The sequence below is a fragment of the Vanellus vanellus genome (assembly GCF_965231255.1).
Source record: "Vanellus vanellus genome assembly, chromosome: 5".
Taxonomy (NCBI): Eukaryota; Metazoa; Chordata; class Aves; order Charadriiformes; family Charadriidae; genus Vanellus; species Vanellus vanellus.
The window spans coordinates 28,887,658-29,031,836 of record NC_138910.1 but is presented as its reverse complement, the minus strand read 5'-3'; the positions used below and the strand labels follow the sequence as shown (position 1 = coordinate 29,031,836).

Below are 144,179 nucleotides of genomic sequence, written 5' to 3'. Positions count from 1 at the left end.
GTCTGGATTCTATTTCTGTGCTCTGCCACAGACTTCCTGTACGCCCCTGAACCGCTCATGTGACCTCTTTGCATTTTTATACCCCATCTACTAAATGGGGAATAATCGTTGCTTCATACCCGCTGCTGCTGTGAGGCTTAATTCATGCTTCTCTGAAAGTGTTTCAGGTTCCTCAGAAGAAAAGCACTTCAGAAATAAAACCTCATCTCAGTTTTAATATTGTCTGAGCTGTCTAGCTTAAATGTAACCTCACCCAAAGGGAATGGTATTTGTAAATGTCATCCTTATAATGAAAAATCTGTTCTCCTTTTTCTGCCCTCCATGCCTTCTCCACTTCCTCCCCTTCTTTCTCTTCCAACATGCTGCAGCATTGTTAAAATATCTCCTCATCCCCTGGGACACCCAGCTGATCGCAGACCTGGGTGTGGGTTTGTTTTATGTGGAGATGTGCATGCACTTATGTTGCAATAATCTTTTCTCTGTCTCTGAGCAGGCAAATGGCTCTGCAGAAAGAATAGAGCATATCTGTATTTGATTTAAACAGGCATTCAGAACAAGCTGAGCATGTCAGGGAAATGATTGGTCTTCATTTAAAACAAAGGGATTCCCAGACTGACATTTCTGAGGACTTGGGGCTTTTAATCATCTCTTGAGCATTTCTAAAGGTGCAGAGATGAGATACTATGCTGCTGCTGTTAATGAATGATTACCGAATGATCCATTACTGAATGAGCATAATACAAAATTACAGTGTTAGTATGTGTGGAGTGGGAGCTGGGATAACCAACCACAAATTTTTATTATTGGTATAACTGTTTAATTAGTGCCATCTTTGTGCTAAGGCCAGCTCAGTCAAAGTTTGACTCTGCCTAAAAGCACCACCAGCTTTAAGGCTGGGGAATGACTGCAGAGACTCACATGAGTTGTGAAATCCAGACCCTGATTATGAGTGCAGTGGCTTGTACATGCTGCATGTCCCAAAGACAGAGGTATGTCACCCTCACAGCGACTACTCAGTCTAACCTCATGGAGTAAAGGCTGGTGGTGAACAGGGTGATCCTGCCAGTCTGTTGCGTAGCCCCCCAGGGTGCAAGAATAGTATCAGGAGTGCATGGGAGAAGAAGGTCTTTGCACCCAGAACACAATGCACCCTGATTACTCTGGACTACTTGAGTAGCCCAGAGGACCTATAACAGTGATACGCTGGTGAAGTCACTATATAATTGCTCACTTGTTCCCCTGAAGACCTGTTGTGCATGGCTTAGAAATTGGATCCTTGTATTTGATCTGCATATATACAGAGGTTAATGCTTTTAAAAGCCGATCAGTTCCCTGAGCTGCGTGCAATAACCACTGATTTTCAAATTTGTAAGAGCCTTCCACAAAATAACAGAATGGGTGCTGAGACACTCAGTGTATTCTGGGTGAGTAGCATTGCTGTAAATGCTTTGTCAAAGAGACATAAGAAAGGAAAAACAGAAGAGCAAGGTTTCCAACATTCAGAGCCATGAAAACAAGGAGAAAAAGTTGGAGATGGCTGCAAAAGGGAGAGGAAGCAGGAAGCCAGGTTTAAGAGAGGACACAGACTTACTGTGGGGGTGCCAAGGTGTGACAAGTTCAGTCCCATATTCCCCTGCACTCGATGACAAGTATCAGCTATCAATGGTTTATGTGGGGGTAGGCCAGTTATCAGATGAGGAACCTTTACTTACTGCCCATCTCCTCCTTTTCTCTGTCAATTAGCAATAGGAGATGTTGAGATATTTACTTTATGCATGCTGTGGATATTAGCTGTCAGAGCTGCAGCCCTCTAACCTTTCAGTGTTTTCAGGGAAGGCAAGGCTCCTTTATCAGTAACTTTAGGAAGCTACATTAATCAGTGGGAGATTCTTGTTATAAGGCCAAATGGAAGCATTTGTGGTATTTGGCCTGCCATAAATTGTCTCACACCAAACCTTTTCATTTTCCAGTCAGTGTTCTCCTGAGGGTTAAAACATATAGCTTTCAAAGTGACAGACTCAGGAGAGCCTGGGAAAGCAGCAATATTGCAAAAACTATGTGTTCCTCCTACACCTTCAGTAAGTTCTTCTCATTACCACAAACTCTCCCCGTAACGCTTGTTCTGAATTAACTACAAGCCCTGCAATGTTTTAAAGTTCTCTCTAGGCCTTTTTCTGCCCTCCCCATGCTCCCTTACTTGGGCAGATATCCCAGTGAAGGTCCATGGGAGTTTTGCTTGAGACATCTATTCAGATTTCCATTTCTGCTTTCTTCTTTTTAGCCAGTGTTTTGCTCCTTTCCTCTGACTCCTTGTTATTCTCCCCTTACTGCTTAGTGCAAAGTGGGGAGAGGAAATAACTAGATGATACAAAGAGAGGAGAAATAGAAACCTGTCAGAAAGGAGCAATAAGGGCTAGAAGTAATAGGAAAGACTGGAAGCCTGGTCAAAATTTATTTCCTAATACCTCCCAGCAGTGCTGGACACAGACGGTTTGGTGGGTACACTCAGAGTTCAGCTGTCCAATTTTTGTCCCACAAAACACATCCTTTTTCCTTGTAGATGTAATTACCAGGTCAAAGCTATGTTAATTAAGTGTTGTGGAAAATGCAATTGCCTTTGGCAGCTGCCCCTTGTATTATTTCAGGTCTGAGAAGTTTTGCTATTAAAACAACACCAGGCAGGAGTTAGATTTCTGTAGGTCTGAACTACCACTTTAATGTCCTCTCACAAGCCGCCTATGCCTTTGCATATCACTGACTCACTGTGTCAACTCTGTAGGTTAAGCAGTTACTCAGAAAGAAATGGCAGACAAAATGAAAACACAGTTCATCCTTCTCGATGGTTTGAACCACTCAGAGAAACCCGCTTTCCTCATCAAAAAAGATACATTGCACCACTTCAGCCAGGAAGCAGGTGAAAGTCACAGATGTAGCTATGCTTGTTTCTTTTTCTGCGTTGAGTTGACATGTCCTTGAGTAGACATGAAAGTAGCTGTGCACATTTTTTTCTCATTTAAACGCATCCAGCAGCCAAGTTTTTCTCATTTAAACACATCTTTTATTTCCCAAGATGGCGTTTGGTTTATTTTCTTTTTCAGTTTCAACATAAGAAATTCCAACCTAGTTTCTTGTCGCAAATATTCTACTTCATGTTTGTCCTGCTGAGTAAGTGTTGCTTAAATATTTTAGGGATTCAGTTGCTTCACTTAGGAATTTCTGTCTCCATGACAACCTTTCTGTGCTTTGTAGTACCTTTGGCGAACACAGTAGAACTATTATTTATTTCAAACTATACAATGCAAAGTGAAATAGAATCAAAAGAAAAATACCAAAAGCTAATTTGCACCATTTTCTTTAAAAATAATTTGCAAAATGACCACATCATTTACCATATGGGAAGCCTGGTAATGTCAAAAATGCATCATTTTTTCTCAAAATCCACTTCTGGGCTCGTTCTTTATCTTACCACTGTGTCCTGATAAAGACAGGCTGCCAAGTTTGGCCTTCAGTGTCATCTCCATGACCATTAGCGTTCTGTGAAAGAAAGGTAACTGAATGTTGAAAGTGCTTCCCAAGCGTTATATCTTTTTTTTTTTTCCCAGGCATCCAAACCAACTGCTCCCACACTGCAAAAAAACAGAACTCTGTTCTTGCCTGGAATGACGGATAATCATCTGCCACATGATGGAAGGTGTGGCAGGGTCACACAGTTCTTGTGAATCTTAAAAAAGATCCCATATTTCCATCATTTGGAAACTTCAGTTATGCAAATAATACCCTGTGTATGGAATTTCAGTTCTCTGAGCTATAGCTGTGTTGGCTTTCTAATAAAAAATATCACTTAAAGTAACTTGGCTAGACATTTCCATCCTCAGACACATTCCTACATTTGTGCCTTTCTCTTTCTTCCTGATGCTGTCCTGTATCTACCTTAATTTTCTAGTTTATACCTGCTTCATATATGGTGGGGGTAACCTGTGCATCTGTCAGATATCAGACTTCGGACAGCTGTGCTTTTCATAAGCTCTTTGTGAATAAAGCTCCTGGCAAGGATGTTTTTGAATAGTGGCTTGATTTCTGGGTGCATCTCTAGATGCATCAAAGCAAGGCCTTATTTTCATATGATGTTAAATGCCAGGGTCTTTTTAAATCAGACCATGCTAAAGTGGTTAAATTTGGCCGCTCCATATCACCAGTCCCTGCTGAGGGTTTTGCTGTGTAACATAGTGCTTCCATACCTCTGAAGAGCAGCAATAACAGGCAAAGACTGTCTCTGTCTTCTCTGCTCCAGTGTCATACTGGAACTTTCTCAGAGAAACGAGGAGCCAGGAATTACATGTGGCCCAAGCATTTTGCTAACATATCCATATAGCAGTGTTGTTTTGTATTAAAAATATATATCTGAGAAACCTTTCCCTTTTGCCCCCCTCTGTTTTGAAGATGAAGGCACGTTTAAGGTCTAAAACTTCATGCTGAGTCCATAAAGCATAAACACTGTCCATGCTGATATTTTCTGTTGTCTAAGTCAACCTCTTATTCTTAATACATAATGTTGTTTCCTAAAACCCACTGAGATGTGGCCCCAGAAGTCTCCATGCTCTTCTGATTCCTTCGGTCTTGATTTCTAAAGCCACTCGGCTCTGCCTCTTCCTATTCATCAAGCACTGTAGTGCTGTCATGAAAGAACTCCTATAATTTGTAGCGTTAATGACTCCAGGTGGTGCTACCTTGAATATAAAAGCAATCTAATTAGGCCACCTTCTGGCTGAATTTGATTTAGTCTGACTCAGGAGAGACAGGGAAGAGTGAGTGAGTGTGTGTACGTAAAAGCGACTGTTGTAAAGAGCAGACGTTGCTGAGCACAGTTTTTTAAGTTCTGCTGCCTCCTTTCTCCATTGTTTTTGTTGTTTCTTTGTGCTTGGAGCATCTACAGAAAATCTTGGTGTAATATGACATAGCACTTAGAAGCAGGATGATTATAAATGGCTCTTGCCTCACTTCTGGATCTTACAGATGTTACTACATGAGGTTTGGTCCGTCCTGATTCTATAATTTGATTTTAATAGCTAGATACCATTGAAGCATGAAAGACCTACAGACTATAGTGTCCTTTTGCATTCAGAAACATCTGTTAGCTAAGCACTGTTGTATAACTTGAACTTTAAATGAGCAGATCTGTGTTTGAACACCAGCATTTTATACCAACCTGGCAGACAGCATTCTCAGGAGAAACAAAGTCTAATACATGTTTTCTGATTTGGTAGAGCTCCTTTCTTTGCCCTGTCCTTCATGGTTCTCTTTATTTTATCTACTACATTTAAGGATATGAAGTTTGAGAGCCTTTTCTAAGGGCTTAATGTAGCCTGGGGACCAAATGTGTAATCCAAATAATGGTGCTTGTCTGTTCCCTTGAAGCGCAGGATAGAACTGGCACCACTCAGAGTAATATTTTGGGCTGTCACTACTTGATCAAAGAACTTGGACTGGATCTGCCAGTGTTAATGCTTTCAGGATGGATGACTCTGTTGCTTTAGAAGGGGTTTCCAGTAACCGAGGGCAACACATAACATCTTTGAAATTTCTGCATTAACAGAGTAGTGAACTCTCCATGGTAGTGCATTTGAGCCACCCTCCAGGGAAGAAACAGGTTACAGACCTCATTGGCACATCCCTCCTTTTCCTCTTCTAATTTGTGCTCCTTCCAGTTCAGTCTTGTTTCTGTAGATTTCTATAGCTTTCCATAGCACTCAGCTTGGAGAACAAGCCTGAACTCAAACCCAGCTAACAAAGGCAGTTTACTCATAGCCATAGGCTGTAAGGAATAAGTTTTAAAGATGCCTGAGTTCTTTGGGGTTGGAACCACAGTATTCTTGTGTCAGGTGAGTACATTTTATACCTTAAGTGCCATACAATAAGTGGTCTTTATAAAACAGGTTATCACGTGTACTATTAATGCCTGCAGATTAAAACAGCTGCCAGGCAGCAAAACTGTTGCATGCAGGAAAATCAGGTGGACACTCAAACTTGGAGCTTAAATTAATTCTGTATTAGGGAGCTGCAGATCTTACAGCAACTTCAAACAAAGAGTCTTACAGATGTTTGAAAATTAAATTCACAGCAATTGTTCACAACCTGTGTTCAGCTTTAGCAACCACTTTTCTTCTAGACTTGAAGAAAACTTGCCTGGTTTTCCAATTATATTGGTTTAATACAAGTCATTACTGCTCCCAAAACCACTGCCTAATATAGCGTCTAGTTAGGTCATAGCAAAGCCACTACCATGTGTGCTTGGGACACAGCCATTTAACACTTTGTTCTTTGTATTCAGAGTATCTCACTGCAAAACAGCAACAGTCACAGCTTTCAGAGGAAGTTAGCAAGTACTGGGGAAGGATCATTTGTTTCTGATAAGCCAGACAGCTGCCCACTTATTTTTCAAGTAAATCACCACATTCAGTTACCAGATTTCAGGCCTGTTTAGAGTATTTATAAAGAGAATAATTGGACTTATGAACTTTATTACTTATCTTTTTAACCATTAGTTATTGCAAATTGAACTAACTGAAATTTAGGTGTGTTCACTGAAGCTAATTCTGAAAGCCATATGTGAAAGTTGGTACAAAGATTCAACAAAATTAAATTCCCTACCACCATTCTCAGAATCCTTTCTTAATATTACCTGCTCTCTGTATTGAAAAAAAAAAGTATTGCTTCTTACTGAGCAGTAAGGTAGGTACGTTTGGTAAACAAAACACTCTATAAGCTCTAGAAAGTATAAAACACTCACACACAAAAAAAGAGTGGGATTCTCCAGAAGAACAAGCCTCTTTGAAAAACTTTATTTCCATTTATGTCACATAAGATCTTTTAAACAGAGCTTTATGTTTGTTGCCGCTACACATTGTTTAACCTCTGACTCTTGCTGTCATTTAGTCCATAGACAGTTCCCAAAGTATCAATATTCAGTGTTTCTTCCCTGCTTCTCAACAGATTAAATCAATCTGCTCCCACCCACCTTCCTGAGACAAAAGTTATTTCATCCATGGTTGTCATACGTTTCCCAGATAACATTTTAATGCAGTCCCACCAGTCACAACTTTCATAAACTTGATTTACTGTCTGGTTTATTGACCTCACTTTGCAAGGCTTTGCCTCCCTTCATAACAGCTGTGAACACGTTGCTATAACAGGATTTTGCCTTCTGTGCACCAGCAATTTGCCCTTTCGTGTTCTGAAATCTCCAGGGAAACCCTGGTGGTGTTAATCTTTAACTTCTGGGAACCTACCTCATACCCAAGACACTGTGGGCATCCTAATAAAAATGTAACTAAGGAGATAATTTAGGGTAACTCAGCAATGTTCACTAAACCACCAAGACTACAAAGGATATTTTCCAAGCAAATTGTTTATTGAGAGTAATATCCTTAGTCTCCAATGACTGGGAATTTAAAATAGACATCAGAGTACATTTGGGGACATACAGGGCATGCATGGTGTCACCTTTAAGCAGTTTGCTCATGCCAATCTAAACCTTCATATTCTCCCATGTCAATTGGTTTCTATTCCACTGCCCATTGGAATAACGAGAGACTGAGATCTCTGCAGCTGAACAGCCACTCAAGAGCTGATTAGATCAATATATATATTTGTAATCTCCCACTGTATATGTGGAAATGGCAATAGGAGTCTACTGCATATGCAGAGATATAGAGAGCTGGCAGCTAGGGAATGAAGGGAAATGGGATTGCAAGGGGCAGGAGGAAATGACTAAGAACTGTAGCAGAGGTGAGGTCACGCTAGTACACAGGCTGAGCAGCAGAAGCACAAAAAGGCAAATACAAAGGTGTAGAGGATGTGGGAAGAGAAGGAGAAGTCCGTGGATGTACGGAAGCAGAAGGCAGAGAAAATTCTCGTGGCTTAAATAGCTTTTTTTTAATTGAAAAGTACTTCTGCTTGTTGAAAGTTTTAGGCAAAGAAAGCCAAGGTAAAGATGCAAAAACACTTAGACAAAGGAAAAAAAAATGGACTGTGTTGCCAACAGACAGTGCAATTAAGTAGCTTCTGTATAAAAGAAAAAAAAAGGCAAGAACTGGATATCAGTGCCAAATTCCCACCTCCGGTAGTGTCCCTGGCAAGGGTCTCCCTTTCTGAAGGAAGGCCGTGATTTTGTCCTAGATAACCAAAATTAATCAAAGCCAGGAAAAAGACAGACATCAGTATTTTGTCTCTATTAATATTAGTATTAGAAGCTTGCAAACGATGGTTTCGTGCCAGGCACAGTGGAAGAGAGGTTGAATGGCTGGGGGCAGAGCAAGGGGTAGACATGACCTAGGCAGCAGCGTCACTAACTGCAGAGTTTCCTACCTTCTGCTTGCTCCAATCACCCTTCAGCAGAAGTTCCCAAACTTCTTTTCTGTTGCTTCTTTATCAGTATTTTGATAAGCTGGCTTGTTGGCACTCCTGAACTGAGGACTGTTGCCATGAAGAGCCTCTTTCCATGTTACTAAAAGTTACAATCTTCCTCTACTGTGGAATTAGCAGATGAACTTTCAGAGGCCAGTTATAAGAAATATCTTGGAAGCACATGAGAGCCACTTCTTCTTATCCAAGCTCTTAGCCCAGCCCTGCTGTTTACATGTGAGCGTAGCAGGACTACTTGTGCAGAGTGGTATGTCTCCTGGTTTGGTTTGAGGGTAGTAAGTTCTAGGATGATAATATTTTACTGGATCATGACTGGATCACAGGAAGAGGTTTGTTGTTGAAGAAAAAGATCTTAAATTATCCGTATTCTGTCATTAAAAAGGCCATATAATATTGTATTATGCATATTTTTTGTTAAGTTATATGAGAGCTATTAAACTGCATACAGTTCTTGCAAGTCTTTGTTTTATAGATTAGTTTTACAAAGCATTTTGTGTTCCTGCTGAACATAAACAGCCTCTCATATATCCACCTACTACACCAAGTATTCTCCTGATTAATTCATGAAGTCATTCAGAAGGAACCAGGGAGAAGACATATGTTTTTAAGCCCTCTCCTAGCTTTGGCTGAGCAAACCAGCTGTGTTCAAGTCAGGAAAGCGGATTTCTTGATCGTTTTCATTCAACACACCATCATTGGCATCATGTCTGGTCCTCTGTCTTTGCAAGGAACACACAGTAGTTCTGCAACTACACGGTGGACATGGTGGTGGCTCTCGGAAATTATCATCGCAAAGGCTAATGCTGGAAATGGAGGAAGCATCAGGACAAAATCAGCCTTGCTTGAAGCTTCATCCACAGCTAGGCGAAATCCCAAACCTCAGTTCTTCCCGGTTGGGAGGATATTGACACCCCTCGATGCACTGGTTCCCAAGAACCGGCCAGGGCACTGTGTAGAGGCAAGTTCTGTAGGCTCTCCTGGACGCTGTTACAGTCATCCACAGCCACACCATGGCAGAGGGGAAGCACGGGCATTCAACAGGAAGATTTATAGGCTCCCCTGGGCAGGAGGATAGAGCAAGATGGCAGACTGAGATCCGTGGGTGCTCATTGCTCTGGCCTCTGTTGGGCTTTTGCCTCAGAGTCCCTCCACCTCAGAGCATGTTAGGTGGCTGTAGGCTAATAAGCAGGCATACACAGTAGCCCTGAGACTTCAAGGATGGGATAGCAGAAACAGAAAACTTCCCCAGAAGCGAGGACAGCTGCTTTACAGCCACTTTATGACCAAATATAACATTATCTCAAATAGGTGCTCTGTTGTCCATGGATGTCTTCCAGGACCCATAGCAAGGGATGCCCGACGCGTAGTACATTGTTTTCACTTTCACAAAACAGATTATTACAGGCGGAGCCTGGCTGGCCACAGGCATACAATGGAGCCAGAACAGTAATCCCAATATTTCTGACCGACCCGCTGAAGGGAAGTACCAGCAGAAGCAAAGGGGAAAACCCAGTCTCCTGAGGCTTTGCAGGCTCCAAATTGCTGTCTGGATTACAAAAGGATGAGTATTGTGCTCAGTGAAACAAACACTCGTTGGAATTTCATTACTTATTAGTGGACAGCTCTTGGAAAACCTCCATCTGAAGAAGATGGAAAAACAGTCCCCCAAACAGATTTTTGTGTGTATCTCATTCTGTAAGTCTGTTTTTCTGATCAGTTGTATGCATAATGCAGCAGCAGGGCTGCAGGGTGAGCAGTATTGCTTTGGGACGTATCTGGAGAACAAGGTTTTGATGTCTTTCTATCATCTATATTCTGGCAGGAATGAGGGGGAGACAAGGAAAGGTTGGTTCAAGGTGCTAGCTGTTGTGCCCTCGCCTACACATTGATTTCTGTAGTGAACCAAGTATCTATCCTCTTGCACTGATGATGAGCTAGACTTAATGAATGTTTTCAGAGCTCAGTTTAAAGCAGGTGTCATTCTGCTAAATTAAGGAGCCATTTAAAAAGAAATTGCATGACGGTATTATTGGTATTGTTATCCTTTCCCCCCAGAGGCTCCAGGTGTTCTTAATTCTCACTGGAGTGCTAAATACTCAATTCTTTCAGAAAAATCTGACAAATAAAGGTTAAGTATGTTCAACTTATCATTTTTGGCAATGTCCCTTTAACTCAGGCGTCAGCTGGAGGGGTTCTTGCCACTGTTTCTTCTGTTGTTCTCTTAAAATCCCACTAGATACCATAGCAACAGCTGGATCACATGCTCCTCTGGTGTGCTCCCTATAAGCAGATGTGAACAATGCTGGCTAATGAAGTCTCAGCAAGTGTTGGACAGGAAAAGGACTGAATTCAGCCTCTACATTTTTTTTTTGGAATAACTCCTGCAAAGGCTTTTCATCATTTCTTATGACACAGGTAAATCCAGATCTGCAGTCAAAACAGATTCAGGTTACTTCCTCACTTAATAAAAGGACTGTCAAGGTAGCTGACATTTTACAGCCATTTTCTCCCCATCCTATATAAGTGTTTCTTGGAAGCTTGAAGCTGAAATATGTTTCCATATTCAAATGTGTTTGCAGTGTCTCATTGAACATTATCTCTGCTTTATTGATGGGTTAGTCCTGCTGTTAAATTGATTACACTCTTTGGTATTTTTTGAAACTTTACCCCAAAGAACGATTTCAGAACTATTCATATGTCAATTGAATGCTCCATATTCAATTGTGCTCTAATTATTTTTCATACATGTGGCAAACATTTAAAGTAATACAGGTCAGTTTGGCCTAATAACAATGTCATTTTTTTAAATCACAGAATAAACCTTTTCACATATCAAGTGAACATAATGCCATCGCTTAGAGGAAGTGTTCATAATCCTTTTCCTTGGCTAATGCAGAAAATCTATGTGCAGCCTTATTTATGTTCATATTTAGGCAAGCAAAAAATAATAATTCTCTCTTTTAATCTGATTTCTGCTTCCGAACATCTCCCACAAATTCCTCCCATATAACACTAAACCATATGCAGTCTCAGCTGTGTCATACTCCCTAGGTTCAAAACCAACTTGCAATGCATAGAGTCTGCAGCTATGTCAGACATTGTGTAATCAATCTGTACTTTAATTATGGGTTCTTACAAGGACAAATAAATCATACTTCCATGCAGCATGATGGAAGGACTAAAACCCAAAACAGGGAAAGAGCATATTAAACTTATTCCCTTATGCAACTAGATGGAGGTTTAGTAAGAAATCAATGCTAATACTTCTGATGAAAATCCAGAGTAGATTCTGTGATTTGTGAAACTTGAAGTGGCTTTGAAATTGCAGATGCCTGTGGAGTACTTAGACTAATACTTGTTTATATTGTCTGCATCAATTTAGATGCAAAAACTTAAGGGATCTAATTATTTTCCTTCTGTTTTACAAAGTCTCTTTTCATTACATGCCATCAAGTTAGAAATCCAGGGAGGAAATCTTAAGTATCTTAAGGTCTGCTGCTGGTTTTTCTCTTATTTCTGGAGACTAACGAATATGTGTGTGTATTCCTCACAAAGGGTCTGCTTCTGCCACCGGCTTGTTAGTGTTACAAGAAATGTTTGGTGATTACTGGAAAGGCTCACTGGTAAGGTCAGAGTAAGGGAAAGAGCCTCCAGTCAAGTAAAATGACAGCCCCTGCTTGAAAGCATGAGATCATTGCATAGCAAGCTGCCTGACAGGCACCCGCAGGCATGGCTTCCATAGGTCTGGAGCAGGCTCTGAGCCATGTAAAAAGGCACTGGTGCTTAAAAAGGCTGGGCATGAAGGGTGGAAGGAACACGTGATATTAATAGATTCACAATGTTTACTTGCTGGGCGGACGCAAGTTCGGATGGGACAGTACCTGGCATTCACAGGGTCTGTGTCTGAGCCTCTACTGCATGTGTTTCTGGGAGAACAGGGCATAAATGGAAGCGAGCATCCTGGCAGGCAAAGAGGAGACACCGAAGGCATGGAGTATCCCAATGCTCAGAGCAGCTCAAGTGTGCTGCCGGTCTCCTCCTGGACTGCCCGTCACTGCCATAAGCTGTTGCGTAGCGCCTCACAAGCAAACAGTCTGGAGGGTGGCCCACACTGGCTGGACTCAGGACAAACCCTCCAGGCCAGGTGAGCCAAGGGTGATTGTCCTGCTGCTGCTACTCATGGGGAGACATAAGTCTACGGTCCCCAGACCATTGGTTCAGTATTTCTCATGGGAACAGCAGATGAGGTTGAAACAATGACAGCGCTCTATGATAAACTAGACCAGTCCAGGCTAGGAAGATGAGCTGTTCTGTACAAGCTGGAGTGGCTGTTTGCCCCTGCCCTGCCACCAGGAACACATCTGCCCCTTCCAAACCATCCAGCTCCAGAAAGGATGCAGGCTCAGGCCTGTAAATTGATATTGCACTTAAATGATTACAGGCTCTTCACCTTCAGCCTGATTGCAACAGACTTAAGGAAAAGCAAGTCCAGAAATCTAGTTCTGTCTGTCTAAGGGTCGCTGAACAACTGGGCTAGTTAAACCAGGCTAAGTCAGAAATGAACAGGCATTGCCCTGGGGATGGTATTATAAGCCATGAGTGAAGGAAATAGGCAAGTAATCAGCTGCAGTTCCTAGGAGGATGAATTGCATGTAGACAGACAAATTTAAAGTCGGGAATAACAATTGTGCTTAGAAGTGGAAACAATTTACTTTATTGTTTTATTTGCAGTCATTGTGTACAAACATTTTTGCTCAAAATTCCTAGGCAGACCACATATGTTATATTTGTGGAAGGACGAAATCATTTTTAAAGCATAACCATAATCACAAAGAGATTGTTTCATCTCAGATCTGTTTACTGACCTTTCACCACCAGAAAATGTTTTTTTATTGCAGTCTGTGGCAAGAGAAATTCCAGAGAACTGTAATAGGGGCAATTAACAGAGGGTCAGCATTGCAGCTAGTATAAATCAGGGTAGCTACAACTTGGAGATATACTTACTTACATCAACTGAGTGCCTGGCCCCAAGAATGTAAAATAAGATCTGCTCTGCAGAATGAGACTACTGTTACCGAGGATCCCATGACTAGCCTTTGTATGGTGAGAAAATGCAGAGTTAATAGGATTTTGCTCTTAGTGAATTTGATCTGATACTGTGCTTAATTTTATTCCAGAGCAGCCTGGCACATATTTAGCATCAACAAAGCAAAAACTGTAAGAGCATTTCTTACCTATTGAGAACATTTTCCTAAGCATACCGTTGCTCCTCAGGAAGCGGGAGCTCTGGGTGCAGGAACCTGGGAGCAGCCAGGCCACGGCCAGCACCGCAGGGTGGCCCCAGGTGGCCTCACCCCATAGAGGGTGCCCTGGAGTTGAGGCTGCCAGTTCAGCTCTGGCACAGTCACCACGACACTCCTCACAAATATTGAAATGCAAACCAGAAGAACTAAGCTGCACCTCTATTTCTTGATGAGCACTTAAAATAGAAATACTCTGACCTATTTTTTTTTAAGCTACTCTTGTCTTGATATTCCCATGTAGAAAAAAGCTGCGTGTCACTCTTCACAGCAGCCCTGTTCTCAAAGACTTAGGGCTGGATTCAGCCCAGCAGCCCTAGACTAGGGAATATCCACCCAGCCACACTGAAAGCAGGGGTCATTTGACAGTGGCTCAGAGCAACCCTTTTCAAGCCTTGAGCAGCGCAACAACACAAATAATAGTCACTGCTTGTTTTGCTCTTTTCATGCTCTCTCCTAGCTTGGCACTGCAATAATAAAAAGCCTCTTTAGAAGATAATGCACACTCTGTGCCGCTCACTCTTCCTGTAATTTACAGGAGCTAAGGACACTAGTGAGGTCCAAGAATAACAGGCATTTCTGCTGCATTCGAAGATACCTTGGCAAAGACTTCCGACAGATTAGAAGAAAAAGTAAACAGTTTAATGCAAACCCCAGGCAGCATCGCCCACGTCTGGCTTTGAATGTAGATGAGGCCAGTCTTGAAGAGGGCTTTGCCTGTACAGCGGCTCGTGCCTCTGTGCCTCTGGGCAGCAGAGTCAAGAAGGGAAACCCCATGGGGGCAAATGCCTGAGCCCTGCCCAGGCTGCAGGGAGGGTTAGTGCTCATCCAGGCAAAAGCCTGTACCAGGAGCACCCTCAGTGCTGGCTGTGGGTGGGCATGACTCTCTCCTCATGTAAGTGTCTGAGGACTGGGTACAGCATCCAGCAGAGCAGAGCATCTCCCACGTTTTACAGAGCCTCTATTCTTACTCCCACCAGCTGCTGCAACCCCTCACACACAGTGCTTTCCTTGTTCCGTTGAAGCAAGGACAAGCCTTTCCTGCTGCCTTCTCTCATTAATGGTGGAAAATCCACAGGGCAACGCTGTAAGACTCGTCATGACAAGATGGGAGCTTTTCTTCTGACTGAACTTCTTTACCTCTTTCTCTGAGGTGTTTAGAGATTCATGGGAGGAAAGCTGCCTTTCCTGATATCTTGTCTGATGATGTGACAACCTGGACTGTCATCACAGGGCAGATGTTTTTGGCAGCAGCTGGGCAAAAATAATTAGTACAACAGAGGTACAAGCAATCCTGCACTGTCTGTTCCCCAGCAACAGAGGCCTTAGGCCTTAGGCTTTGGCTGCCTGACCAGCAACATGAAAAAGTGGTGTAATCCAAGGGATCTATTACATTAACCTGAATTTAGCTTGCAGCACAGTTTGATCATACATATCATTCAGAACACCCATCTTTGACCTCACTTGCTTCTCAGTTAATGCCTTCTGCTCCTCCTTGGTACCAGCATGGGTAAAACAGAGGCCTTCTGGAGGGGAAAACAGAGGTTATCAGTCTGCTGTGCAGATTGTAGTAGCTGGACTTAGAGGGGCAGCTCCTTGCTGGAGTGGATTTTGCTTTGCTCTTCATGGGTTACAGCTGTTTCTGAGCAAACTTTTCACTCCTTCTCTTCTTATTTGCATAGCAGATTGCAAACTTTTCAGGCTACTACAAATGGCAGGTTGGTTGAACATGAAATCCTTGCCACCAAGAGGTCTGTCATTTGGCAGACAAATAACATCATTGCTAAAGTATTAAAAGAAACAATAAATCTTCCACCCTCTGTGTCTAACAGCTATCCTGGGTCTGTGGGGCTCACAGCTGTTTTTCAGGAAGAAGACAGATTTATGTAGAGAACTAATGTGCATGTAAATTTCTTCCCCATATACACTGCTTCCTCCTGCATTGAAACTTGGCCTTGCTAAGAACTGTCATAACATCCAAAACTTTTTAGCATTGATTGAAGAGACTATCCCCTGTAAAGCCACTCCTCTGTTGGGTCTCTCTGAATTGTGGAAGGAATAAAAACTAATTTAGAGATAGCATTACAATCAGTAACAGATTCATACTGATCTGATTCAAAAACACTCATACTGAAACCCTGCAGTCTGTTCCATTCCCTGTGAAACTCCTGTTAAATATATTGACAGAAGAGAGGCACTTCTGTATCTGTGTGGGATCTTCCAAACAGAGGTCCTTATAATTCTGCCAGACTTTCATCTCACTCATTTGAATATTGCCCTCTGTCTTGAGAAGAAGCATAAATCTGACATTGCTCTAAGGACTTATTCCTACCCCATAGACAATTTTCATTACATGCGATACAGATGCTGCTCCAAGTTTATGCTCAGGGTTTCAGGTTTCAGAACAGACTGCAAGTGCTAAGAGGGGCAAGTTCACAATAGAACACAGCTTTAGCAAAAAATAGGAAGATTACTGAGCCACATAAGGGTATAAATGCAGAGACTACCAGGCAAGCTGTCTTAATCTGGTGGTTACTGTCAGCCTGGATGTGGTCCTGGATGGTATCACCCTGCCCACCAGGTTTGTCTCAGAGGGGCTGCCCCTCCCTGCTTCTGTAAAAGCAGAGAGGGGAAGAACTGGATCTGCCTCCTACTGCCTGTAGAGAGCCCAGCTTCTCAAACCAGGGGCTGCCACCACTGCAGCAGAGCTCATGAGCGGAAGCCCTATATACACGGACCACAAAAGAGGATGCACCTGGAAGCGTGTGCATCTTCCAGGAAGACCATGGAAATCTAGGATTGCTCAGTGACTTTTGTCTTGGGTGTTCAGGAAGGATGACAAAAGGTGAGAGATGTAGTGCAATGTGGCTGCAATTTCTTTAACTCCAGACATGCAGAAGTTGTCTGTTCATAGAAGGGCAACAGCCCTCCCTCATGCACACCAATACAGGGGATGAAATTTCTTTTAGTACAGTAGGACCTGTTGCCCAACCATCTACTTTGCCAGAGTGATTCCTTCTGTGCTGAATGAATCCAAATGCAGAACTCACCCAGACTAAGACCTTGAATGCAAGCTTCATTTTGTTTTCAAGAAAGGATCGAACACTTGATCTGTTCTCTTGTGAGCCATAGGCAGCCTATTTTCCTGTATCAGCACATCCCAAAGAATGGCAACAACATGCAGCTGGCTCACCAGCCTCTAACACTGCAAAATCAGAAACTATGTCCAACTTTAAATCCACCACAAATTAGTCTGCATCTGAGACCAAACGGTATACCCTGTCTCAAACACCACAGCAAGACAATGGCTCCACCCTCCCAAAACAATTCAGACCGGTATGACCTGCATACTGAAAAGCATCCGTTAGCATTAGCATGCCAATTTAAGCATGGCAAAGCAAAGAACCTGGCAACTAAAATTAAGATGCATAGGGCACAGAAGAGTCCTGTTTAGCTTCTCACTCATATTGCACCAAAAAAAGAGAGGGAGGAGAGATGCCTTTTGTCTTCTTTTTTTTTTTTTTTTTTTTGTACAGCATTATACAGAAAGAAACTAATCCCTTTCATTTAGCAAATCCATTTTGTTTCTTGGAGGGTTAAATCCTGCTTGCCTCAAACAAATGAGTAATCCAATTGGCTTCAATGTGACAACTCCCAAAAGGCAAACAGGATTTGACTCCCTCCAGAATGTAGTACACAGATTTTGTGAATGAGCTATTTGAAACGCTGGATACTTTGTGTCCAAGGTAGAGTGCTGCCCTATAAACCCTTGATGACTGTGTCAACCAGTTTTTCTTGTGCTGAAGGTTTAAATGGCTTCCTATGGCTCTAAATTTAAACTAGGGACTCTCACTACAAATCATAAATTTGTCCATGTTGGTTTTGTAATTTGGAGAGAAAAGGCAGGAGAAGGACGCACTGTCTCTGAAAGCAGTAGTTAAGGCCAATTTACTTTTACTGGATGTTTTAATTTCTTGAGAACCACGTAATCTTCTAGGACTCTTGCAAAACTGTAAGCTCTGTATCTCTGAGAGAGCAAGAGTGATTGAGCCACAGTGCATAAACTTTCTCCGTTTGCTGGCACCAGGAGCTTTCTCATCCCCTCACTGACTGAATTTCTATGTTCTTACGAAGCCCTCTCACAAGAAAGCAGACATTTGAGTTTGTGGTTTGTCTCACATTTGCTACTGACAGTGCAGGCTGTTTTCAGAGTAGCCTGAATTTCTGTCACACCTCTGGTTACTTCACAGAAGACACTTAATTAGACACTTCCCAGCACCTACCTACACCACTTGCGCCACTGCAGGAGGGAGCTCCCTTGACAAAAATGTTCACACTGGCAGGAAACCAGATCAAGAAGGTAGTCAACAATCCATATGGATGAAACCCATCCAAGGAAAATAGCTTCAGTGATCTAACTTTGAGAGCTGAAAGAATGTGGAAAATCACTCGCTGGCTGTTTAAAAACAGGTAAATGTGTAGAGGCACTAAGTCCAAACAGCAAGAAAGAGAAAAGAAAGTTGCAACAAATAACATGCCAAATAGTTGCATTTTTAGAAGAATATTTGCATCCTCTTTTTTTTGTGAAAGTAAAGCCTACAGAAGGTGAGGGGGAGTGGAGGAAGTTGTTATATAAGCAGTGAGGATAGGGAGTTCTGATTAGGCTTCTACTCTAGGCTGCAAAATAAATAATCAAAGAAAATGAAGATGCAGGTGCTTACGCCAGGACTGAATATGACTCAAGATTTTGTTTCCTGGACACTTCTTCCCTCATAATACAGATAGTGTCATGGGACTCATCTGTGGTATGGTAATGAAGTGATATGACACCACCACATGCAGTACACCTCACCAGGAGGGACTGTATTGGAAACTGGCCTTGTCATTTTTAACGTGTGCTGCTCCTTACTAAATTCAAGCATCATACAAGCCTCAAACCAAAATGCTGGACGTGAACACCTCCTGTCTGCTGCACCAGGTTTTATTTGGGATCACTTTGGAGCAAGGGACTCTGTATTCCAGTGCTCCACCCAGACCACCAGGGTGACAGCAACTACAGCCCTCTGGCAGGAGAGGGACACTGTGAACAATCTTGTGTCCTGCCCTTGGCAGAATAAAATGCTGGAAATTCAGAGCAAGGTTGCAGGCTGTTCCAGAGAAATTTCATAGGCAGAATCATGTAATCCATGACTATTTGAAGAAAAAAGTTGTTGCACACCTTCTTAAATTACTTACAAGGACTTTGATTTCAGTAATATCATAGCTTTTAGTTTGGTAAACATGAAACAGACTCCCAAGCCTTGAAAGAGCAAATATTATTGGAAAAGAAGACAGAAGTCACCCATGAGCTAATTTGTTCTTTTGCCAACTAAGTTGAGAGAGTTCCCTGGAGTCTATTTTCCTAGGATTTTTTTTTCTCCAGTCTAGTCAAATGTCCTAATTAATAGATCTCAGTAGGAAAAAACACAAAATTAAAATAATCCAAAGCTCATGGTATGATCTGAAGTGCTTTCCAGTTCCACTGTGTGAAAATTGCCTCCCAACAGCGTGTGGGAAGCCCTGAGAGCTTGGCTCCTACAGGGGCTGTGTCGGCATAGGGGTGGGCTGTGGGAAGATGAAGCTGTGAGAAGCTGTACAAACCTCACCCATGTGAGTTTCCCAGATTTGGGGATTTTTCTGCGTCACATGAATGACATTTCCAAGCCGCCTTCTGGGAAATTACGGCCTCAAATCTTGTTCATTGGACCTAGGTATTCCAAATGCTCTAGTTAGCCCTATACATCTTTTTCTTTAATCTTATAAAAACATTTAAAATCCTCATCGTAAAGGTCATAAAAGACAAAACAATGTTCAGCCTCCCTCTCCTGAAATTCTGTTGATGTAAATTGGAGTGAAATACAGGGCTGAAGGTGATTTAAAGGGGCAGGAATGAGGCAGAAGTTCTACAGTGTCAACCAAGACTGCTTTAAGGTTAAAAACTTTCACTTTCAGAACTTGTGGTGCCATGTAGGAAGAGTGAAACAGGGATGTATGAACCCAGCTAGTCAGCCAACAGGCTGCACTTACAGAAATTTCAATCCAGAAGAAAACTATTGTTTCTTTTCTGTGAAAAACAGAGGCAAATGTTCCAGTAAAAACTTCCCTCTTTTCAACAAATACAAGTCAAGAAGTGTGGGGTTTTTCCAATGTCAACTGCCAGTAAATGCCATAAACACTTACAAGAACAAATACATTTAGAGGAACAAAACCCAAGCTTTTTGCTGGAAGATGCTGTGAGTTCAGCTGAGACGTCTGAGCACATTTGATGGCCAGTGCTGCTGCTGGATTCATAATCCTTTCCAGATAACTCTTTGAAGAAAGAAAGCTTAACCCCATTTGACCTGCGCTTACTCAGGGTGTCTCTTCCACTTCAGCAGCTTGAGCCACGTACAAAGAACCTTGGTTTTGCAATGGTTTTGATAAATTTTCAGGGACACAAATGTGCCTGATTCTGAGGGAGGGCTGATGCGTTTTTTGCCTCTGGAAGTTTACTTGCAGTTCGTTAACCCTAGTTGCAGCTGTTGAAGTCTGTTGTGACTAAATAATGAAATGCAGCCCTGAGTTCTTTTCTTCTGGGCCAGGTCTTGAGAGCGAGTGATGCTCTCAGCTCTGAGAGCAGCTGGGGTCACTGGCTCTCAGAGAATTAGGCTCTCTCTGTCTCTCTATCTCCTATGGAAAGTCTTTGGTCTGTTGTGGCTGTTGCTTTGATTTTCTAGTGATGTGTATTTTTATACATGTCTACAAAAACAAACACAGTTTACCCTTACTGCCACATAGATCCCTTGCGATTCCTTGTCAACAATGTAAAGCCAATGTTACACTCAAGCACAGGAGTGACTCATTTTTTACAACTGTGGTCTTCTGAGAACATTACAAAGGCTACAGCGGAAGCGGTTTCATTCAGAACTATTTCCTGCATCACCATCAGTGCCTTATTTTTCCTGGGTCTCCATTTCCTTTGCTTTTCCAATGGTTCGGGTGTTCTATATTTAGCTAGTTCACTCAAGCACGCACACGTGGAGAACTGAACAGGCACTCGTACAAAAGCTTTTCCCTTGAGTTTCTGCCTTCATAGTAGAACCCCCTGTAATTTGGCTGCCTTTTTACTCCCACTCAACCCTGCTGCATACAGCTGTATAAGATTTTAGCAGCACACATTGCATTTTTAATTCACTATGTGCCTCTCCCTCAAATGAGAAGCAGATGAGTTCTGCTGCCAGGGTGACTCAGCATGTGAAGAACTGCAATTGCAAACCAGCAGCCTATGCTAAATAACTTGACCCATTTACTTCGAAAGTCAGTCAAATCTAAATGCCAGGCATTAGGTTAAGGTGTGGGTGGGTGGGGATTGGAATGAGCCTAGGAGAGGTGAGGGAAGGGACAGGTGGTGTCCCTGAACTACATACGCAAGCACCGGAATAGGGGGCAATGCATCAGTGGCGCTTGGACCCCTACCCTGCAATCCTGGGCAGGGTGCGTGCTGATTTGTAGCCCATCCAAAGAAAAATATCAGGTGAAGGTATTACTGCAGCTGAAGGGGGAGAGAGAGATATGCAGGGGCAGAGCAGGGGTGCCTGTATGAACCTGCCTTCTGCTGCAGGAAGTACAAGAGAAGGTAAAATGACTGGTTTCACAGGTGGCTCAGACAGGATGGCCTGCGGGCAGTAGAAGCTCTCAGGAAGCAGTTGCTTGCTTTATCTCCAGCAGTATTTCGGGAGTGGGAAAACAGGGCACTAACCTGCACAGGCTTTGGCGTATGAACAAAAGACATTAGGTAGGCAGCAGTTAATCCACTGAAAAGTTGGATTCCCTGCCTCTCTAACAGCAGATTTTCGTTTCTAAGTGGACAAGACCTTTGAAGGGATAAGAGATTAATAATCTAATGCTTCTCAGCCTGCCTGATCAAGTGTAATTTTCCAGCAGGGCTTATCAGTGTCCAAACTTGTTTTTCATAGGAATGTAATGTTTTTACAAGGTCATCTTTGGTGGCTGAGCCTCAAAAGGGCCTTCCTGTATGTATGAAGATATCATTGATTTTAGTATCTTCGCTGGAAGTTGCTGATTATTTACAAGCCTGCTATAGGGGAGCTGGGCTTAGTGCTGCTTTCTTTGTGTATATGACAAAATCATTGTCATATGCTTGGCGTATTTTCCTTCAGAGTAGAAGGAGCTCTCCATGGATCTCTAAGTTAAGCCCCTCCCTGCAAAAAGTTTCCTTATTCAGAGATGAGGAAACTAAAACAAAAAATGATTCAGTGGTTTTCCCGAGTTCACACAATGATTTGGAACCTATTTCGCGTCTCTGATGGAAGAAGGCAGGTTTTGTGGCTGAATCTAATGGCAGGAGTCCCTAGGTCTGAGTCTTTACCCTTTCTGTGACCTAGAAGTAATGTTACAGCTGTGTGCTTCCATGTGCCCATCTTTTTTGTTTAAAGTGATCAGGATGAGTTCTAAATTTACAGTGACGGAGTTTGGAAGAATTAATGGCTGAGGTGAAATGCCCAGGAGTTCCCAGAGGAGTGTAAGTGTAAAGAATTTGCAGGTTCTGTTCTTCAGTCATAAGGCTCTTTTCTCCAGTAGCAATGTGACTCCAGTTTCAGGGGTCTCTTTTTTTAGGCGCAAAAGGTCCTAGATCACTTTCCCCTGAGATCCCTTGTGGAGCTCTCTGCGAGTCCTGGTGGCTTTGACCATACAGCATTGCAATGTGCAAGTGAGACGACACGGAGGCAGCTGGCATTCATTCCAGAAATACATGGGCACTAGACCTTGCCAGGGCCACGCCTGGGAAAGTCTCAGCTCTTCCGCTGCTGGGATGCAGAAACACAGACTGTTTCTTCCTCAGAGCTGGTTCAATCTGGCAAACTCACCTAATTTTCTTCTTGGAAAACAGTTTTGCACTTTAAAGGTCCTTATCCTTCAAAGGTGTCTGAGCCTTTGTGCAGACTCAGTTGGACAATGCTCTGGAAAAGGTGGACTATTGGCCATGATGTACATGACAAAAAATCAGCCACAAAGAAGGTTTTAATTTCAAAATGCCACATCACACACATTACAAAATGATATAAAAAAAGCTACAGCTGCTCTGCTAATAATTCTCTACATGCCTTAAAATGAAACACTTTATAAACTTGCTATCCTTCTTAGAAAACCTTTATCACAATCTCCTAGCAGCCTCAAGCTAGTTACATTATCATAACAACAAAAAAAGTGTCCATCTTGCTGTCTCATCCACACAGATATCCTTTATGAACACTAGCAGCATCTCTGAAGTCAACTAAGCCACTTGCATGCATAAAAATGTTTGCAGTGATATTTCAAGGGTCAGTCCCAGCTTTCATTTTGTTTGATTATGTTTCATAGACAGATACATTCAGCCATTTCCCAGCCCTTATCTAGAAAGCATCCACCCCTCCAGTTACACAGGGAGGAGTGAAAAAAAGAGCAAACTACAACATGCAAGCACTTCAAAGGCAGGGAACAATGCTATCTGCAGAGAAACACATACACACAGCCTGCTGCCCATAAGGAGCTGGATGAAAAGACTAAAGCAGCACAGAGGGAAAAAATAACACAGAGAAGGCCAGCTGTGTCTTGAGGCACAGTTTCAGTTGTCACGTCTACTGTAGTATAGAAGATACACCTTATTTTCATTAGTGATGCTGGGGATGAAGTGAAGCTGAGCTGCCAGACAGTGCCTTTAGATTCTGAGTGCACTCTCCAAACATAACATGTAACGAATGCATTAAACAGTTCTGCTTGAATGGTGCAGCCCTTCAAAGTGTGAGTATGCTGTCACTTCATTGCCTGCTCTGATGCGGCTCTGATGTCTGAGCCTGTGTCACCAGGGACCAGAAGGGATGATCTCTACCACCCAGCCTTTCCAAGTGGTACATAAGGATGACTGAGGACAAGAAGTGTGTCAGAGCTCTAAGCTGCCCATCAGTTCATTGAAACTTGAGACCTTTACGGAGGAGCAGAGTGAAAATACAAACTCCGTTAATTCAGTACTATACCACAAAAACACTTTGAATGTGAGCTGTGTTCAAAGTAATCAATATTTTGTATTGATAAAAAGTAATCAATGTTACAGTGAGCACTTCTTGGTTTCAGAAATACTATCTTAAAGGTACAAAACACTCAAAGGATTAAAAATAATCTTTGCATGTCCTGCTAAGATAAATGGAGGATATCTGCACTGGGTTGATCCTGTTCTATTACTCTCAGGCTGTAGCACAGAAGACAGTGCTCCATTGCCTTATACTTCAAAAAATGTCTTCTCCCCCACCAGAACAGGAATAATTCTCATTTGAAATGAACAACCCCGTCACCAATTTAAGGTGAAAAAAAAAGTGAGTCAGCCCACAAATTCCTTTTTCTTCAAATAGCAAATTCCTGTATTTATCTCTGAAGTTCTGACACGTAGTCTATCTGCTGGGGAATAAACTGTACAGCAGCACTAGACAGCCAGTTGTTAGGCACATATGAACCAATCACATTAGTGCATAATTAGCACATGATTTTCTGGAGATCCCATATGGCTCCAATCTTATCATTACTAACAGCAGCACATTGTATCATCCAACACGAGCAGGTCAATCCCTGACCTTTTTCTAGGGTACATGTTCTGATAATAATAGATATTATTTTTGGTTAGAAATAGATTTGTGGTGTAATTTATGACCCATCTTATTCTTCTTTTTTCTTAAGAGTGAATGTTCTCTTTGATGATCTTGGTAGTGGTGTCTGCTATCTTGCTGCTGTGGCCGACAATAACATAACAAAGCCAAGTAGATCACCAGTTCAGTCTTACAACTGAGTAAGAGTCTGGCATCTTACCAGCTCAAATAGTGGCGCACTGGCTGCAGGGCGCAGGAAAAAAATGCAAATATTTCAGCTGTGCAGACAGCTATACAAATAGCAGAGCAGACGGGGCAGACGAGGAAGCCTCATCTGGGGAGACAAAAGATATGTGTGATGACCTCCTTCCTTCCTTCAAGTTAAACAAGTAAAATCTTACCCCGGCTCATTGTCACAAGTTCCCCTTCTCTGTGGATGTGCACAAAGGGCAATGCACTCTATCTGCAACTTGGCAGCATAACAAGAGCCCAGAGAGGATGTTCTGCGGTCAGGTCTCGCTGTGCCCTGCATGTGTGCCTGCTGTGTGTGGTCAAGGTGCCTGGGGCTGACCAAGCACACAAGGCAACAAATGCCAATTCAAGCTGCCACATTTTCTGCCGTTCTCTCTCTGCTCCTCCACCGGCATCTTTGGTGGTGCCATTCTATTTGCTCTATCTCCTTGCAGTGCCCTACTTTTCTTGCAGTCTCATTTTTTCTTGAGGGAGCACAAAAGTTTGGCAGGAAAAGTGGAAGCTGCCTCCTCTCTGCTGAACGTCCAGCATCTTGGTCATGCTCCCTTTTCAGCACGGTAGGCTTGGATGTTGGGGCGTGATGGAGGTTTCCTTGTCCATTTTGGTCTATCGAGTCTGGCACAATGAGCAGCCTCAGCTGAGATATTTTGGGCTGACAGTGTCCCAACATGCCATGCATTGTGCAATTTACTTGGCTTTGCTTCTTACCACAGAAATTAACAAAATCCATACCATGCTTCTTGCCTGTCAGGAAGCTACACTCCGCATTAATGTCTCATTCGGAAAACAGGCTATGCGACAGAGATGATTAATCCTCGCCGCAGATAACACTTCCTGTCTTTAAATAGTTTCAGTAGATAAATAACTTCTATAATGAAACACTATCCCACATTGGGGTTTTGGTCTAAGCCAGGAACTTTTGAGTTTTAACTCTGGCTTTCAGACAAAATCACTTTGTGGATAAAAGTAAGTAGAAGCCTGATTTTTTTCATAGAGGAGGTACACCCTCAGCTTTTTTTCACACTCCTCAGGAGTTCCAGCTCTTCAGCACCTGCAAATGCGACTCTGCTTCTCTGGCCACTTCTTTTGCTATAAGCTAGTCATAGAGTTTTCTCTGCATGTGCATTGAAAGGACAAATTACTCAATGTCAGAAAGATTTCTGAAGATGCAGGTCATAGCTCGAGGCAGATTACAGTCACGCACAGTGCTCAGAGCTTGCCCTAGGTCCCCACCTGTACTCAGTCTTTATCTGGAAAATGTACCCAGCAGACCTCATTCTTGAATCTGTGCCACGCATACATTCACTACAGCTCACAGGCAAGATCTGGTGCAAAGTCCATTAAAATCAGCAAGAGTCTTTCCTAATTTAAATGGGTTGGAGTCAGAGCTTTGCAGGATGCATGAACCCCGGTCTTCCCCACTTGTGGAGAGCACAGTGGTGATCTAACACACAGCTGCCCTCTGAGAGCATGTTTACACAACTGGGGAAGTCTTGGCCTCTAGAAGATGAAGAACTTTCTACCATGGGCACTGTCCAAATGGTATTTAAAAAATAACATTCAGACTCATGCAATCTCACTGCAGTACTTGCCATTTAAATCCTTTTTACAAACCACACAGAAATAGAGCATGCATTGTAGTGATTTTCTTCGATTCCTTTCCACCAGACAAACCAGGGAGAGGGGGCTGCGACCACCAGGTCTTGAGGCTGGGGGGAAATAAATGGAAATGGAAATTGTTGTGTGTAGGAATCTCATGCTTGCCAGGACATTTAAAAATAAGGAGTGGTGATGAGATAAATTCTTTGAAAGAGCTTGAATTTCTTCAAGGGACTTTTTCTTTATGTAAAATGCAAAATAAATGGGCTACATGCTGGAAGTTCATGCTAAAGATAGCTGTGCAGATGCAGGAGCATCGGTGAGCCTCCAGAAACACTGTGACTGCAATTTTAGCTTTAAACTAGCTACAGAGGACAATCTCCACATCCCCATGGCTGCACTGCTGCTGCTGCTGGGCCCTGAACTAGCTACACAGCACTGCAGAGACCTGCCCGTGATTTTGCTGGTACTCCCAATACCCTGATGCAGGCCAAAGTATCAAGCAAAGACTGGGATTCTGCATCCATAAAGGCTGGCAGCCATGAGCAGAGCTGTGTATGATGTTTTGGTAAATGTTTGAAGTAATAACCCATTATGGTGAGAGAATGGGTCTAACATAGGTGGTGATTGGCAAAGTAGTGCTGTGGCTACTAGCCCTCTCTTTTAATGTACCATGCAACAAACAGAAAGATGAAGCCAGGTTTCATCCTGTTGCATAATGATCTTTCCTGGTACAAATGCAGGTACAAGGATCTCAAGGACTGGAGGGAAGTGTTCCTTGATCCTTTTTCAGAGCAAAGTGGAAACTAAGACCCAGTACCTCTCCCTCTGTCCCCTCAAGACCAGTCAGTCACTATAGTAATGGTTAACCAGAAAAGCAAATCGGCTCACCTGTTTATCCTCCCAGGCCAAGCAGTGAGAATCATAGAATCATAGAATGGTTTAGGTTGGAAGGGACCTTAAAGATAATCTAGTTCCAAGCCCTCTGCCATTGGCAGGGACACCTCCCACTAGACCAGGTTGCTCAAAGCCCCATCCAACGTGGCCTTGAACACTTCCAGGGATGGGGCCTCCACAACTTCCCTGGGAAACCTGTTCCAATGTCTCACCACCCTCATAGTGAAAATTTTTTTCCTAATATCTAATCTAAATCTACCTTCTTCCAGTTTGAAGTCATTACCCCTCGTCCAATCACTAACATGCCCTTGTAAAAAGTCCCTCTCCAGTGTTCTTGTAGGCCCCCTTCAGATACTGGAAGGCTGTTATTAAGGTCTCCCTGGAGCCTTCTCTTCTCCAGGATGAACAACCCCAACTCTCTCAGCCTTTCTTCATAGGAGACATGCTCCAGCCCTCTGATCATCTTTGTGGCCCTCCTCTGGACCTGTTCCAACAGGGCCATGACTTTCCTGTGCTGAGGACTCCAAAGCTGTATGCAGTACTCCAGGTGGGGTCTCAACAGAATGGAGTACAGGGGCAGAATCACACCCGTTGACCTGCTGGCCTTACTGCTTTTGATGCAGCCCAGGATACGGTTGGCTGTCTGGGCTGCAAGCACACATTGCCGACTCATGTTGAGCTTCTCATCCACCAACACCCCCAAGTCCTTCTCCTCAGGGCTGCTCTCATCCATTCTGCACCCAGCCTGTATTTGTGCTTGGGACTGCCACGACCTAGGTGTAGGACCTTGCACTTAGCCTTGTTGAACTTCATGAGGTTGGCATGGGCCCACGTCTCAAGCCTGTCCAGGTACTTCTGGATGGCATCCAGAAGCAAATAAAGTTTCTATTTAATGAATTAGAAGCGGGGAAACTCTTTTACTTGTGTTTACTTTTGGCTAGGTATTTATTGGGAAAGGACTTGGGCAGTGTGATTGAATGACTATGCCAATTCAGTACTGTCTATAAGGGGTGCTTTCCCCAAAACCCTCAGTCTTCCCCAGCTTGGAAGTCCAAACAATGGGTCAGCAGAGCACTGAGGCTCCAGACACCCACCTCTTCTCAGAAGGCAATGGTACCTCTGCCCAGGATGGAAGCTGCACAGCTACTTTTTCTGCTGTGATTTAAAACCAAATGGATCAAATAGCAAAATCCTTATTTTGATAACAATTGCATTCAAACACCTTTTTGCTTGTGAAAATGCTAACTACTGGGGCTCATATCCATGAAGAACAGTGTGGTCAGAAGGGTTTCCAGGAAGACTTCTCAAAACAAGTTTCTGTGCTAGAAACCTAGGCTACAATTAAGGTATCTCAGTATATGGGTAATATTTTCAGAAGCAGGGGGAGGTCAGCATAAGAATCATTTATCTTAGTTAACTATAACCTCTACTATTAGATCAGACATCCAAATTCAAAATAGGCTTTAGATACTCTGGCTTAATATTTTAATTCTAAGAGATGAAATTTAAGCTCTAAATGTCATATTTAAACTCCTAAATATAAGTGGCCTGATTTTCCAGAGTGTTAAGCATATGCAATGCCTGTTGATTTCAAGGAGAAATGTGGGTGCCTGACAACCATTTTGGAAAACCAGGCCATTTTTTTAGTCATTGACACATAGAATCCTAACTTTAAGCAGCCAGCTTTGAGACCTTTTCTAGCTTCATGCAGTTCTGCTTCAGCTTTACCAGAAAATCACTTTCATTAAGAAGTACCCTTGGCTTACTCCCTTCCAGTCCTAATTTGCATGCTGTTGTAAGTATTCATTTAAGGCCGATTTTGCAGAAGCAATCAACAGGACGACATCAAAATATTATTTTTTAATGCAGAACAAATCATTTCATAAACATTTTAAAAATTGTTCCTTACAACAAGAGTGACCTCATTTTTATACAGCAATTACTACTTAGAAGGGAATTTGTGCTGCAGAACTGTTCTCTTTAGTACAGATGACACATTTCAGTGGGAAAGGCAAAGTTAAATACATAGCAAAGTTAAATACACTCACTAGGTTTCAGCCATATTTGGACTGTATCACAAACTAAATAACAGTAGAAAATTAAAAATGAGCACTGCTTCTGAACCCTAATTCATATTTATTATGCTCATCCCATGTGATGCTTGATCAGAAAGGAACAGGAATGCATATAGCAGGAGACAGCATGCCAGGTCTATGCTAGACTGAATTTGCCAACTGTTCAAAAACATCATCCTACTGGAGGGACAACTAATACAAAGGAAAACAAATATGTTTTAATCCATATAGCTAACACTAGTTCAGTATTAGTTACAGTGACCAAAATACTTCCCTCTTAAAACACTCTCATACATGTTAGGGTTATAAATACTGCCAAAATTTCCTTTCTCTGCCTGATACTTATATAATGGCACAGGCTTTTAGTGGTCTTAGCCTTAATCTTAAATTTTCAGAGAGAATTAGCAGCATGTGTTGCTTGCATACATCTCCTTATCATCTGTGGATTCTTTAGGTTCAAAGAAGGCAGCAAAATACATCAACACATATAAGGACCCATTTGGATCTAGAAATATTAAAGCGGGAAGCATTTATAGAAGGTTGCAAATAATCTGAACCTTCAGACTGGACTGAATGTTGCAGACTAAGCTGTCTCAACATGGGATCAACAGAAACAGAAAATAAATTACAGATACCTTTCAGAGAGCAAGGATAAGATGGTGAGGGGGCAGGTGGGGCTAGGGAAGATTTTGGAGACCTAGGGATGTAGCAGAGGCAGAATTTGTCTCTTTGAAGTCTTTTCAAAGAATGAGGACATTTGTTGCCAAGGGATAGGTCTGAGCTTCAATACATCTTACTTACCCTGTCCTGCACACAACGTTCTGACCAGCAGTAATTCAGGCTCTGGTTACACTCTCTTCTGGAAGAGAAGTTATGCTGCTTCCCTCACTATGCCCCGGGGTTCCTGCAAGTCCACTGTGACATGCCAAAAGGTGGATCTGCACAGCGGATCATGCAGATGAGCATGGAGTAGGTACCAACAGTCCTGCTATAAGCTGCTTAACATGAGGCACTACCAAGTTGCTCACTGAAAGGGAAATCTGGAACTATAGTGATGTGGTCTTGGCATGCTGAGGATCTGGTTGCAATTTGACACTTGTATTTAGTGGCAGGATTTCCATTTAGCTAGCTGAAATTGTTTACAATGGTGTAAGAATAGCTCAGAACAGATCATACTCCCATTTTTCTGACTTTCCAGACACAACCATAATGTTTTAAACACAGGTGTTGGGCTCAGTCTCATGTCTTTGACAGCGTACACAACAAACCCATGACATGGTCATAGTTGGATCCTAAGTAAACCCATATAATAAACATACCCAAGCAAACAAAAGAGGAAGAACATATGGGGTGCTGCTGGGGCTGATTTCTGCTTGGTTGTAAAACAAAAACCAAAGTGAGCACCACTCATAAACTATTTAAAGGAGACACAGCTGTAATCATCACCACTCCCCCAGCTGCACAGACTCTGCCCACCACCATTTTTCAGCTGTGGCAGAGGAGAGCTTCTCAGGAAGCAGCTGCTGCATGAAAAGTCTTGTCACCTTCCACTGCAGCCTCAAGGGGTCTGGCACTCTCCATCAAGCCACTGCTCCCCAGTCCTAGCAGAGGAGGGCAACACAGGATACCTGCCTGCTGTTGCAGACGTGCAGCCCAGCTTAGAGACCCGTGACCCACAACACAACCTGCCCTGGGGGGAGACCCGCACCTGCAGCCCGGGCCCCTTTTCTGGTGAGACTGGAGCATAGGCGGTCACCTTGAATGTTCCCCAACACTTCCGTAAATCAGCAGGAGTAAGTCCCTGGAAAGACCAACTTTCATTTGTATCATTTATTGTTTGCAGTGTAACAGAGCACAGGCTCCTGTGCAAAAATTTTGTCCTGGTGGAAAAAGATGGATGGGGCTATTTGTCTGGAACTGCTGGAGCAGCCCGGTGGGAACTGACACTCTGGCCAGGTAGCTCAATAGCTGGGCATCTCCACTCTGGGCACTTTAACCAGATCAACTGTCCACTGTGTCCAGTGGCATCAGGCATACTGCTTGCACACTGGCTGTTAGGGCAGCAGATCTGTCATACAGCTGGTGCAGCCTGGATACGTGGGATTTGCTGTCTGCTGCATGAGTCAGTATTGCCACCCCAGGCAGCGGTATGGGTGTGGTAACCCAGGTCCCATCTCTGCTCTCAGTGCTCTTCTATGCCAGATATTCATACATATGTAACAGGGGACCTACGTGTTACTAAAGAGCTGACAATCGGTTTTGACACAATACAAAAAGTGGAAGAATATCCAGTGGAGGAAATGGGAACGGAAGGACAAGAATAGCAAAGATAAAAACAGGGAGATGCACACATTGATTTTGTGCACTGTAAGCATTGCCAGATTGCTATTTGGAGATATTTGTACTCTTAACTGGTTGCTGCAGTGGCATTACCAATTTTACAGATGTCAAAATGGAGTGCATATGGAAGAGGTTTGTAAGGGATCGTGCAGTTGTTTTGTGTATTTGTCCAGGGAGTTTAATTTAGGACACAAAGGAGAAGACAGCGTGTACTTATAGGAGAAGAGGAGAACTGGTCAGTAGAAGACTGGTTAGACTTTGAGTTTTACAAGGATTCAAAACTTATGTGAAGAGGATCTACTGGGCAAATTGGTTAACATGAATGGACCTCTGGGAGGATCTGGAGGAAGAGCAAGAATGCAGAGTAATCTAGCATATGTACCGCCCTAGAAAGTGGAGTGCTATTAATGTGATTTCCAAATTATGGCCTGGAAGAACTCACTGAGGTTGCTAAACACGAGCTGTCTACACTAGCTGAGTGCATAGGCATACAGTTGCTGGGGGACAACGGGCTCTGTTCTTTGAAGCTATTTTCACACTGTGATATCCAGTTTGCTACTGGTTGGTATATACAATAGATGTTGCAAGTTTTTGGTATCTATTTTAGGTCTAGTTGTCAGGTAAATAATCAGGAAAATCATGGGTTTTAAATCTAACGTCACAAGTAACTTTTAAAATTAAATTTATAGATTTTTCTGGCTGAAAATCTGCCAATTTAGTATAGGCTTACGATCCTTCCAGTCACATTTATAAAAAGGCGTTTAATAAGAAGGCAGCATCCAGTTAGAACTGTAGTCTGACTTACAGGAAAAACTACCCACAACTATATTATGATGAGCCAAAAGAAACCACTAGGTCCTCTCTTTCTCTACATGTACGTATTGACACAGTACAAGTGAAAAATGAGTTTCAAGATTCCAACAGAAGACAAAGTACCTTTCACCTAGACAGTATAATTTTGCAGATTTCCCTCATTACCAATACCAACCTGTGAAACTTTATGCCTGTCAATTCCTTCCTCAGAAAGCTTGTCCACGCCGACTCAGAAGTAATCCTCTAATAAGCAATATAAGTGTGGCAGAGTAAGATGGAGGGGGATTTTATTTCCAGCTTTCTTAACACCATATGTTCACTTAATCCCACTCTTCATTTAGTTAGACATAATCCCTGAGTACTTCAGTACAAATTACATGCAAACGCACATTGTGTGTATGGGTGTGCCTGCATATAACACTGCACATGTGTCTCAGCTGTCAGCATGATTTCTCTCTTAGACTAAGGAAGTTGAATTTTCCTAAACAGATGATCCCAAATCATCTACCTCAAAAGTACACATTAAGATTCAAGAAGGAAATTCTCTCTGAAAGAAGTACTAATGAGGATTGCTTGGATTTCTGCCCATCAAACCTTGAATAAAAGTCTTCAAAGTTATTCTGAAGTGCCATTTAATTTTTCCTACCTCATCACTAAATTATTCAAAAAATCACAACAGCCCTCTTTGATAAGTCCAGAAACATCACACAGACCACGTTAAACATGCTGAAATGTTTATTTTCCACTTTTCACTTCAGAATGAGTTTTTAAATAAATTGTAAATGTTTCAAAATATAATGAGAATAAAGCTGAAATTTACTATTCAAAAATGTACTGTCCATTCATCTACAGCTGTTCTAAAAAGAATCTGAAACTTCCCACGACTATTTTCAGTCACTCGCTAGTTAAAGAACAACTGCACCAGTTTAAACTACTTCTTTAAAAAAATGTGACAAGTCCAGCCAATGTCACTTAAGTAGTCAAGACAGAAATTCCAGTAAATCCTAATGTATGATTTACAAGGCCTATGTCAAGTATTTCACATATGCGCAAAAATGACAGGAAAAAAATAGTTGTGCTCTGTAAACATGTTGTACAGTTAAATAACACAGAACTTTTGGAGAAAGCTGTATTTTCTACCCAGTCTTGCAACTTGATTGGTGCCAGCTGGCTCCTGAACGAAAAAAAAGTCCACTTGAGCAAGTCACTATCCAGAACGAGATCTGGGAACGAGCCATAGTTGAAGATAGCTGGGAAAGAACAGTTAATAGTAACTAGAAACACAAAGAGTAGTGCCAGCACTGAGTATACCAGAGTTGTGTATATCTATCCCTGCAGCTCCAGAAACTGTACTACGTTGCTGCAGTACATACACACAAAGCTTCCCCCTGCAATTATGGCCAGTGCATAAGTGAGTTTGACTGAATTTGAAATATTTCTCTCTATAAAGAAAGGAAGCTAACTAGTATATTGGATTTTCACAGTGCAGCAGCAGAAGCTCCCAAATTCAATTCTATCTCAGACAGCAACGTGACTGATAACTCTATTTTATTGCACATTCATAAAATCACTTACACTTTAATAATTATTAAATCAGATTTAGCAGGTAATTATTCTATAATAGGGATTAACTACATATAAGGTGTTTGGTCTTGAAGGAAAGACACTTTTAACATTTGCATTAAAACGTTGCTCTTTTTCTAACTCGGTAAGTAAAAAGCACTTCTCAAGTGAGATGAAATAGAACCTTTTCAGCATAAAATGAGAAATGTTGTCACAGAGGAAGTAAAAACAGAAAAGTTAAAAATAATCTGAAAGGTAAAACGACCACTTGTTGCTTCTTTTATGCCTTACTCTGTATGGTAACATGGATAACATGAACTCCCAAGTCCATCTGAGAAACGCTTTCCAGCCTGACCCAAATGCCTAATCCAGACCCCTGGATTATCCTGGGACTCTTCTAGTTTGATATCAAGCAGAGCCATTATGCCTAAAGAGTTAGTAAGGCCATACCAAAAAGGTTATTGCAAGAAGAGAAGAACTTTTCGTCAAAAATACAAGACAAATTTGAGCTGCCAAGTAGAAGTAGCAAACAGAAACAAACCCAATTTCTTTTCCCAGCCCACTCTGCCACTTACCTCCCTTAGTATTTTAAACATATTGTGGACTTGTTCTCATGACTGCATAACTTTCAATATATTTCTGTCATTTCACTGTGATGTTAATGACCAAACCTCTGCCATTATACCATAGCAAATGGTTTTAACGGTTTTGAATCATGTGTGATGTTTGCTCCTATCCTGAAAATTCTCATATTGTTTGAATGACTGTGTGGGAAAGAATCAGTATTTGTATCTTAAGTGAATTTTGTGCCAGAACGTCATAATTCTTATAAATGAGTAACCTCATAATTTCCAGAGGCATCACTCAAAGAAAGCAAAGATACTCCAGGCTGTATTTATTTGCAGAGTTGTTTGCAAAGTTGTTGCCATAGCTTTGGCCTCTTTTTTTAGACTGGCCATCCACACCAGGTAGTGACTTCTTCAAAAACTGACCATAACAGAGTCAGTCCTCTACATTAGCATTTGTTTACATCATCCCCCTTGCTGTTGTTAGCACCTCATTCCAGTTCATGGCATCCTTTTTTTCTTATGCTAATGGACCTTTTCCAATTCATCTTCACCACTGAGAATTTTTTCTCTTGATTTTAAAGGTACTGTCAAATAGAAAAGTACTGGCTCCTCCTGTCTCCAAGAAGATGATGAAAAACCTTGTTTTGTGAATGGCCAGTACAACTACTGTGATTGGGACCCACAGCTACATTACTTTCCCTTGTAATCATTTTAAGTCAGATGAAGGAAAAAGAAAGGCAGCTAGAGAGTATTAAAAGATCTTGGGGGCATAATAGATTCTAAGGCCTGTAATAGTGCAGCAGAAAGCCACTCATTTTTCTGCCTCTCAGTAAAAAACTCTGGAAGTTATTTTACATTATTTTGGTCCTAAAGATATAAAAATACATACATTCTAATTGCACTTCAGAGAAGGAAAATTAATAAAGACAATTGTGCCATTCCTCATTAGCGGCAATGCCCCACAGTTAACCTGCCTCAAGCACTTTCAATATCACTGAATCCCTTGGGTGGGATTTTCCAAAGTGCCAGCATTAGCTCAGTCCTGCTCCCATTAAAATAAATCACTGACTTCAGCCTGGGAGGAGAGTCCGGAGAGTCCCTGTGGTGCCCTGTATATTGGAAGATCCTAATCTTTGTGTGTGCTGTTGCTTCCCTATATTTATGTGCATGGCTGCGCAGGCACTCAGATACATTCATGAGGGCCAGGATTTCCCTCAGAGGACCTAAATAGGAACCACAGAGCCAGCTGTGAGGAATAAAGAGTAATGGAGGGTTATATAAATCATGGAGGAAAGGGGAACTTTGCTTAAGATGAAACTTCATCAAGTGTCTAGTGAAGTCAGTTAATTGCAGCCTTTATGCCCCAATTCCCAGAGCAAAACCTTTCAGAACATGTTTTCAATACTACTTCACACAGTATATTTTCTATCTATGGAATCCAATTGCCATAACAGTCATCAAGGCAAAGAGTCTAGTAGAATTAAAAAAGAGATTCAGGAAGCTTTGCGAGCAAAGACAACATTTGCAGCTGCATGTGTTACATTACAACAATGCAGGGGACAAACAAGCTTCCTGCTTCAGCAACATAAGCTGATTGCTTTGAGGGCCAAGAAGAAATGTTGTCTTTGCCATGTGTTAGCGCTGCTGATTTATTGATCTGTGTGATGGTATGGTTTGAGTTTTCATGAAAAGGAGCGATAATGATAATGAATGCTATAGGTAGATTATTTGCTAGTCTGTATTATGGTAATGCTGGCATTTCCATAAAAAGAGTACCAGCCAATGAGCCTGTGATGAAGAGCAATCTCCCAAGCAAGGGACTGGTTTGGCACTGATGAGAGCAGAATTCAGACCTTGGCCATGAACGAGACTTCCTTTCTGACTGTAGGGAAGTAGCTTACTCTCTCTGCACTTTAAATCATCAACTGAGAAATGGGAAGACGGTACTTCTCAGAGGTGGAATGAGAGGAAAGTGCATAAAGCAGAGATTGGTCATATTTTCATTCACAGCCATTCTGTGCTTTGGATTCAGAGCTGTCATCCCACTGTAAATCAGGAGTACTTCAGCTGGAATTAGTGGAGAATTTTCTGATTTACACTGATGAAATGAGTTCAGAAAATGGTGTTTTCATTCCACTGTTTGCGGTGCTCCTCTGTTTGAACTTGTTCGCACATGCAAAGAGCAGCAGCCTTTCCTAAGAAGAATGGTAGCCCTGAGAAAGCTTAGCAGCCTTAACCTATAACATGAGCAGTTTGTGCAATGGATTATGTATCATGCTGGCTGGTTTGAAACCCCAGAAACCCTTGTCCAAGTCTGCGTTCCTATTATGGGCTACTGTTGTCATTACACCTGTTGCTTCAAGGTCAGATCCTCATCAAGATGCTCTTATTTACTCTGAACAGTAGATAAGATCTCAGAAAAGCCATTTTTAACGTATAGGCTGCATGAGCTGAATTATTTATGATAATGGCTATGGGTGCTATGCCTCTTGCTAAGAAATACTGTAATACTTCGTCATAACTCCCATTTGGAAATGTCATTATAGCTAGCTGAGCACCAATAGATACAGTATCGGCTGAGCAAGCTATTGATGCACAGAAAAGGCTTTTTAATGATATTGTACCTTGAACATTTTAGTTGGCAAAAATTTCATAAAGAAGTGGGTGGAAACAGTCAGACTGCTCTCATTGTTAGAGCTGGCAGGGGTCACAGGCGCTCAAAGTTCCATGATGCATGTATATATAGATGTACCTATATATACACATACATATAGATAGTTTTGATTGATAGAGTCTGGATCAGAGCCAGCTGTCTTCACCAAAATGTGAAGTTTCTACTTCACAAGTCATTGAGCTTTCTTGAGTCCAACAAAGCAATCAAGATGGGAGTTGTTGGTTTTTTTAATTTTGAACTCTCATATTTCCAGCCTTTGCCTGGTGGGTCCCTTCAGGAAATTCCCCAACTATCTAATGATCCAAAAGACTACGTAATATTTGTTTATTTATGTTTTCTTATTCAGAATTATTTAAATACAGAAAATAAAACCTTTGAAGGATTCAAAGTTAAGGTCAGCTGCCATCGCTGTTTAGCCGTACTTGAAATTGGTAGACAACATTTAGGGAGAAGGAAGGGTCAACAGACATGGAATTATTGCCCCGATTAAAAACAATGATCCATTTTATCCTTTCTTATTTGGAAGCAGATATACATATAAACTGACCTTTTAACCAACCCAAAATGCTTAACTATTTTTATTATTTCTTTAGCTGTTAATTCTACTGGCAGATGTATGACTAAATCCCCCGTACTACTTTGAAAACCGTACCCAGCATCTACTGCAGGTATGTACTATTTCCCCAGCCCGGGGGATGATTTTACATTAGTAACTGATGTACATAATTGGATAGTGGTTCTATAGGATGCACACAGATCCAATCTGGTCCTCGAGCTTAAACTGGTCTGGCTCTGATCTCTACCCTGCATTAAATGAACTATGTTGTCTGCTTACGCTCAGGGCAACTTAGCAAGTTTGATATAAAGGAATAACATTTCCACACACCAAAAGTAGAGTTTGCATTAGTCAGCTGCAGCCTCCTTTTCCTTTTGATTCCATTTCAGTTAGGCGTGTGAAGCTTTGCACGCTTTGTGGCCATGCAGTTCCTGAGCTGCTTGTGGTGTGGAATGTGATTTGCCAGCACTTCTGTGCTGGGTTGGATGTCGCTGGAGCTGCCATGGAGCTACAGAATGAACCCGGGCACGGCACACCCAGGTCGCTCCTTGTACCCATGTATGTACTCATGCTTACTCACTGAGTCTGCTTCTGGAGGAGGTGGTGGCATTCTAATCGCTTCGGGGATGGTGGGATTAATACAACCTGGAGACACCGTCTAAACAAACTGATAACCTCAGATTCACAGTCACCACTAGGTCACTCTCTGTGCCAATACTCAGCAAGTGCAGAACTGCACTGAAAATTGAAGTACTTATCACTTTTATTAAATGATGTGAGCCCAGACATTTATTAATCGCGGAACATTTCCACAAACTATGAAGCACTGTAGCAGTAGTGGTCTACTATTTTGAATGGTTGGATTAGAATTATTTTATTTGCGACCCCAGAAGGCTACTGTAGTCTCTTGGTGATGAATGTGAGTATTTTTATTCCACATCGATAATTTATAAAAGAAATTCAGAGTTGCAATTGAAACAGTCTGATATTTCTACATCCATAACTTTGATCTCAGCTTGTTTGCAATATTGTTAACTGTCAACATTTTATTATGTTGTCCAAAATTTGGAAGTGATTACATGCTAAGGCTAATTTACATAGCAAAAATTTTTTGCTATATACATTAGAATTATATGTGTGAACTTTGTCTTTCAAATGATTTAATCATACATACACATGAAAATCATTTTCTCCATGTACAAGCTTGTATTTTAGAGGCTGCCTCTTCATGTTACTTTTGACCTAACTTATAACCTCAATGGTAAATTAGTATTTACAGAAGTAAAACAACTAGCGTGATTTTGCATAATTGCTCTCATTTATGGAAAATACTGTGCTGTAGCTGACTGAAGTTTTCTCCTTGTCAAATACTGTCAGATAAAACCTGATGTAAAGCATGGCCATGTTCTGGCACAGTATGACAGCAGTGCTAGCAAAGGGGAGAAGTACCTTCCCAGCCAAAGGCAGCACCAATGTCAGCTCTTCCACGCCATGGCTTGGAGCCCCAGCGCGCTGCCATCTTCCCCAGCAGCCCACACAACAAACTATATTTAAGCGAACCTCCTCTCCCATAGCATTATTTGTGGTATCACACAGCGTTTTATCCCATTTTGTAAATAACTTAAGAAAGGGTGATCTCGGCCCTGAAACTGTGCTAGAGTCAGAAATAGGGCTAGAGTGTGGCCGAGGCGGCGCAGTCCGAGGCTGGCCCAGGGCAGTGGCTGTAGGCTCTGTGGGACACACGACCGAGGGCTCCATAGCATTTCCAGGATTTGGTAATTTGCTGCCTACAGAAACCCTCGGTGACCGGCGCGGGACGGGTAATGTCCCCCCAGCGCCTGAAGCTGCCTACGGAACCGCACCGTATGTTCCCTGCCGCAAGCTGCCCGGCTCCCAGCCAGCGCCCGGCCACAGCGCTCTTGCCGCCACTAGGTCCGGGCGGACCTGCTCCGCCAGGCTCGGCAGCGCGACCGCCTGGGCGAGAGCCAGCGTCCCCGAGGCGGGGGCGGCAGTTCTCCTCAGGGCACCCCGGCATGGAGCCCAGCCGCCCCCCGCGCGCCAACCGCCCAACCGCCCCCCGCGTGCCAACCGCCCAACCGTCGCTCGCGCGCCCAACCGCCCCCTACCCCGCGCGCGCGCAATCGCCCAAAGGCTCCTGGCTACCCCCCGGCGCTGCGGGGTTCTCGCCGCCCCTCGGGCGCTGTCGGTGGGCCCGGTGGGGCGGGGCGAGGTGCGGCCTGCGCGCCGGAAGTGAGCGGCGGGGGGAGTCCGGAGCGGCCGCGGGCGCTGGGGCGGTAGCGGCGTGGAGGGAGCGGTGACTCCGCTGCTGGGCAGGGACGTGCTCCGGCGGCCGGGCGGAGGCGTGTTCCGCGCTCGGCGGAAACAAGGAACGGGAAAGGAAGGGAGCGGCAGTGGGAACCGGTATCGGCGGCCACCATTAGCGGCGGCGGCGGCGGGAGGAGGAGCAGCAGCAGCAGCAGCAGCCGCCGCGGGGGTCTGCAGGCGGAGCGGAGCCCGGGTGCCGCCGCCGGCAGCGAGCGGGAGTGTGCCCGCCGCCTCGCCCCTCTATTTTGTGGGGGCTCGCCGCTGCCCGCCAGCCCGCCGGGGGCTTCCCCGGGAGCCGGGGCGAGGTGAGTGGTGGAGCCGCCGCCTTTTTGGTTTTTTTTTGGGGTTTTTTTTTTGGGGGGGTTTTTTTTTTTTGTTTGGGAGGTGGCGGTAGGAGAGCCGGCGGGCGTCTGCCGGGGCGGGCAGGCGGGGAGCCGCTTTTCCTGCCACTTCCCCTCAGCCCGGCGGCGGGGCGGGGGCCGCTGAGGGACTGCTGCGGCTGGGGGCTGGGCGGGGGGGACCGGAGCGAAGGAGTATGAGAGGGGCGAGGATTTAACGGCTCTCGGTCTGTGTCCTGCGCTCCTCCACGCCCCAAACGTGATCGGCTGATTTTTTTTAAACAGGCTTTGCAGTGCTGATGACTGATGGAGGGGTCTTTTTGGTTTTGGTTTTTTTTTTTTTTTGTGCGTGTGTGTTTCTACCCTTCCCCCCCCCCCGCCCCCCCGGCTTTTCCCTGTGTAAGGTATGCCTCAGAAGAGGCTGGGAAGTAAGCCGGGGATGCGCGAGGGATGTAGTCGGTGGCATCCAGACAATGTCAGCTTGGTGAGTCTCCACCCTGTGGAGCTGCAGGCAGTCGAGTCCCCTGAACAGGCATCGCCAAGTCTCTCTGTGCGACCCGGGGAACAAAACGCGCTCAAATCCTCTTTCTGGGTGCAGAAAGGAAAGATTGGTTTGAATTGCTCGTTACAATGTGTTGTTAAAAAAAAAAAAAAAAAAGGGAGAGAAACCTGAAATCTTTTAAGCTTTTTAGCTATACGACTTACTGGGGGCAGGCTGGTTTGTGAAGAGCCTCCCAAGCAAGGCTGGTCTCTGCATTGGTTTTCATGGATGGGGAGAGTGGTGTATTTTTTCGCATGGGGAAAATCGTTGATGCTGGGAGGGGAAGGAGGAGTGTCTGTATACATGAGTGTCATGTGACCTGTGTAAAATTCATATAGGTATACTTATTTTTCTCCTTTATTAATGCTAGTTGTTTTAAGAAGCTAATGACCTAGCTGTTCATTTTGGAAGGTTTTATTTGTTTTGAATTTGATATCTTGTGTGGCAGAAAATAGTCATCTGCATGTTTGGGCATTGTCTTTGCATTTTATCATTTTTAATAGTCTTTCAAGGCTTTTTATGTTTTTCCTGGGTTATAAGTATACAGAAGGGGACAAACAGCAGTATTTGTAGTGTAATTCCTCTTTTACTGGAGGAATACAGGTACACTCGGTTTCGCACAAGTGTGCTGTTTCATATGGCTAATATCTTTATACTGCCATTCATGTGATGGAGGAATGAGGCACTACTGTAGAATCACACCCACTGCATTTTAAACAAATTGCCTTTTTGCCTGATCCCCCTCACTCCCCTGTCCTCCAGACAGGGACACATTAGCTTGTAAAACACCTTTGAGCAGAAAAATATGTTTATTGATGAATTAATTTAGATGTTTATTGAAACAGTATGTCTAAACCAGCAAATCTTCCTATTTTGCACTCTGTTTAATCAGGTTTCTCTGCTGAGAAGTTTCCTATTAAAATAGAGGAAAAGAAAAATAATCTTGAAGACCAAAGTATGCATCATAAATTCCAGTTCTAGGGAATTCTTTACCCTGAAGTTACAAAGATGCAGACATGTCCATATTTAATATGTGGATATCCTTCTTGGGTGGGTGTGGTGGATAGTGGAACTGTTCTTCTGCACCTAAGTTGGTATGTGGTTTTTCCTATTAGTGGGTGACACTCAAATTACCTTACAGAAATCCACATTAGGGAGACTTTTGGTTTCATAGAACGAGGAGGTAAGTGGCACTAAGGAATTTATTTACTGCCCTCCTACAAATTTTATTTTCAGATATATGTTTCCTTAAAATGGCTTTGGTTTTTAGACTCGTATGACATGCAATGAAATGTCCTTCTACCACTGTTTCTCTGACTCAGCATGGGATGACAGAGAGAAAAGTATTGCTAAGAGCTAAGCCACAGTTCAAGAAAGCAATGTAGTATACCAGTTGTTAATCTTTTGAAAGAATATAAAAAAATAGTGTGAAAAGGGGCACTGACAACTTTTATATAATCTCCAGGCTGCCTTACTTGTGTAGTGTCTTGAGCCCACTCCCTTCAGGTTTGACTTTTAATTTAAAATAGTTTTTTTCCAGGGAGTAGTGCATTGACAAACTGTTTCGAGCTTCCTGCATATCGCAGCCTGTTCCTTTCTTCATGAGGTAAGCTGTGGTACAGAGAACACCTGTTGGTTTAAAGGAGTGTATGAGACTGCTGTGGTAACTTTTGTTGGAAGTGGTTCAGGTTGATTGATTTTAAGAGGCTTTATTTTTCAAGAGATTGTCTCAGTCTTCTGAGTATCAGCCTATGTGAATATTGCCTCATTTCTCCTGTCCCCCAAACCACTGACATTTTTTTAGCAGTAAAGCTACTTTGTTGCTTCTTTATTTGAATTTTGCAAGAATACGAACATAAGCTCCTTTATCTCTTCCTTCAGCATCAAGATTTTTAACAAAATCAGCTAGCTCTTCTAGCCAGAAATAGTTATTTCTTTGTGTTCTTAATGGAACGTCTTTATGCTATATTAATCTAATCTTTGCTAGTTGTACAACTTGCCTTCCGTCTTCAGATGTCTTTCAGCCACTGAAGGGAAAAAAGATAAAACTATCAAACTGGGACAGAGTTAAATCTGAGTGACTAAACCAGTTAGGCAAATACTAAGAAGAATAGTGCTGGAGATCCCAGACGTTAAGTAATTTAGATCACATTGTTAATAGTAGAAAAATCCAAATCTCTTGGTTACAAATTAAGCCAAAGGTTGCAAAATAATCACACTGCCTTTTCTGTGTGTTAAACAATGGTTTTATTACTGAATTTTCAAGTAGAACTGAAATAATGTGCTTCACAGCTTTCCATTAACATATGCGCATACTGAGGACCCTGCTGATTAAATCTAGAACTTGTTACGGGCACTTATCAAAGCCACGAATGTCCAACTTGCATTTCAGCCCCCAACAATAAACCAAACACTGATGGATGCTTATTTTGTGATGTTTCACGCCCTTTCTATGTGATTGCTAGAAGAACACATATGTTGATTTACAGCCGAATCAGGCAATCTCCGATAAACAGGCTTTATAAAAAGGGGCAATCCAGATCTATTTTATTGCTGAGGTTCAATAATATGTTGAAATGACAGCAGACTGCTAAGTAGTCACATTTAGCATATTTCTATGTGGAATGTTAATTTTGTTTAAGGAAGTGTATCTTACAAAACCAAAGTTGTTGTATTGAGTAAGGATTCAAAAAATATCATCATAATAATTGTCAGTCACAGATTCTGAGTGAGTACACATGTTGAATGCTCTCTACCTTTAGGAATGTCTACAAGGTTAGGGAATGCCAGTGAAAAACTTGGGCTGTGATTGCCTGTTACAATTGTTCTTCAGATTGGCAAGGGATTTACGTTTCTTCTTGTTAATCTGCAAGCATTATCATCTCTTAAAAACTGTGTTCATTGAAAATGGCGTATTATTTTCAAGAGGTTAATACTAGAAATTGGTAATAACTATCCAATTAAGTATATCAGTCCCTATGTGAAAGACAAGTAAAATTCCTTGATGACTCAGGTTGCTAATCAACCTTGTAGTTGAAAGTCTTATAAAGACTAAGAAAAGTATGTGCAGCATACTTCTTATGCAACTTGATCCAGATACACTGGCTGATATTTTTTGACTTTTCAATGAGTTAAAGTCACTCCTCTCTCTTTGTCCTAAGTAGTAATTTTAATTATTTGCTGGGACAGGCTCTAGTTGAATTGTTTAATGTAAGATGTTACATGGAATGATATTTTTGGTGACCTTGTATGAAAAAAGAAAGCATCTATTAATGAAGAGCGCTTGAAATGTCTTATTCTGTGAGCTATCACTCTATTTGTTAGGAATTGTATGGTGGAAGATTATGTGCATGAGAATTTGAAACTGGCCTGAGGTTAAATATTAGGAAAATTATTTTTTGACATCTTATTTCATAATGAGTTAGTTGAATTCTATAGAGAGGACTGGGGAGGGAGAAGGAATTCCAGAGCTACTATAAAAACAGTTTTAAAACTTTTTAGTCATAGAACATGATTTTTACCTCTTATTGAATTTCTAGTCACAGAAATTCTTCAGATTAATTTAAGTTGATGAAATCAGAAAGGTGATTGAATCTTCATTGCCTGTGGTCTGTCTTTTTAGGAGAGTAGTGTGTAAGTTGAAAGTTTTTATATGAAAATATTATAGTGAGTCTGGTGAGGGAGTTACTATACACAGTAGCAAAACTGTTATGATATATTTACTTTTCTTGAGTAAATATTTTAAAGTGTTCAAGAACTGAAGTTGTTGCTGGTAAAAAATGCACTGATGTTGCACAGAGAAAATGGTAAACTGAATGGGGATTGTTCTCATTTGTATGAAAACTATCTTAAATATCATACCTTATTGGAATGTTAATGTTGTATCGTTCTAATTGTTGTATTTGACATCTGCTGAAATGGTCTTGTACTGTGTAAGGTTGTCAGTACTCTGTCAATGTAAGTGTTTAGAATAGCAAGTTGTGTTTGTATACTAAAACGGAGTGCTCTTTCGCTTAAGCTATGTTACACACAGATCCAAACCACCTTACTGTTTCCTACTGTTTATTATAGCACAATAGCTGATTTCTAGCAGATCAGGATTAGAAAGAAACAGGAGCAAGAAGTGACATAATTCATCAGTTTTGTGGCTCTGTTCAGTTTTATTACGTGTGTCAGTATTGCACTTTCCTCTAAAAAAGTCTTGGAGAAGTTAGAGAACCTGATCATTTCTCTCAAATGCAAGTATGAAGTGGAGAAATACGCTAAATAGAACATATTCAGAAAGGTGCTGGAGGGAGACTAATTGGCATCCTTCATCTTCTCTGATAACTTTACCCTTCAGAAAGCTTGGGGAGCAGTTGTGTGGGGACTAGCAGAAACTTCTGTTCATGTGATAATTAGAATTGAAGTCCACTGCCTATCGCTAGCATAGGGTCCTTTGCTGCTGCCAGTGTCTCATCGTGTCCTTCCCTTTCCCCAAAGACTTACCAATTTGCTGCGTTTGTAGGACCTGTAGTATTCCTGGCATATCTTTTTGTCCTTAGTACTGGGTTAAAGAAAAATAAAAAAGAAAGTGTAACTGCTGTGCTTAGAGTTGAGGTGTGCAATACAATTACTTCTCATAGTTGGTTTTTTTAATTGTTGCCTTTGTGGCTCTTCCAGTAGGAAGGTTAGTAGTTTGCTTCCTAAAGTATAGCTCCAAGTAGAGCTTGTTGCTTTCCGATGATACATGAACAGACTTCATCTTGATGCAATTTCTGTAATTTATTACCACTTCTCTGCTTTAAGAACAGCCAACTTTGGCATAGAAAAGGTAGTTCATTCCAGGTGATTGTAGTCTTAATGTCTGAACTTGGTTACAGAGTCCTGGTCAAAGTGCTCACCCGAACTAAAACTGTTGTTGAACATGTAGCTTCTGCTTCTGCTATCCTACCTTCATGTATTAGTGACTTGTGAAAAATTCTCCAGGTGCTTCAGGAAGTACTGCAAACCTTCAAGGATTACTCTGTGCAAAATTTTACTTTATTTTCTGAAATCTAGGAAAAATGTTTTCAGAAGTGTCCAAAAGACTTAATTACTAGCCTTACGGAAAGTGTAATTGGTAAGTTTGCATCATCTATTTGTAAAATTGGATTTTGAAGGCTATGTCATTAGTGTTAGAGGTGGAAATAATGAATGTGTATCAATCATTGATATAAAATAACAGTATCTCAAATGGTTAAATTCTTACCTCAAACCAGGTAAACCTGATATCACCTTTGCAGTTAAATCCCTTCAATATATGTCATAAAATTGCCTGCTGAGTTAAGTGCAACATGAAAAGTTGAGTGAGTTACTGCATACTGTGAAAAACTCTACCTTTACAACATAGAATTCATAAAGGGGGTTTTGGTGTGGAATTTCATTCTTTTTGGTACTTACAGATGGTGCTAAGACAGTTTTGCCCCAACTGTGTTGTTTCAATCAGTGATGAAAAAAGTATTTAGTGTTTTTTTAATGTCTCTGGATTTCTTTTAAATCGTTTCATTGATTATTATGATGAAATATCTCTGTCTAAAATGCCTATTTGATTGGTTTAATCTCTGAGAAAGTATACTGAAACTGTTTGGCAGATTTTCATCTCTGTCAAAGGGATTGTAGATTTGTAGTGGTACTCTCACATTTAACTCTGTGAAGTTGCTGAACCGATCCTTGTGATATACCATTTGTGGAAAGACAAATGTTCAGAAGGAAACAGCTTGCGTACGCGTTTACTGGCTCTCCGTCTCTTCTCTTTCCGTCTCTACATGATGAGATGTCTCTGATAGTCTTCATTATAGATGCTATAGAAGATACCATTAGCAAAACAAATGTTCAGGTTCTTTGGAGGAAGTAAAGTTGCTCTACGCGTCGTTTATAAACTTCTTCCAGTCATTAATCTCTGTACAGATGCATTTGCTGTGCTTAGCCACAGGTTTGCTGTTCTCCCTGCTTGCACCTCTGAGGGTGCTGACCCAGTCTCAAGAGCTGTATGTTCCACTTGGTATGTTTTCTAGTAGGTCTCTTAATGAAATGGTGTTAATAAGAGCAAAAGAAAAGTAATTGAGATTAGAGACAATTACTTTTTTCCTTATGCTTTTCCTGGCAGAAATATTCTTAGGTCTTATTTAGCTTTAGCAGTCACTAAATCGTTGTGTGTTAAAAATACTCTTAAAAAGAAGAGACTGGTGAGATTTGCTACACGTAAGTTCTGTGATCCAGTTCACAGCATGATCCATAGCGTGCCAAATTGGTAAAATTGAAGGGGTGATAAGTTGCGGTGAAAGGTTCTACCTTTGGGGAGCTGTTGAGAGACAAAGAGAAGCTACATCCTTGCATAGATTTTCCTAGGCCATGGTTATGTAGTTTTGCAAAATTAAAGGTTCTTTTATCTCTGGGATGTAAAAGCATTTTAAAAAATAAAGACAAACTCCCTTCCAGGCTGCTATTTGCATCTTATGAGTATTAAAAGGCATCTATCCAGGGTTTCAGAATCTGTTGTAGGAAATATTTTGCACCATGATTTTGTAAATGAATTCATTTTCGTATCTAGATTAAAAATGTTATCTATACTGGTTTACAAAATGGGGATGGGTTCTAGCTCAATATTGAAAACAGTAAGTTTTCAAGATGTTTTCAAGATGTTTTCAAACATCTTATGAATGGGACTGATTTTTGCATCTTGATGATGATCTTCCAAAGGTTAAATTGGCTTGGGAAGCTTGTTAGTTTTGCAGAAATACTGTACTAACTGCCTTAATTTTAATCCTGTGTTCTTTTCTACTTTGTGTCTGAGTTCATTGCTTGTTATTCCTCTTCTTTATGGTTTTGAACAAGAACTATTGAATTAGTTGGGAAGAGATGTACTTTCTAACAAACGTGAAACCATTTCATTATGATTATGACAGTGTTGCCTCAGGTTTTCTCATATTGTTTGCTGGGAATACACAAAGATAAGTAAAGATCTGAAGTTCTTAAATTTGTGTTAACTCTGAAACTCTGTCTACGAGGACAAGACACCCTATGTGAAATAAATGGCATATCTACTCTAGCTTCCTTCAGAAGTCAGGACAATGTTCACCGCCCAGGGAGGATCCTCACAATTGTTCTATGGGAGGTACATTACTGATGGATTGTGTCTGGACTTAAAAGAAAGCCTCAGTCTTTGGTATTGTGCTGTTGGCTATTCCTAGGCAGTTTCCCATTCGTGTATGGTTGTTTTTGATTTCATCCTGACTTGCCTAGTTCATGCCTGTATAGTGATGAGGCATCTTGCATAGGACTTTTGATTCCATGCCAGAAGCCAAGCATTCCAAGCTCTCTTTATTTATCCTTAGTTAGCTCCTTTATTTATCCTTGCTTCCTGCTTTTCTCCTTGCTAGAAGGATCACTGTGATCTTATTGCACCATTCAAAATTGAGTTAATCATTGTTGGAATCTGTTTTAATATACCAACGCAAGTTTGGACTTTCCAGGCATCTGTAATCATTCTTCTTCACAGGTGACTAAAGACCTTTTACACAAATGCATTTTGTAGAGAATTAAAAAAAAATATAAATTCTCATAGTGGAAAAAAACTCTTTCAGTGGTTCTGAACCTTTGAAGATAAAAGTCTTATAGGCCTCTGTTCTCTGAGGAAGTTGTCACTTATCTCCTTAATGCGCAACTTAAGAAAATGACCTTTTACTTGGACATGTTGTTCTGAGTGGCTTTGATAGAAACATGAATGATTGCGTGCTATTCCTGGAAAAGCATTCTGCAAGTTTGTTGTGTGTATCAGTGACCAATGTTTCTAGTAGTTTGGATTTTAGTTAACAGTAGTTGTGTCTGAGGGCTTAAGAAAAGCACTTGTATCTATTAAAAAGTGGCATTTTATTTAGGGGGAGACAAGGGAAAGCGTGTAGTTTTTACTCACTAATAACTTTGCAAGGTAGTAATACCAACTAAAACTTTTGAATTCTTTTGGCCATCTCTGAGCACGTCACAGGTCAGAAGAACAACTCTGCCTGAAGCTGGGTAACAGAAGATCACTTTTTCTTTCACCTCTACTCAGGTATGTCTATCAATAAGTAACTTAGTGTTATCTTATGATCAGTTCTGTGAAACTGAAAGTTTATTTGTCAGATTGATGTGAGTACCAACAATAAATTCCTGCCCACGGAGGAAGAAAAGTAATTATATTCCTAAATAAATGTGCAGTTGTTCTGGATTAGAGACCTTGGAGATTCTTCCCAAGAAGCACAGCAGAAGTGAGAAGTCTCATTTTCAGCAATTACATTGAAGGAGAAGGAGGGTCCAATAGAAAAGGGGGAAACGCCGTCTTTCCTTCTGGCAGAGGGCAAAATTGAAGCAATAGAGAAATGAGTGAAGTTTCTGGGAGCAACCACATATCCACATCACAGTTCTTAAAGTGAAACTTGCAGTGTCTTTATGAAAACTGCTCTGTGTTAACTAAACTCCAGTTGATAGTGCAGCATACAGCTTAACCTTTTGTGTTTGCTATCCTAGTTAGTGAAAATCAGAGGCTTTCTTGTTAAAAATAAAATAGAAAACAAATCCCCGCTCAAGTGCTTGTGATTAGCTTGAACGAAACTTTCTATTTTGATATTGCTTGTTCCTGTTTGCCTTGAATCTGTGCAGAAACTTCAGAAGGTCCTCAAAAACAACAACAATTTAAAAAAAATCCCTTGGAATTAGTTATTACTAATGATATATTTTGCAATGAAAAATCTTAAATTATCTTTTATCAACGGGAATAGACTATTCCTGGAATGACTAGTGTACATTGTAGGGTTGAAAGTTCAGTGTAGAGCAAACAAAGTATTTTCAGACCGCGCACTTGCAACTTCAGTGGTGTTTCATTTCTGAAATGCGATGACTTGTGTGTCTCTCTTTGAAAAGGGGTGTCACTTAATCTTCGTCCTCCTGTAGTAGCAGGTAGTTATGTACAAGTGTCATGTAGGAAGTTAGCTTGGATAGACTGTTATGCTCAAAAGTTTGGGGAATTAATTTATGTGTCTCTCTTTTCTGGGCCTAGATCCTTCAAAAGTATCTTAGGTTTGTGTGTCCTTTAAATTTAAAATGCACATAGTATAGGAAAAAAACATTGTCATGTGACATGAATTCCTTTGATTTAATGTACAGGCTGTCTGCTGTCATTGTCATGAGAAGAGTTTAAATTGAACTGCTGTTGCTTGCTTTCTGGCCTAAAGACTGATCTGAGTGCAGTACGAGGCATGTTATTTTATTATCTGTGACTTTTAAAATTATTCCTCATATCTAGTACCTTCTGATGATTACTTTTCCCCACTAATTCTTGTGTAGCATATACTTTCTTATTTTGAAGACGACAACATAAATTGTTATGTCCTTGTATAATGTGACATTGGGCCAACCTCATGTCTTTGTATGCTGTGAAGTAAAAGGTGTATTAACGTTTGAGAAATGAGAACTGAGCCTGAAACCAGTAATAAAATAGGTCTCAAGTGTTTGTAAAACAGGACAATGTGCATTAAAGCAGTGTCTTCCAAAGACTTTATTTAGTTTCCCGATTTTTGTAGAGCATAATAGAAACGCCTATCTTCTGAGCCTGGATTCCACCTCTCCATTATTTTTTTTTTTCCAATCTTGAAGGTACACAGTCATCTTTTTGTTTAAAATGTACCTCACCTAAAGCTAGAAGGCCAGAACTTTTTAGTTTTCTGTATTTATGCTCATTATTAACTTTCTGAGATAAGGTTAACCTGGCATACTCTTTGATACAACTCTTGACAGGCTGTGAGCGTTTGAGAACAACATTTCCATATACGTGATCTGATGAAACATGATGAAATCTTACAAGATATTGATATGTCTTGTGTAGTAGTACATTTTTCCAGTTAAAGCTGCCTAAAATATTTTTCTACTTTAGAGTGTGTTGAAAAGCAAGATAAAGGACCAGTTGTTCTCTTATGAAAATGTTAAAAATTGCAGCTGACCTTATGTTGTCTGCATTCTTTTTGCCTTTCAGTATGGATTTAAATATTTGGGTTTACAACTGCGCGTGCTTTCACTATGTTACAATGTGCCATAAGAGCTGAGAAGGCATAGCCTACTGATAAATTCAGCAGCTGCTTCTTCATTCCAAAAATTACTTTTGCTGGATTGCTTTCCTTAAAATGTTGGTATTTTAGCAAGATGCAGGCAGTATTATTGGCAGAAATATGGAACTAACATATATTCAAAATTAGGGCTTTTCTTGTTTCTGCAGTATGATTAAATATATTGTTTTGTATCTGGATACTGTATATAAAGTATGCATCTTAAATCATCACCTTTTATCATGTCTATTTATTCCAAGACACTCAGGCTGAAGTATTGGTCTTTTTGAAGTATAGTGACAGCCAGTGTGACATCTAGCCAGTGGTATCTAGCATATGAAGTTGGTTTCTTTTAATAGAATTTTGAATACGTAGGTGGTTAACCAGTTGAAAAGTTATATCATTCATTCACTTGTGAAAAGAAAATTTAAAGTTTTGCCTAACATGACTTGTTGTGGGTAACTGTAGTGCTGTGATGGAGTCATCTGTTAAACTAAAGAACACTACTTTGTGGGGGAATTGAAGGTCCAGTAAAAGAAGCCCTTTACTTAATATTTCTTTTATAACTTCTGAAGTTCAGCTTGCATCTATAATGTGATTAGTAACATTTCACTGGGGTGCAGGGGAGTAGCAGCAGTCTGGTTCTGTGTGCATCAAGAATCGTCCATGTAGTTCCATGGAACTGGTTTGAACACATGGTTTGAGGCTTGTATTTCAACACTAGTAAAAGCAATGATCTTCCTGTCATTAGGTGTGCATGCGGCACCCTGGTATTTAATGGAATACATATTGATAACTATGTAGTTTTCATGTTTTTATTGCCACTATGCTTAATGTATTTTATATATCATGTTTAGACAATCTGTTTGTAACTGATCTTTTTCTTTCCAAAGATGAGCAAGATAAGCACTGAAATGATATTAATGACTTTGCATTCTGTAAAAAAATTGATTTGTGCCCTCTGTGTATTGCTGATCTTTTATAGTATCTTGAGGAGTAGGACATTATTTAAAAAGAGGAAGTTAAGTCTACCACAGAGGAAGCATATTATGGATTAAATGCTGTTCTTGTCATCTTTGAACCAAACTTTTTCTGCTGTACTCTTACATGCATGTTTTTTTTTCTTTATGCAGTTCTCTACCTGAGTTGCAGACAATGAATGGTTTTGAAAGTTGTATGTTTAGCGCTCTCATCCTCTTTTTTGGGTATTGGTCTTGGAATGTTTGCTTCTGAAATGCTGCTTGGTTACAAACTGGATAGGTAGAAAAATCCTTTTTTCTGTGCTCAATTCCTTCCTGTACTTGGGCTTGTGTTTGCGTGCATGCTCTTAAGTTTGGTGGCTAGAATTGTCCCACAGGAGATATTCTGTCCAGTTCTCAGTGGATGTAATATTGTTCTTGGTGTTCCCCATGTCAAGATGCACACGGGGGGAGGTTGAATAGTATAACTAGTTATTCTAGTCCTGTGCTTTGTGCCTATTCTTCTCAGCTGGGAGAAATTCTTTACGTGATGAACAAGAGTTGGAAAAGGAGCTGAGAACTTGCTTTCTGTGACTTGATTTCATTTAAAAAACCATAACATGTCAGGAATAATAGAGCTGGAAAGAAGTACTGTTAGAGTTGACCTTAATACTTAGCACAGAAGGCTGTGAATGATTGCTGTTTTAATTGTTTTCTTCTGAGGGAAGGTTGTGACATCAGATAAAAAGTTAAGACCAAGAATAAACAAGGTTTTGTGCATCCCATTTTTTTTTACAGGTATTTCTTAACAAATGATGAGGTGAGGTACGCTCTGGCTTGTAATTGAGCTGTTTCATCTCCAGATCTCATAAGTGGTTGCGCTGAATTGTATAGAGGCATGGATTCCTGGTAGTCGTTCTCAGTGGTAGTGCCATGGGATCATAACCAGTCACTTCCCCTAATAAGTGTGAAGGTCCACTGGCAGCTCTGACAGAACAGCTGTGACTGATGTTACAGCATGCTGTAACTAGTTGTTGAGTCATTCACTACTGATCTACTACAGCTACTGTCCAGTAAATCATGAATTTTGGCTAGCTTCTTGACTAAAATTTCCATGTGCACCTTGATGACCAGTCTTTCAAAGAGTGGTTATTACACTAACTTTGCACTGATGACAGTTTTGTCAGGCTTTTGCTATACTGCTGATATTCAGGCAATATCAGAATATGAGGTTAATATTTTAGAATACTGTTGAACAATAAAAGGAGAGCAAAACAATATGACCCCTATCTTCAGCTTTCTCTAAGTTCAGTAAAACATTAATTGTTTATACGACTTCCTTCAATATGATGGGCCCAGGTAATTGCTTCCTTGTGTATTCTATTTATATGTATCATCCTTCAAAGAGTGTTGAAGTGTGTTTCTGTCAAATGCAAAAGAGCATCTTCAACAGACTGCCAAATCCAGCTGTATGAGAACAGAAGTTGCTTCAGCTTCACCAGCGCAATTTAAAACCTACCTTGTGTATAGCTTAATAAAAAAAACCAACCCAACCCAAAAGTACTCAGCCCCAAAACCTGTGTTCTGTGTGGAAATGTTCTACTGATTTATTTATTGAGACTGAAGTATTTGAGGACTTTTAGTAATGCATTGTGTTGGTAATACTACCAGCCTCTTGTCTAGTGCTTTTTATGAGGAGTATACAAAAAGTATACTGGTATAAATAAAAGTAAAGCTTTTTCCTTTCTAACTTCCTAACCTGTCTAATAGAGTTGTAGCTAGAAAGCGATAGTAGTGAGTACTAGGAATCCATCCTTGGTCCGTGTGACCAGCCATGTTTAGCACAGCAACAGCAGCAATGTGTGGAAATCTTTCCCAACTTTTTTTCACTGACTTTTGGACTTTTTTTTTTTTTTTTCCTGCAAAAGGTGGGCTTTTCTCATTTATTTTTCTTTACTAGAAAAAGGGTGGGGAGTCTCATGGTTGGGGTTTTTGTTGTTGTTAGTGGGTTTTTGTTTGATTTTAGGTTTGGTGTGTGTATTTTGGGTGTTTGTTGGGGTTTTTTTTGTTTGTTTTAAGAAAAAGCTTTTTGAGGTTTTCCTTCCAGTTTGTGAGTTGTATGAATACATTTTAAATGGCATACTGTCTTTTGCATGTTTGTAATGTTGTTCAGTCCCAAATATGTTATTGTAAGTCTAATATTTCTTGACTTTTTAACACTGTTTCTTCTTTCTGCTATCATTTCCTCTTGGAAAAAGATGACCTGATTTCTTTTAGATGAATTGGAAGATTTATATAGAGAAACTTGGATTTTCTGTCTTGGCATATACAAATTGCTTAGATTGTCTGCTTCACCCTGCAGATAGTTTAGTCTTAAGCTTTTTCTTATGATGGGAAGGAGAGGTCTTCTGGTTCCTTTCAGTACTTGATTATGAGAGGGGGGTGATGATGTGTTTGTATTTCTGTGGGAGCTTTGCATCAAGGAATATCCAGTACCATAATGAAGTGATTGGAATTAGTCACTTCAACAGTTTTAAAGGCTTTTGCAGGACATGACAGTGGGAAAAGGCTAATTTATGAACATTAATTTTATTAATAACAAAAATTAATAGAATTTTAAAACTGTTTTGTTAATATGTTTAATCTAATTCTTATATGGCATGACCTATGAACTGAACTTGTGGATGATTTCTGAGTTTAGACATTGTTAACTGGATTTATTCATTTTTCTTATTTATATCCTGATGTTGTTTTGGTTGCAGCATTTGAAATATTTTACATAGTGGTGTCAACAAGCATAGGGGAGTTTTCTAAACTTTTCTTTTGTACTTTATTAAATGCTTGGGTTGTCCTTGACCTGATTTAAAGTCTGATTTTTGTCCCACTCCAACCTGCTAAATCAATTTGGCAATCAACTTCTTGATGTTCCAATTTATACAAAAGCATATAGAGATTTTGTTATCATTTGACCTGTTTAAAAGCTGTTGCTTTGAGTTATGTCGGATCCTTTCAGCCATTGAGTCACAAATAACTTATTCAATCTCTTATTCTTCTCCTAATAAGTCTATGTGCTATGAAAATTCAGATGCCTTGTCTGTTATATCCTCTATTACTTTATCTTAAAGGCCCAGAGTTAACTTTCCTTGTTTATCCATAGAACCAATCAGCTTGTCTTTTATCAGGCTGCAGTGTGAAAACCTGTTTACTTCGTGAAACATTTTCATCTGAAGTCTAGCATGGCACAAGCCCTGTTAAATCACTAGAAGCCTTCCTGAAAGGCAAAGCATTGATGAAAGTGTTCTTGGATGCTAGGCTTAAAATCAAAAGGCACTGAACATGTTCTGAAAATGTTTTACTGAAGTTAGACTATCCATTTTAAAATTAGATTTCATTATGCTTGTTGGTTTTACTGATGTGCCATACTAGTCGAAAAGCTGGAGTTCTACGTTGCCTTAATTTTCCAGCTTTTAAGAAGTTCCTTGTTCATTTTCATGGTCAGGAACCAAACAGTTTCTTTACGGTTTTATGTCTCCTTTTACTACTGAGTAGAAGGGCGATTAATGTCAGGGGATACCTTGACAAAAGAGCTATATTTCTCATTACAGGATCACGTTCTCTACCCATCCCTCTGCATGCTTTAGAGTTAATCAAGTGAACTAGTAGTTGTGATGTAAGTGAACAAGATGTGATGTCCTGACCTGTATGAATGTACTTTAATGTTGCTTCTTGTGAATGAAAAGGAGAAGGGGGTGGGGAAGAAAAAGCAGAGGTGGTGATTTAATAATAAGACCTGTAATACCTCATCTTTGAGATGGAATGACATCTCTAATTCTGAACAGTAAAGACAGATGAATTTCAAGATGATAGATTTCAAGGCCTCCAAAGAAGCAGCTTCATTTCATTCCAGTGTTTCCCATCTGCTGATGGAAACAGACGTGTGACACTATCAAATGCAACATGCCTTTACAGTCTGGATGTTGTCCCTGGCAGAAGTTATTAATAAATAAGTATACATATTATATATTTTAGTAATTATAAGCTACCTTTACTGCAGAGATGTGTTGGGATGCAGGGAGAATGTACAGAAAGCTCCTAGTGGAATGAAATTTATAACTCTGCAAAACTGATTTCCTTTTTTGGCTTGTGAACCTGTTCTTATTTGTCACAAGTTGGCCCCTTAACGTATGCTGGGCTGTAGCTCCTATCAGCAGAACTTCATAAATTCTTTGGAAAGATAATAGGAAGAAGTTGCCAGCAAGACTTAAACATGAATGGGCATTTAGAGGTCTGAAGGAAGATAGAAAACCAATAAAAGCCATGAAATAATTTTTTTTTAAGCTTCTTTGTAAATCCTTTCATGGTGCTGCTCTTTTTGATTTAATTCGGCTTGAGATAGAGAGCTAAGATTCAAGCGTAATAATCTTTCCTACAAAAAATGAAACTAAAAAAATATTGCATCCAATTCACACCTCACTGTTAGCAACCAGAGGAAATGAGACCATAGACTAATGGAATGTTCCACAAAATTTTGCTTCTGCATCAACTTTTTCATAGTAGACATATACAACTTGGAAATTATTTTGCTTTTAAATGTTGAGGTGCTAATGAATTAAGAGACTTACTGTAGTGTGGCTTTTAAACTGGTTGCTGCCACCTACATTTTAAATAACTACTTTTGCCGCTTTGTTGTTCATTTTAGCTACAGCAAATTAATGCAGATCAGTTGCCAACCCTTGTCCTTAACAAGATGTGAATGTGGTCCAAGTAATTACCATTTCTGCTGTCACAAATGACATTGCTTATACAGTGTGGTCAACTCGGTACAGCTGCTTTAGCAGTAAAAATAGTCATTGTGGTACACATTCCACTTTTTGTGCAGTATTATGTAGCTTATTCATCTGGCTCAATCCTTAGAGAGGTCTTTATACCAAAGAAGATATTTTTGAGGAAACAAAAATAATTGTTCTTTTGGGATGTTCAGAAAAAACTTTACTCTGAGGCTTGCCAAATTGTTACACAGCTGTTAAGATGATATAATGGGTTTTTGTTTGACTAAGGTTGTAAATGCGAACTTCCTTCCTCCTGCGTTTATAATTAATCTAGCTGTATGCAGAATTTGTGATAAAACTCTTCCAAATTTCTGTTGAGGGAGAGTACCTGTGAAATGCTTAGAAACTTCAATATGCTGTTTATATTTGCTTATGAAATGGGTGACCTAATTTTCTGTGAACTAGATGTAACCTCCTCCCCTAGTCCTGCCAAAAGAATGTATGTCTAGAATAAGAGTTTGTCCTGGTTTTATATAGCAGAAAAATATTAATTTGTGAGAATTCTTGACCAGAATACCCTTAATACTGGGAGGAGTTTGCTATGGTTAAGTTGCAATAGAGCATACTTAGTCAAACTTCAAAAATGGGCTCAGAGTGGACAGTAGGTTGTGTTTTGTTTGTGTATGTCAGGTATTCCTGCATTTGTTGTGAGCCATGTTTCCTGCTGCTTTCCAAATTATACTGAAGGAAATTACAGCACTGGCTATCAGCCTTGTGGACACAGGCTTAAGTATTCTGGAAAGGAACTGAGACTGGCTGCAGTGATACTGTAAACTGAGGTAGTATTTTGCCTGAGGAAGGGCATGGCTCTTTGAGCATGATGCAGATTCAGTATACATTGCAGTATAGGCGTGTTTTTAGCTGTTTTTCTAACTAATTTTTAATGCTTAGAAATTGCATGTAAATGTTTTCATGAGGACATGAATTTTTGTGTTCTGTAGGAAAAAAAACTGAGGTTGTGTGTGTTAATAATAAATCTACAAAAGGTTTGGGGTTTTAACAATATTGTAGTATCAATATGTCTGTAAAAGGTGCTTTTAAAATATTTGACTAACTGAGAAAAGTCATCTGTAAGTTAGTCTTCTTGCAAAGTTTTCATTTTTCCATTGAATTCGGGAAAGAATGAGCCTTGATGGCTTCTGATCTTAAGGTGTGATGGCAAAAAGAGGCAGAAATTTTTGTTTCTTGACAGTGTTGCTTATATGAAGTTTTCTAAAGTTTGTGGCTTTGATTTTCAGTTATATAACAAAATAATAATAAATGCAGTGTGTATGTTTTGTGATCACCTTTAGAGCCAGGTATGGGGACGACAAAGACCCTGCTTTCAATGGCAACAACCTGTTTGCACAGAGAATCATGAGAAACCATAGCCACAGCTGGGAGTGTAGTTGGCTGGTACCCTTGTTTGAGTACTGAACTCTACACCTGTTAACACCAAAAGTTTCCAAGATGTCATTTGAGTTAGGGAAGCCTTGAGAGTGTGCTAATGAGATGTGTCTATGCTAGAGAAGGACAATGGGAAGTGGTCGTTCTTCCTTCTCCAGGAAATGGAGTACAGGGTCCTTCATCTTGCAGTAAGAGAAAGTTCATTTCAAACACTGAAAAGCAAAAATTGTTTGTAGTTGCAATTAGCATTCTTTTTAAAAACTTAAGAGTTTCAGGGATCTACAGCAGAGTATTTTTGTAAGTATTCTTTACACTAAATAAAGGTCTAGCAGAAGAGATTTCAAAAGTGTCATTCCAAAGGAATTCTGCAGTCTTGACTCTGGCAATGTGGGGAAAAGATTAGAAAATTCTTACCTTGCTTGAGTTACTGCAGACTTCGCTTGGCACTGTTAATGTCTGGTCATTACACAGAATTTTATGAGCCCTTAGTATTCCTTGTTTGGAATATGAGTGATTTTTTTTTTTAATTTTTTATTTTTTTACGTATTAAAGTATCTCCGTGTATTCTTATGAGAGAATTTGAATTTATGTATTTCTGAAAATATTAAGGTATGACATTAACCATTCATGCTCATATCTTTTTGGTTTTTGAAAAACACCAACAAAACCCCAAAGCGCAGATGTAGTTATTAGCGTGTAATGGTTTATAAAGCACCTCATAAAGCCTGGAAGGCTGTGAAGGAATGTTGGAGCAAGGGTGCTCTGTTGTGTGCCTGAAGCTGGTCATCCCATTTCTCCTTCTCATTGGTCATGACAGAGTCAGAGGCAGTCAGCTGCGTGCTGGTAGTGCCAGTAGACTGTGCATACTTGTCTGAATGAAGCCATATACAAACTTGGAAACAAATGTGCACATGTGTATCATGGCTTAATTTTTGTATGAAGACTTCAGAATGTATCTTACACTAGCAGCAGAGGCAACCTATACCAACTAGTTAATGTATGCTTCAAACAATGAAAAATTGAAGTGACTTTAACTTCATGGAATTGATAGTAAACTGCACAATTATTGCTGTATCCAAATGAGATATTCTTAGAGTATCTCAAGTTGGATCATAGAGTCCAACTCCCTGTTCCTTGCAGGACTACCTAAAACAAAGTCATATGACTTAAGAGCATCATCTGGACAGTCCTTGAAGTCTGATACGCGTGGTGCTGTAACCACTTCCCTGGGGGTCCTGTTCCAGTGATTGACCACCTTGTCAATGAAGAACCTTTTCCTAACGTCCAATCTGAACTTGTCTTGACGCATCTTCATGCCATTTCTTCATACTGTTTCATGTAGCAAAGGAGTGTTCGCATCTACGGAAAGAATGTCTTGTTTGTTCCTGAAAACTGTGCTACACAGGCCTGTTAAAGTGTAAGCCCTTCCTTTTAAATTTTACTTTTTAGTGGAATTTGTGTTGCAACAAGTATTCATTTGTACCTCATGTCATCAGTTCTGTGATGCATTTTAACAGAGCTGTGCCTTTGCTCATGCACAAACATTTAAATGTTATAAATACCTACGGACTACTGTAGTGAATAATAACACTGGCAAGAGAATTTTTTAAATTTTTTTTATAAATAATATATTTTAAAATTTTATATATATATTTACAAGCAAAGGCATGCTTACATGCGTTGCCTTTGGGCTGGTTCTGAGACCACCAATTCCACAGATATATGCAAGGTCCTATGCTTATGAAATAAGCTTTTAGTTTCAGAAATGTCTGACCAATGCTTGTAAGCATTAAATGAAAAAACGCAACAGGGAAAACACCATTTCTGTATTTAGCCTCTAATTTGAAAGCTCTCTGTAACAGCATGGGCATGCTGCATTTTCATATCTTGTGCTTCAGTGCTCCAGAGTCAATACTGGAAGTTTTCTGAATTCAGAATTATTAATATATTTATGGATGGTAATGTTCTACATTTTTTTTTCCAAATTGTTCCAACTTCTGTTTAAGTGTAGGTTAACTTGATATCTGAAAAGTACTAAACCATTAAATGCTTGTAATGAAAAGTAGGAGCTTTGAATAGGTTTGTAGCTAAAGTAATTTTTTTAAGACTTGTCATTTTACCGATTTAGTAAAACTGATCCAATTTTAATATAAATAAATGCAAGTGCAGTAAAATTATAATTTTTTTTTCAGTGTCATGCATGTTTGCATATGCCCTACAGTGGGTAGAATTAGAAATTTTCTGTACTAATTGGAAAGGTAGCCTGTTCTATTTATTATGAACTTAAGAATGTAAGCAAAGTGTTTGAATTTTTTATAGTACACACTGTGAGCTAGAAGTGGAGTTGCAAGTGACAGGTGAGTCTGTTACAGGTGACCTTGCTGCTTCCAAAGATGAGAAGTCCCACTTGTTTCTTTCTCTGTCCCTTCTTCCAGCTGTCTGGTATGAACCCAAAGAATATGTTGGCTCTAGTATTTATCGCGTCAAAGAGTAATCTATTTCTGCTTGCTAAATCAGCAGAAAGATGATTTTGGTGTTTGGAGTGTTGAGTGAGTTTTCTGGTGGCTTAGAAGGTTGAACAGGCTCAGTGATGTTCTGGAGCAAAGTGCTAGTGGATGGAGGGGAAGGAGAGTCCTTCCTTTTCTTGACAGCAATGAGGTATTAGGCTGGCTCAAGTTTAATGTGCAAGTTGTTGTTTTAAACTGTAGGACAGGAGCTTTAAAAAAAATAAAGCCATCAGGAAAGCTTGTAAAAACACTTTTCCAGAGACTCCTTTGGAAAGGACTGTAGAAAGTTGGCTTTGGAATAGAGAGAAAGATAACTTTACAGTTCTGTTGCTTCTGAGCCAGTTGTCAATGTTTTCTAAGTGCAAAGAAAACTTCCATCCAAAATGCGTTGGTTTTCTTTATTTTTTCTTTCTTTCATTCTTTCTTTCTTTTTTTTTAATGTCCTGCAGCTCTTAAATGCCAATAACAATAATAAATTGCCTGAATTTCTCAAATGCTGTGTTAAAACTAAGTGTTTGTAGATTTACCCAGCTGATATAGTTGTAGGTGTATTTGATGAATGAGTTGATCATGCAGTGTAATGCAGCTAGGAGGTAGGCAGCCCCTTTCACACTAGCATGTTCCTGAGAAGAGGTCAAATTGAAGGATTTGGTGTTGGAAGTATCTTAACATTTTGTTGCTCAGCCTCTTCATCTGAATAGGCTGAGGCTCCTATTTATCCCAGGAGAGAATAGGAAGGAAGAAGGAGGAAGCATGTGCTGCAGCCCCTCCTTTCCTATGTGACTGGAACTGTTGAGTATGCACAGCCCAGCATGTATTTGTGGGTGAATTTCTTTCTGAAGGGGCAAGCACAAATTATCTGTTACCTTCAGCATATCGCACAACCTGCTCCCAGCTTTGCTTTTCCTAGGCAACTTGAATGTGGTCTGTGTGAATTACTTTGAAAGTGATTCCCCTGTCTACCTTGAGAAACAGACAAGCTGAATTCACTTAGGGCTTTTTACGAAGTAGTATGTTCCAAATAAATCCAGCATAATGGAGGAGAGGCTCTGACTGCCAGGAAGGATGGCAGTCAAGAGGTAGTTGCTATCACAAGAAATAATCCTGCATTTTGCTGCTGAGTATTCTGTGGGAAGAGTGCTGCGTGGTGAAGCCCATGAGCCATCCTGTAAAGTACTATTCTTCTTAACTTCTTGAAAGCTTCAGGGACTCTTGATGTTCACAATTCAGTAGTGATAGGAGGGTATCTGCCCCCCAGATTGATGAATGCCATGGAGTGTCTCATTCCTCTCCCTATGAACTTGTGTTTCTTAGCAGGGAAATGAGACTGCTATACAGTATTTTTCAGTCAGTGTGACCCTTGCTAAGAAGCCCTGGTGTTCAAAAAGGCTCATTTGCTTTTTGTATTTAAAAAAAATATTGTATAAAAAGCAAGTACCTATGTTACTTTCAGATGGCTTTAAAGCTAATCATAAATTATATCAGTCTGATCTAAAAATTGTGGTTTTTTTAAAAAAAAAAAAACTTCTTTGTGAACTTTATTTTAGTCAACCTGTGGTGTCCTTTTTTCTCATCATCTAAATCTGTCTTACCTTGGCTTATTGATATACCACAGCATCAAACTTAATAAGAATAATTGAGTAATGAGTGATACAACTGCCAAGTGTGTTTATAAACAAAATGTAATGTGAAACATAATACACAATGTATATACGTCTGTGTGTATAATAGCTGCACTCAGCCACCTGTTTAGGATTATCCTTCACTGAATAAAAAATCTCATTGGTTTAAAAGTTTGGGAGGGATTAGTTTTAATCAAGAAACTTTGTGGAAATAACCTTGAAACATGTTCATGAGTATTGGAGTCTGTTGACTCACTTGGTTTATTTTCTTTTTTCCCCACAGTTGCAGTAGCAAAGCACTTTACTGTCTTTAGTTTTCATATGCAAGAAAAGTTCCATTCAGAAAGCTACCAAGTGTAGTGGCAGCAGACTTTACAGTAGTTGTTTATGAGACTCAGGTGCTGAGCTGTTTAGACAAGGCCTCTGCAGCTTAGGATCTGAACAGTGTTTCTTAGGAATGCTGGCCTAATCCCATGAATGTAAATCCTTCTGTTTAAAGTCCTTCTTTAACAAGACCCATCTGTCGGCCCCGTCTTCCATGATTATTCTACTGTATAGAAATTTCATGTTCACTTCCTCAGTGGCATGACTTACACTTTCTTTTTTCCTTTTTGCTATGGAAGCTGATTTTCTTACTTTTTCAGGAATGTGTGCTTTAAAACATTGTTTCTGTGTTAAATATTTACCTTCGGTCTTAATCTCTGCAATTAAATTCTAGATAAAGTAATTTGGTATTCATTAGTTGGTGCTTAGCTGGCTTTTAGACTGCTCTAACCTGTGACATAACAATTTTTTTTTATGTTGAGGCTGCTTTCTTGCTTTAAGTGCTTTTTTTCTAGGGAGTTTAGTCCAGAACTGGTGTTTTTGCCCCCTTCCCTCCCTCACTCTCTGCTGCCAAGATTTATTTAGAAACCGAAGCAATGCAGCTTTTCAGTATGAACATATATTTTTAGAGCACATCTTAAATATACAAAATTAATTTAAAAATTTTTTTAATTAGTTTCATGAGGTTTATAAACTAGAGATTTAGGTCAGTGTTCAATAGGCAATGCTTAGATTCCTATTAGCAGTGTGTGACAAATTTTGTAGCTTTATACCTCAAATTGCTGGTACTGGTTTGAGTTATTATGTGGACTTCTTGGTTTAAGATAATTAAACCATCCTTCCAGACAAAGGATGTTGAATTGACAGTTGAAGCTAAGTCCCAAGTGAAGGCAGTATTAAAAAGAAAAAATGCAGGGAAAAATATTGGCAGTGTTCTCTTGTTTTCTTAAAAACTTTGGAGAGAGTTTTTCAGTGATAGTCTGCTAAAACAAATAAGAATTAAGTTGTATTTTCAGCCTTTATCAGTGATGAACATGCCTTTCTATATCTGCTCACAGACTTTCTCCTCTCCAGCAATTTTTGCAGGCTTTACTAGAGAATAGTGGTGGTGGATTTGTTACAGGCTTTGGCACCCTGCTCAGCCAGATGTCTTGGAGAAGTTGTTTTGTGGACTGAGGTTGCTTCTGGAGTGGTTTCTCTCTTACTTTTAGAGGAGAAAAAGGGCAAGTGCTGAGAAGAGTGGCAAGTGTAGGACTTTGTTCAAGGGATTTTTTTTTTTTTTTTTTCTTCCCCCTTGCCTGGTGGGGTTGTCAAAATACAACTTGGATTCTTCCATACCACCAAGGAAAACAGTGAGCTGCAGTTTATACAGCAGGAAGTTGGCTTTCTTTCTTGTTATTCCATGTGAGGTTTATGGGGATCTGAAATTGTGCCTAATCACCTGCAAGACCCAAGGGAAGATGCTGATAAAGTACTCTCTTGAAGCAGTGGTTCTCCTGCAGTTGTGACATAAAAAAAGAGTGATGGGGATTGAGAGGGGTTTTATATCCTTGCTTGCAGTTAGCAGTGAAGTTGGAGGACAAAAGTATTTAAATTGTCAGCCAACTTAAATCTGGTCTTATTAGTGGCTTAAAATAGAAAATTGAGTAAGCTGGGGTAGCCTGTTTACATATGTTTATTTTTGGTTTAAGTCAGTGTTGTTGTTGTTTTTTCGCTCAGCTTGTTTGGAGTGGGTTTAAAGTAAATCAGGTGTCTTCTAAATTGAATATACTTTTTCCTTCTTGATGTTTCAGCCAAAAGATTATTTCCCTACTCATCCTCTAGACACTGGTGTTTCTTAAGGTTGTGTTGTTTTGTCATGGCTAACTATAAAGACCAAAATATACCTATGTACTCTAGGTGTATCAAACATTCATTTGTGGGTTTTCTGAAAAATGTACAGTTGTGTTTTTTGATAATCTTTTTCTTTTTTTTTTTTTTCCTGGAGATGGTAGTTCCAGCTATAGCAAAATGCAGCTTTTCACAATGTAATCTTAAATCTTAACAGAAATCCTAAATCAACTTCCAGCCTGTTGCAGATGCAGTTAGTGTGTTTAAAAAAAAAAAAAAAAAAAAAAAAAAACAACAAAAAAAAAAAAAACAACAAAACAAAACCAAAACAAAAACCCAAACCACTTTCATATCAAGGTATATGTGTGTGTGTGTATATATATATATATATATATATATAAAGCAACCTATGAAGAGTGTTGTTTATTTATCATTGCTAAAGCGCTACTCTTCCTGGGGTTTTTTTTGTTTTTGTTTTTTATTTTGAACCATTTTTTTAGTTCAAAATTTTTTGAGCCATTTCATGGGGTGTCATTTGGTCCTTGTTGAAAGGGATTTTGCAACTTCCTCTGAGTCTGGATAGTACCCACATCATACCAATTGCCAGTATCTGGTGTGGTATCTTAAGTGAGCATTGGCATAATGATTATTTTTAACCTTTGAGAGGGTCTCTTGAGCAAAAAATAGTTTTTAACTGTACTAAAGCATAGAGCAGTTCAGAGTCTTAGGAGGAAATACTCTCACCTGCATTGTAATTTGACCTATGACCTAAATGATTTTCTTAAACCTCCCTCCTCATGGTTGGTTGGGTCCTTCACAGATACCATCGTCTATAAACACTGTTAAGATGTCCAGCTTTTACAGGTAGTTGACAGTTACTTGCATTATTTTGTTTTCTTACACTTGAAAGACAGTCTACTATAAGTGTAAAAATGAAATTCTTTGAGTATTTATCCTTGGTGAAAAAAGACCCTGTACAGGCACCATAGACTGGTCTGTAAAGGGATGTGACTTTTATAGTGATTGGTTGGCAAGTGCTTCTTCCCAAGTGCAAAGTGAGCCTAAAAGTGGTAGTCTGCTGATGGAGAGTAGAGACTGCATAATCTTTTCTGGAATGGATGAAGTTGCAAGAGTGAAGTAAGGTCATAAAAATTAACTTAAGGTGTGCCTTCTAGTGCTTTTCTAGATTGAAGAGAAGATCCACAGGGCAGCGTAGTAGGTTGGGTACCTGTGGAACTATCATTCAGGGAGGGGCCAGAATAATATGAATGCACCAGTGCGCAGGCTAGTCTTACCTGCTTCTGCTGCATTGTTAAATTAGTGCTTAGTTTAGTGTTGGTAGTAAAGTGGTTTCTTTTAAATGCAGCTGACAAGTGTTTTTTCAGAGCCCATCAAGTTTAACTACGCATGTATACAAAGCCATTCTTTCATGCTGTCTCTTCTCATCTATTGTTTGAGACATCCCCTCCTACAGAGTGCACATCCCTTCATGAAGTTTCATGCATCTTGGTTCAGTCTCTGGCTGATCCTCGATTAAGAAGTTTCCTGTTTGCTAGGTTTCCATACCAAATGCACTGACATAGAAGTATCTCTTTTTGCATTGCCTGGAAATAGAATAGTCAACGCAACCTGTGCTTTGAACAGCAAATGCAGGGATGGAACTATATACTGCCTGAGAGGGAATGGGAAGAAAGTAGATCTGCATCACAAAAAGATGTTTTGCTCATGTCTCAGTTGAATCCTTCTTTGAAGGCTGTTGTGTGGCCCTCCTATGTATTATTAGGACAGCCTTGATTTTTTTTTGAGTGTGTTTGCTTGGTATTGATTTTTTTTTTTTTTTCCTTCTATTCAGTCAGTATTAATATAATTTAATTCAGTCAACATTAGCAGATAGAGAGGAAAGAGAGGCCAAATAAGACATAGCAGAACTAGGTGCCATTTTATTTGAAAAATGTGTTAGACTTTTTGGGTCATCATTTGGATTGTTGCTAGTAGTATGTCTGAAAATGTTGTCCTCATTGCAAAATAGAATCCTTTAACTGGTTTTGTAAAATACCATGCATGTTTCTGTGCTTTTTTAGTCAGATTTTATGTTCTGTAGTTACATGTAGAATGCTGCTGAAGGTACAGTTATGGATGTAGGCAGTTTTCCTTGTTCTGTCTTCCCAAACCATGAGCAGTTTGCTTTGTATTCCTTCTCTTGGCCCTTATCTGCAAAATAGAAAATGGAAAACTTCGTACCTTCATTCTTCCAACGTCTGGTGTAGTTTTGATGATAAATGCATACAAAGATGTTAAAGGCTTGCATTTTTACTTGAATCATTAAGCCCTTGGGAAGTTTCAGTAAAATTTCAGATATCAAAGTTCTTCATTTCCTTTTCTAAAGGTTTTATATAAGCTTTAGTGGAGCTTCAGGCTAGCTGATCCGTGTGTGATAGCCTACCACGTCATTAGGAGATGTGGACGAGAGATCCAGAAGTGCACTTCCTTTGCGTACTCTGGGGACAAAAAGATTGCCTTAGTGTTCTCATCATTTGCAGCTGTGTATTAGGATAATAACTGTAATTTAATTTAATATTATGCTTCAGGACTTAAGTGAGTTGCCTGCTGTGATCAGGAATGTTTGTCTTCTCCTTGTGCTGCTGCATATCCCGCCCCCTGCCCAATGAAGTATTTAAGGGTGTTATGTATACCTGAAATGTGTGGCCGTAGCTAGAATTGGGAAAGCTGAGCAAGGAGCCCAGTGGTCTGAGGTAGGGAATCCTCATTCTGAGATGCTTGCATAGTCTGTCTTGCTGTGTACTCAAGCTAGGGGCTAGAGTTGACTGAAATGTGTTCCACCTCTATCCCCCAGATCAAATTGGCAGGAAATGTCTGAGGACTTTTTCCTAATCTGTATGGACCAAGAACCGCCTCTTAGAGGTATCTGAAATTTATTTTGCTTAGTAATTTTTCACTTATTGTAGAGGCTCCATCAGCCTTTAACCTGGGGGAAGTTTAATGACCTGCAATATGTAGCAAGTGTAACCTTGAGGATTTGTAGGAAGGATTGTTCTGAAAGTAAAACTCAGAACTGAAATAGCAGAACTTGTTGCGAGTCACTTGTGGTTCTTCAGTGAGTAAGAGAGATGCTTTTTAATGATCGCTTACTGAAGCAAAATTTACCATTTATCTAAAAACTTCAAAGACAGATTAACCTGATTGTATATTTGTGCCCTCTTCAAATACTTTCATGAGCATGTTCAAAGTATATGTTGTCTGGAGTCAAGCATAAATAACCCCCTTAAAGCTTTGAATTTGTACATTCTCAAATTGTATGATAAAGCTTAACTTGACTATGAAACCTTTTTTGGACACCGAGCTGTCTTTTGTCAAGGCTGCAGCTGCTCTAAGATATTTTTGTTTCATTTATAATGCACAATGCATCCTCTGTCTACTCCCTACTGATATTTTAAAAAGATTAGTTATGTAATGAAAAAAATTTATTTACAGACATACACTTCTTGAAATTACTGCATTAAACTTAGTTCTGCCTCTCCTTCTGCATCAACTTGTTAATGTTTGTTCTTTTTTTGGACATCATTCCAAAGCTAAAACTGAATGGGAAGAGATGCTACAGTAGTGTTTGTGTTTGGTAAGTGCATAATGAAGATTCTGGAAAAATGGAGGTAATGTATGTTTTTAAGTACATCTCTGCCTACTGAAGACAGACTACACTTTAATATAGATGTAAAGCTATATATTTTCCTAGCTTTCATTATCTCACTCTGTTTTCACACTGAAAATTCTCTAGTCTAGCTGGTAGGACTAAGATGTTGGCTCCTGTAGCTAATGAGTGTCATTGTTTTAGAGAACACCTACATTTTATCCTCTGCTTGAAAAATATTTTAGCCAAGGCAACTTATTTTTATGATCTCTGGTTAAGCAGTTTTTAGAGCTGTCTTCAGGTTGTCTTCATAAAAAATTTGCTGTGAGACATGATGTAGTAATCTAGGATGTTCTTTTTATGGGAATTAGTTTAATGTCCACTTGGGTACTCTGGCTGGAATCTTGGTTCAGGAAATGGGACACAATGTTTGATAAAACCTCTTCTTTTCAAGGCAACATCTGTTTGGCTAGATGCGAGACAGACACTGAAATATATTGGAGGGAATAAAGGTTTTACTGTGTGCCTTCTCAGCAGCGCAAATTTCAGATGCAGTTAGATAGATTCTTCAGTAGACATTTCAGTTGTTTTGGTGTGTCTCCTGTCTTACAAGAAGAAAGACCTCTTGAATGTGTTTCAGTACACAAGGGGTCACCCTATGAAGACTAATCTAAAATTTTAGGCTGCAATTATGGAAAATTAGAGTCAATATAAATAGTAATAATAACACAAAGACATCTTAAGTGTTAATGAGAAACCAACTCCATGGAATATAAGGTAGACTTATGCTTGATCCACTTTGCATTTTACCTCTCTCTTCAAGGTTTCAAACAAAGAAAGCATGGGTGAGTAGGTATTTTGTAGGTGGTTTTGCTGTGGCACCTCAGAAGTATTTCCCATTGTTTGTTAGAAATCGAGATGATGAAGTAAACATTCTAGTATCTTCAGTTTGTTTATTTCAGGAAACTGTGGGTGCTTGTGTCAGCTAAAGTTAGAGAGCGAGTGTACAAGGAATACAAAGGCAGTTGGTAGCTGTGGCGGATGTGAATATGGAGAATTACATTTTTCTATTTCTTCATGCTGCTAGCCAAAAAGAGCTTTATTATTTCATATTTATATTGTCTGTGAAGAGTACTGTGTTGTCATAATCCAGCTTAACACACTCTCAGCTTTGTTCTAAAGATTTGGTGCTGAATCTGTGGAAGACCAGGGAGCAACTATGGCATGTCTGACTTTTCCTGGTTAGAATCTCTGGGTGTAGTTGTTTAAGAGCCTGTTATAATTTGAAAGACATAACAATGCTCTCATGAACAGCACTGAGTTTTAGAAAACCTGTGTACAGCACTGATGTATTGTGGGGGATTCCAGTAACAGTGAGACAGCTTTGATGTTACCACCTGATATCTAAGTCGTTTCTCCTCTTCCAGTTGCTTTTTCAAACAATTGTTTCATTGGCAGTTGCTACAATTTATGTAAGTTATGTGTTCCCTTGTTTTGCTATAAATATTTATATTACAAACTTATAGATAATGTAAAGAAAAATATTTTTAAGAGCTTAGAAAAGGTTGTTGTTTGACTGGGCTAAAAGTACAAACAGCTAGAGGCAAAGGCAAGTTCTTGTACAGGCATGTGCCTAATTTTAGGAGTAGTGTTAGAAATCATGCTGTCTATGTTTGACTGAGTAACTGTTACTTTCAGCAGCTTTTAATTGATCTTCTATTGCAACTCTAGCCTGTCCGCAATTCAAAACATGCATTTTCAGACACGGAGATTCCTTTTGTGTGGTTTCAAAGATACATTCTTGCATGTTGCACAGATCAGTAGGTAAGGGAGGGGGCTCTCTAGTTTTGCACTTCCCAGCTAAGCCTGAGAATAAGGCCTTACAGTGAGGATGCTTGTTTTTCATACTTGCTGGATTTCTGCAGTCCAAACCAGCTGCCCAATATAAAGTAAAATACTTGAAAATGAAATATGCACAAACTGCAAATTACTTGAAAACTTTTTTTATGTATTCTGTAATTATTTGTCTTCCTTCTACTGGTTGCTTTGAATAAGTCTTGTACATTTCATGTTCTGCTCTTAACTTCCTATGTTTGAAGAGTAGGATTTATTGCTAAAGCCCAATGCTGTATTTTAATTTTAAAGAACAGCTTAAAGAACCTTGTGTGTAAACATTTGTTCATTACTTTTTGCCCACCCTATTTCCAAATTGGTATTAATTTTTTAATTCCTTACTCTTTTCTTAAAATAAACTAAAGTTAATTTTCCAAATTAATACTGAGTCCCTTTCTTCCTTGGTAGTTGGAATGCAGTTGAGTTTGACAAGACAGATCAATTGAATAGTGGCAGATGTAAAGAAACAGATGTAAAGATTGATGTTGATGTAAAGAAAACATCCTTAATGAGTTGCGGGTGGAGGGAGGAAAAAAGGGCAGGAAACGTAGTAGATTTGAATCAAAGGTCGTCACATTCCTTAATAATCCAGTGACCTGGTATTGAAATACATAAGTAACTCTGAATGTTTTATACACCTTAATTATATCTTAAAGTCTATTGATGTGTGATTAGGAGTAACTATTTCTTTCTTGGATCTTACATTGAGGCAGGTAGATATTGCTGTCCAGGACCTTAAGAGTTCACCCACAGTACTTCTGAGTATGTGAACCTTTTCATGTATGCAAGGCATAGATTCAATATTTTTCCATTTTAAAGCTGTATTGCATAAATAGGTTTACTTGTTTTAACTGGCACAAAACAGTGCACAGACATTATTTGATTTTTAAAATGCAGAAACAGATGCTATCTTTGTATAATACATAAATGCAGAATTCTAGCTATTAAAACTATTGCCTGAGTAATTTCAGAAATGTATGAGATTGTTGTTATAAAAGGTCTCTTTGCTTTTACCGAAGTGGCTGAAGTTTTATCTTTTATCAGACGTTCATTGTGTTTTCACCGTATTGTGTGACTAGGAGCCTGGAAACTGTTGCCTGAAGCATGGTTTAAAAGAAAAACAGAACTGAAAGTTGGCTCAAAGTAGTATATTGAAGGAGGCTTTCACTTGACATAAGATATTTATTTGGGATGTTTTGAATTTGAATTTCTTGGCTGACAGATTTGTACCTCAGTTCTTGAATTTGAGAGGCGTTGGAATGTCTGCGTGCTGTGGGAGCCTTGGGTTTCATTCAGCTAGTACCTATGCTGTTTGAAGCTCAAAGAAAACAAATGCTCTTTTGTTCAGGTTTTCATCTAGATTACTCTTAATGTAAACTGGGTTATAGGACATTGGATCATGCACAAAGAATTTTTCCATAACTTTCTAATCCCCCTCCAAATCTCTTTTTCAGGAGTAGTTAATTTCAGAATATTTTATGCTTATTAAGAAGAAACATGGAAGTACTAAAGCAAATGGTCTGCATTGTATCATTGGCTTAGTGTGCTGCAGTATTAAATTCAAAGGAGAAATGTTAGTGTCAGTTATAGCATAAGACTTCCATATTGTTTTATTGAAAAACATGCTGGGTTTGATTGGTCCCTGTAATGTTGACAGAGTATTAATGTGAAACAAATAATTAGTGTGCTCAAACTACCTTTCATTATTTGCCAAAATGTCAAGAAAAAGTGTAGAAACAGATGTCAGCTTTGGCTGTCGGTTTTGTGAAAGCACTTAAATTTTCTTTTTTTCTGTATAAGTAACCTTATTTTTTTAAACAGTCAGGTGAATGAGTATTAGAGGTGAAAACTTGCTAGAATCTTACTCTTGTATTTATGTGTGCACGCTATGCTTTTGTGCTCATATAGTATATTACTGTAGTGTCCTGTCATATACAACTTCTTAAACAGAAATGGATACTGGCATGATTACAGGATCACAGAATGGTCAGGGTTGGAATATGTCATGTGATGACATATGGATGATCACAAATGGAAGAACTCCGATTTCTAAACTAGCTCCTGAGTATGTTTTCCAAACCAGAGTATGCTACAGAGTTCCTGAGGCTAGATTTTTAAAACGCGGAAATCCAGTTACTTGTTCAGATGGTGTTTTGAATGTTTGCGTATTGTCTACTGTATCCCTAGAATAGATTTGTAACAAATTCCATAATTGTTTTTGGGAAGAAAATCCTTAGTTCAGTAACAAGCATGAGCATGTACAAGCTTGTGTTTAAATAAGAAAGGTTGGAGGTGAAAACATCAGTTGCCTGAAGGAAAGATGGTTTGTTTCCATTTGGGAGTTTTATGCTGTCAGTTGCCTTTGAACATACTTAAGCATCTTTAGTTCAAAATGCTTAATACAGTGCTTCTGAAAATATAGTGAAGAAACGTATTCTTGTTACAGGCTCCTTAAGCACATTAGCGTTTCCACTTGGACTCAGAATTCTACTTTTTTCTCTGATAATCTTTCCATCATTAATTAAGTGTGGTGTAGACAAATCCTGTAGTCTGATACTTTTACAACTATTTTTTTACAGTGCAGAGTGTTTTAATTATAAGGAAATATTGTTAATATAATAAAATTTCCTATTTTCTTGAACTGGGTTTATTTTAAACTAGGAACTATAGTCTCTAAGTGCAAGTCTGCAGAGTGGGGTCTCAGTGAAAGACACTTCAGGTACATTTTTTATTATATTTTACTGCTGTCCCAAAGCTGTTGCTTTCTGATAACAGCAATTTGTTAGTTTCAGAATTCTGCGATGGTATCTTTTCTTGAAAAAATCGAAATGGGACATTTGAGGCATTGTTCTTGGGCTTTTCATCATTCCTTATGTGTTTTGATATCACGTCATCTCATGTTTGTCCCGGCATACTAAAAGCCACAATGGTTTGCATTAGAATCAGCTTGAAAGAGTAAATGTTTCTTTTTTTTCTAAATTATCGGTAAGATTTTTTTCCTTACAGTAGAAATAAAATATTAAAATAGTAGGTTATGTTTACATGTTGCAACTGGTGACCTCTAATGAAAGCCTCAGTCATTTTTCATAAAATAATATTAGAATACTGTGCTTCATGCATTTAAAGGTGAACAAACCTGGTGAACCTTTCCAAAACTGGAAACTAGACCGTTGTCTTACAATGATTATGGTTCTCCCTGTTTAAATAGCATTTCAAACAGATAAAGCTGACTGATGCAGTCTGTAGTGGATAATGAAATAGTACAAAGACCACACTTCAGTGCAGGAAGCCTTACTTGAATATGGGAGGCTATACCATGTTGGTACCTTATTTTATCTAGATATCCCAGAATGATGCTGCTCGTTTTCATTAAGTTCTATTCTGACATGCACTTGAACAGAAGGTGAAGTGTTGAAACATAACTTGAATCCTAAAATTACTTTTGCATTTCAGCTAGTATGAGCTAAGCAGAAGCAATGGCTACTTAAACTCTGCTACACTGCAAATGCTTTAGGAATGTAAGTGGCTTACTTTATGGTGTCACACTAGAATAGTTATTCCCTTTCTATTTCTTATTTAGCTCTAAATGACTCCTTCGAAGAAAACAACAACAAAACAAAATAAATACAAAAAAACCAAACTCAACTCCTCCAACCCTTAAACTTATGCTATTTTATTTTCTTGTTATAAATAAAAATGTCATCTGCTTAAAGGCATGATAACTCCCTGTTAGGTCATGATTTGCTAAAGTGTGCCGCATATTTGCTGTGATCAACAACACCGAGAAAGAAAATAGTAGTAAAAGGGAAAATTTCAGGCTTTTTAATTGGATTTTGCTCTCTTTTTGTGTTGTTACTGTTTTGAGTTCTTATGTCAAAAATTTCAGATACAGTGAACTGAGCATTTTGTCTCTGCCTTAATTTATTGAATTAATGCTTTAATGCCCTTTGGGATATCCACTTCTAGTAGTGGAGCTTGTGCTAAGAGAGATCCCTTTTACAGAACTAGAAAGTTTGTTAGCTGTTTCTTAAGTGAGGTGCTATCCTCTGTGTGCCTTTTGCAAGCAAATGTTGACAGGCTCATAGGAAATGCAGCTGACGATAGGAAGCTTGGGTGGGGACTACAAGGAGCTGGCAAATACTGCAGAGTTTAGTGCCAGACTTGCTGACACAACAGTACTTTACTTGTAAAAGTTTTCTTTAGGCTGCTAATTCTGTCTTCAGAGTAACTGTAACTAAAGCAGTGTCTCTGACGCCAAGTTAAAATAGCTAAAGCAACAGTTTATGGGAAATTGAGAATGCTGGTTTCTTTCCACAGCTTAGATCCTCAAAAATATGAGTAAAAAGAATAAGCTCCTCTGTTAATGAAAGGATGAGTTATGAACAGTGGCATAGAGTGAACGCGCTGCAAAACAAGTCCCATCTAACTGTAGAGTAAGTGGCAAAAACAGCTCAAAGAGGGAAAGGCTAGCAGTGTAAAGTATCTATAAATACTGAGCGCTCTCTGTTTTATATCACAGTTTCCATTTGTTTGATTTGCCAGGTCATAGTCGTATTTCCTAAGGCACACTTTTAATAGCTTCCCTTAGCCTTCAAATAAAAATTCTTCACTTCAAGTGTAACTAGACATTGAGAAACACTGTTGTTGAATGCGAACACTTATAGCAGTTTGACCATGTTACCTTAAGTATAATGTGTTTTGTCTTGAATTTACAGTATTTCTGGTCTATGTAAAAGCCTAAGGAGTAGTAAAGCAAAGCTTCGAATGTGTGTGAAAGTGGAATCCAGCTTCTGTTTATTGTGCAGAAGTTCAGGCAGAGTACGAGTTGCTGCTACCCTGCTGTCTCCATTTCTGTATGTGGGAGGGCTTTCGGGTGACATGGAGAAGAATCTTGCAGGGAGAGGCATGCATGACTTATAGAATGTAAAAACTGGTGTGGTCTTGGTGTATGGATGCAGCTCTATTACATAAGCATATTGGCTTTTTTTGGATTTCAGCATCACTCTTAGATTTTAGGAAGAGCTTCCTTCCCTTCCCTGGAGTGCTAGAAGTACTTAACAGGACTTAAAACAAGTGTTGGAAGAAATGAGATTCAGATGGTGGATGTAATATTTTCAGTGTTTGCTCAGTGCAGAATGCCATGCCAGTTTAGCTTTAATATTATTGCCCCTTTAAGGTAAGCAGCTGCATTGTGCTCTCCCACAAAATTAACATCTCAGTAGGAGACTGAAGTGGCTTTGCCTGGAGCAACTGGATGGCTGTAGCTTGCATCTGTGGGAGGCATTGGCTTCTGCTGACCTCGGAATTGTAGATCAGCTCTGAAGTCTCCTGTTCCCTGATTATTTTATCAATGTAAAGTTAAATATAAGCAATATATAAATAGAAGGAAAGGCTGTTTCTAAATCATGGAGGGGTTTTGCATGAACTATTGTCATACAAAGTAAAAAATGGATTGAAGAGTTTTTCTCAGAGATGATCTTTATCATCTTTTGTAACATCTCTCATCAGTTCAAGTCTGCAACACTGTGATGTCTTTCAGACCAGGATTTGTCTTTTCCTGAAGACTAGTGTTTAGAAAGTTTGCTTTTAAATTTACAAAATGTGAACTGGTGCCTTCTGGAAGCTATGTAGCAAATTACTGTGTAGCCCGTGACTTGACCAAATCAAGCTGTACGGTACACCATGAATTTTTTGTGTAGCTTTTGGTGGCCATCTGTTCTCATGTGTCTCTCTCGACATTCTATAGCACATCTCTAGGATTTACTCTTCTGTAGTGCCTGATCACACCTACATTGTTGCCCATGTCATTTTTCCCTCCAAGTATGTAAATTTTCATTCTGAACCAGATCCTGGGCTTAACAGTGTGGAGGTACCCAGGAAGGTGCTGTGTCTTAGCTCCATATAAAGGGCTTGGAGGACATGTTTGGGGAAGAGAATAGAGGCTTGTGTAACAAAAGATTAATTTCCTTTGAGGTGATAACAGATAACTTTTGGACAACATTAAGTCTTTATCTTGGTCACTCAAATTTGTTGAATGAGGGAGGGTTTGATAGCTGTAATGGTGACTCCTTGCTTCCAGGGAGGAGTTTCTTTGTTGGGTAAAAATTGTGCAGTATCACTGAAGTTATCTGGACAGTGTCCAAGATTTAAACTGTCTCATGGGATGTATTGCTGGCATTCTCTGTGGCCTGTTTAAGCGTTTTTGTTTACAGATGTGTAGAGTCAGCTATTTGCAGTGCAGTGAGACTGCACTTCCTGAATCGTGTTGCTTAACTGTGGTCAGCTGAATTCCTTGGAAAAGAGTTGAATTTTTGTAAAAGAGTTGAATTTTTGTAATGTTAGCAAAGTCTATTGACTTTACAATAGCTGGCAATGAATGCATGTGCAAGGCTACCATGAAATAATTTCTGATTATGTATTAAATATTGTGGACTCTGTTCTTCAGCTTTTTCTGCGTGGTTCTGACAAAAGTGAGAATGACAAAAGTACAAGAATGGCTTTGTAATTATCCATTGCAGCTTTTGCACTAACTCTTTGCTTGTGAGCAGGATAATAAACTGTGAATGTGTGCGATTTTTATAAAGCTTACGGACAGACGTACTTAGACTTCAGAACACTTTTTCATAAACTTGGTAGTTAACACCAGTTTTCTTAGATGCTGATACATTTTGAGTACTACTTCTTTTTTACAGATGGAGCAATTATCAGATGAAGAACTTGACCATGGTGCAGAAGAAGATAGTGATAAGGAAGATCAGGACCTGGACAAGATGTTTGGAGCCTGGCTGGGGGAACTGGACAAACTCACACAGGTTAGGGAGGTTTCAATCATCTCAAAGAACAATTCTTTATAAGCATTAACATGTTTCTTTTCCGCTGGTTACTAACTACTTAACACTGCCACTTGCAGCAAGTTAGACTGTAGCATGGGACCATCTCTGGGCTCTTTAAAGTTTTCTAAATTGTCTTGTATTTCCCATCTTGAAGTTGTTGAATTAATTTTTCACAATCTGCTAGTTTCACCTTTCTGAAAGAGTAATGTTCCTTCTAACAACTATGGAATTGATATTTTGTCCTCATGTATGTAGAGAAACACTGACTTTAGCTCGCTAGAGGTAGGCTATTTCTCCAAACATATGGTTGGACGTTGTTCAGCTATGACAGCATTTATTTGTTGCACCTGAACAGCAATAAGGAACAAGACATTGTGAATGTTGCCTTTGACATCATAAGGTGCCCTGATACACCCTAGAGGACTCACCATTATTGCAGAGTACACTTCCTGCATCAGAGGGGCAGCTGATAGGACGTCTTCTTTTGACACTTTCTTCTTTTTAGTGCTTTACCTTTCCTTCACAAGCAGATCTTGCATTTTGTGTGGTATGCCAGACTGCTGGGGTGACAGTCCATTTCTCTGTGACCACCTGTTGTGGTTTTTTTCAGCTGTGTGAGCTGGCCCTCCTGAATAACATATTTCATCTTATCCATCTTTGTCACATAGAGTTAAGCAAAAGTATGATACCTTAAGTTTCAGTAAGCAAGAGAAGAGGCAGCTTTTCTCATCTTCATCTTACCCAAAGACTGAAAGAATATTGAGCTAATCATGTGGCAGCATTTCAAATTCAGGCTCATCTCTGTTATCTTCTGGTTAAATCTCTGCCTGCAAGATCTAAATGTAGACAGCACTATAGGGGAAAAATGTTGTTGGTTTTTTTTTTTTTCTGAACTTGTACAAGCAGGGCAATAAAGAATCCTGCCTTTTGAGATGAATGGAAGACAGTGTGAAATAAATACATCTATGATAATTCTTGTTATTTTTTAACTTCCTGTGAAGGATTTTTAATGGTAAGTGGGAGCCATTTTGAAGGTATAGACTCTGTAAACTACCTCGAGTGAGGATCTTCACAGAGGAACGCAATGGGTAACTGGTCTCAGACCTTTTGTTCTCTGCCCCATTTTTTTAAGGTATGAGCAGCCTAGAAATAGAAGCATACTTTACTTGGGGCTTACAGCTGCACTATTGGTATACAGACTTTATGGTGATGTCTCAGTTTGTGTGCTGATCCATGCAAAATTCTTAAAACGTACTAACAGTTAAGGGGAGGACCCACATTATTTGTTTCTCACTTTCATGTTGCTGTACAATACAGTCTGCAACATAGCCTGGCAGTTGCCCTTCTGTCTTTCGTGACTACTGAGAAATGACATTTCCCCCAAAACTTTGGATGACCTCATGGTTTTGTATAAACAAGTAAATGCAGTTAGTTGTGTCTCAGTTTGTCTGTTTGGAAAGTGATTGTGTCTTAATGCAGCTGTGCCAATACTGGGGTAGGGGGTGTGGGGGTGGTAATTAGAGCCAATGAGCTCCAAAGTGCATTCTCCTGTAGTCTCAGCATTCGTTGCTATTTATCAGCTGGACTCTAAGATCAGTAGGAAGAAAGGTGTTTTTTTTTGTGTCCCTGAGTTCCTTGAACTTCTATTTTAGATTTCCTAAAAGTTTATTTTGGGGGGATTTGAAAGTAAGACCCAGATTCCTTTCCAGATGGAAGTGTTTTTTAAAGACTTGTAACTGTTAAGATGCCCATGAGATCATTTGAATTCACTTTACCCTCTTTAACTGTTAGTCTAATAAAAGCATTATAAAATGTAGTCACAAAATTTGCAGCATGTGTGAGCTGCTCTAGTTATCCTTCTCTATAGTGCAGCTTAAATGAAGGAAATCTTACCTTGCTTCTCATGGTCATTCAGAACTAAGCTTTTGGTGCTGTTGCAGTTTTCAACAGTTCATCAAACTGCTAGTTTAGCATCATAATGTGTTATGGAGCATGTGCTCTGATAATAGTGAGAGCATATTGCATGTGTTTCCAAGAATATGGAATAACTTTATTATTAAATTCAGTAAAACGTATTTTAGATGCTTTTAACCAGAACATATTTACTTTACAGAAAACCTTTTGTGGTAGTCTATGGTTTCAGTTTGAAGGAATGAGCCCTAATGTGCCTCTGCTGTCTCCAGCTTCACTGCTGTCTCTAGGGTTATAGATAGATATTTGTTTTATTATTGTTATTTTAAATTTGTTTCAGCTGTTTTGTGTGGGACAATATGTAAGCTCCATCAGAGGTACTAGAGGAGAGGTTTTTTCCACCTAATGGAAGACAAGGCTGCATCACTGGCTTCTCATCAAGTGATGATTGACTTCCTAATAAAGTGATTTTTTTTTTTTTTAAGTTCAGCCTAAACTGAGAAGTGAGTTCAGCAAAAGTAAATATTAGAAGAAAAAAATAGTGCATTTGATTTTTAACAAATGCTTGAGTAAAGATGTAGAAAATGGAAACAAAAAGTTTAGGTGAGAAATTGTCATAGAATTGTTGGTTGATGAGAAACTCGACATGAGCTGGCAATGTGCGCTCACAGCCCAGAAGGCCAACTGTATCCTGGGCTGCATCAAAAGAAGTGTGGCCAGCAGGTCGAGGGAGGTGATTCTGCCCCTCTACTCCACTCTTGTGAGACCTCACCTGGAGTACTGCATCCAGCTCTGGGGCCTCCAGAATAAGAAGGACATGGACCTGTTGAAGTGAGGCCAGAGGAGGGTCACGAAGGTGATCAGAGAGCTGAAGCACCTCTCCTGTGAAGACAGGCTGAGAGAGCTGGGGTTCTTCATCCTGGAGAAGAGAAGGCTCCAGGGAGACCTTAATAGCAGCCTTCCAGTATCTGAAGGGGGCCTACAAGAACGCTGGAGAGGGACTTTTTAAAAGGGTATGTAGTGATCACACAGCATTACAGAATAGTCAGGGTTGGAAGGGACCTCTGGAGATCATCTAGTCCAACCCCCCTGCCAGAGCAGGGTCACCTACAACAGGTTGCACAGGACAGCGTCCAGGTGGGTTTTGAATGTCTCCAGAGTGGGAGACTCCACAACCTCTCTGGGCAGCCTGTTCCAGTGCTCCACTACCCTCAAAGTGAAGAAGTTCCTCCTCATGTTAAGATGAAACTTCCTGTGTTCAAGCTTGTGCCCATTACCCCTCGTCCTATCAATAGTCACCACTGAAAAAAGACTCCTCCCATCCCTCTGGCATCCTCCCTTTAAGTATTTGAAAGCATTAATAAGATCCCCCCTCATTCTTCTTGAGACTAAAGAGACCCAAGTTCCTCAGCCTTTCCTCATATAAAAGATGTTCTAATCCCCTAGTCATCTTCGTAGATGAGAGGAAATGGCTTCAAACGGGAAGAACGTAGATTTAGATCAGATATCAGGAAAAAATTTTTCATTGTGAGGGTGGTGAGACACTGGAACAGGTTTCCCAGGGAAGTTGTGGATTCCCCATCCCTGGAAGTGTTCAAGGACAGGTCAGATGAGGCTTTGAGCAACCTGGTCTAGTAGGAGATGTTCCTGCCCACGGCAGGAGGGTTGGAACTAGATGATCCCAACCCATGTGCAGGACCTTGCACTTGGCCTTGATGAACTTCAAGAGTTTCACACAGGCCCACCTCTCAAGCCTGTCCCAGTCCCTCTGGATGGCATCCCTTCCCTCCAGCGTGTTGACCGCCCCACAGAGCTTTGTGTCGTCAGCAGACTTGCTGAGGGTGCATTCAATCCCACTGTTGATGTTGCATACAAAGATGTTAAAAGACTATCGAGGAATGCCCCTCATTGCTGATCTCCACTTGAACAATCAAGCCTTTGAGCTTGTCCTGGTTTGAGCAGAGCTCAACTCTTGAGTGACCATCTGGCCAATTCCTTATCCACAGAGTGGTCCATCCATCAAATCCATGTTTCTCCAATTTAGAGGCAAGGATGTCGTGCAGGACAGTGTCAAATGCATTGTGCAAGTCCAGGTAGATGATGTCAGTTTCTCTTTCGTTGCCCTTTGTTGGACATGCTCCAGCACCTCAGTGTCTTTCATTTAGTGAGGGGGCCAAAACGGAACGCAGTACTCAAGGTGCAGCCTCACCAGTGCTGAATACAGGGTAGACGTGGGGATGATTGCTTCCCTAATCCTGATGGCCACACTATTTCTGATCAAGCCAGGATGCTATTGGCCTTCCTGACCACCTGGGCACACTGCTGGCTCATATTCAGCCGACTGTCAACCAACACACCCAGGTCCTTTTCCTCTGGGCAGCTTTCCAGCCACTCTTCCCCAGCCTGTAGTGCTGCATGTGTTTTCTGTTGGAGCTAAAAGATTCCTTTCTTTCAGACAAGTGCATCTTCAGGAAAGCTTTATCAGCACAATCATTGCTTAAATTCAAACCCTCTGCAGGGCTGTTAAGCCTCAGTGACAGCAAGAGCTAGATTGCCCATGTAACATTTGTCACTCTAGGGGCAGCAGCTCTGGACCCTGTCATGCATCTCATGGGTCACCAGCTGGATCGTAGTGCCCTACTGCTTCCTACTTACAAAAATGCTGATATTTATTATAATATTATGTCCACATTAGCCTTCATAACATAACAATTCAACGTATTGGGTAGAAAGATGTCTTGTTTTGTCTCTTGTTTGTTTGTTTGTTTGTTTGACCATACTAGCTTTTGTAAAACAAACAAACAAACAAAAAACACACAAAAAAAAAAAAACAACAGCAAAACCTTATCCTACATAAACTGGCTGGTGTTTGTTTTCACAATTTAACATTTCTCACAGGAAAGCCTTATTGAGAAAAATGTCTGAATTTAGCTAATTTTAAATCCCTTTTAATAAAATAGAATTCTTCATTGACTGCTTTTGTGTGCTTATGCCATGATTATACTCATAAGCTAATGATGCATTTCTTAGAGAGTCTGCCACAGTTTGAATGTGTTTAGATACTTGAGCAATTCACTGCAAAGAAGTTGTTACAGGTAAGCCAGTCTGTTTCAAAATGAGCTAGTCTGTAACACCATTTAAAATGCATTTGGAATAGACTTCAGTCCTTTTGATTCTAAAAAAACTCAGAATGTGTTTAATATCTTTTCTCCATTGAATATCTGAAGCTAAATCTCTGTGGTATGGTGGTTTGGTTTTGTTTTTTGTTTTTTGTTTTTTTTGATGTGCCATGAGTTTTTGAAAATATTCTCTTAAGAAAATTAATTTTCATTCATCTTGAAGATTTTTCTGTCCAGTTCCTTGACAAACTTTATTCTTTTTTTTTTTTGTCTCTTTCAGAGTTTGGATACAGACAAGCCTGTGGCACCACTGAAGAGATCACCTCTCCATCAGGAAACCAATCTTGCCAACTTCTCATATCGCTTCTCCATGTACAATTTGAATGGTTTGTTTGAATTATTTACCTCCTAAAATATTAACTATATTGCAGCTATAAATGGGAACACTACAATATAGGAACATTTAAATACACTTGTGACTCAAGTGGGAACATTTTTGCTGAAGGCATTGCTTTCTTATGGCACGGAATTTTGAGTATCCTAAAGCAGTGTCTTTCACAGCACCTAGTATCTGAGAATTGTAGTCTAGTGTTTGTATAGAAATACACATTCTGGGATCTGGTCTCATGAAAGAATGATTTGATGTGCATTTGTTAAACGGGAAGAAAGAGCATCTTGCTTTGTGGGACAGGATGCGGGAATACAGCTACAGAATGCTTCCACATTAAACAAAAATCATGTTTTTCCTTGTCTTAAAATAGCTTCCTGTGGTTGCAATACAGGAAGCCTTAATTTAAAGTCGTGAGTATGCGTATAGTATTTTGTGGGTTTTTTAAAAAGCAGTGTCACATACCGTGAATTGCTTTAGCAGAAAATGCTTAGCAAAACATCTACACTTTATTATATTATTAGATATGTATTATTAGATTCTGTTCACAGGACAGCAGTTTAAACTTTTCAAATGTAATATGAACATTCATAATTTCTTCTGTTGGCAAATGTATTTAACTTAATTTTTTGGGTTGTTTTAATTGCTCTTAGACCGGTCAAGAGTAGTAGTGCAAATAAATTTCTGCTTAGCTGTGAGCAGGGGTTTTGCAATACAGATGGGAAAAAAAAATACAGCTTCCTTTGCTCCCTTACCTGAACTGTTAAATTGTATAACACAAAGTGAAGAGTTGCACAGACAAATGAAGTAACTCTGCACATACTGAAAATTCTTGTTTATTGCAGAAGCCCTGAATCAGGGGGAGACTGTGGATCTAGATGCCCTCATGGCTGATCTCTGTTCCATAGAGCAGGAGCTCAGCAGCATTGGGTCTCATTCAGCGAACAATGCTGCAATGAAACGCCTTGCCACAGAATCCAAAGCTCAGAAACCACCTGCTAGCCGACCTTCTACTAAGCACAGCAGCATGAAAGGATTATCTTCCTCATCTGGTAAGGCGACTAAACCATCGCATGCCAACGTGTCTTTGGATGACATCACTGCACAGTTAGAGAAGGCATCTTTGAGCATGGATGAGGCAGCCCAACAGTCTGTTGCAGAAGACACCAAACCAGTAGTTACTGCTCAGCACAGGAGGACAGCATCTGCTGGCACGGTGAGCGATGCTGAGGTGCGCTCAATCAGTAACTCCTCCCGTTCCAGCATAACTTCTGCAGCTTCCAGCATGGACTCCTTGGATATTGATAAGGTGACGAGACCTCAGGAACTGGACTTGACATCACAAGGGCAACCAATCACTGAGGTAGAGTGTCATTAATTCAATCCTTTGATTTGATTTGGGTTTTTTTTTCTTCCCTGCCCACATGCTTACAGTCCTAGCTAAATGTCATCAGTGCAGTGGGGTTGATAAAAGATTGATTGCTTTTTCATGGACTGCACATGCTGTGGCTCCTTCTTTCTCTATTTAGGTCTGCAAGGAATCTTTTTAAAGAATGTGTACTTACTTTTTTTTTTAAGGGCTTTTCCCATCTCTTCCTCCTCCTAAGCCAGTCATGGATTTTAATGTTTTATAGTTTGTTTTTATTCTAAGTAAATCTCATGTATTGCTTTTAATTTAAATCTGAGGAGTGCACAGCTGTGGAAAAAAAGAAAGTACAACTGACAAGATTACATTCCTGTTACAGTACACTTAATACCTGAAACACATGGAGCAATTTGATTGCCTGTCTGGAGCTATACTATACCAGTAATTTGCTGCTACTTAATATTCTTGTTTAATGTATGACAGGGAGAACTCTTTAAAGCAATGTACAACACAAAAAAGCAACTGGGCTGGGATACAGCAATAGCAGATGTTTGTTTGGGATTTTGGTGCCTTGACGTTGCTTAATCAGGGAGTAAACTTTTAAGTAAAAGCATAGCCAGTTTGGGGAACACTGAAAGTCCTGGTCACTTGTGGAAGGAAACAGGGAAAATGTTCCAGTGAATCTAGAGAACTTAAACTAGAAGCTGTCTTGTAGAAATATTCTCTGAAACAGAAATCTGGCGTGTTCAAAAGTCAGTTGTACTAATATGCATGTTCTCTTTTACGGGAGAAAACTGGAACAAGCTGAGTTTATTCTAATCAATAATTAACACTAATTTGAATGAGCTGTGCTGAAAGCATGCCTCTACCCATCTGCAGCAAAAAAGTTCATCTGATGTAAAGAGGGAATGATGCAGGCTTGTCAGTCTAATGATCAGCTCAGCAAGGTCACACTTAGATTTAAATATTGTTTTGAAATGGTGAGAAATGAATGAGTGACAGTTTAGGTAAGCTTTCTTTTTGTATAAAAAGTTGGTGTTCAGTATATTTTTATTGGAAATTGGTATCGAGTTAAGCAAAACAGAAAAGATAAAAATGCGTCCGTTTCTCCTTGGAAAGTTAAAATGCAAGCATTTGCATTGTTGCTGTAGGCTTAAGTGTTGGAGACAGCCTATGACAATCATCGATTATATTGTTGTTTGTCAGTCATTTTCTTTTTGTGGTATGACAAGGCTTGTTTTTGTGTTTTTCTTTTGGTCTCTGACTGTTATTCGTGCTGATATCTCTTTTTTTATGTAGAAAATTAAGCAATATTGCATTTTTGTCTCTCCTGAGGCTAAAAAGATGAATTATTTGAATTAATTGCTTCTGTAACGTGCATAGCATAAGAAAAACTTGAATTTCTTAATTTTTAAAAAATGCAATATGTTTTCTGCAGTTGATTTTGCAGGTCTCCCTCTAGATCTCAGCCTCTCTTACTTCAGGAGTGATATGCTTGAGGTGTCATTAAGATTGCCCTTCTTGTCTCTCAGATTTTTCAGCTCTTCCCATGTCATGAGTCATCAGCAAGCCACCTGCTGCACCTAAGTAACTTGATGTTGGTGAATCGAGAGACAGATGTCAAGAAGTTGCTTTGTCTTCAGGGGAAGCTAATCTATATTGCTGCATGTGATGCAGTTGCTTTCTCAGTTGCGTTCTGGGTTCTTGGCCAGTGACTGCAAGGCTCAAAATCACCCCCAAAAGCTTTTCTCACAAAGACATGTGAGAGCTGCCTTTGTAAACCCGGTGATTGCTTCTCATAAGAATGTGGCTATTGTTTCTCTGCCCAGATAGGTTGATAAGAATGATTCCTTTGAAGGAGGTAACCAGAAAGTGTTGGTAATTTGAGAGCCATATTCTGCTCTCGAGAGCAGAAACCTCTGTACTTACTAACAGTGCTGATTTGGTTTTGCTCTATCTGTTTTTTCTAATTTCAGTAGCCTGAGGAAGGTGTTGAACTCTGAGAAATTTCCACCAAGTTTACAGAATTGGTATTCAACTATTCAGTATTGAAACTATTATGTGATGGGACTTTTTACTGTGAAGCAGCTTTTTTTTTCTCATCGCTGGTGAAAGGAAAGGGGGAAAATCACATTTGTGCGGAGTTTGTTTCATGGTGGTTGTTAAATGAAATTCACTTTATAAATGGGCAGAAACCCAAGGATTCTTTGGTAGAATCATTGGGTACCAACAAAGGAGTTTATTTCCTTTTTTTATTCATTTAGTGCCTGAAAACTATTGCTTAGGGTTTATTAATCTCCATGGCTAGGTTGTGAACCAAAACACCTTTTCCTAGTATGGCTGAATCTTACCCTCCCACCCACTCAGTTGACTCACTGATGCCATTTCTAATGCAGGCCATCCCTCTGAGGAAGTAGCCTTTGAAGACAACCTAGTGCCCATGTAGGAAAAAAATGTGATTTTTATGCAGAAACTGGGAGAGGCTATTACTTCATGGCCACAGGAGATCTGTTTTGAGATTTGTTGTTCTTACTCAGTGGTTTAAGTTAGCTCTTTTCTTTTTGCCTTTCTTCCTTGAGACTGACTGCAGTTGAGCTGACCTTTAAAATTTTTCTTTGCTGCTATGGCTCTTACAAAAGAGGTCAATGACTTGGCAGCTCTGCCCTTTTGACTGATCCTTTCTGTTCTCTCCAGGCAGCATAGGGACTATAAAAGTCATGCTTTCTTCTGCAACTTAGTTTTATTGGAATCGCAGGAGGAAGAACATAACGTTAAGTAAAACGGAAGACTGTTCTGATAGGAGGAAATGCTTGTCTGAAAAAGGAAATTAGGCTTTGCCATTATTAACTTCAGTATTCTGTCTTAAAAAAATAATTCTGCTGTGTATTGAAGAGCTCACTGACCTGGAAATGTAGGGAAATCCTGTAAAAGAACTGTCATGCACTGTCCTACTAAAGGTATGTATAGTCTAGTATACTTTCTGACTGATAATAGCGACAAATGTTATGGAAAGAGGCTGCAATTCCATGGCCATCAAAAATGGAAGGATATGACTTCCTTTCCTCTCTTCCTTGCTTCCACAAAGCTCTTATTTACACTGTCTCATCTCGCTTGTCCCAGCTTTGGTGCTTACTGGTACTTAACACACCAAAACTTACCACTTTTATTCTGAGGCTCGTTCTGTGTAATTTGGGTGAGTTGTATAGGCTCAGAGGGGCCTGATGTTTGCTCATGCGCAGTAAGGGGATTGTAGCTAAGAACATGGAGGCTGGAAGGGAGAACAAGAATACACCCATTGGTGGTAACGGATTATTCACATCTTTTTGCCTGAGCAATTAGATAGGCACCTTGGTGTCGTTGTGTTACTCTTCCTCTTAGCAGTCTGTGCTGTAGGGACTTCCTGAGGTTCAAGATATATCAGCATCGTGTCAAATGATAACTCTTGGTGGTCATATTGGCCAGGACCATCCTTGTTCTCATTCTGAATTTGTCTCTGTGCCACTTAAAGGAGAGTTGGCTGTAATTCCCTGGGTTATCTAAAATCTGTTTTATTAGTTGTCATCATGATTTGTTTCATTTTCTCCCTTTCATCACAATTCTTAACACTATCTCTTTGGACATTATGAACATTAATGTCTTCAAAGACTATTACTTTGTAGTCTCATGATCTTGTCTTGGTTTCCTCTAAGCATTGCTGACTAAGGAAAGTTGTTTCCACCTCACCCCAATTACTCCTGTAATTTTTGCTAAATTGAAATTTGTCTTTCACAAAATTACTTCCCAAATCCTTGCTTGAACAGTATTATTCTTTAAATTGGTAAGTTACATTTTTGTCCTCTGTGCTTTTAGTTGTGTAATGAGTGGCATACACTTTAAATCTTGGTTTCTGCACGTGGGATACTTTATTTGAACATAGACTGAATGAGTGATGTGATAGCATGAGTAAATGTGGGGGAAGTGATGACTAACTTGTCCCTTCTGCCCACGCATATTACCTTTTCCTGTCTTCCTTTGGTCCTTCTGCCACCAAGAAATTGTCTCTATTTTCAATGAGTTGTGCTGGAGCAATAGTGGTAGTGGGAAGAGAACAGAGAACTGTGTTGATCATGCTGGTGTAGCTAATTATGTCAGATCAGTGAAAGGGTCCATTCATGGACAGTCATTGTTACTGCCCTGCATGTACTCAGTGAAGAGGTTCCAAATAAGTTTGAAGTCTGCCATCTGGTCTGGCACAGTATGATCATCACCCTCCCCCCCGAGCTCCCCTGGTTCCCGGCACGATGATGACTGTAACCCAGTTTGCATAGCAGAGAGATTCTGACTTACATATGAAGATAATGCGTAATGTAGCAGTTGGTAATGTTACATCATTTCTAATTTTTTTTTTTTTTTTTTTTAGCTTTTACTTAAATTCATTGTAGTTCTAACCTTGATGTATAGGAGGTGAAAATCATGACAGGGACTGCCAGTGCAGTAAAACTGCAGGTTATTTGCTTCACTTGGCAGAGAAGGTGGCAGTACAGAGTAAACTTTAATGTTTCTTTAGGGGAAAACAAAGGAGATTTGAGGGCGTGACAGTTAGTAATGGTTGCAATGTAAGCTTAGCACACATAGGCAAATCTATGTATTGACTAATAACTCCTGTGGGATAAAGTGGAAATGGGCGTAAGGAAAGACAAAGTTTGTGTTCCATAGCAATTTTGCCTTGGCTCGTGCATGGACACATTGTCACTAAAAATAATATTTGCTACACAGTAGTGTAATGCAGAAGCTTTTTCTACCCATTAAAGATTATTGTAGGTCATGTTTTATGTGCTATTACTAAATGTTACAGTGTATGGAAATGCAGTTAACTGTTTCTGTATGCTGAGAAATCAACCCATAATATATATGGTCTTTATAGGCAACGGTATCTTAAAATAGAGTTGGATTGCTGAACCTCGCATACTATCTGTAGGTGATTTAAAGAACAGTTGTGATCTATTTTAGCTCTTGGAGGCATAGACCATTATTGGCTCTTGTATTTTGGGAGCTTAAGGTTTGAGTAGTTTTCCTTATGTTCCATGTTTTGTGTGGTTGGCAGATGCTAAGGATGTTAGTCTCTGATTTGTGAGAGTAGTCACAGATATGCAACAAACAGGGCATGACAGGCATTTGTTTTGGTTTTCTTCTAATGACTTTTAAAAATTAAATTATTTTCATTTTCTGCCAGTTCCATTATGTCTTCAGTTTTGTACACAAAGTGTGTTCTGGAATGTTTCCAGTTATCCTTTTCCTAAGCTGAAAATAGGCAATGGAAAGACTTAATTTGAAACACAATTAGACCATCTCATCCTCTTTCTTTTTCTCCAATTATTAGTCACAAATTGTTTTTTAATAAGTCAACAATAAAGGTAAACTGTGTATATCTATCATCTTGAAGCATTACTTTGGCTTCAAATTTTGTTGGCATAAGAAGTGTGAGCCATCCAGTTTTCAAATATTCTTGAAATACATGTAAGATGACTCTTCACTTGCCAGGTTTTTAGAGGCTTTCAAAATATCCTCTGAGATAAACATATCAGTTTATGAAATAAACTTATGAAATAAATGCATATTTTGGTAATCAAACATGTTTGGCTATTCATCATGAAGTTTATGCATGACAGTAAAATGATTTTCATCCTATGATGCACTAGAACCCAAAGATTACTAATACACTCTTCCCAGTGCCTGCAAAACTACCACCTGAATTTTTTTTTTATGTTCTACTTAGAGAATCTGCAAAGCAAATTATGGGAAGGGATGGATTTTTTTGTAAGATTTTTTAATTGGAATCCAATAGAGACGTTCTGAAAGTTTAAATTACTACACATGCATGGAACGGTATGCTTTAAAAATTGGAGTATATAGATTTAAAATAAGTGAAAGGGAAATGAGAACCTAAACATTTTCCTTGTATTGGTAAATCTTGATTCTCTGATTTATTTCATAGCCCTGAATTTAAAATTCATCCTGTAACTTTTTTTCCACGTAGGAGGTCACTAATTAAAGTGGAGCAGGAACCATAAAACATTGTAAGAATATATTTATCTTCTGAGATTGCCTGTCAACTTTTCCTCAACCTGATGAATAAGTTTAAAAGTTCCCTCCCTGGAAGGAAGAGGAAAATGGACAGTATGATGCATGTCTAGTTTGACACAGCTAGCTGGCAAAGCTGGTATCAACTCAAAAATTACAGTTATGGTATGTTTTGTTACCTTAAGTATGAATACTAAAGGCATTGTCTATGCATAAATGCTATTCTTTCTGGTTGTTCTGTGTTGTTGGAGTGTTTTGTGGACAAGTAATTGTACTCTACTATCCCAAATGCATTTATCTGCAGTAAAACTGCTTCTTCAGAAAGTTTCCTAGTAGCCCCTTGCATGTGGCAGTAGTGAGATGACCGTCTCTGGCGAAGTCGTACTATATCAGTTAGAATTTGCCTGCAGTGTACTTGTCCTTTCTTCCATTGTGTTCTCCTGGAGGTACCAAACACTTGATGGTTTACATTCTCCAGCTGTTCTGGTTTTTTAAGATGAAGGCACACAGTTTGAAGTTCATCAGCCTTCTCTTTTCAGTTGCAACAGAGTCTTGTCTCATAGAATCATAGAATGGTTTAGGTTGGAAAGGACCTTGAAGATCGAGTTCCAACCCCTCTGCCATAGGCAGGGACACCTCCCACCAGACCAGGTTGCCCAAGGCCAAAGCCTGGCCTTGAACACCTCCAGGGATGAGGCCTCAACAACCTTTCTGGGCAACCTGTTCCAGTGCCTTACCACCCTCAGAGTGAAAACCTTCTTCCTAATGTTTTATCTAAACCTGCCCTCTTCCAGTTTAAAGCCATTCCCCCTTGTCCTATCGCTACATGCCCTAGTAAAAAGTCCTTCCCCAGCTCTCCTGTAGGCCCCCTTTAGGAACTGGAAGGCCACAATAAGATCTCCCCGGAGCCTTCTCTTCTCCAGGCTGAACAGCCCCAACTCTTTCAGCCTCTCCTCATAGGAGAGGTGCTCTAGCCCTCGAATCATCCTCATGGCTCTCCTCTGGACATGCTCCAGCAGTTCCATGTCCTTATGTTGGGAACTCCAGAGCTGGATGCAGTACTCCAGGTGGGGTCTCATGAGAGTGGAGTAGAGGGGAAGAGTCACCTCCCTTGACCTGCTGGCCACACTTTTTCTGATGCAGCCCAGGATACGGTTGGCCTTCTGGGCTGCAATTGCACACTGCTGGCTCATGTTGAGCTTCTTGTCAATCAGCACACCCAGGTCCTTCTCCTCAGGGCTGCTCTCCAGCTATTCCCCTCTGAGCCTGTGTTTGTGCTTGGGATTGCCCCGACCCAGATGTAGAACCTTGCACTTGGCCTTGTTGAACTGCATGAGTTTGGCTTGCGCCCACCTCTGCAGCCTGTCCAGGTCCCTCTGGCTGGCATCCCTCCCCTCCAGTGTGTCTACCTTGCCAAAGAGCTTGGTATCATCAGCAAACTCACTGAGGGTGCACTGAACCCCACTGTCCATGTCGCCGACAAAGACATTGAACAGTACTGGCTGCAGTACTGAGGAACGCCACTCGTCACTGCTCTCCACTTAGACATTGTACAAGTGCTCTCCACTTGGTCTCGTACAAGAAAAGAACGCGAGCTGGTGGTGGTGGCAGTCAGCTGAGCTAGTACCCCCTTAAAATGGTTAGACTTCTCTGTGTGTGTGTATGTACATGTGCTGTTTTGATTAGTAATGCTAACAGTAGAATAGCTGCTGTTGCTGATGGAAGCTGTCTGCAGTCCAGTGACATTTTTTAATAATTTTAGCTTCCCCTCATGCCTCTTTACATGCATTGGTTAGAGAAGTTGCTGTCAGACTTCATCAGTCGTAGAACACAGTTTGAATTGGATGCTGTGTAAATAACCATATTTTAATATAAATCTCACTGCTTTCATGCTTATTCCTCAGTACTTTAGAAAAATACTTGTGTGTTTGATAGCATTTATTGAGAAAAAATTATATCAGTGATACAGACAAGCTAAGAAAATGGTTCCTCAGAGGTTGGAACTCTTACTAGATTAATCTGCAAGAGACAAAATAGCATAGATCAATGACCAAGTAAATATCGGCAACATACATTTCAGAAGAAGCAGTGTTGGATCAAGCTACTAGACCTGAGTTGAGAAATGAGAATTCTTGCCTTATGATGTTACCAAATCTTGTCAAAAGCACTGAAGGGAGTTGTATATTTTGGTTGCAGTTTCCAGTGAAGATATCACTCCACAAGCTGTGATTAATTAATGGAGCTTTTAAAACAGCCAATTTCTTTGTAGATATACCAGTCCATTTAAAATCAAGACAAATTCCTTTACTTTTTCTGCAACATCTAATTAGATTAGGGAAGAGAAATACTACATCTGTAGGAAATTAGCAACAGATTACTTGTTTGTCCGTACTCTGGGTTGCCAAAAATCAAATTTGGAACAGATGACAAAAATTAAGAACACAACAGCCGATTGTGGAACATTAAACTCTGAAGAGGATAAAAGAATTTACACAGTTTTCTTCAGTTGCATATACTTGTAACTTATAGGCTTAAAACTAGGTTTTGTCAAGTTTGTAAAGGAGTTTGAAACCCAAAAATGAGATTTCATGTTCTGAAGAAAGAACTGAGGATTGACTGTGTCCATTTTGCATATGCTGGTTTGTGTTTAGTCCGTCATAGTATAATAAGTCTACAAATAAACTAAAAATGAAGATTTTTCTTTGAACTAAATTTACAGCCTTGCTTACAGTTTCCTGTGTTGCACATTTACTAGTCGCATGTTTGTAAAAAATATTCAAGATTTTGGACCGGACCAGCCACATCAGTGGTTTGCTTTATGAATGCAGGTGTGGTTTTTTGTTTTGTGTTTTTTTTTTTTTATGGCTTATCTGCTTTTAAACAAAAGGGTAGTTTTGTGACTTTTAACTCCCCAGCTCTGTATACCTGTTCTCCTCTGGTAATTGATCCGATTTACCTGCTGTAGGTGACCCTGCTCTGGCAGGGGGGTTGGACTAGATGATCTCCAGTGGTCCCTTCCAACCCTGACCATTCTGTGATTCTGTGGATGATTTGATGTCTACAGTAATTTTTTTAGGACTGATTCATAGTTTAGTGGTCAACAGACATATAAAAAAATATTGCTTAATACAGTTACTGCTTAGTTTAAAAGGCAGCAGATTCAAACAAAACCAATTAAAGCTATGTGTACTTTTATTCCTTAGGTTTCTTAGCTGCTTTGATGTCTTGTTTTCTGTGCTGCAGGTAGAGCCCTTCACAGGATGAAGTATCTGATATTCTTTCTCTAACTGATGCAATTACACATGAATTAGTCTTACTAAAGTTTGGGGTTTGTTTTTCCGTCCTCCTTTCAGTCTTCCACTTACTCCTTCTTTCAGTCTTCCACTTAATGCATCTCTTTTCGGACAGATCAGACGTGATCTGATTTTCCATGAAATTACACTCCATCTTATTTACTTTTTCCTGCTATGTTTTTTTGGTGTGTTTTTTTTTCTTTTGGGAAAATTCCACTGCAGATAAACTTTATTTGGGATTTTTTGTTTGGTTTATGGTAATTTAGGTCCATGCTACTGCTGAATTGGACAGTCTTGCACCATCTTGTATTGGCACTAGTGTTTGCGCAGCTGCCTAGTGATTTGGATCAGCTTGTGGTCTCCCTGAAAAATAGTCCTTCTGTATTAGTTGTTCATTGATCCACTGGACCGCATGGTCAAAATCACTGCTGTCCCAACAAGAGAGACGTGAGAGCACATGGCTGGGGAAAGGTCAGGACTGCCTGTTTCTTGTGGCAGACAGTCTTAAATTTCATAAAACCAGTAGTGAAACTAAGCTTGAAGAGAAATGTTTACTAACTTTTGCAATCTTTTCTGTCCTGCTGTGTTCAACAGGGAAGCATCACAACCAAGTGTTGGAGGTGCATGGACTAACAAATAGTGCACCTCATGCATGTGGTGCAGCAGTTTCTTAATTTGAAATGTCCACAGACGTGTTTCTTAAATTGCACTGAATTTCAGTAGGTTTAGACTATACCCACCAGAACAGGCATGAAGCTATAAGCATCCCTAGTAGTTAAGAAATACTTGCTGTAAATTAATATATAATACATTTTTTTTGGTCCTGGTTGGTTTTTTGTTTTTTTTGGAGGGGGGTGGTTTTTTGTTTTTGGTGGTGGTGGTTGTTGTTGTTTTTTTAAGTTGCAAAGTTGAACACTTAGAGTTAGGAAATTCCAGTTGCCTGCAGTGAAAAGGAGTTGCATGAGTTCCAGGAGGAGGGGTTGGCCACTTGGGAGTGCAGACTAATAGCTCCAGATTCTCAGTTCTCATGTCTGGTTCCAATATGCTCTGTGGCAGCCAGGCATTGCAATTTCAAGAAGGCTGCTGTACTCTCCCACTATGGACCCAAGCATTCTCAAACTTGGCCAATCTTTTGTTTAGTAGTGTGCAGTCCAGTTGAAGTAGTGCTCTGTGAGAGGATGCAGCCTTGATTTTTTTGAAGTGTGATGCTCCAGACCTCACTGAGACTTTATGAACTACAATTTTAATTCTAAAGGCTTACGCTCAGACAAATTTGGGTAACTTCCTATGGGACAGCACAAAGCAAGTCTTTGAGGATGCCCCTGCCAATGATCTATTTCATGTTCAGACATGCAGAGGTCTTCATCTATATTTTAAATGAGATCCCCTCTTGGAAATACTTCCTCTAATGTAAATGACTAGTAATCATCCTACAACAGTAACCCATCATGGAAAATTTCTGTCTTAGTAGTTATAGCTTGGCAAAATTTTTATAAGCACCTGAAAATGCATCTTGTACGTGGAAGTGTCAGGCAGCTCTGTTATCTAATGCTGTTACTTCAGTTTCTAAGTGTCTACTATCCTTTTCTGAGGTTTTGATAAGAATAAACTGTAACCCCTTTTGCATCTGTCAAACTTTAACTGTGTAACTTGGTTACTAAAATTAACGTTCCTGAAACAAATACTTCTGTACCTTTTGAAGGAAAAGGAGCAAGCATTGGATGACACACTGGAAATCTTGGGCACTCTGCTTTTTAGTAGCATAATATTAAATTTTGGCTCCCTTAACAACTTCACACTAGGAAGCTTGTCACTACCATGAACATTTTGTTCTTAGCCACGAATATCTTTTTTCTTTTTTTTTTTTTCTCCCTTCCCTTATTGGAGATTATGGAAATACAGAAATACTTCCTCTTAATTTCTTTTTAAAGGAATTAAATGAATTTAAATGAGTATGAGGGTGCTTGGAGATCTAAAATAGTATGACCAACTGGAAATAAGATAAATCTGTACTAAATGGACATTCTTCTCATATGTACTTAGTAATTGTCACGAGAATGTATTATGTTATTTACTGTTATGGAGGAACAGACACGGGAAGCAGATAAGCTTGTGTAAAGTGACGGTATGTTTTTTTCTGTTTGTAATGTTTAGAGAATTTAACTCTCAGTGGTTGGTTTAGTGAGAAAGTGGTTGTGCAAAGAGAACGTTACCTGGGTTTATTTTCTGATTTGTTTCAACAAAGGTAGAAAAACTGTGTTGTGTGTGCCTGCAGATGTTTTGCTGCAGTGCTTTTATCTGAGATTATTGACTGTTTCCCCTCTTACTGTGGACAAAAACATACTTGTATCCTATCTCCTTCTTCCTTCCCATAGGAGAGAGCCTGAATCTCCTCTTGTCTTCAAGTCATTGATCATTTGTCTGTAAGAAACTTGGATGAGGGACACTGCAACTTCTTAATCTAGTTTTATTTCCTTTGCTTAAGTTAATCGTCATCACTGCTTCTTTATTCCCTCTTCTGAGCACTAATAAAGCCTGCCTTTCTCTCCCTTCTCTTCCCCTCTTCCTCTTTTGCATCCTTCCCTCCCCATTTTCCTACATTTTTGCTGTTTCTATGGGACAGTCCATCAATCAGTCCAAGCATCCCATTAACTTTCCAGAAGAGGAAGCAAGTTAGTAGACATATTTGCATGCCTTCTGTTTATGTCAATGTGTCAATTTGCCTGCAACATAAAAATCACATTAGTGGCTTGAGTTTAACTCATCAGTGTCCCAACAGTGTGGTAAAGTAACTGTGTATATCATTACAGTCAAGCTTTTTAGTCTTAAGTTGATTGTTGCCTGTTTTCTAGTTATTAATTGGGCAAGGCTACTTGAAATACATGACCTTTTTTCTGAAGCATGATTGCTTTGGGCAGTTGTGGAATCATAGAATAGAATCATAGAATCCAATAGAATCATTTAGGTTGGAAAACACCTTTAGATCGAGTGTAATGATAAACCTAACACTGCCAAGTCCACCGCTAAACATGTCCCTAAGCACAACATCTACACCTCTTTTGAATACCTCCAGGTATGGTGACTCAACCCCTTCCCTGGGCAGCCTGTTCCAATGCTTGATAACTCTTTCAGTTAAGAAATTTTTCCTAATATCCAGTCTAAACCTCCCCTTAAGCAACTTGAGGCCGTTCCCTCTTGTCCTATCGCTTGTTACTTAGAGGCTGACAACCACCTCCTTTCAAACTCCTTTCAGGTAGTTGTAGAGAGTGATAAGGTCTCTTCTCAGCCATTTTTTTCTCCAGTCTAAACAATCCCCGTGTCAAAGGAAAGCAGAAAATCTTTTTTTTCTTTTTAATAAGATGTTCATCATATTATATTGTGTGCACTTATACGTTCCATGTGAATACACAATGTCAAAGAGTTTTCTGAGAAAAATTTCAGGTTTTCTTTCCCATCTTTGTCCTCCTTTAGTACCAAATTACAAAAATTGTTTAAACTGTTTTTATTTCTTGAGTTCTCTTTTGAAAATAGTGGATTCTAATTCTTTAAGCTGGAGTCTAAAGAGTTCAATGTACTGATGTAGTTGAAATGCAAGCTATAGTAGTTATCTTTCCAGCAAAGTTTTGCAAGCATATAGGTCTCTATTGGACACTGCTTACTCAGTTGCCCTCATTTTAGTTTGTTTCTTAGGGACTGAAGGAGGCTTTTAAAAAAGATTTTTGTGGTGTTTCTCAACTGTCATATTAAATCCAAAATAGTGGCACAAGAGTGCCACCAGCTGGTTTAATTAGATGTGTGTGTTAAATTAGAGAGTTTTGCAAGAAATGTGGCAAGATGTTTATATACACAAGTCCTCAGTGTCTTGTCATTGTCTTTTGGGTTTTTTTTTTTAATGTACTGAGGTAAGGTATTTTGTTGTACATACCTTGATTGAATGATGTCTTTGAACCTACAGATGAAATTTAACCAGAAAGGAGTTTTTATATTTAACGTGTTTAAGGCATTAGAACAATAAGATAAAATACCTTAGAAGATTGCCAGGTCACCTTTTTCTTACACTTCCCACCCAGTTTTTGTTCATTATTTGTAAATTGACAATGTAAAGAATGTTTGGCACTTTTCATACTGTATTGTACTGTTTTTAAACCACTTACGTATGTATTCTGAGCCCTTACCTTAAAATTAGAGGAATTAGATGCAACTCTGTCTCTTAGTGATGAGATTAAACCTTTCTAAATTTGTCCTATTTCCTTCTGTACTAAGTGATAATGAAGTGTGTAACAAGAAAATGGATTGGTAACCATCAGTTACTGTCTGCAAAAAATAATTCTAATATGCTCAGTAATTCAGTATAATTTTAGAAATCATTTCAGGTTTTGTATTGGTTTTTTTTGTTTGGTAGGTTTTTTTTTTTGAAACTGGCTTTCATCCTAAGACCTCAGAACCTCAAGAATTAAAACAACCCACTGAACTTTTCATAAAGGACCTGAGAAGGAGGGTAGGGGAAGAAATCTTGAGCTTTGGCCATGTGAAGGATAACTGGTCGTTTAGTGTAGTGCAACCAATTATATTCTGAAAATCTGAAAGGTATTTTCATTTTCCTGGTAGTCCATCTGTTCTATCATGTTTAGCAAATACATTTTGTAGATGTAGGGTTGGTGATGGGTATAAAAATGTTTCAGCATTGGACAAGCTTTCTGGCAGAAGCAGCTACTTTGTGTTTAAGAGTATTGTGTTGTGAAATGCAATATTTAACAGCTGGTTCATGAACTTGTGGTATTTAGGCCTGAAGATAATGGATGTTACATTCCTGTCTTCAAAGAAAGGATATAGGAAATCTTTGAAGTCCAAAATGTAATTTGGAACAAGGCTATATTCAATGTTTTTATAAACATCAAGGTTCGTTGTCTCTGCTGAATGAACTATATGTGAAAACTATTGAATTTTCTTTTGTCCTAACATCATCTAGAATTTTTAAATGTTAATTTTACTAAAATCTAGGGGTTTTTTATGTTGTGATTATCCATACCAGCTAAACTTCATTATGGAGACATTAGTAGGCTTATTCATATGCTTTTCTTTGTTAGGTCTGGTATTTTGATCATCGTACCCCATTTTTAAATATTAAAATGTTTCTGTACGTTATACTTCTGTGCACAGCTGTTTTCTCATCCCTTGAGAAAGGTATACATTTTATTTTATAGAAAGTCAATGTCCTGATCAGCATATCTTTTCTAGTCTTCTGAGGCTTTTAAAATTATTATTTCAAACATCCGTAGTTTTTGGTGTGACTTGGAATAATTGCTGCTGGAATTTATGGTAGAAAACAGTCCAAAATAGTAATATTCACGATGTCTGCATGTACTTCTTGTATAAAATGAGTTTAAAAGATAGTTTTCTGTTTTCTTATAGTTTTATTTTCACTCCTTTTTCTCTTATCTAGGTCTCTTGAAGTAAACTGAATTTCAGAAACTTAGTTCAAAGTCTATTCCATATTATGAGGAAGCACTGAAATATAATTGAGTAGCTTTTTATGTATTGTGTAAAAATTGTCCCCAAAAGAAGCAATTTTGGCATGAAAAGGAGTTGCAAGCGTATTTGCTACCTGACGGTAGGCTTCATATTTGCTTTTTTTAGGGAAGGAAGAGTATCTTCTGAAGATTATAAAGAAAAAAAACTTAGTGAGGTTCAGTCTCCAGCATGGCTAGTGTTATGGCCTGTTGAGAGTTAACGTAGTGAAGACTTGTAACACAGTTTATATCAACAGATTCTTTTCTTAAACAGTTTCTGTGGAAGTGCAAGTTACATGATTTGATGATGGGACAAGGGAAAAAATTCTTATTGCCTCTTAAGAATCCTCTTAAAGCCCTATCGCATTTTCCTTTGTGGGTGCTCACCAGGCTGTGGTATTTTGAGTTCTGCCTAAGCGGTGGTGTTCTTAGATTAACTGGGTATCCTAAGTGGAGTCTGGCTCTGTATTCATCATTTAAAATATCGAACTATAAGTGTTGGTTTTAAAATTCTTTTATTGACAGAGTGGTTTTATAGATGTCCTTTAGTGGAAAATTTTAATATCTGCTAATGCCTATTAAGTGAATTTTTTCTACGTATTGTGGAAATAACTTTGGGAAGCTTTTTCATTTGTACTACATTTGCCTTAATCATTTTATACAAAAACTTATGAAAAGATATAGCTGTAATTAATAGCTGTATTTTATTGAGAAAACCATCCTGTGCATAAAAAATACAGCTTTAAAAAACCTCCTAGCAGAAGTAAAGAATTACAGCTAGCTTTGGACTGTGCACGTTATATAAGTCTTTGATGCTGTTATTCAACATGAATAAGCTTCACTGAGTATTTTAGTGAATGCAGCAATTAAATAGTCTTCCAACACTGTTACAACCTAGCTGTTATATAACTTCATGCTTACTATAAAGAACTGCATATTTTTGCCTTCTCTGAAACTTTTGTCAAATTTTGATGCTTCCATGATGTTTCAAACTACCTTCCAAGGATTTTTTAATATTCTGGTTGCGTTACAATTTGAGAGGGGAAAAAAAAAAAAAAAAAAACGAAGAAAATACCCATTATGAGAAATGTATGGCTTTGTACTGTGGAAGTGGTCAGCTTACTGCAATGGGATAGAAAAATGCATGGCATTGGAGGGATGCATGGGATAGAACATACTACTTGGTGTGATTGGAATTGTTTTTATATCCTAAACAAACCTAAAATGGTGCACTTGGGGGCGAGATTTTGTTGTTGCCAGGGCATGAGTTCTCGTTGTTGTGATGGGAGCAGGTGGAAGGAGAAACAGATGCTTTTCATGGTGGAAGACTAGAAATGTCTGTCTAGGAGTAATTAATGCTTTGGGTTTGTTTTCCTAGATTTCATTGATGTTATTTTTAGTCTGGGAAAATACTTGGGGCAGAAAAGCAGGTTAATTTATTTGGAGAGATCAGACATTTATATTGTTAGAGCTTTGATGTATATTTGAACTCTAGAAGTAGAGAGGAGGACTGGGCTATTTAGATCCTCTGTGTGGTCCAATGTGGTTGTAGTATCTTAAGAACAAATAACAAAATATTTATCTTCCCCTGAACCATGGAATAATCCTAGGAGCCTGTAGTAAAGGGCAACATCTGTTCACCTCAAAGCTTGATGTTTGAGCTGAAGCCTTTCCTTTGAAATAGATTAAACACTTTAGAACTGTGGATTGTGGAAAAAGTAACATGTTGTTGTTCTAAAATGAAACTTAATGTTTTTCTTTCTCTAATGGTTTGTGCAGGTCAAATATTTAAAAAATATTATATGCACATAGTTGCTGTTTAGCCAAGCTATAATTTCTAGAACTTGGATTTTCCTGTTGCTTTGCCACTTCTGCACATTCTAACTTTTGGGTATCTCTGTTACTGCAGAATGTTTTATGCAGTGGGGAGGAGCCATGCACAAAAGGTGTCTGACAAAGAACTGTTGCTTTCCTGTTTCTAGACAGATGTCCAGCTCCAGTTGACATAAGTAGTTATGATCACACTGTTACTTCACATTTTACTGGCCAACACCTGTTTCCATGAAACCATTATTCTTGATTTCCGGAATAACTTTCCTGTGGTTATTTTTTTTTCATATTTTGCTGCAGGTCTGGAAAGCAGTATTAGAAAAGTCCCCCATGGTTATTATTTTGTAAGAAAAGTACGGCATTCCCATTTCTGGATAGAATAAAAGTTCCTTAGTGGAGAAAAGTTCTACTGTACTTAAATGCAAGATGGCAACAGCCAAAATGACCAATGATTGGAAGATGAAATGATCTGCCTTGAGTGTCTGTAGGAGAAATATTCTCCAGCAAATAGTATTTCCTTAAAGGAGAGATTCAGTATGCCCTTTTTATCCTGACACTATTTTTGACTGATAGGCTAAGGAGAGAAGGCAGCTAAAACCTAAGGAAGAGGCTACAAATGTACATTGTCATGTTCTTTCAACTGTAGTATTCAATTCACCGAGAAAAAGTGGTCCATGTTAATTGGAGTCCATGATGTCTGACAGGAACTCTTATGAAGAAACCCTTTAAAAGAATATCCTTGAACTTGTCTTTGGATTTTTTTGAGCTTTGGATTGAGCATACCAATTTATTCCAGAAGTTCTGTAGTAATACATTGTAGTGAGACCATTCTAAACTGACTTTGTGGGAAGCTAGAGCTTCTGTGTAGGAAAGGATACAATTCAGAGTAAAAATGCACCTAGCAGAAATCATAAAAAGAGGATTAGTCTGCCCTCAAGTTAAGCAAAGCTGTTACTATTCACCAGCAATGTTAGTACCACCTGAGGCTCGCTCAGACTGAGTAAATGAACTGTTCTTTAAATGACAGCCTTTCTTAAGTATCATTGAAGTTCCTGGAAATCCTGTGTATGTAGAAAAAGCTGAATGTTCATCAGTCCCAAATGATATGATTATGTATGTCAGGAAGTCTAATGTGAGAGTTCTGTATGACTGTAAACAATGCACGAGATCTTTTAATCATACCATGTCCTGCGTCACAAAGCTCTCATCAGTGTGTGCTTGAGGTGTGAAGAATTTGTCACTAGGCAGCACTGCTGTGCTTCTTAAATATGTGATGTAGGCATAGACGGTAATTAATTTGCAGGCAGAAAAATCTTCATTCAATCTGTAGCATAACCTGTGTCTATATTAGTGGCTAAGTACCAGGTGGAGCTTGAGCTGGAGCCTAGGTTTGACTTCACATGCTGTGTAGAGGCTTTTCTGAGCTGTAACCTTTAAAGCCTGCTACAGATTCTTAATTACTTATCCCAGCATGTGGCAGTCACATCAAGTAAACTCCCCCTGCAGGAACTGTATTCACTAAACTATTTGATGTTGCCTTGCATGAAGTTGTAGGCATGGTCTCTTCACTTTTTTTCAGGAGGCTATACCTTATTGTGGCTCTGAAGGAGAGATGGGGATTCTGTGCTGCTAATTATTAAACAAGAGTATAGTAGACTGCTCAGTTGTCAAACCTTATTCTATATAGTGTTGAAGCAATTGACACAAATAAGGCCAAGACAGGTGCAGCCATATGGGACAAAATTTTCTGGTGGTGGTACGCAGGAGATGCACTTAACAAGAGCAGTGTCACAGCATTAGCCTAATTGTCTTAACAGACTTGTGTCTGTGTGGTTCTGCAAAATCATGTGGGCTGATGCTTTTGTTGTTCCTTTGTAGCAGATGCTGGAGAATATAACCACTCTGTTAACTGTCATTGACTGATTTTTGCCTTTTGAGAGGTCCTTCTATACTGGCTGCTGCTAATTTTGCTTCCCATTTTTAAACAGATTAAAATATATTTTCTGCTAATTCTCTTCCAAGAGATATGCGGGCATTTGTTTTTAATTTTTTGGATTATATAATTTGAACTGTACAAGAGAAGAGACTTAAGCCCTTTAAAAAAGATTATAAAAATGTAAGTCAGGTTTGGATTATTATTATTATGGTAACATTTTTTTTCTTTACTATGGAAGCAGCAGCTGGTGTAGAAAGCATGAAACCAGTTCTCTGTCTCCAGGATGACCAGTTCTTAGTTGGTTTATGTTTGTGTAACAGAAGTAGAACGTTCAGTTTTAGAAGACTGGACAGGAATTTGAAAAGCATTGTAAGTGCATGTTTTCTTACTTTTGTAGTTCTAAATGTCTTTAAAAGTAAGTTGTCTCTTGCAGAAAAGAAACCAGTAGCAGGTAAGCAAAACTTTCCTTAATTCTATTGTGTGACATCTTGTAGGGGGGAAGATCAAAGTAGTGTCCTCTGTTTAGCACAACTGCTTTTATACTAGTGTATTAGGCTCCTAGTATTTGGGAAAGTTTGTGTTTCTATGGGAGGGAAATAAAGTGGTGATGTAGGTGTGTTTTTCCTTAAACTCTGCTTTATCTTCTGTAATCAAGACACTATAAAATTACTATACTGACTTCTTTTGACTTATGTTCTTTCTCTTTCTTTCTGCACAAGCACTCCTATTTGGACAGGGAAACCTCCCTCCTTCTGAGAAACATTGCAGGAAAGCCTTCTCATTTGCTGACCAAGGTGATGCTTCTTCTTTCCACCTGTATGTGACTATTTCTATGTAGAAAGAATGCTTTTGGTGTGTGCTATGCTCCTCCCACCCCTGCCCTTTCCAGGAACTTGTGTGTTTACTTACATAATTTTCCTGATTGTCCAAGGTGCTTTTAAAGGCTGAATTTTATTGTTTGTTTCTGCAGATTTGTCTAAGTGTTCAAGTTCTCGACAAATACTTGATAGCCATGTAGCAGGTAAAATGCCTTAGCTGAAAAGGAAATGTACTGAGCTACAAGTTCTTTTGTTCCTATTCCCATTCACTAGTTTAAAAAAATAAAAAAAGATCACAACTGTGGAAAACATGTGGGAGTATTCAGTACTGTTAAAAGGCAGTAGTATCATCCTTAAAGGAATTCACTTGCTGTATTGAAGATAAACTGTAGAAAGTAATGGGATTTTTTTTTTTTTTTTTTTTAACAATTTCAATGCTGTCTTGATACAATGTGGGGAGAATATCCTAGTAAGACAGTGGTCTAATGAACCAGGTATGTACAAATCCCGATTGTAAATTTCTTTACAGGAAAGAGGTCAGTAATGTACAAAGCACAGATTTCCATTCAATTTGTTAAGAATTACATTTTCTATACATATTTCCTTTTGAAACTGAAGGGGAGGGATGGAGCAAGCTATAAACCTCCTTGATGAAAAAACAAGCTGGGATGAACTACATAGAGCTTCACATTGTTGAGAAAACTTTAAATGTTCAGTAACTGAGGTGTCAGATATGTCTGATGCTAGTATCTATTGCAAACCGTTCCTTGGGTTGTTTTTCTAAAATAGACACTCTAGAGGAGAAACCTCAGGCAAGCCTGAAGTGACAAAATGTACCTTGGCAACTTCAAAACAATAAGGATAACTTTTTCTAGGCTTGAGTAGTCTGTATTTTCCAATAAAAGTTCAGAACTAGTTTACTGCTTTTTCTTAAATACCTTAACATTCTTCTGAAAATGCTCAGCATGCATCTTGACAACAAATTTTCAGGCTGTCTTCTAAAGGAGTGTAAGCAGCCAAAACCAAGTAATTTTCTGCTCTTGTGATTGCTTTGCTTAAAATTGAAGCCCATATCTCTTTCCTTTCCCCCCGTCAGCTCCTTGCCCCCCTCCCTCCCAACAGAGCAAACAGCGACCAAACCAGCAAACCTTGCTTGATTGCAAATAGATTAACAGCAGCTGTGGCACAAACAGAAACCATAATTTTCTCTTTCATCTCTGTGTGTTTTCATATTCTCCCTTCTGGTTATTTATATATGAGATGAGTGTTAGTTAGCATATGGAACTTCAGTAAAAAAAGGTGTAAAATACTAAGTCCATTGCATCATATGACCACGGACTACCTCATATCAGTGATTTTAATAGACTCCTGAAGTTAAATGTTTGGATTTATAAATCTTTTTCTTAGCTAATTAGACTTTGTAGACCTTCGAGTCAGGTACTTTTGGTGAGCTTGCTGATGTTCTGAGGATAATGGATGCTAGCTCAGCTTAGGTCTGTCTCAGTACAGCTGTGCTCTCTACTTCTAAATACAGAGCATACAGTCCTTGTGTGGATACCTCCTGGTTCTCTTCTGACCTCCTGCAGAGAGAACTATCTTTAGGAAAAAGATTAAATGGGAGTCTGCTTTGCTGCTTAAATCTCTTCAGCTTGCTGTAACGTTAGATGAGCCCCAGTATGAGAAGCAGTCCCAAGAAATGAGGCTTTTCCTTGCAATTGTAACAAAGTCAAGGTGTTAGATCAGTTAACTGCAGGATCACATTGCAGCTCTATTCTGGTGTGTCAAATATTTCTTACTGTCTTATTGTTTCTTATATTCTTCCCCTTCTTTGATCTGTCTACCTCCTATATAGACACTAGAAAGACTTTGGGGGAACGATAATGCCATTTTTGTCCTCTGGTGATATAACTAATTGTAAAAATTCCAGTCATGTACTAGATTCGTTTTGTATTACAACCATGCACAAACACAATTCCTGTTGCAGCATAGGGCACATCTCAGCATAGAAAATGATCTATTCATTGTGGTAGTCTTCATATTGTTCACACAGCATTCAAACCCTTTTTTTTTTTTTTTTGAAAACAGAAAAAAGTGAAAGCATATCAGTGAAGTTGTTGGAATATTTAAAATAAACCAATGTATCTTTAATGTCTGCAGGCTTGTTTCCCTATAGGATTGGAGTTAAGCCATCAAATGAACGCTGAAAACAAAGCTTATGGCTGTGAAACATAGAGCACATGCAAAGAATTTTGAGAGAGTATTCAGGCCTCAAATATATCCTAGTTTAGGACATGAAAGTAGGAAATAGAAATGTAACATGCTGGATTTTGAAGTTACCATTTCTTCTACCATTCTGATGAGTGTGAAGCTGAAACTCCGTTCAGGAAGCCAGACAATGGTGATTTAATGATGTAATGCTTCAGATATGTATGTCAGCATCTGGAGAAAGTAATCATGTTATGCTTTCTCTTCCCAAATATCTGGTACTTCATTCTTCTTTTCTTGTTGACCTGAAAGGCAAATATTCTTCTTAGGAATGTTGATTGCCCTGGTTGGTAGATTTTGGGTTACTACACACTGTTATCCCTTCAGACCTTTGAATAAATCAATTGTGAAGTTGGCTTCATGCATTTTAAGTCAGTTTGATTCAGATGTGCTCATTCTTGAATGAAGCATCTTTTTGATATTTTTCTTTTATGCAGTTTAAAAATACAGCAATCAATTTCTAATCTGCAAAGGATGTAAGCACAAACTGAAAGCTCCAGCCTCCTACAGCTAGTTTTTGAGGAAGTTGTGATGGCCACACCTGGAAACCACAAAAAGGAGGGTGGTTAGTAGCAGGGATTTGTGCAATGCTGAAAATTAGGATGCAAGATTTTTATTCAACAAGCTGCTTTGTACTAATCTACTGTGATTATTGTGATGTTCCTGCATAGTTTTAATGTCACCTTTGTCTTGGAGTGAATTATAATAAGCTATTGTGGATACATTGTTAGACAAACAGCCTATGTTGTCAAATCTGTGTTTCTGCCCTATTCTGCATATCAGTCGAGCTTTTTGTCCAGCTAAAACTCCTTACCAATCAGTCCTAGTGTCTCATCTATTATGTTGTAGACTTCCTTACTGTGGTTTCTAATGCTTATTCTTCCTCCTGGTGGTCTCCTCCCCCCCCCCCCCCCCCCTTCCTTTTCTTGCTTTTTTCTGGTCCCAGATCTAGTACCTTTTCTCCTATAATTATTTGCCTTAAGTAGCCTCAGTGAGAAGCCTTGTCTAGAGCTGTTACAAGACAGGTCCTATTCAGAGGCAAGCAGGAAGATAATCTAGTGCAGATGGATGCTTCAACGGATAACAAGCCAGTGAAATTCCTTACAAATGCATTTTATTTCCTTCATTGCTAGCTCCGTTAAATCTAGCTTGAGTGTTCTTTCAGGGGGACAGCAGAATGTAAGGCCCTGCTGAATAAGATTCTATTCTGCCATACCTTGAAGCATACTTTCAAGATGGCATGATGTCTAGGTGAAGGCCACTAACCAGTGGTGCACTCCAGAGGTCAGTACTGTATCCAGTACTTTTCAGCATCTTCATTAATGATCTGGATGCTGGGACAAACACTAACCCTAATTTCTGGCTCAGGCTTGGACTAAGTCTCCCACCTCTGGCCCACACCAAAAACTGCTCCTCAGCACTGATCTCTTTGCTCCAGCTTGCCTTTGGCTGCCCAGCGCTGCTTCAGTGGGCACCCTCTAGGTGCTCTCTTTTGTTCAGCCCTAGCCCTCTAGACAAGCTAACCATCATAGTCAAGCTGTTGATGTATGGGCTGGATAAGCAGATGGTGCAATAGACTAAAAACTGGATGAATGGCCAGGCCCAGAGGGTGGTGATCAGTGGCACTAAGTCTAGTTGGAGGGCAGTAACTAGTGGTGAACCCCAGAGATGTTACAAGAGGACTGGACCCAGTATTATCTTCATTACTGATCTGGATGATGGGGCAGAGTATGCCCTCAGCAAGTTTGCTGATGACGCCAAACTGGGAGGGCTGGCTGTGGTGCCACAGGATCATGGTCCCATCTGGAGGGACCTCAAAAGGCTAGAGAAATGAGCTGACAGGAACCTTGCAAAATTCAACAGAGGAAATGTGAAATTCTGCACCTGGGGAGGAACAAGCCTGTGCACCAATCCATGCTGGGGATCACCCAGCTGGAAAGCAGCTCGGCAGAAAAGGACCTGGGGGTCCTGGTGGACACCAAGTTGACCAAGAGCCAACAATGTACCCTTGTGGCAAAACCAGCTAATGGTATCCTGGGCTGTATTGGGAGGAGTGTTGCCAGCAGGTGAATGGAGGTGATCCTTACCCTTTGCTCAGCGCTGGTGAGGCCACAGCTGGAGTAGTGTGTCCAGTTCTGGGCTTCCCAGTGCAAAAGAGATATGAAGCTACTGAAAAGAGTCCAGCAAAGAGCCACGAAGATGATGAAGGGACTGGAGCATCTCTTCTGTGAGGAGAGGCTTAGACAGCTGGGAGTGTTCAGCCTGGTAAAGAGAAGGCTCAGGGGGATCTCATCAATGTGTACAAGTATCTGAAGGCAGGGTGTAAAGATGACAGGGTGGAGCCAGGCTCTTTTCAGTGGTGCCCAGTGACAGGCCCAGAGGCGAGAGGCACAAATTGAAACACAGGACACTCTCTGAACATCAGCAAACACTTTTTTTTTTTTACAGTGAGGATGATGGAGCGCTGCCACAGGTTACCCAGAAAGTTTGTGGAGTCTCCGTCCTTGAAGATATTCTAAAGCTGTCTGGACATGGTCCTGGGCACCTGGCTCTAGATGGCTCTGCTTGAGCAGGGGAGTTGGAGATGACGACCTCAGCCATTCTGTGAAAACTGTGGAAAACATGTTTCCCAGAGATAGGGACATACATATATTTTTGATATGGACAAACAAACTTAAGTTCTGCTATTCCTCATCCTTTGAGGTAGCTGAGGTACTGGTTTTGTATCCTCTCTTCCTCAGCTTCAGTTTGAGGTAGACACTAGTGTCATAGTTTTCTTCCCAACCAGTTGGTTTAATGATATTACAGGCAAATAAAATGCTGATCTTGTTAAAGTTGTGCAGTGGTTGTCTTTAATACAAAGTAGCACTGCCAGGTTTGTCTGTGTAAATTTCTTGGCATCACACTTCTACCATTAACACTTTGCCAAATACTATATGTTGTTGTAGTATGGTCCAAGATCACTGGGGAGAGTGTGAAAAGCTGTCATGGTTTATCACAGAATCACAGAATTTTCAGAGTTGGAAGGGACCTCTAGAGATCATCTAGTCCAACTCCCCTGCTAAAGCAGGATTGCCCAGAGTACATTACTCAGGACTGCATCCAGGCGGGTCTTGAAAATCTCCAGAGAAGGGGACTCCTTCTGCCTGCAACTAGGACCACACAGGTGCTTGCTCACTAACCCCCTGCCCTCCTGTAGTGTAGGGAGAGAGGGAGAAAAGGAGGGGGGAGAAGAACTAATGGGTTGAGATAAAGACAGTTTAATAGAATAGTAACAGAAGAGAAAAATAATAATGGTAATAGAATAAACAAAGTGATACAACACAAATTGCTTTCACCACCAGATTGATTGGTCGCCCAGCTTGTTGCAAGCAGTGATCGGGGATTCCTGCTCCCCCACTGGCTGACCCCCATTTATGACCTCTGTGGTATGGAATATTCCTTTGGCCTGTCTGTGCTCCCTCTCAGCTTCTCTGGAAAGCTGAAAAAGTCCTTGACTAATGTAAACATAACTTAGGAACAAATAAAACAATATGTGTTAGCAACACTCTTTTGGATTTAATATGAAAACACAGCAGTTACTAGTAAGAAAATTAACTCTATGCCAGCTGAAACCAGGACAGTTATCAACATTATTCTCATACTAAATCCAAAACACAGCAGCTAATAGAAAGACAACTAACTCTCTCACAGCTGAAACCAGGACAAAAGCTTAAGTACTGGGTAATTTTGATTGACCACAAGGGGCATTCTGGGGAGATCCATAGATGCCATTATGCATTTAAGTTCATAAGCAACTGCTGTCTATCTCTTGGCCTTCCTTCTTTGCCCTAATAGGCTGTAGGGGAAAAGATTCCTTTGGTAGGAACTGGTGACAAGGGCCAGTGTGGGTTTGAAATACATTTAAAATGTCACTGCTCCTTTCCAGTTTCCATTCAGAAGCCATCTTCTGTGTTAGAGTTAGGCTTCCAATAGCAAAAAGTTTGCAAATGGTGCACAGAAGTAGAAAAAAGGAAAAATATGGCACTGCCCCAGTGTAATGTCATTGTAATATTTAAAAACTTTTCAAGTAAATAATTCTCAGACACAACGCCCAAAACAATACTACTGCTTTACATGCATTTCCATGTTTGCTAACATAAAACAAAATGGTGATAATAAGTTGGGAATGTGCCAGAGGTATAGAAAACTCTGTAAAGTTGGGAAGGAAGAAGGATGAAATGTGGGATATGTCTACATTGGGGAGGATGGACCCTTCACCAGGAAAATGACTGCTGTACACTCATGTTTAGTGAGCTTTGATAGAGAGCGATGTCTTGTTTGCCTTTCTGCTTTACTCAGATACAGGTTATTCTGGGTTATTTTGAGGAGAAATGCAATAAAACATATGTTTTGAGAATGGTTGTGAACTCCTACTGTAAACATGTGTTCATGATTAATAAATGGGGTGTGCCTCCATTGTCACCCATTGTTTTTTAGGGTAGGGATGTTCTGCCTGTCCTAATGATTTTATCAAGAAATAAAGAAAAACTGCTGTTAATATTCACTCATTTGGCTTTCCCTTTCCAGTGCTGATCACATACGCACTCTGTTTCAGTAAGAATACTGCAGGAAGGAGAGTCCATGCCAAACAGGTGATTGCTTTCTACTTGAGGCTAGGCTGTAGCTGAGAAAATAAACATTGGATACCTGCTGCTAGTCTTTCAGAAGTCAATGCTACTTGTGTATTTAGTCATCTTCTTACCTGCATTCAAAGAAAGACTTCAGAGAAGAATTTCAAATATTAAACATAAAGGAAATTTCTTCTTCTATGGATCTTGTGATCTATGTATCTGCCTTGCTAACTTAAATGAAATGTGAACTTTGTTACTTACCTCTTACCATTTAATTACTAGCTTTCCTAAATACTGTAACCTTTTTTAAGTGATTTTTTTCCTCCCCTTTTTTTCATTCTACCTGTGATCTCTGTAAAAGCGATCAGTTAATGACGCTTTAAAAATGTACAATGAAACAAAAAATAAAGCCCAACCTAGAAATGCGAGGCATAAAGTCATTTGAGCAAAGTCAGCTCTGTCATAGCACACATCTTGCATACTTAATGTTAAAACACAGCTGGAATATCTTTACCTGTATATTTAACTGGACACTAGGGCAGGAGACTGTGATCATTGTTATATTAAGGAAATCTTAACTTTATATTTTTGAGGGTTATTCTTTCCAATATTCCAGTTTAGGCTAAAATTATTGAAAACTGAATTCTGGTATAAAAATACAAAGAAAAAGTCATTAATTTAAGACCAATGTATTGCAGAGCTGTACTCTTTCAATTTCAGTTCACAGTATGTTTGGATATTTTGGATGACCAAGTTCTTAACATAAGGGTATGTTGCCAAGCATTCTTTAGTCAGGTATGATGTTTTGCATAACCTCAGCTCAAAGCTTTAAAATGCAAGTATAACAATACTCCTGAGGTTGTCCCGTTAAAGTGAGGAATTTATGTTGCAATTTTACAGTAGTATGTACTGCTACTAAAAGAGAATATCCTTTTCCTGTCAGAAGTGGAAATAACACTCCTTTATGTTTTGTGTTTTTACGCAGTGGGTATGTGTCTGTATCTCCTTATGCTTTTCCATAGCATGTATGTGACCATAAAGGCAGTCTTATCAAAGAGTAGATTCTGCTGAATCTTTCTGCTGTGTTAATTTTCAACCAGATCAGCTCCCTGACGGAATTGTCGATGTGGCCACAGCAGCACTACGACTGCTCCAACTGAGAAGTAATGCTGTGTGAGGGAGGCAGGTGTATCAGCCGTAGCAGGGATTTACGTTGTTATATGGCACTTCTGAAACCATGAGTTCGGCAGCATTCCTGCCATTTATGTGCATGTTTATGACTATTTACTAGCAATGGGGAAATAAATACCTACGTTAAATGTATGTCCTGGCCTTGCTAGTTTGTGGCGTTGAATAGTTTATGGTTACAGTCAGGTGTTTTTGCCACCTGTGACCTTTCTCTGTGTGCAATGAAAAATATTGTTAGCTTAGTACAAGCTGATACATTTCACATGCTTCCTCCCATAGAAGGAGGAAGGAGGAAAGGTGGGGAGAGAGCCTGTGTTTGTGTCTGAGTGCAGTTTTGGGGTGGTTTTGATGGGGAGGGGATGTATATGGCTGTTTTCTTGGGCCATTAGGAGAGGAATAGAATAAACTGTTATTAGTTTTGAGGAATTCTGTAGTTACTCAATTTTATTAAGTATTCAAAATATACAATAACTCCTCCTGCTCCAGTGAAATGTTGTTTGTCACATCAGCAATGATGCAACAGTGGCCTGAGCACTTAACTATAAAGCAAAACTTGAATAACTTAAAATCCTTGACTACTATGAGTTTTCAGAAATTTCTAATTCTTGTTTCCTTCTTCTCTGTGTGTTTCCAGTAAGTAGATTCAGACCTCTTTTTATAATTCGTTGCTGGTTGAAAGCAGTTCTTATTTTTATAATTGTAATACTGTTTTTTTGATTAAATTTAAACCAGTTTTGTTAAATGCTAATAAAGCATAAGAAATCCTGATCTCTGGACCCACGTTAAAATTAAATGGGAAATGAAAACTAATTGGTAGGTGTTAAAATAGTAAATCCTCAAATCTTTTTTTGGTTTACATATTTATTGATTTTTTTTTTTTTTTAAGCATTTTAGGGTACAATGGATTATAGACTTTGAGTTCAGCAAAGACATTCTAGCTGTGTTGGTGCAGCTATGAGAGGCCCCCAGCTGATTCCTTGTCGCTTGCTCTCTTGTTGCTGTATGTGCCTGTGCACTGTGGTTGTAAAGTGCTCCTGCTGGGTTTTGCTATAGATAGTTGCACTGCACAGGTGTATGGTGAAATGGGGTGGAAAATTGTGCTGCTTGACTTTAGTGAAATGCAAAACCAAATGTTTGTCAACCTTTGTACAGCAATAAAGGTTTATGGTTGGGTTAATGAGCAGCTTTTGCAAACCATAAATTACAGTTTCTCCAAATGTGTGATAAAATAAAAAAATCTTTTGCTCTTACTGATTTTGTAATGCACAGGTGCATAGAACCACTTTTAGAAACCTGCAGGTATTTAAAACCTTGTTTTTTAGCAATAATTTATTTCTACAGATGGAAATGGTTACTCTTAAGGAAGAGTAAGAATATTTTAGAATTCTAGGTGTGTTTTACATTTAAATGATTCTAGGTGTCATGGAACCGTTATTTGTTTTTAATAGAATGCTAATTTGATTTACCCTTTCCTAAGCTATTTGACCCCATCTTTATGGTGAACAAAAAGCCATAGTTCCCTGTAGACTAATGAAAACCTGTGTTCCTAGGCAATTGAGTTCCCAGACAATGTTTCAAGCTCACATTGTATCTGCTTGTGTCAACTTACTGGTTCGTTTTATTGAAAAGGATTATGTTTCTCACACGGCAGCCTATTTTCCTGTCTAGCTGATGTTTTCTCCAGTGCATAGTGTGGTCACAGGTGGGAGGGAGCAAAAGCTGTTAAGTAAGAGTACAGTAAATAGCAACTTTAGCAGTTGATAGGAATATTAGTAATTCACTGAGAAGGGGAAAACTTAATCTCTATGGATTCAAGGATAGCTGAATCTTGGCATTTACAAGAAAAGCAACCATCTAAACACATGGTAAAGAAACCATGAATTACATTCATACAAAAAAGCAATGCAGAACTAAATGTCTACGGCATGCTGAGTGTTGTTGTGATGGGCTGTGCTACTTCTGATCTGAGAAAAATCTCTTTTTTTTTTTCTAAGGAGATTTAATATTTTGGAGGGGTTTTTTGTTTAATACGTTTGTTTATTGTTCTACAGATTTTAAAGTGATTATGATGCTTTTAGGTATTAGCCACAATTAATATCCACAATTTAAAATTTCTAAAATCTGAAACCTGCATATGGCATCTTTAGCTGTGTATTTCAAATCCACTTTCAACAGAAATATCAATTATCTCTAGAATTTAAAAAACAATATCGCTACTCTTACAATATACAGATTTCTTTAGCATCAGCAGATAGAATAGATTTAAATTATCTGAATTTTTAATGCATTTACAGTTGTAACAACAGTATATTACTTAGAAGAGCATCAAAGAAAAGAATGGTTGTTTGCTTTATGTGTCTCAAAATACTTAAAGTAAGGAGAAATACAGCCTGGATTTGGTAAAGATAAAGGGAGCATTCAAGCCACTTATTGCAAACAGATTTAATAGTTAAAACCATTCCAAACAAATGCACATAGTGTGGAAACCTATTTATAGGGTTTGTTTTCCATACTTTCTGTGTGCTGTTAAATTCTGCTATTTCTCAGTGTGCTATTTAGGTTTTATGTTGATCAGCTAAAAATCTATTGGGTCGACCCAATTGTACGCTCTTGTTAAATATGCATTGTCCAAATCTACGACTGTAAATACATGATATACTAAAAATATTTGGTAGTAATGCACAAGGCTACTTACAATATGGAATAACAGAGAAATGCCAAATGTGTCTATACAAAGTGTATACCTCCAGTATGTTCTTTTGGAGATAATGGCAGTTGTATTTCTAAATGTTAGATATATGTAGTAGCAGTTTTTGTCTTAAAAAATAATAGTCTTCATCATCACTAAGAAATAGTTGAGGATTTATAGGTGGGTAAATCAGCATTTCAGTTAATGTTTTAAAGCATGGTAGCATCAAAATTGAATCCACTAAAACCAGACTGAAGACTGCATTAACTGAAATTCTGTGTGTTGTGTCCCCCTAGGAGGAACAGGCTGCTAAACTCAAAGCAGAGAAGATTAGGGTTGCATTAGAGAAGATTAAAGAGGCACAAGTGAAAAAGGTAAATTATTTGTTCGGGTTTATAAGATCTTTATTTTATACTTATTCACCTGGAAAATGCAGGCAAAATTATTCTCATTTGTGTTTATTACCCTTAAGTTGCCCTAAATAAAATAGGAACACTAGTATTTTGATCTTGAGTGGTAATGTACTTTCTTATCTAGTCTGTGTCTAATCAAGAAGATTTTGCCAACTTCCACCCAGAGCTGAAATGAAGGTCCAGCCTCCTGAGATTGTCTTTGTGTGTTAAGCAGTCATGCATTTAAAATTGAGGTCTGTTTTCTTTACAGACTTCTTCCCAGTATGCGCAGCAAGATTTTCCAGTGATAAATGGAATGCAGGCATTCCAGACTGCAGACAGGGGTTACCAAGTGGAGAAAGTCTACTGACACCACTTGACATGCTATCAAAGAATAGAAAGTGTTCCCTTGAAATTTAGCATTCTTATTTTACTTTTGGAGTTTTTCAGTAGCTTAAAATGCCTTTTACATTAGGTGTTTATATCATAGAATGACTTAGGTTGGAAGGGACCTTAAAGATCATCTAGTTCCAACCCCCCTGCCACGGGCAGGGATACCTCCCACTAGACCAGGTTACTCAAAGCCCCATCCAACATGACCTTGAACACTTCCAGGGATGGGGCTTCCACAACTTGTCAAAAGCTGAAAAACTGTCCTGGCTGGAAGATGGGAATTAGCAAGCCAACCAGTGTATTACAACTAGTACATTTTAACTTTTCCAGCTGAACGAGGTGTAATGACTAGCAAGAAGAATCTATTGTCTTAAGCTTTTTTTATTGATTAAATAAAGGGCTGCATTTTTCTTTCTGGATGGTGACCTCTTTAAAGTGCCTATGAAAAGTCGTTATGTTTTAAAAGCAAATTTGTTTTGCACTAATGCATCATACTTCCCAGAAAAAGAAAATTTAATATAGGTATATTGTTTACATAATCAGCATTCTTAGAAAATATGGAGGAAGCAGGCACAAAGCTTGAATTGCAAATCTGAAAGATTCTGATTCTATGTGACGTTGTGCAGAACTCTGTTCCACCTAGTTATGTGAGAAAAATTGTCGCAACAACACTTTATTAGTCCAAACAGGACACAACGAAAGCACATTGTCATTGTATTGGGAAGACCTTTATATTTACTCTCTTACGCTGAAGGAGAACAGTATCTGGGTTAGTGTCCATGATACAAATATCTGACTGTAATTTATGGCTTTTTACATTTTGAGGGAGTGTTCTGATTGAACTTAATATTTTATGCTATTTTAACAAAATCTTAGAAAAAGAAACAAGATCATAAAAAACATGTTTTTATCTGAAATGTGGGTAACTAATCCTTCTTGTTTTCCTAATTTTCTGCTTAATAGTTGGTGATCAGAGTCCACATGTCTGATGACAGCTCAAAAACAATGATGGTGGATGAGAGGCAGACAGTGAGACAAGTATTAGACAATCTGATGGACAAATCACATTGTGGTTACAGTTTAGACTGGTCATTGGTGGAAACCATCTCTGAATTGCAAATGGGTACGTAATATTTATAAACATTTATAATTCTCATCTATTGATGTATTACTTGTCTATATCTGTGTTGTCAGAATGATTTGAATTCCTGTCCTCATAATGTTCATCCCATTCATTCATGTAGTAAATGTTCATTCATGTAATAAAGCTCATGAATGGTGTTGTTTTAGAATGATCTGGGAACGTTTTCTTCTTTCGTGTTAAAAGCATGTCTAAATTCTAAGGTGTGATATACTAATTTTACTGATGTCTAGTCACTGAGCCTCGTGGTTTTGATGTGTTCCTCACAGAAGAAAGAGGTAGGGGATAAAAACTTACCACGCATCTTCCTCTTTGTAAATAGTGTTTTGTACTAATCCTAATAGCTCTTATTACAAAAAGCTGTCTACATTTTTTTTCTGTTAAATGTTTTAATGTGATTGGCAATAATGGCCCTAAGGGCAATTAAAGCTCCTTTGTGCTGCATTGCACATACCACAATGTAAGTTGTTCATTTAGCCAAAGGATATAATATCTCAATGGAAAAGAAGGGGAAAAGTGATAGAAAACCAATATTATTAATCCCCATTATCAGAGAAGAATTACATCAAAGAGTTGTTAAGCTTCTTACCTGTTGACTAAAGAGAAGCCCAGAACTGAACCCAAATATCTTGACTTCAAATTAAAATGCAAATCAGTATTTCCTCTTTCTTTTGGTAAAACCTTTTCTATTTCAGGCAGTGTAGCATGTTAACTTTACTAACCTTTAGACAAAGAAGGCCATTGTGATAAAGTATCCTTTGAATTTTCTACCTTCCATAGGAAAAATAATAACTTTCTAGGCTCAAAACCTTAAAATTTTAATAAATGAAATCTTAAGTTGCCCAATTTTGAAACCAGAAACAATTTGCACAAATTCTATGTAAATCCAAATTAGGTATATAAAAATCAAATGTATTATTCTGTAATGTTTTACCAATGACAATAGTATGAGTAAATAACCTTATTAGTTCTGCAATAGTTTTCTATCACTGAAAAATATTTGAATGTGTAAGTAGCAGGATCCTGAACTCAAGGTTCAACCAGGGGTCTTCCCCATCCTAGATTTGCTTTCATAAGACATTTCCATTCTCTCTGAAGCCTGGAAAGAATAAAGGAAAAAATATTGGAAAAAATATTTTCAACTTCTGTTAGAAACAAAGAGCTAGGCTACAGAGAGAAAGATAAACTGATATTTATTCAAATTAACAGTGTGGCTGAATTAAGATTATTTTGAAATTAAACCAAGGTTAACAAATCTCTCTTGTTGTTGGCTGTTTTGCAAGTATATGCATACCCTACTGTATGGGCTCAGTGACATACTGGGAATGACAACATCTGTTATAATCACAGAATTTTAAGTTCAGGCTACAACATGATAAACTTGAGAGATGCAACAGGTTAGAATTCAGTTTCCTCTTTAATTTTGGCTTTCATTTTGGTAGAGTAACTGTTAAGCAGTTTTTCACAGATTTCACATATGTGTTTTTTTTAAAAGACAATCCAAAATGCAGCCAGTTCAATTCATATCTTTTATACTGGAACTTGAAAAACAGATGAAAAAATTATTACAACAAAGCCCTCACCCTATGTACTATTGTGTATTGTATCGTGTTATTTTGCTAGTGGCTCATCTTTTAAGACTTTTTTTTTCTGGCAATGCCTTGGCAAGACGAAGGAAGGCCTGTGTACCTTCACGGTGTATTTGAGCATGTTATGTTGTCTTGTTAGTTGATTGCTCATTAATTGCATGGTTCAATAAAACACAGTGAAGGCTTTAAGCTAACAAACTGCAGAGAAAGACGTGAGGCCTGTGAAGTTCCTGGTTTTCTTTGCATTTTATGTGGTCTGCTTCAAATGTGTGTGGTTAACTAATTTTTGAGGAGTCTGATTTAGGTACGTGTACTTGAAGTAGACGACCACCTGTTACTATCTAATGGTTTAACCGGGTGCTTTATATGTACTTTCAGAAGAATTTGGTGATTTCCAGCATGCAGAATGAAATGCTTTGCCCAGTTTTACCCTTCAAGTTTTTAACAGAAGCAACTGTGGAAGGTTTCTTTTGGTTGGGACACAGGTTGTTTTCCTTTAGAGCAGAGTGTCTATGAAGTATCTGACTTACAATGTTTTAATTTTAGAGAGTATGTTTCATTATAGGAACATTGCATTGTATGCAGTTTCACATACTATAGGTACGTTATACTCAGTGAGTAAGCGGTTTCATGTTTGAGTTCAGTTATTGTTCTTCTTGTAATAATAGTTGATATGTTTTGAAAGCTATCTAGTTTCCCTAATGAGGCTGCAGTGAGATTTAAGCTTTTGTATCACAGTCCTCTGAAGTCTTTTTGTCCTGTTCTTCTGTTAGATAACACCTTCTTAACTTTCTTGGAAGACAGTATTGTTGTGTTGCTGATAGAGCTTGATGGAAGTCGTGAGTTCTAACTTGAAAGCTTCTTAGGTCTCATTGAGACCTCAGTAATGTTGTGTTGTCATCTCAAACCTTAATTCATTCCCTACAGATGACATTTTGTTGCATTCACTCTGCTTAATTACCAAAGATGTTGAGATCTCGTCATCTGTCATCTCAGTCTTCATTAGTGATAGCTCCTAGGTCTGGATGTGATCAGTGTCATGTACCCTCTGTAAAAACGTGGTGTAATCAATTTTGGGGGGAAAAAACATGTTCAGCTTTCAGATGCAATTAAAAGGTTAAGCAAGTCCCAAAGGATGCTGAAAGAAATAATTTCCTGAAATGCCACTGTGTGGCCTTTGTGAAGAGGGAGCAAATTGCAGAAAGCAAGATTCTACTTCACTGTCTTTGAAAAGAGGAGAAAGTTGGTCTAGTGGTTTCCCAAAGATATATTCTTCCTTTTTTATTTTAGAATAAGGGGTTTCAGATATTTCTCTGCCATTTTGGTAAATTTTCCTCTTTTTTCTTCAGCTCTTCTCTTTTGCCTATTTTCAGTATCTTGTGCTGGTGATAACTATTTCAACAGAATGCCAAAGCTCAGAGTTATCAGAAGCCATTTGTTGATCACTTATTCAGCAAGACAGATTGTAAGAAATAGACCGTGTCAGTTTTCAGACTTTTTCTACTGTACCCTCACTAACCATGGGGATTCTGCATTTTGGAGGCATTTTATTTTCACTCTGATCATTTTTTTTTTTTTGATACTTTATGAGTGAAGTAGTGATTGGGGATGTAGAAACAAATTTTGTGCTGAAAAGCTGCCTAAGAAATTCCTCCAGTGATTGTGTGGATCAGAGTATATATAAATGTGATAACCTTCTTATTTGTCCTCATAACATTTGAAATGTTGTCATTTGAGTCTGCTGTGTTCATGTGGGATGTCAGGTAAAAAAAAAAGAAAAACACTTCATATACTGATAGAACTATAAGCCTGAAGAGACAGAAGTGAGAGTGTTGAGTGTATGTGTAAAATTAAACCAGGCACCTCAGCTGACCTCAGTTTCTTAGTGTAAACTTACTCCCCATTTTAGTAGACCTGGAACTCTGTTTTCTCTCCATATATGCCTTGTCTCCCAGACATGACTACAGAGTAGTTTCCATCACAAAATGTGGCAGATTCAAATGTATTTGCTTTCTTGTTATTGCTGCAGAAAGGATCTTTGAAGATCATGAAAATTTAGTTGAAAATCTTCTCAACTGGACAAGAGATAGTCAAAACAAACTAATGTTCGTGGAACGTATAGAGAAATACGCACTTTTCAAGAATCCCCAGGTAAGCCTGAGATTCATGTTGAATGTATGTATGCGTGCATGCTTGCCTGATTGCAGTTTCTTCCTTTTTTTGGTAGCATTCATTTCCATACTTTTATTTTTATACTTGAGCGTGTATTAAAATGCCAGGCAACTTTACAGTTCGGCACCATGTACATCCATATTGTGGTTGGCACAAAATCAAGTCCCTAGCAGAAAACCATGAGCTGAAGCAATCTGTTTGCTAACGTGTTGTGGGTGATTTTCAGGAAGATGAAGGCAAATGGTTTCACGGCATTTACACCAATACTTAGGGCTCTTCAAATATGTAAATATGCAAGAAAGGCATTGACAGATACTGTTAATAGTAATGCCTCTCCACTGTGCATTCTTACGTTGCTGGCAAGAAGGGGAAGCAAAGAGAAAAGCTACTCCGTGGTCAAAAGGCAAGTGAAGAGAAGAGAGCATGTGTCCCTCCCTGTGGAAGCTGGGACCTGCCTCTCTTCACCTGTTTCCTGTTCCCTGGTTAGGAAACCAAAGGCCTCTTTTCTCTCTCAAAGGCCTCTCTTCTCTCAGATGGTAGCTACAGATTTGATATCCAGCAGCAGTTCAGTACCTGAGTGGAGGAAAAGAAACGCAAAAGCAGAAGGTGGCTCTTCGAAGAGTTTGAATTGAAAAGAACTGAATAGAGTATCACTTGATCTCTCTCTTAACTCTTACCTAGTGTATTCTCTTGTGGGGTCATAGATTATTTTTATGTCTGTATGGCATCTATGTGGTAATATCTTGGATTTAAGCTGTCAGTTTTGCATGCTCATCCCTTGGGACACCATCAGTGTACATGATTTTTTTTTTTTTTTTTTTTTTTTAACAAGAATTGAAAACCAGCTCTTACTCAAGTGCTTTGCGATGAAGCAGCAAAACTCTAAATTCTTTTTAAAAGCATGTAGTTGATACATCGGTACATACAGTAGCCACTGTCGAGAAGAATGAGGTACCAGCATAAACCCAATATTTCTCCTTGGTTTAAAATATTGAACTGGCTAAAGTTTGTGAATATTGGGTTTTTTTCCAGGATAAGAGCTAGGGGTTAGGAAGCGGAAGATTTTCATTGTCCCAGTCCTTTCCAAGCTGAAGAAGAGTACAAAATTTCTGATTAAATGAGATACAGTACCTATACATAGTTAGGTTCCTTTTAAGAAGGCAAGAAGTATTTAGTAATTCTTCATGAAAAATAAGTAATTTTATTCTGCAAAACTGGCAGGGCTAGGTGGAAAAAAATACATTGCTTCTGTGTGTGCTTCTTTGAACACATAAATAATGGCAGTATGTAACAAATTTCAAGATCTCTGTTCTTTTAAGTATTTTTAGGGTGGCATTTTCAAGTTCATACTATTTTTATTTCTGGCTGCATTGTACCAGGCAGCTGTTTGTTTTGTGGAACACCAGGACAATGCTGTTATGAGGCTGTTACTTAAGATGAGAGTATGGACTGATTGATATTTCAGGAAAAAGTGGTTATAACTTAGTTCCATTTATTATTAGCAGTCTGACAGATATTTTCAATTGGACTACAGAGTTTTTGTTCAATTAGTGTGGTGTTCTTAGGTGGTTTTTTCTTACTGCTACAGAAAGGTAAATGAGGAATGTTATTTGGCTTGATTTTAGAATGGCTATAGAAATATTAACCTGTCTCTTGTTACAGAACTATCTTCTGGGGAAGAAAGAAACCTCTGAGATGGCAGACAGAAATAAAGAGGTGCTGCTAGAGGTAAGACTGACAAAACAAAAAGGTCATAGTGGTCCTTTCAGAGTTTGAAGCTAAACTCTAAAAGATTGTATTGATTGAAATTGATGGATGGAGCTGAATGAAATTCTGGAACAATTGTGAATGGATGTGTTGCATTTGAGATAAATGGCTATTTTGATGTTACCCTGTTTCAGATACGATCAGTTAATAAAAATGTGTTGTTATTTTGTTTAATAACTACAACACCATACACCGTGATAATCAAAATGAGGTTACCTGTAACTGTGGCTAAAACCAGTGGAAATTTGCAGAACTGTCACCTGGTTTTTTGACCTGTGGTGGTAAAGATTTTTTTATTACTACTTTCAAAATGGTTATTCTCTACAGAATTCTATAGCATTGGTTCAGTGACTGGTCTATGTTAGTATTTTAAATTTTTTTAGTAAGCAAAGTAGTTAAAAAATGGTTCAGTTACATTTTAAAATAAGAAAGCAAATATTAAATTTAAAAAATGAGGGTCAGAAAAGGAAGTCAGTTAATACTGAAAACATTATATAGTTTACAGAACTAAATACAACCAAAACAAATGTGTGGAGCAAATAAAACAAACAGTAAACATATCTTCCAAAAGCTGAAAACTGAATGTTTTTGTGACATTTTTGTAGAGACGTACCCATGCTGAAGTGTCATAACTTCCACTTGATTTCCAGAATAATGATTAAGATTTCAATGGTTACACAAAAGTAAATATTTGGGGTATTTAATTTTGGATTATACTTAATACAATTTAATTTATAAGTAGCATATGCATGCTCTTAGTATATTATTATTATGGGTTTTAGTAACTGGTCATGTGAATACTGTGGATCAAAAAGATGCTTGAAGCCATGACATGCAGAGGGTTGTAATTCTATCTAATTCTCTCTGTCTTCTAGGATTACTCATAAATCTCTCTGCTACATGTTAATCTGGAGTGTATTTAAAGCATTTGTTTTCCTCTGTTAGCTCTTTATAAATAGAACCTTAACAGAAGTTGTAGTGTTGGCAGTTAGTAGCAACAAAGTACTTATGGAATGAATTACAGCTGTATCTGGTAGATATGTAATGAGTTTTTGTGTATACTTAAATTTATGAGGCTATATCTATAAGGTGAGCTCAATACTATACAGCCAGTAAAGCCATTAGGGGATCTATTACTGATAAGCAGTGGTTAGAAAATCTTTACAGTAGCTGCTAATATTTTTGTTGTCATTCTTGTGCTGAGAAGACGCTAAGATCCCCTGTTGTTTTTGAACTACCTTATAGCTTCTAGAATTAATCCCTATTTCATATTACTGCATGAAAAAAGAGCTGTCCCTGTTATGTGTGCATTCCTTAGCTAAAGAATTTCAGAATTTCAGTCATTAAGAACAATCCACTGCATGCTGTATATTCTTTCTCTTTCTCTTTTCCCAAACCACTGTGTTTATTGGCAGGAATGTTTCTGTGGAAGTTCTGTAACTGTGCCAGAGATTGAGGGAGTTTTGTGGCTGAAAGAGGATGGTAAAAAGTCTTGGAAGAAACGTTACTTTCTTCTTCGAGCTTCAGGAATCTACTATGTCCCTAAAGGGAAGGCAAAGGTATGCTATTTTAAGACAGTTTCCCTGAATTGTTTAATGCTGGTAAATCAGACGCACAAGAGTCAGCCTTAAATTTTGGCTTACCGGTGCCTTGCCTAGTGCCACATCCCTTAATTAAAAGTGCATCTTTATCATGAAAGTATTGTGTAGATTACTGTGGTAGCACTTGATGTGAAGGGTGTAACCCCAAATTTAAAAATACAAGAAGACAAGGGTCTGGTTTTTGAGTGAGCTTGGGGTTAGGTTTTCAGAAACACTTGAGGAAAAATGATCGGTGGAGTTAAGAGGCTGTCTTTTCTTAAGCAGAATTCAGATGAAGGACCAAATGCACTGCAAATGCTAATCATAAACTATCAGACAAACTCCACAATCAGTCTTCATAATTTCATTGGGTTTAGTTAGTTCATATCAATGGGATTATTTTTGGACCAATTTGTGCTACCTTTTTTGAAACTGGTAAATATAATACCATTTCTTCAGTGTAACTTACTGCTGTTCTGTGTGTATCGATAATGAAAAGTAAATGGAGAGCTGCTACAAATGCATTATAGCTTCAAGTCTGAACCCCTGTGAGTTCAAGTTGTCCATGAATCCATCAGTCCTGACAGCATCAACCGATCCCTGGTACAGGAAGTCCACTTCCCACACAGTTGGCAATGAAGAAGAAATCTCTGTCAGCACATCAGCTCCCTTTAGAGCTGAATACATCTCAGTTGTTCTTTCCACAGCCTTTTACTTCATTAAAAAAATCGATATGCAAGATAGCCTGTTGAAATTCTGTGCCCTACAATCACTGCCAAACATCGTTAGAATTATACTTATGGTCACACTGGAATTTGCACACCTTGATTATTACCCAGATGAAATGGAACCAGCACCTGTTAAAAAGTTCCTGGTCAACCAATCCTATCAGTATCCTACTGATACCAACTCTGAATAAACATTAGTAGTCTGGTGTAAAATGTTGTTAAAAGGCAAAATGCAGACAAAACACCAAAAAACAGACTGAATTTGGAAATGAATATCCTGGTTAAAAATGAACATCTGATGCAAGAGTTTGTGTATGGCTGTATCTCCTTCTTGTTTCAGTAGTTTTCGAATCAGATTGAAACTAATATTAGACCTTAACTAGACCTTATATTAGTATTAGATGTTAACACTAGACTGATTTTGTCAATGCATGTGGTTTTCTTATAAAGAAGTTTTTTAAATTATTATTTTTATATTTAATAGGTCTCACGGGATCTCGTGTGCTTTCTACAGCTAGATCATGTCAATGTTTACTATGGACAGGACTATCGGAACAAATATAAAGCACCCACAGACTATTGTTTAGTGCTAAAGGTAACTTGTTAATTATTTTTAAAATTCTGATACTGAAAAGAGCAATTCAAGAGCTTGAGACATTTCCACACTAATCTTAGTCTCTTGTAATAACTACACTTCTTAATGGTGAGCAAGAACTAATTAACACAGTATCTTGGGATAAATTGTGAATACACTTCCTACAGTAACATAACAATTGGAAAACCGTGCCTGTTAGTTTTCAGGGTAAATCTCTAAATTGTTTTCATTCTGCAAGACAGCAATCTAAATTGCCATAAGTTACAGGGACAATGAGAAAGCTATGTTTAACTATATTTTCTGTGGAGTTGTTGTAATGACCTTCCTTGACAGAATTACAGTAAACAAATGAGAAAATGCCATGCAGGGACTAGTGCAGAGGGAAGAAATGGCTATGAATCACTTACTTTCCCATCAAGCTGACAGATTTCCTCCTCCTGTCAGAAGATCCATGTGGATTTCTGTGGTGAGAGAGGAAAAATGTCATAGAAGCAGCAGAAGAATGGCTTTACTGGATTCATGTAGCACTTTAGGTTTCTCTGACAGCGGCCTTTCTCTATAAGCTGCATGGGGAAAAACTAGAAGTACAGGACAGTCTTGCAGAAATACTTCCACAGAATACTTTTTCAGCCTTCAGAAATTTAGGAAGCCAGGGAATGGATCTTGGCTGTTTAATAGCCATAGGTGCATTCTTACTCTTTGAGGATGCCCATTCTCTTTTGGGATTCCAAGAAACTTCTAGAATGCTGCAGCAGTTGGGTACACCTTGTACACTCTTTTACTTGTTCTGAGCCATCAGTTACTTTCCATTTCATTTTCCTTCATTCTTGTATAGGAAGTGAACAGTTAGTGAACAATTGCTGCCTTTTCTCCATGCTCCTCATGACTTTGTAAAAGTTTTCATATTGCCCTGAATTGTCTTATTTCCAGACTGATGAGTCCCAGTCTATTTTACTGTTCATCATACTCTAAAACATAATATTAAACTTTTTGTCCCTTTGGCAACTCTATAACTTAGAACAATTCAGGTTCAGCGAGATAATACCCCTTGAAACGCTAACTTCAGGCAGCTGATGTCTTCTCAGAGCACAGGTCCAGAGTTGTGCAGAAAGTGGAATTAGGGAGTCGTCTACCCATATTGCCCAACCCGAGGGAAGGAGGATGCTGTAAAGGGAGAAAATTCTGAGTATAAAGGACAGGTAGAAAGAACAAGTAGAAAAAAATGTCATGACAGCAGTGACCTGATCTTAAACTGTGAGATTAATAACTTGAGTACCTCAAGATATTTTAAATTGCATCAACTCATCATCAACTTGGCGTACAAGTGTCTAAAGGGTGGGTTGAAGGAGGATGGAACCAGGCTCTTTTCAATGGTTCCAAGTAACAGGACGAGGGGTAACGGGCACAAGTTAGTACACAGGAAGTTCCGTTCAAATACACGGAAAAACTTCTTTACGGTGAGGGTGACAGAGCACTGGAACAGGCTGCCCAGGGAGGTTGTGGAGTCCCCTTCTCTGGAGATTTTCAAGACCCGCCTGGATGCAGTCCTGAGTAATGTGCTCTAGGCAATCCTGCTTTAGCAGGGGAGTTGGACTAGATGATCTCTAGAGGTCCCTTCCAACTCTGAAAATTCTGTGATTCTGTGATCTCCCAGTCTCTGACTCCCACACAGTGTTCAAAATGGTGTCCGTTCCTGCAGTGTAGCTAGCTACAAAGCTATTTTAAAACAGGTTTTCACACTACGTTCATAGCAAGTACAGTGTCTTCATGGATTTGGAAGTGGTGCAAGTAACAAGAAAGGGTTATAGTTGCACTTGCAGTTTTCCTTTGACCTCTTACCTTCCCTGATTTGTAGCTCATGTGGTGTTGCATATGTCAGTACATTAGAATGTTTTATGTGCCTGGAGTGTATGGCTTCCTGTGCATGAGTTAATCTCCCAATAGACAGGAAAATGTGCATTTGGACCCACTGAGAAGTAGACAGTGAATGTCAAATATGGGACATGATACTAAGGGAGAAAGCCTACAGCTGAAACTGGAAATATTTTCCATGTTCTTATAGATCATTGGCACAGTTAATTGAATACAATTAAAAGCAAAAATGTCAGTGTTTAGGTATTTATAAGTTCCTTGAAGAAAATTGATTTCTTCTGCTTACATGTCATTTCCTATCCATATCATTTGGACAAGTTAATAGTAAATTTTTTTTTCAGACTTGTTGACCATACAGAGTAAACCAGACTAAGTCTTATCTAAATAGATTACTTTTTTTTTTAAGTATTGCCATCCTGAGCATAAATGAAGATATGAAAACGTTAAAGTCAAATTTTAATGTGTCTAAATTTTCCCTTTATGGCTTATTTAAGTAAATTAATGGGGTAAAGTTAGTTGAGTAACTTGGACAAATTTTTCAGTGTGGAACTGAATCACCAAATTACCATATTAAGTAGGGTTGAGTTCTGCCTTCCTCAGTTCTTAAAATGTTACATCAGTGTTTCATATTAGTACCTATGTATAGAATCATAGAATGGTTTAGGTTGGAAAGGACGTTAAAGATCATCAAGTTCCAACCCCCCTGCCATAGGCAGGGACACCTTCCACTAGACCAGGTTGCCCAAGGCCACGTCCAGCCTGGCCTTGAACACCTCCAGGGATGGGGCCTCAACAACCTCTCTGGGCAACCTGTTCCAGTGCCTTACCACCCTCAAAGTGAAAAACTTCTTCCTAATGTTCAATCTGAACTTGCCCTCTTCCAGTTTAAAGCCATTCCCCCTCGTCCTATTGCTACATGCCCTAGTAAAAAGTTCTTCCCCAGCTCTCCTGTAGGCCCCCTTTAGGAACTGGAAGGCCACAATAAGATCTCCCTGGAGCCTTCTCTTCTCCAGGCTGAACAGCCCCAACTCTTTCAGCCTCTCCTCATAGGAGAGGTGCTCCAGCCCTCGAATCATCCTCGTGGCTCTCCTCTGGACATGCTCCAGCAGTTCCATGTCCTTCTTATGTTGGGAACTCCAGAGCTGGATGCAGTACTCCAGGTGGGGTCTCACGAGAGTGGAGCAGAGGGGCAGAATCACCTCCTTTGACCTGCTGGCCACACTTCTTTTGACGCAGCCCAGGATACGGTTGGCTGCCTGGGCTGCGATCGCACATTGCTGGCTCATGTTGAGCTTCTTGTCAATCAGCACACCCAGGTCTTTCTCCTCAGGGCTGCTCTCCAGCCATTCCCCTCTGAGCCTGTGTTTGTGCTTGGGATTGCCCCGATCCAGATGTAGGACCTTGCACTTGGCCTTGTTGAACTGCATGAGGTTGGCTTGCGCCCACCTCTGCAGCCTGTCCAGGTCCCTCTGGCTGGCATCCCTCCCCTCCAGCGTGTCTACCTCACCAAAGGGCTTGGTATCATTGGCAAACTTGCTGAGGGTGCACTTGACCCCACTGTCCATGTTGCTGACAAAGATGTTGAACAGTACAGGCCCCAGTACTGACCCCTGAGGAATGCCACTCATCACTGCTCTCCACTGGGACATCGAGCCATTGACCGCAACTCTTTGAGTGCGACTGTCCAGCCAGTTCTTTATCCACCGAGTGGTCCATTTGTCGAATCCATGTCTCTTCAATTTAGAGACCAGGATATTGTGTAGGACAGTGTCAAAGCTTTGCACAAGTCCAAGTAGATGACATCAGTTGGTCTTCCCTTGTCCACTGCCATTGTAACCCCTTCGTAGAAGGCCACCAAATTTGTCAGGCATGACTTGCCCTTGGTGAAGCCATGCTGGCTGTCACCAATCACCTCCTTTTTTCTATGTGCCTCAGCAGAGTTTCCAGGGGGATCTGCTCCATGATCTTGCCAGGCACAGAGGTGAGACTGACTGGCCTGTAGTTCCCTGGGTCTTCCTTATTTCCTTTTTGAAAATAGGGGTTATGTTTCCCCTTTTCCATTTGGCAGGAACCTCGCCAGACCACCACGACTTCTCAAATACGATGGCTAGTGGGTTAGTGACCTCATCTGCTAGCTCCCTCAGGACCCGCGGATGTATCTCATCAGGTCCCACGGACTTGTGCACCTTCAGATTCCTCAGGTGGTCTTGCACTTGAGCTTCACCTACAGTGGGCGGTTCTCCATTTTCCCAATCCTCACTTTGCATTCTGCGTCAAGGGTAGTGTGGCTGCAGTCCTTGCCAGTGAAGACTGAGGCAAAAAAGTCATTGAGTACCTCAACTCTGTCACTGTCCCAGGTAACCAGTCCTTGTGTTTCCTTACAGAGAGGGCCCAGTGTTTCCCTAGTCTTTCTTTTCTTGCTGACATACTTAAAGAAGGATTTTTTGTTTGTCTTAATGTCCCTGGCCAGATTTAGTTCTGTCTGGGCTTTAGCTTGTCTAACCCGATCCCTGGCTGCTCAAAGTATTCCTCTGTATACCTCCCGCCCCTGTTTCCACTCCCTATACGCCTCCTTTTTCCTTTTGGTCATGTCCAGGAGCTCCTTGTTCGTCCATGCAGGCCTCCTGGCTTTTCTGCCTGACTTCCTTTTTGTAAGGATGCATTGCTCCTGAGCTTGGAGGAGGTGGTCCTTGAATATTAACCAACTTTCTTGGACCCCCCCTACCCTCCAGTGCTTCATCCCATGGCACCACACCAAGCAGAATCTTCAAGAGGCCAAAGTCAGCTCTCCCAAAGTCCAGGGTGGTCAGCCTGCTCTTCACCTTCCTTGCTGCCTCGAGGATCTCAAACTCGACCATTTAATGGTCACTGCAGCCCAGGCTACCCTTGAGTATGACACTGTCTACCAGCCCCTCCTTGTTGGTGAGAACAAGGTCCAGCATAGCTCCCCTTCTCGTTGGCTCTTGAACCACTTGGAGAAGGAAGTTGTCCTCAATGCAATCCAAGAACCTCCTGGATTGCTTATGCCTGGCTGTGTTACCCTTCCAACAGATGTCAGGGTGGCTGAAGTCACCCATGAGAACCAGGGTCTGTGAACGTGATGCCGCCCCTATCTGTCTATAGAGGGTTTCATCCACTCGGTCATCTTGGTCGGGTGGCCTGTAGCAGACTCCCACTGTAATGTCCCCTGCTGCTGATTTCCCTTTGATCCTGACCCCTAGGCTCTCAGTTGCCTCTTCATCCATCTCTAGGCTGAGCTTACGGACTCACAGAGTTTCAGAGTTGGAAGGGACTAGAGATCATCTGGTCCAACTCCTCTGCTAAAGCAGGATTGCCTAGAGCACATTACTCAGGACTGCATCCAGGCGGGTCTTGAAAATCTCCAGAGAAGGGGACTCCACAGCCTCTCTGGGCAGCCTGTTCCAGTGCTCTGTCACTCTTGCCATAAAGAAGTTTTTCCGTGTATTTGAACAGATCTTCCTATGTTCTAACTTGTGCCCATTGCCCCTTGTCCTGTCACTGGGAACCATTGAAAAGAGCCTGGTTCCATCCTCCTTCAACCCACCCTTTAGATACTTGTAAGTATTAATAAGGTCTCCCCTCAGCCTTCTCTTCTCCAGGCTAAAGAGTGCCTTTCCTCATAAGGGAGATGCTCCAATCCCTTAATCATTTTAGTTGCCCTTTGCTGGATTCACTCCAGCAGTTCCCTGTCCCTCTTGAACTGGGGAGCCCGAAACTGGACACAGTATTCCAGTTGTGGCCTCACCAGTGCCGAGTAGAGGGGGAGAATGACCTCCTTCAACCTACTCTATGCATTCCAGCTGCTCCTTCGCATATAAGGCAACACCACCTCCTCGTTTCCCTTGCCTGTCTCTCCTGAAGAACCTGTAGCCCTCCATGGCAACACTCCAGTCATAGGAGTCATCCCACCAAGTTTCTACGACGCCAACGAGATCGTAGCCTTGGAGGCGTGCACATATCTCTAGCTCCTCCTGTTTGTTCCCCATGCTCCATGCATTTGCATAGAGGCACTTCAGCCGTGTCTTCATTGAGCCTGACTTGGCTGGAGCAGCTTTAATTACTTTGCGCTGCTCTCTAGGCGGCATTCCTATGCCGTGTATTAACGGTGCCTCCCCATTGACTCCTGTTCGTCCAGGAGCTCCTGGCTTCTCTATGTAAGTCTTTGAGCATTCTGCAGTGTAGCCAGCACATTTTGGAGCGAATGGCTGCAGGCCATAAAGTTTTTCTTGATAGAAACTCAGTTTTGTGCCACAAAGATTCACGAAGCTGGGAAATATCTCCGAAATGTGAACATGTTTTTGGAGAGGTGAATGGCAAATAGAAATTCAAAGGCTGGTTCTCACTGAAGTCCAGAATGGATTTGTCTTTACAAGTTGGCTTCCTTGGTTTATCTTGAACCCTTACTTTGCAAGACAGGTGCTGTGCTATTGTTAAAAATAACATTTGTAGTATATAATACTAGCTTCTTGATCATGAATGTTAGATTTCTGAGAGGTTCTTTTATTTCTATTTAGCCAGATTTTTTTAACAAGTCCAGGAAAAAGATGGCTTGTTAGTGAAGTATTTTTTTGTGTTTCTATACACTCTTCTTTGTTATACAACGTTGTACTTGAAAGAGGCTGGTAGTGAAAATGAAAACAATTGTCTAACGTCATAATGAAGTTAGTTACATATATTCTGTTTATGGAGACAAACATGTTCATATTTGTTTTGGAATAATTATGTTTGGAAGACAACAGGAGAAAATATTCTGAAAAGAGATTAACAGTTCTTTGATATATGTTTCAGACGGTCTTCAGTAAAACTTAAATACCTATGATCATCTAGCAAAACTGTGTTACTGAACTGTAAGCTAACACAGGAAATTATAAGAACTTAAGTATTCAGAGCTGCCCCGACAGCTGTGAGACATGTAACTTCTACAGCATGGACAGGAAACAACTGAATAATCCATCCAGAATGATTTCCAGTGTCTGATCCTTGAAAAATATACATTTCTTACTTGACTGCTGAAGTGATAAATACAGTGCCTTTTCTTTTTTGTACATGTATATGGGAGCAACGAGTATTTTAGATTATATCCCTGTATCAGTAGGGTGGGGACCTTGAAGGCTCTACAAGCTGCAAATGGAATTGTGCTTAACACAGCGTGTCGTTTCTGAAGTGTCTCACTCAAGCCATACAAAAGCAGAGAAGACCAGTGTATGTGTTTTCTTCCAATTTGTTTTGGTGTGAGAGGAAGGTGAAATATCAGTTGCCTCCCTCAGGTGGTGAGTTAGTCCATAGTACAGTGAAAGGAGACAACTCTTGATGCTTTGGCAGTGTATTGCTTGCATTTAGAAAAGGTTTTTACAAGCTGAGACTGTTCTGACCACGTGTCTTGAGAGTATAAAGATAGCTAAAGACCCTTACAGGTACAGAAGAGTCTATTAGTAGGTAGAAATACTAAAATACTGAAAGATTCACCCTTTCTTAGTGTTTCAAACCTGAAATTGGTGCACACTGGATACACTGCCAATCTATGTGTGAACTAATCCTCACTGCCACCTCCTGGAATACTCTCAAACATTTTTAAGTGGGCTGAAAATACAGACTACTGTTGAAGAGCTCCCAGCATGAAGTTTGTCTGTATAGACCTCAACAGATAAATGGCTTTCCTTGCATTCCTAGCTATTAAAATAATGATGAGGATGAACATTTTTTCTGCAGCATCCTCAGATCCAGAAGAAATCCCAGTATATCAAGTATCTTTGCTGTGATGATGTAAGAACTCTACACCAATGGATCAACGGCATCCGCATTGCTAAGGTAACCTCCTCTAGGCAGTCTTGCAATGTTGTCATGAGTTATCATTATCTGTTTGAAACCATTTACAGTTCCTTAGCAAAATACATGCTAAATCTAACTTCCCTCTGTTTAACTATCATGAATGTGAACTGTACAATCTTCTTACATATTTCATTCCTTAGCAAAATTGTTAGGCTTTGTTGTTATGATAATTCAGTAATTGGGCCCTTTCTTCTTGTTTCTGCTGCACCTCTTTGTCACGTGACAAAATCCTAACTGACATCATGGCTAGATTTTAGCCAGCTCCCTTACAGATTTTAAAAAGAAGGCTTATGGCAAAATAAGAGAATTGAGACAATACAATTGTTTTCTGAGATCCCTTAGTTGGCTTAGTTTATTCATTGGCCTGTTTCTTGCTTGTCGCTATCTCTTCTAGCATAATTAAACTTTTTCTTTCTTTCAGGAATTCACTCATAAAAAGGCACAAGGTTGGGGGAAGGGAGCTGCCACTTCTGTTAATAAAACAAAATGAAATTTTCACTGACTTAATGTTGCCTGAGCTCCTTAACCAAGAGCCTGTTGTTTCTCTCGGGGGGTGGAGGAAGGTGGAACAGAGAAGCCAGAGGTGGAGCTCAGCAGTATGAAAAGGGTACACACCCTATGCAGTTATTAAATTTGTTTGTCATTTTGCTTAGTATGGGAAGCAGTTATACATGAACTATCAGGAAGCACTGAAGAGAACAGAATTGGCATGTGACTGGACTTCCTTGTCTAGCTCCAGTATCAAGTCAGGCTCCAGCTCATCTAGTTTGCCAGGTAATAACGTGATCTGTCTCGTAATAGAAAGATTTGATTACCTTTTTTATCATCTGCTATCTGGAGACCTCAGAAGAGACTATTACAGGAAATGGATGTTTCTCCAAAGCCTTTTATGCTATGTTTAGTCTAAAACATAGACTTTATGTTTTTATGTATATTAAACAGATAAGACCCTATTTTATTATATTACTGGTAGTGGTTTATGTATTTGGAACATATAGTACGTTCTTGTTCACCTCCAAAAAAGAATGTTTTTCTTATACTGAGAAGAGGAACTTCCTTTCAAATTCCTGATGCCTCTATCTTCACCTATCTGATAAGAGAAACCAAATCTATGTTTTAATAATACATAGACACTTGTGTGTATAGCTCTTAAACTGATTTTGTTTTCTGAAATATTTGAAACTGGAAAATAAGAAATAGTCCCTGCCCAAAGACAAAGATCCAAACAATCTCTTTAGAGACAAACTTTGAAAGTACTATTTCTGTTCCTGTGTCAAACTGTGTGTGCCTGCAGTAACATTCTCAGGTTTACCTCTCAGCAGGACCAGGACTGTTTTTTTTTTGTAGCATATAACAGTTTGAAAATTGGTGAATGGTTTATGTAGCCTCATTTCACCATTCAGAGCTGACTGATACTCTGCCAGGTTATTCTGAACTCTCAGGCGCAAGTTTCATTATTGAAAACAGGTTATTGTGTGAAAGTGTTTTGTCCATTGCAGATACAGGTCAGGAAGTAATGCTACTGAATTGGAAAGGTTTAGGAAGTAGCCTGTGACAATAAGCAAATTCAGCCCAACTGGGAAGGCACCATATTTTTTCAACTGTGTGGAACAGCTTGCCAGGTGTCACAGGGAATTCTTGGTTACTTACAATTTCTCCATCCAAGCTGGGTGTTTTTCTGATAAAGTTTGGCTTGTTGTGTGTAGCTGAGCCACAGCCCACCAGCCATGCATGTTCTGCCAGAGCTACAGTCCAGCCTGTGCCTAGATGCTCTTTTTCCACAGGACAGGTTGGGAATACACAGAAGGCAGGTGCCAGGCTGGCTAAATTGGTCTGGCAGTGACTGCTGTTGTCTTTTTAAGATACCGTGTGAACCCAGAGTGTTGTCTGCGTTTGTTAGTTGCAGGATGCGCATCGTTCCTTCTCTTCCCTTGAGGAATGGAGCAGTCAGAAGCAGACTGCTGCCTTGGCTAGCGTAGTTCCTGTCCTCAGCCTATGTCCAGTGTCTGTTTCTAAGGTTGTGCTGGGAGGTAGTGCTGGAGGGAGCAGACTGCGTGCATGGCATGAAATAGGGCTTTTCCCAAAGTGCAGGAGCTGTTGTGTGTTTCAGAACCAATACAACCGCAGTGTGTTTTTACTCTGCAGCATATCTGACACACTGTCATCTTCATGGAGCTTCAGATTTGGTTAATACCAGAGATCTGTTGCACTGTTTTGTTTTCCAGGCAGCAATGGCCTGGATGTGAGCTAGAGTTTATGCAGTAGTTAGCGGGAATGATGTCCTTTGGTGGGATAACATGTTTTACAAGTGTGACCAATAAATGTCACACAGAGTTGCATTATAAGGACACCAACTTTACTCTTACATTCAGAAACATATACTAACTGTTTCTTAATTTTCTCCTAAACAGAATCTCAATCAAATCATTCTAATCAGTCTGACAGTGGAGTTTCTGACACCCAGACAGCTGGACATGTCCGTTCCCAAAGTATTGTCAGCTCCATGTTCTCCGAGGCCTGGAAACGAGGCACTCAACTGGAGGAATCCAGCAAGGTAACAAGACGACTTTAGTTTGAGAACCAACGCCCAACAAAATGTACGAGACAGAGTGATACCTCTTCCACTTCTGTCTTGAGTGGGATTTCTTCTTGGGATTTCTTCTCTATTTTACTCTGTGTTATTGACATACATTGCCATATAATTGTTTTTTCAGGAATCACTTTGTCAGGGAATTCAGCCCTGGAACTTTCTGTTCTTGCCTTTATTTGTGTGCACAGAAGCCCTCTGTTCTTTGAAGGCATGATACTGCCCTTCCCATAGAATCCTATTAATTAATGTTGAATAAAGACAAAATAAAAAGATTGGCTGTTAACAAGTTGAATGAAATTCTTTCACTAAGATTTTTCTCCAGTTACCTAGCCATGTCTTTCCATTGGAAGGATGTGAATAACTGAGACCTGAAGGCGGGTATATCTATTTAAGAAGTACTCTAGTAGTTTTTACTCAAATGTTTTCTGTTACCTTTGGTGGAAATGGAAACAGTAACCATAGATATGGTCAAAGCAAAAGTACTAAAATTGATAGCAGTTGTGGATTGAGGCAGATTTGATGTCTCTTGTGGCTGGTAAAGAGTTACAAAAGATTTTAACCCATTGAAGCCTGGGGCTCAGGTCTGTTGTGGTTTGGTTAGTTTTCTATCCTTTCTGTGGTAGTTGACTGGTGTAGTTCCTGAGGAGTACTTCCAAACACAGCAGAATTGCCACTAAGTTGGTTTCTTATCAGGTTCAAAGGAATTTCCAGGTTCCTGAACAGCTATGACATCAGTATTAACTGCAGCAGTTAGATGTGGAAGTACATTGGCAGGATGATACAAGAAGCTATCTTCATGCCTGTCAGTTTTGAATCTTTCCGCGTTCAAGCTCGAGAAGCAAGCTTTTTAAAACTAAAACCACAGGTCACTGCACCTGGCATTGGTGCATCAGATAAATAACTAAAAATAAGACACCACATCACATTTTCAAATAAGAAAGCACGTGTGGCACAATGTGAAAGCTGACATGGCTGCATTCTTTGGGATTCATAACTCTTCTGCAGTGCCTGCTGGCTTGGAAATTGTCTGATTCTAATAGTAATGTAGTGCTCAGCCCAGGAATGTAGCTTGATAAAATGTGATCCAAATTTTTCTACTGCATGAGTGCAACACCTGGTGCATGTTCATCAGCAGATGGCTTGTGTATGTGTACAGGGTGCATCATTTTTGCAGGAGTGGGGTTGATGCAAAAGATAAGGCACTTTGAGTCTGTCTGGCATGTGTCTGACAGGTGAGAGAGTACTGCTATGAGAACTGTAATGTTATTGTTTCCTAAAGTTTTGATTTTAATGTGAAAATCTTGCTGCTACACTCTCTGTGAGCTTTTAAAGAAAAATTTGAAGTTTACCACAGTGAGGTTACTGTTGTTCTTATGAAGTTCATACTGCTGCTGGCAATAGCTCATTTAAGTAAACCCCAAGAATTTTCGTGTTATCTGATTAAAGCCATTTTAAAAATAAAATATTCAGACTGCTCCCTGTTGAGGAGCCATCCATGTTTCAAAATTTCATCAATTTGAATTCGTTTCTATGCACAAATCCAAGAAAAGGTATATTTCTCTTCCTCGTGCATAACACAGGTGAATGGATTGCCCTAAAACTTCCAAAGAATCCAAATGAAATGAACCATGTAAAATTATAATTCAAAGCCATGTTAAAAAATTCTGAGTAAATTGGTGACAAATTTACCATCAGTGAAACTACAGTACATGCTTTTTTATCCTGTACAGGTCTGGTCCAAGGAACTTAAATAACTAATAAATCAGACTGGCAGTGGAAAGTGTTAAATTGTGTGGCAAGAAAGGAAACAACAGTGTTGAAAAAATTGTAATTTACATTAAAAAATAGTTGCAGTTGTAATGATGCTGAGACACGCTGGTTTAGGCAGATTATTCTCCAAAACAGTTGTTTTGGGGTGGTTATTCCACAGCACTTTGGTGGCAAAGCTGGCTTAAGAAGTTCATACGGGCAGGTTGCTGCAAGAGGCAGAGTTAAGAGATTTGTCCAGCATGTCCCTTCCCCTTCTGCAACAGCTCTTGCCTGCCTTGTCACCCTTGTCTCATCCCCTTCAGCACGCAGGGCAGAACAGAGCATGCTTTGGCTCAGCAGGGAGATGACATTGAGGCGGTCCTGAGATGCACAATATTCGTTTCCCTGTCCTGAGTGTTTGATTTGCTCACTGTGAAAATGACTGTCTTCAACACATATGAGAATTCCTCTCTGTTCCAAATATATCTGAGATTAAAAAAAACACCTTTCCCAAAATGCAGATAATCTGTCCATTTCATATTTTGAAAGATTGCTCTTTGCCCAAAGAATACGTTATTCATCTGTTCACATTCTTCACAGCTGTGTAGTGAAGCTCTCATTATGTCTCATTTTGCTTGTTAGATTTTGAACACGTTACTTCAAATCAGATGCTACAACAGGCATCAAAATGAGTGCTCACTGTGTTTGCTTTATGTGACAAATTCAAGATTCTCCAAGGTCTTGCCATTCAGGGATAGCTATTCTGTTATGCCTTGGTCTTTCTCTCTGTCTGTTTTATGCCGCTTTTATTTTTCCTGTTGCCTTTTGCCGTCTCAGGTGTCAAAAGTGAAGCTCAGCACACCCGTGGTGCCTTATACAGGGCACAATTAAGGTCAGGTGGTGCTACTTGAAAATTCATTAACCTGGGTGATTGGGAGAATGGTAATTTACAGACTAACACTTGCAAGAGATCAAGATTTCTCTCCTGTTTTGTTATGTAAACACCTTGATTTAGCTCCAGAATTTTGTTACACTCTTGCCTTCCAGACCTAATGTGACAGGTAGAGCCACACCCCATGTGTGTTGTAAATCACTGTTTGTTGTTTCATACTCTAATCCTTTTGGTGTTCTTCTGCGCATATAGAAACTGTGCACCTGTGTTCAGAACAAAGCAATATGCAAACCTTCTCATACAGTGCAAATGCGCATAACTGGGCTAACTTGTGGCAAGGTATCTACTAATGAAGTATAGGTACCCAGTGTTGGCAGTTGCCATGTTGATATTGCATCTCTAAGGCATGTTTCTATGCTGAGCACTGGATTCGCAACTGTGGTTGTAGCCAAACCACTTTGTATTAGGAGGATGTTTATAAACTTGTGTAATGCAATTATCTTCTTAATTTTCAACAGGAATGTAGGCTTGCAATTTTAGAGAAACAATTTAACTTGAGCAAAACCCACCAAGTAGACTAAAACATTGCCTGCTGCTTTCCCATTGCTCCTTCCCTTAGTCAGCTTTTTGCTGTCTTTCCTATCTTTTTTCTGCTTGACATAATAGTTGCATGTATAGCTTTTCTTTTGCAAGCTAACTTTGTTTTGCAGATCTCTAAACATTTCCTTGTGGGGAAATTTTCCTCTGAAACCTAAGTTCTCCCTCTTTCCCCCCCCCCCTTTTTTTTTTCTTGCCAGTCTTGACTATCAGAGCATGTGGAGTAGAAGGATCCCAGTAATATTCCCGCATAGAGCTTGCTCTTCACGTGTTTTAGAGCAGTTCAGGATTTCTGCATTTTGTAACACCGAATAGTGTAAGGCCTGAGCTAACCAATGTAAAGGCTTGACAGATGCTCCGGGAGGCCTTGTATGGTTTAACTCTAACCTTATGGAGCTGAGGAGGTGTCTGCAGAGTCTCTTGCTCTGCCTGACGTCCTGTGTCATGGCCTGTGGCACTCTGGGGTCATTATACTTGCCCAGAGGAGGACCAGTGATTCTCACTGGGTACAGCTGCCTGCCCCACAGGAGTGACAAGGCTGGTGTATTGACATTCAGCCTAGCTTGGAGTAGACCTGGCTCCACCGAGTCTTGCCAGCTCCCCTCCCTGCCTGCCTGGTCAGACTGCATGCTCCAGGCTTGTCAGCATATGGAATTCTCTCTTGCTGCATTGTTTTGCTAATACCTCCTGCATGCTGTAATCTGCCCTTTAATTTTTAATGACAGGCACATTCAGACCTTGACTTTATAATCTCTTTTTCTCCCTCCCTCCCTCCCTCTCTCTCTATCTTTTTCTTTCTCTCCCTTTCCACTTCACTAAAAATCCCTTCCCAATAGGCCCGAATGGAGCCTGCAGGTCGGCCCTTCATGTCTGTCGCACCTCCTGTGTCCCCACAGACAAAAGTGGCAACCCCCTACGCAGCATCACAGCCGTCCCCCCCACTGCCCCCCCCACCTCCCCCACCGCCGCCTCCCCCACCCCCCCCTCCCCCGCCCCCACCCCCTCTGCCCAGCCAGGCTGCCCCATCCTCGGGCTCACCTGCCACCATGTTTGTCAAGTACAGCACCATCACCAGGTTGCAGAACGCTGCCCAGCATGGCGGGCCTTTTTCCAAAGCTCCTGCTGCACAGCAGGCCCCCCCACCCCCCCCGCCCTCGGGAAAGCCTCAGATACTGGTGCCCCCCAACGGAGTCATGCCACCTCCACCTCCTCCACCGCCTCCCCCCACACCGGGCTCAGCCATGGCGCAACTGAAGCCGGCACCTTGTGCCCCCTCTGTGCCACAGTTCACACCGCCACCACCGCCCCCCAAAATCCATCAGGTTCAACCAAATATAAGCCAGGCCACTGCCACCTCCTCATTGCCACCACCTCCTCCTGTGCCTGCCCCACCACCACCCCAGGCACCCCCAAAGCCTGTCATGGCAGCTCTTCCCTCACAGCCTAGTGGGAAGGCAGCATCACCAGGGGTCACACATGTCACCCCCTCTGTCCCAGCTCCCTTGCCCCTTGCAATAAAGAAACAACCAAGCATCACCTCTTCCCAGGTCCCTCCACTTCCCCCAGCTCCTCCTGGCCCCACTCCCCCCCCAACGTTCCCAAAGCAGCAGAGTTTCTCTGTGAAGCCTCCTCCATCCCCTCAGTCCCCAGTGCCATCAGTGGTGAAACAGATAGTTAGCCAGTTCCCACCTCCTCCCACCCCACCTGCCACTGAGCCCCAGCCTCTGAAACCCCTGCCACTGAGCATGGCTCCACAGTCGCCTCCTGCAGTAAAGGCGAAGCCCAAATGGCAGCCTGCTTCCGCTCCCTCACCAGATTTCCCCCCTCCTCCACCAGAGAGCAGCTTAGTGTTTCCTCCTCCACCTCCTTCCCCAGCTTCCTCTGCAGGTTCTCCCCCCACTGACAAATCAGGGTCTCCAGTCAAAAAGACCAGCAAGACATCAAGCCCTGGAGGGAAGAAACCACCTCCAACACCTCAGCGAAACTCCAGCATCAAGTCCACCAGCTCCACTGAGTACCATGAGTCCAAGAGATCTTCGGTGGATCGCCTTGTCAGCAAATTTGCACACCCACCAGAGCCGTCAGGGTCTCCTTCCAAGGAGTCATCACCTCCTCCAGCCCCTCCAAAGCCAGGAAAGCTCAACCTTTCTGGGGTGAGCCTACCCATTGTCCTTCCGCAAGGAGGGGTCCCGGCCAAGGCTCCTGCTCCAGGTGTGTCAGGGAAGGAACCTGTAGTCGAATTCCCTTCACCACCATCTGATTCAGACTTTCCACCACCACCACCTGAAATAGATCTTCCTCTCCCACCAGTTGAGATCCCCTCTGTGTTTTCAGGCAGCACCTCCCCAAAAGTCGCTGTTGTCAATCCCCAGCCTCAGGCATGGTCAAAACCATCTGTGAAAAAAGCCCCACCACCCACACGTCCCAAGCGGAATGACAGCACTCGACTGACGCAGGCGGAGGTTGCAGAGCCACCGGGGTCAGCTGCCCCTCAAGTGCCCACTTCACCCAAGTCCAGCCTTAGCGTTCAGCCGGGATTCCTGGCAGACCTCAACCGGACGCTGCAGCGGAAATCCATCACCCGGCATGGCTCCCTCTCCTCCGCGCGGATGTCCAGAACGGAGCCCACAGCCACCATGGACGACATGGCCCTGCCTCCACCTCCGCCAGAGCTGCTGGCTGACCAGCAGAAGACGAGCAGCTTCGGGGGCAGTCATATATCCGGCTATGCAACGTTACGGAGGGGGCCTCCCCCCGCACCTCCCAAAAGGGATCAGAACACCAAGCTGTCGCGGGACTGGTAGTCGATCCCCAGGGGCCAGTGCTCTGCGTGACTTGTGGGCTGCTCTGTAATCGGTCGACCTGTGGTCTTGCGCACTTGGAGAGAATGTGGGGACGTGGATGATAGCCCCATCGAAAGAGGTGATCTCAAACTGTAGCTGAGGCTAAATGTAAAGACATTCCCCTCGTGGCTAGGCCAAAAAAGCTGGGGGCTTGGGGTTGTTGATATTTTATTGGGAAAAGTGGGTAGAGGGGTGTTGACTTATCCTTTCAATTTCTTTTACCCTTCATATGGATTGGACCAAACCCCCATTTTCTTACTTTTTCTGCATTTAGGGGAGGGGAGGGAGATAATTTTTTGTAGTGTCTGTCCACGTGAGACATGTTTGTGCATGTATTATAAGTATAGGTATATAATATATTGTGATACATTTTGTCGCAATTATAGAAGATAACCAGAATGTTTTTGTAGAACCGTATTTATTGTTTCAGTCGCTATATTATCTGGAACTGGACTCTGTAACTAGTCAAATCTTACCACAAAGATGCAGGTATAGGGGGCACTTTAAAGAAAGGAAGGAAAAAAAAAAAAAAAAAAAAAAAACAAACAAAAGAAAAACCCACAAACCTCATGGCTGTTTGTGGTGGGTAAATGGTGCAGAGCTGAGGTGCTCTGCTCCTAACTGTACATTGTCCATTGATTGAAAAGTACAGATGCAACATACCAAAACATTCTGGTCATAATACTACTGAAAATGAGTATGTTCTGAGGAAGAAAATAGATTTTATATATAGTGGGCTAGAGTGAAATATATTTATACTATAAAGAGCCTCCCCCTCCCTTCCAAATAGTGTAAAAATATACACTGCTACAAATTATTTCAAAGTTATTTGTCCATGCAGTAAGTAGGATAAATATGTTACTCCAATCCATTATGCATTCTAACTTTATAGTAAGCTCAATCATTTGTTTCTGTGGCTCAAGATGAACGTATTTGTGTTAACCCCTTCTGAAAGCTGCCAGGACTTCTGCAATCGATGCGACCTACAAGGCTGACCCACGCCGATACATCACTTGTACGTGTAATTCTTTCCCTGAATGATCAGGTAGGTTTCTGTAGAGAGCGTTATGTTCTCACACAAGCATACACAGCATACAGTCTCACCTCATCTGTGCCTGATAAAGTGTATTATCTTTACAAAAAACAGCGTCTGGAAACATTTAAAGAAAGTACTGTTTATAATTCATGAGAAACTGTCAGGAAAACTTTCCCTTCTAGAAAGAGAGAAGGGAGTAGTAATTCTAGGCCAAGCACAGTGCGAATTCTCTCTCTTTTCTTTGACCCACCAGAGACTGCGACCAATGCATAAACCTGGTAATTACAAAGTTGCACTTCTAGCAGTCAAGGGAGATGACTGGAAGAAAAACCCTACCTTAAGAGGCAGTAACATTTGCTAACAATTTAATTTAAGGGCCCATGTGAGTAGGAAATAGACTATCATATTTGCGTTGTTTTTTTTGTTTGCCACTAGGTCCCCGTCAATCACCAGATCATGTACTAGGAGTCCTTTTTCTTGTATGTCAGTAGCTTGGTTGTACAGTCTTACCCACATATTGGGACATTGTGATAAGGTAGCGTAGTTAGCATAAGTGGTCTTATGTATCATGCATGTTCATTACAGGGTAGTGGTACACAACCTTTGTAAAGTAAGTAAAATACTTGGACTGTACCTATCCCATCTTCAGTTGTTACAACTTCCCTCGTCACCGTGGGGATACTGTCATGGCTCAGATGGCAAGTGATTTTACTCTTTGTTTACCTTTTATCCAAAAGCAAATTTTAAATGCTTTCCTTCCCCCAAAGAATGAAACAAAAAGCAAGTGGCTGGATGTGACAGTATCCTCAAGCATGTAAAAAAGATGGAAACTAACCTCTCAATACAGTAATTCAGGCTGATAGATTTAAGAACTATTGTGACAGTGTCCCCCAGTCCTTTTTTTTATATAATGTTTTTAAAAAACTCCAAATAATAAAATTAATGTCTTTGTGAATAATTTATGAATAGGAAAAAGGTTTTGCTAATTAGAGGGGAAAAAATGACACATCTATAACTATAGAGTTTTAAATAAGTGCATCATGAAAAGAGAAAAATTAATGGTGCTGTCTCTGCTGACCTGTTTCATATGATTTTTTTAAAATCTGTTTCAGCACCTCTGGAAATTGTTTTAATATTTCAGACTAGTTTTTTTGAGCAATAAGAGTATATACCATTGTGTGCATTTTTAAAGCACTGCTATGGAAAGGCACTTTTTTGTATCTTTCAGATTGTTCACAAAGTTTTGTTTCTACTATTTTTGTGCTTAGAAAGTGTCCTTAAAAGCATTTGCATTGTTGATTTTAAGCATGCTCAGTGTAGCTGGCAAATAACTTCCCAGGAAGCTTGTTAAGCTATACTGCAATTCATGGGTGCTGTAATTTTCAACATTGGTCCTCCTGCTGCGTTGTACTGTGTGCAGCTCCTGGGGCTCATACCCACCAGTGGGGCACAAGGTGCGCAGATACAGTGGTAACTCCCCAGCGGTTATTGTTGACAGGTGAGTGGACACATTTTCCTACTCCCTGGGCAAGAAGCGTCTGAGCTGATGCAGTGTGTGCTCCCAGGTGAGAGCAGTCAGGGATTTCTGCTCGCCCCATCTGTTTTTCTTTTCCCCCCAAGACAGCTCCACTGGTGTGTGTCAGTTCCAGCCCTTTTTCTTTTGTTCAGTCAGTGCGGGTACCTCTGGGCTTTGGACTCAGCAGAGCAATCTTGTGAGTGCAATTTCTTCAGAGGCATTTGAGCTTTGTTCTCATTTTCCTGTACCCAAGTTCATTTACCCAGTATCTCTCTCTAGACAATGAATCCACGCCTACTACTGCTGGTTGCTACCCAGCTTGCTGGGAGACAGAAGTTTGACTCTTTTTAAGTTTGCAGCAAAAAGAATGAGCGTCAGCAAAGGTGGCACCCTGTATTCCTTCTTGTTACAACTTACTTCCTAAGCCAGTAGTGATACAGAAATACAGTGAGTGGCTGCAACTTGCTTTCTCTCAGCTGACCACTGAAATTTGGCTACAGTGTGGTTCAGACAACCTGGTTGCCTTTTCAGCTTTTGAGACCCCTCAATGTAACTTGCTTTTCCGGTGTATTTACTGTTTTTGTGACAGTAAGTATTTATGCCTTATTTGCAAGTAAGTTATTTCCCCCCGAGTGCACCATTATATTTATTTAAATCAGAAAACAAAGGGGGCAGATCTCAGACACGCAGCAAGAAGCTTCCTGCTACAAATATGTGCTGTAATCCTTTTGTCACTATTAAAATGAGCATGTGAGAGCTGGGCTTTCATACTCTGGACACAAAGCTAGCACATGCTTTGATCCTATAATACTAAGAGAGTACAGCTGTAGTTGTGCTACGTGATGAAGTGTATGGCCTTTGACACTTGTCAGGGTGGGTGTTGGGGAAAGCCCTGCTGCTGCAGAAGCAGCTGAGAGCATACAACTGCATTTGTTAATCTGTTCCAGATTTGGTCTTCATTGCCTGTCTGCTGTGCAGCAGTAGAGTCCACCTCTGGGAGCAGCAGCATCCCTCCCATTCAGCCAGGTTTCTCTGTGCCTGCAGCAC

At 39.9% G+C, this 144,179-nt stretch overlaps 1 protein-coding gene across 1 annotated transcript; it reads left to right on the top strand.

Annotated features, from left to right (window-relative positions):
- Window positions 1–40,175: 40,175 nt before the first annotated feature.
- RAPH1 (Ras association (RalGDS/AF-6) and pleckstrin homology domains 1) lies at window positions 40,176–140,541 on the top strand (the record flags this gene model as incomplete). The annotated part of the gene is made up of 15 exons (XM_082483822.1): window positions 40,176–40,344; window positions 76,704–76,823; window positions 82,155–82,260; window positions 83,108–83,630; window positions 102,913–103,051; window positions 114,127–114,204; window positions 115,579–115,738; window positions 119,375–119,496; window positions 121,180–121,245; window positions 122,700–122,843; window positions 124,077–124,187; window positions 131,790–131,888; window positions 132,563–132,683; window positions 134,321–134,463; window positions 138,574–140,541. The coding sequence occupies exons 2-15, from the start codon at window positions 76,704–76,706 to the stop codon at window positions 140,539–140,541; spliced, it is 3,900 nt and encodes a 1,299-aa protein (XP_082339948.1). The 5' UTR covers window positions 40,176–40,344.
- Window positions 140,542–144,179: the final 3,638 nt, after the last annotated feature.